The sequence below is a fragment of the Ambystoma mexicanum genome, chromosome 2q, assembly GCF_040938575.1.
Source record: "Ambystoma mexicanum isolate Mex_15411 chromosome 2q, UKY_AmexF1_1, whole genome shotgun sequence".
Taxonomy (NCBI): domain Eukaryota; kingdom Metazoa; phylum Chordata; class Amphibia; order Caudata; family Ambystomatidae; genus Ambystoma; species Ambystoma mexicanum.
The window spans coordinates 266,754,028-266,898,206 of NC_090924.1; positions in this window are offsets into that span (position 1 = coordinate 266,754,028).

Consider the following 144,179-nt stretch of genomic DNA (forward strand, 5'->3'; position numbering starts at 1 on the left):
CTACTCTCTCTACTGATCTGAACTTCGGTTCCCAAGGGCGTTCAACCTACCAGCGCCTTCAGACCATACCAATGGTATATAAGGCGCTATATAAGTGCAAAATAACATAACATAACATAATGAGAAACACCCGCTAAAACATCGAAAGTAGTAAATTATGTTGTTGAATGTGACACTTACAGACACACATGCACTATTACCTGTGTTGAGGGATTATAACATTGTGCATAATATCTTTTGTTTTTTATAGTTCTTCAGGCTGGATTTACCCAGCTTCTAAACACTGAAATACCCAGTTGTTATTTTTACGCACCTTAGTGGCTACAGGGGATCTTAATGTCAGCACTTCTTCATATCAGGGGTTGTTCCTCCTTGCTCTTTGTACACATTTGGAAAGGTTTTATTGCTGGAATGAAGGAAGTGCACCTGACACAGGAGCCCACTTCTGCAATATTGAAAGGTAACCCCCACAGGAGCATTCACATGCGTGCACCACACACAGAGCAAGACAGCACCACGGCATTAGATGGCCCTCATTATACACAGGGCGGCACATCACACTAATGGAATACTGGAATAGGACAGTGGCTTCAGCAATGGATGTAATGCATCTTGCGCAGGACAGGATACTACCATTGATATTCAGGGAGTAGATCCTTAAGCAGGGAAGAAACTTAAGAACAAAGTGAAGTGCACCTCACACTACTTGGGACGCCACCTCTGTAATGCCGAAATGTGAAACTCCTATCAGACCATGATAAGTACACCCCAAACAAAGACTTTGACAAGAGCACCACACAAAATACAGCAGTAAACCACCTCTTAAGTACTGAAAATCAGCCAGTGGAAATCATTATTAACCTGCCTCAACTAATCACAATGTTCAGCGTGCAGTCAATAACTACTGCTATGGACTGGATTTGGATCATTCTGTCTTCAAAAGTAAACAGGAAAAAAAAGTCCATTATCCAGACAAGACTTTTGTAGATAAGCAGACCTGTACGTCATTGATAGAACCCGCCCCCTCACATACTCCATGCTGGATTGGATGACAAGAAGATACTGAGCATGACACCAGGTATCATTACAATACCGCATCGGTCTATGAGAGACGACATGCACTCAGACAACCGTATTGAATTTACCCTCAAACTGAAGTGGTAGTTGGAGATTTGCAGACACCACTGAACATCAAAGAGCAGTAAAGGCAATCTGACAAGTGCAAAGTGATGTCATAAGGAGAAGACACAATACTATATACGAATACTTAAAGAATGAAGATGTAACTGAAGAAGGTAAAAATATATATGAGTGAGAAGAAACTGTATATACAAAGAAGATAAGTAACCAGATGAGTAGAACATGTATACAAGCATAAACACAAGGCAGATGAGCAACATAGACCCTTTCTTCAGTAGAAAATATACCATGGGTAAAGCAGCCATGTTGAAAAGATGGATGTTGGCTCTGAATAAAAGCAACAAGTTGGTGGTAGATCTTTTTCTTCAGCTGGTGCCTCCCTCTGGAACAGCCTCCCTGCCTGCCTTAAACTTGAGGAGAACCATCTCTGGTTCCGGAAGCACCTCAAAACCTGTCCTCTCCTCCTGGCTGTAACTGGAACTGCACTGGATTACATGGACACCCTCTGATCTCGGACCCAGGTTCCTCCCTCACCAGCATCACACACCTGCATAGTCCTCCTGGCAACCCCAGCACTTGGGGACTTTTTCTGTATCCCTACATTACCCCTACCAGCCCTTGACACCTGATGTCTGCACTTACCCATGTGCTTGCCACATGCTGGCCATTACTTTACTTATTGTTATTATCTATTCCCATGTACTGCACTGTCCCTGCCTGCTTCCCACACACTTGCACGATCTGAATGACACCTGGCTTAGTATGATCATTGTCTGTCCTCCCTTTGTTCCCCTCCCTTGGCGCGTCACGCCTTGAAACACTTATGTATAGGTGCGTTATAAATGCCATATCATATCAAATCATCATATATCATATCATATCAAAGTGGGATGCTTGAAGGAGAAAGACCAGGCTTGCAAAGTTGGGAGATAATGCCATCCAATCATGAGAGCCTATGCAATGGTGAACATACATTGTTGCAGGGTCCAATTTGCTGTTGTTATGCTGCTATAATCTGAATCTGTATTATACATATTTAGAGAGAGGTTCAAGATATGCCTGCCAGATGAAGGGCAGCCAATCATGTTACTAACACCTACACAAACTATAAGTAGATATGTTCCCCTAACCAATTCCTCCGCCATATAGGTTTTATTATTTGCCACGTAGGATGACGTCATAACTGATGCACATCGAGGTACAAAGCCATTGTGTAACCGACATGTAACTGAGAGTGTGTAGGCTATGATTTGTTGTTCGCCAGGACTCCCTACTTTATTGAGCTGATAATAATGTTGTGTTTTGCCATTTTCTTTGAGTCTGTCCATTTATTTTGGTCCTTGATCCTTTATTATCATAATCCCATTCTGTGCATAAGAATGCCCAAAGGTGCTATTGCACATTTTATTCAACAACACACTCCCCTCCTCTCAGGAGAATTCTTTTGCTGAAAGATCCAACTGAACACAACAAGAAGAAAGATAAAACATGGACAAATGCGTTCACTTCCGCACTTAAATCTTTTACTTGTACATGCCACCTAATGCATGCTCATGTGTAATCAATTCCAGTATAACCAATGATACAATTTAAATGTTTAACTTATGAAAACAACCTCTTGTAAATACAACAAAATAAAAACACTTTTAGGGCCTGATTCTTGGAATTTTTGTGCACTGAATAGTGGCTTTGCATGCCATTCAGCGTGCAAAACCCCCTTTGTTGATTCATAGTGAACTGGATGATCTCCAGCCAGCCCTCTGACTGGGGATCTCCAAACAGACCTTTAAGATGAGTAGCAGTACCCTCGAGATAGATGGGGATGCAGATTCATTCTCATGCATCAAATAACTATGACAACTCAATAGTTTGGCAAAGGGAGTCCGTTTAATGACAAGTACATAAAACGGGGAGTACAATGAAAATCAGCAACCGCTCGATCTTCTCTCTTGCTTCCCACCTCCACTTAATTTCAGAAAAAAACACAGTATTTATAGCAAAAGCACATCATCATTGAACGTGATTGGTTATAGGAAGGGAACTTTATCATAGGTAATATATCTGTATGTGGTAATGGGGAGAGGGGATTGGACAATCAATGTTAGGTGGGGCAACTAAGCCCTTCCTTCAAAATGGACACTATGAACGTCACTAAAAGTACAATGTCCCATTTCCTCTACTCTCTATAGGACCCTAGATTACACGGTCCACTATGATTGGGTTGGCATCAACCCCACTCATACTTTTCTACTTATGTATAGCAGCATGCAGAACAACCAGCCAGGTGCAGGGAGCTTGTCTGCACCCCAGGTTCCCTCCCATTATGTTAAATCAATCATCAACTCAGTGGTCATGTGTCAATTACTGCTTTGTAGTTTGGCCTCGAGTCTGCTTCTTGGTCTGAGAACTTTCAAGGAGTATGGGCATGGCAGAGATTCAATCGTAGGTGTGAAAGTCTCACTTTCCAGCCTGTCTTGTCACGTGACTAGGACAAAGTGAAATCGGCCTCTTCTTCTCGTATTCTTGTGTATTTGATTTCATTCTGCCAGTCTTCTATCATCTGTGGCTTATCTTGACTTTTCTGAACAGGATACTCCGTTCTTTTCTCCTTAATTGTATCCACTGTCTGCCTTTTCCAACCAGATACAACCTTGGCTTCTTGGTATGGTTACCTTCAGCTAAGTTTTGCTCCGTCTTAATTCTCGATTTGTTTGCTACAACACTCTCCTCTCGAGACCTTTAGTAACCTTTGTTTGATTCTGCTCATGTGTGTGTAGTGGAATTATACTCATCTATAAGGTGCTTTTCAGGTATATATATATATATATATATGTATATGTTGGCGCTTGCCACTATCTATTTACTATTAAGCATAAGCAAGCTTCACAATTTCCTTGCTTCTTGTGGTTTCTGGCATCTGTACACGTTTAAACTAACTGAATATCTTCATCGTGTATATGACATACGTCTCTTCATCTTGGGTTCAAGATGTCATTTGTCCATAGTATCTCTTTTTGACTTTGTTTTCCATCAGCATTCTCTAGTCTTATGTCATATATGTGTGCGTCCATTTGATGTCGTATGACGGCACCATTCGTCTTCCTTTATTATCTTCTTGGATTCTTTGGGTATTCCATTCTGACGACCGCCATTTTGTCTTGACTGTAGATATGGTTTTTTCAATGTGTACCTTACTATACAGGTTTTCTTAGGTGTCTGTACTTCAATGGTGCTGTTACTCTAATAGGCACTGGGCCGAGCCCAACCGCTGCTCTTTGCTAGTTTATTTGGTCTTCATACGCCACATACTTTGGCGTGAAAGTACCGGGTGCTACGAAGGGGGTGGCTGGAGTGTGGATGACACTTGCCACTTCCTCTTCAATTGAATCGACTTTGCAGACCTTTTTCGGGACACTGCAGGTACTTCATGCTGGTGCGGCATGTCTCTGCATGCAGCCGAGCGTGTTGCATGAGACTCCATGCAGAGTACGCATCCTGACTGTGCAGAGTTTTAAATAGGGGGTAGACCATGCATAGTACCCATTCTCCATGCAGAATGAAAACGAAGAAGGTATAATGTGGGCGTGTTGCGGGACAGCCTGCGCAAGGAAATTGCATGTCCAGCCCCATGTAAAACCAAGCATATTCATGGATCTGACAGTGCAACATCATGTTGGGGAAAATAGCACACAAACCTCAAGATCACACTGTCACGTGAAAGCAGGTACAAGGCCCCAATGAATAGGAATCACCATCCAAAGGTATGGTTCGATCATAATTGTAAGGGTGTGTTCACGCAGTTGGGTTGCTGATCGCAGTTAGGGGTTCGCATATGCAGAGTAGCATGATGCAGCCACGGTTTAGAAGGGTTTGCATGCATATTTATCAGGAACAGACTACAGTTATGTAAAATGATATGCATATAGACAGGGTGATATAGATAGTTATGGAGGACCCCACGCAGTATCACCGGAATGCTGCCTTAGTTGGGGGGTTTGCATACAGTTTTGCCAGGCTGCATTACTTCACGGACGAGGAGGGCACAAAGGTTGGTATGCTTGTCTGGAATTTCAATGTGTGGGGGCATGTCGTGGGCATTCTGGCCGCTACTTGCACATAGGGTTACTTTGCGGTCGAAATTCAATGGATAAGCGCATCATGCACAGAATCTTTTGCTCGCATGGAGGCAGAAAGTCCTTTTTGGCATGAGGGACTTTGCAGGATTTATGCACGTATTCTTTGAATCGAGCCCATAGTTTACTGTTTGTATGTTTACTTCACTTATTATTAAAGTAACATTTTAACTTCAACACAAAAACGCCAAAACATGGATTGTAGGCTTTCAGAGGGGTCATTATCGTTTGGGATAATAACTATTCTGTAACGTATGGCCCTCTGTTTCTCCTCAGGCAATAACTTTGTGGCAGGTTATTATCCTGCAATAATGACCCTTCTCACGCACTTTAAGGCTGTGGTAACATTCATTGTAGAACAAAGACAAATGTGCCTCATACAAGTCATGGCCATACCTCTTCACTATTTAATGGTGACCTATCCTGCATGCTTCAGGCAAGTGTGCTCTAACACAACAGTACACGTCTATTGCAGAAATGAATGAGCGTACCCCACTCATAACACAAACACCTAAATGCATACGGATGACCACTGCAGCCGTGCAAAACAATTGTCTCACATTGTGACATAGACATGGGGTTTCATAGCACGAATGATAACTGTTCATCTCACTCAGTTTAGAAAAACACCAATGTAATACTGAACGGCATCCCTCACTGTCAGACTTATACAAATGCATCTCACATAGGACTGGGCTACACAAGGTAGGATGACCTCCACTTCAGCCAGTACACATTGCGGCACTGCAATAATGAAAAGTGCCTTCACTTCGGGCAAGTATCTAGTCAACGTCAACACAGGGCAGGACTCAACAACCATAATACTTCCAGGGATCCATCACTGCATGCTTCATGTATGTGCACCGTACACAAACAAAAATGCCAACACTCTAAAACAGGTTTAAATGGGATACGATGAACTAAAAGCAATTGACATCACTAAGAGAATGAAGCCAACTGCTGCAATACTGAACGGTGACCCCCACTGCAAGGTTGAAACACATGGCACTCTCACATGCTGAGATATATGCACCGTGACACAGAAATATGAAGACCACTGAAGTACTAAATTAAGTGTGCCTCACAGAGCTCAAGGCACCACCACTGCACTATGGAAAGATGGCCCTTACTGCAGGACTGAAATAAAAGCACCACCAAAAGAGCATGACGCCACTAGTGCAATATCGGAATAACATAAAAGACATCATTCCTATCCCTTTCTATGAGGATATATCAACACCTGTCGAATTGAACTACCACAGCCTTGCATCATGTCCCAATTTGAAGAATGTATTTGCACTGAACACGTGTGTAATTAGTGTCGTTTAGTACAATTGCTTTCAAGCAAAGAAAACTTCATTGACAAAGACTCTGCTGCAACCCACGTGCTATTTTACAATATCGATTAATACAAACTTGTGAGAGTGTTTGAGCTTTCGCATGCTGCTTAAGGCAGGATTTTTGAAGTGCAACGTTTGCCATATGCACAACCTCTTAATACTTACAGTCAGGGGAAAGAACAGATGCATGTCTTCCAGTTGCAAGTGTCCTCCATGGACACACCTTCATCCACACACCATGATATGTGGCAGAAATGTATCTGCTGGTGTTGCGTTGCTCTGCTGTGCTAGTGCCCATTGGGGTGCTGGGTCATTTGACATACCCTAAAAAGAGTGGGTGTTTCTGAATGGATATCTTGAACGGGTGTGTTGGTTTCAAGGGTGGGAGAGAACGAAGGAAGCAAGTACGTTTGGCAGTTGTTATGGAGGTGGATGGTGATGTGGGTGGTGATGCATTTGTGGAGGGTGATGTGGAAGTTGATGCAGATGTCAGACTGTTTCAGATTTAGACATTGAAATATATTTTAAAGTAATGCAGTTGTGGATGGTAATGCAGATATACAACATTACGTAAATGTGAAGCGTGGTGCATCTTCGTAACATTGTGGGACTGTTGGCTGAGCAGCACTGCTAACCCCAACCACAGTGCCACGAGAGTAATGTTGTTCAGACATAAATGAGCATCGGGCAAACAACTGTGTAATCAGTGTTTTCAGCCGAGTAGATGGACGCATTCCGAAATGCATCAGCAACCTTTATTGATGGCACTGATTATTTGGGTACACTTTTTGCCTTCTAACAATTAAAGATTTTGGAGCAAAATATTAACTAAAGGAGCTTGTTGCTTTTATTTTGAATGAGACAAGTGATATGTGGAAGCTAATATTGGGAGAACCTATTGCAGCTCCAGAGGAGGACCCAACGTGAGCACACCTAGGATTAGATTAGTTTCTAGTTCTTTCTTCCTTCAGTTTTTTGTAACCTTGTGCCTAAATCTTTTCCAATCCCCTACAGCCAACGTAGTCTGAGCTGTGTGCTTTTCAAATGTGTATATCCACTTACCTGCCCCAGCTGTGAGGGACAGGATTGTTCTATGAGGACATTTTGTATTTATTTATGAATTTATTGTTTGCTTGTTAGGCGTGTATACAGTAAGCAAAGTCTGTTTCAAAGCGCCCACAGGACAAGAGGATGAGAAACATTAATACAAATAAAAACTAAAAATTTAAATACAGCAGTGGGCATAAAGACGAACCTACTATGCATTGTGAGAGTTCAGAATGTGCAAGTGCAGGAGGGCAGGGAAAAGAGGTAGGTGCTTGGATGGTCATGGCTGAACAACAGGTAAGGTGTAATGTCTGGTAAGTGCGAGCCTCCATGATGGAGGGTGTGCAGAGGAAAGCACAGAGGATAGACAAAAGCTGAGGGCAATTCAGGGGGGGGGGGGTCAGCACCCTGAGGATGCATAAGGACCCTGGACACCAATCAAGCAACTGTGAGATTAGTAGAGGAGAGAGGGGGGAGAGGTAAAGAGGAAAGTCTTGAGGAGCTTCCGGAATTTATGAAAGCCCTGCTCAAGGTGAAGAGGGAGGGGTGGCTGTTTCAAAGCAGGGAGCCAGCTGAGGAAAGTAATCAACCTCCTACCCACTGTTCAGCTAAACACTTTACGCACAATGAGTCGGTGCCAGAGAAGTGCAGAGGTCTAGAGGGGGAATATTGGGTAAAAGGGATTTGTAGATAGTGTGGTTCCTGGCTTCAGAAAGCCTTGCAGATGATGCAGAGGAATATTAATTTAATCTGTGAAGCAAACATGAGCCAGTGATGACTGTTTAGGGCAGGAGAGATGTGGGCCCTGGTCTTGAGGCCAAGAATAAATCTTGCTGCCCTATTCTGGATTAGCTGGAGGGGTTACAGAGTGGAAGAATGTACATTCAGGCGGAGACTATTGCAAAAGTCATGCCTGGAGAGAACCAGGGCTTAGGTAACATTGGGCTTGTGGGGGGAGGTGAGAAAAGGTAGAATTCCTTTGAGAAGGAAGAGCAGAAATTGGGACTTCTTGGCAATATCTTGGGTGTGAGGGAGGAAGGCGAGAGGGGAGTCAAAGAAGACTCCAAGGTTTCTGGCTTCAGAAGAAGGAGCAGGGGATGATTCCATGGAGGAAGGCTAGAGTGAAGGGACAAAGTCAGGAGCAAGGGTCCTAATGTGAAGGATCTCCATTTTGCTGGCATTGAGGCCGAGATCATTTGAAGTGCACCAGCCGGGATGGCAGCTAGGCAGTCAGGGTTGATGGAAGGCACAAAAGGGTCTGCAGGACGTTTGAAGAAGAGTTGTGTGACGTCTGCATAACACTGTAAGTTGGGGAGATAGAGAAGATGAGGAGTGCCAGCTGTTAAGGTAGATGTTAAAGAGCCAAGGCAAGAGGATAGAGCCCTGGGGGACACCACAGGTGGAGAAGCAGGTAGGAGATGAGAGGGTGCCCAGGATGACTTGGGAGGAGCGGTCAGTTAGGAAGGAGGTCATCCAGTCTAGTGCCCGCTCCGAGATTCCAAGGGTGTCGTGGAGCTTTTGTATGAGAATGGAATGGTTGACTGTGTCAAAAGCAGAGGAGAGATTGAGAAGGATAAGGACAGCTGGTGAGTTAGAATTCAGGGATGCAAGGAGTTCTTCAAGGGTATTCAGAAGAGCTGTGTCCGTGCCTCTGAATGCACAGAATCCAGATTGGTGGTCATGGAGACCACCAGGTTCAGTGTGATAGTTGAGGTGTGGCAGGGCCAACTTCTCCAGCTTTTTCCCCAGGAAGGGGGTGATGGAGATAGGGAGATAGTTGATTGGGCAGGTGGGGTCTGCTCAAGTTTTTGTAATGAGGGGTACACAAGGCAGTGCTTCAGTGAGGAGATGAAAGAACCAGTGGCAAAGGAGTGGTTGCATAGATCAGCGAGTGCACGGGCAAGAGAGCCGATGTTGGCCTTGATGGTTTTGGATGAGCAATGGGAAATCTGTTTGGAAGAGACCCTCATAGAGCGGACAACTCTGGTGACTTGTTGGAGTTTGACAAGAGTGAAGGAGTAGAAGGAGGGAGGAGGAGGGTGTGTAGCTAAGAGAGGAAAGGGGGTGAGGGATGATTTAGGAGGGTGAGTAACAAGGCTATTCAGGGTGTTCTGAGTTTCGGTGGTGAAGTGAGTTGCCAGGGCATTGTGGAGAGCCTGAGAAGGAATAGAGGAGGAGGATGCTGCAGATGGGTTGGCTAGTTCCCTGCAGATTTCGATCAGGTCAGCCGTGTTGTTGGATGCGCCAGATACCAGTGCCTGAAATGGAGGACTTTTCTTGGCACGGACAGAGAGTCTGTATTGCCTGTGTAGTAGTTGGCAGGCCAATTTGTCAGAGGGTGAGCCTGAAGATTGCCACTTCCGTTCCGCAGCTCTGTATTTTCATTTCAGGGCTGAAAGTTTAGAATCATACTCAGTGTTGCACTTAGATGTGGTTTTCAGGCGGCTTCTCATGACTGGGGCAATAATATCAAGGGGGTTGGTGATGGACAGGTGGAAATTGCTGAGAGCAGTGTCAGTGGTAGAGTCTGAGTTGGAGGGAAGCGGAGATAGAGGTGGAAGTGAATGCAGCATGCAGCAGCTGACACTCATTTCATGGGGCAGATGTTTGTGAACGAGGTTGGCAGAAATTTTGGAGGTGCAGTCATAAGGCCATATGGACCCAGGTGGCAGGAGAGAAGAGAGTGGTCAGACCAAGAAAGAGGGGTGACTAGAGGAGATAAGAGAGGGAGGTCTGAGTGGATGAGTGTGCCCAGCATAGTGGGTTGGACCAGAAGTGAGAATGGAGAGGGATAGAGAGGTGCAGAGGTCAACAAAAGGAGTGGCTGCTCTGCCAGGGGAGTCCAATTGGATGTTTAAAGTCACCCAGGAGGAGCAGGTTAGAAGAGGTTAAAGGTAAGGCGGAACAGAAATTGGCACATTCAGGGAGGAACAGGGAGGTAGTGCCTGGAGGCCGGTAAATGGTAGCAATGCTCAGGGTGGAGGAGGAAGAGATTACCACTTGCATACCAGGCTCTCAAAGGAAGAGTAGAGCAGAGTGAGTAAGGTGGAAGAAGGAACCCACTCAGGGAAGATTAAGGCAACACCACCGCCAGCACACTGAAGTTGTGGCATGGAAATTATCTTAAAGCCGTCAGGTAGGAGGGAATCAAAAGCAGTCACTGAGCTGGCATTTAACCATATCACAGTAAGAGCATGCATGTCAAGGTCATTGTCTTTAAGAAGGAGGCAAATGTCAGCAAAATGTTTGTTGGCTGAATGGCCAGGTGGAGTCGGTGTCTGCCTTTGAAGGTTTTCTGAGGTGGAGTACAGGGGTGTGGCACTCCAGTCGGGGGGGGGCAGAGTGAGTGGTAGGGGGTGAGGCAGGAGTAGGAAGAAAGTTAATGAGGGATGTGTTGGGTATTTTGTGGCTATTTGGGGCTTTGCGGTATTTTCTTACCGCCAAAATACCTTTAGCAATAATCACTCTCTGTATTCATATTGGGTCACACATAACAATAATACATTGCATTATTTCAGAATTCAGACCTATTTAGATAATGTGCGCGATAATTTGCGTGGTTGGTTGGTATAGTGGTTGGTTTATTTGTGGCCCCAATATCCAACATCCCTTGTTTTTTATCTAGATTGTTCTTGATCACTAGAGAGACCTCAGGCCTACATTTTAGGGATACCACATTTTCAGTGTTAGTGTTGTGTGCCACCATGGGCTATTGTGGTATTTTTGTGGTAATTTCCACTACCTTATATACGGTATGGAACTATGTCCAGAGAGTCTCTCTTCCCGTTGGCACATGTACCTCCAACAAGTTATGCTACAAACAGTCACTCACAACTGTCCATACTGAATATAATCATGCACACATCTGTTTTAAAATGACAATTGCACTGTTTAAAAATCTACCCAGTTTAAACCTTTTCCCATGCAAAATGAAAGAGAGAAATAATACACACTAGCTATCTGTTTTCAGATATTTTTGTATTATAGAAATTTCTTTTAAACACAGTTTAACTTTTTTTAACAGAAATAAATGAAATGGTACAACATTATTTGTGATAAAATGAACAGAGAGCTGCGAGAATATGTTCAATTGGTAACATTAAATATGCTGATAAGGGACTGGGACACCCTCGAATACACTGACTGAATAGTTTTGCACACTTTCGCACAGCTCCCACACGTTTCTGTAATTACCTTATCTGTTCAGCATGAGTTTTCTCCGGCTATTCTCTTTCTGAATTTGGCTCCCTTGAAGATTAACCCCAGTGAAAACAAGAGTCTGCCGTTCCCAAACTGGGGTTATTGCCTGGAATTCTCAGCTTTTGCAGCAGGAATGCTTCAGCCAGGAAACAGGTCCTTCTCCCAGCTCTGCAAGATCTCGATTGATCTCCCCCTCTCCTCAAGCTTCCCCAGCAAAACTCTAATCACAGCCTCTAGCATGATACTTGCTATGACGCTGCTCCAATCAGAATCAATCATGTCATCTCCTCCCTCACTACACAATGGCTCATTTCTACAGTAAAAATTGTAACAAACTGATGTCCTGTTCCTTCGAGCTCTTTGCTTCCTGTAGTTATGTGGACAGAGCAGCAGAGAAAAAAAATGAATGTGCGTTTAAAAGTTCACTTTCAGAGTAGGCCTAATTCTGCAGTGGAGACACATTTTTATTAGTGAGTTATGTTAAATGAAGTTTTATTAGTCAGGTTAGTTATTAATAAGGTTAGTTATTAATTTTCAAATGTGTCTCTTGCAACATAGGCATTTCAGGTGAAAAATAGTGTGCATTTTTGAATGTGCACATGTGTGCTTTTAACTGTAAAAATAGATTTGCATCTTATATGTAAAAATCGTTTTTGACTGACTAGCCTGTCTTTACTTATATGTCCATGTTACTCTGGCAACACATATAGCAATGCACCACACCCATGTGGTGGTGCTGCATCAAAAAAAAATGCTACCTGTGCAGTAGTGCTGTACTCTGTGCTGTAACACGGCAAATATCCTTACAGATGGCAGGATCTGGTCAAAGAGAAGGAGTTTGGCTTGAGGACCCTGAACAAGGATACTGCCAGTATGGTAGACATTATTGATGCAGCGTGATGAGAAGAAGCCTGCCAAGAGGACTTCCCACTTGGGGCCACCATTAATGGGAGAGGAAGTGAAAGGGGAGAGAATAGAGATGAGATGAATAGTCAATAGTTTGGGAGAGGGGACAGAGAAGAGGATATTGTTGAAGAATTCGCTGGAAGATGCACTGCCATAGGTGTCTGCAAAGGGATGTCCAGCATTTGCACCTGGTATGTCTTTTTTAGTTGTTTTTTATGTCCAGATTTTGTGAGAGAGGGAGGATAGGTGATAGTGTAGTAGTTATAGAAGATTGGAGAGATGGTGAGTGCCATCTCAGTGGCAGAGGATAGATGAGAGAATCAAAAGGAAAAGGGGGAGGGCTGCACTGCACAGTCCTGGCTCTTACTTCCAGGTGGCCTAGTAGTTAGGGAGGGCACGAATACAAATGCAGAGCAATAGGTGGGGTGGAGGATCCAATTTTAAAAAGGATCACAATGCACACAATGGACCTCATTACGAGGCTGGCGGAAGCCAAGCCTGTAATACAGGCACGGCTGAAGCCAGTATTTTTTTTCCGGAGCCCAGGAATGGGCAATTCCTGGGTCATTATGGCCTTGCCGGACCCGGTAATTGCCCATTCTTGGGTGCCAGAAAATATTCTTCCCCATTCCCATTGAGCCCAATAGCCCAATAGGGCTCAATGGGAATGGGGAAGCAGGATGCACCGGCACCATTATCAAAGGTGCCGGTGCATCCGACATGCTCTGCTTGCAATGGCCCCCACAAACAAAACCCATAGTTTTCCGGTCCGGCATGCTTACTGGTACCGTAGTTCCCAGACCGGGAAACTTATAATGAGGCCCAATGAATCCAAGAAGTAAAGCACAACACCTAGATTCGATTTTAAAAATGATTAGAATGCATTGAACACAGTGAATGCAAGATGTAAAGCACAAACACCTAGATTTGATTTTGAAAATGATTGCAATGCACACAATGAATGCAAGATGTAAATGAGAGGCACGGCATTAATGAGTTTAGCAATTGTATAACACAAAGTGCAGTGACAAAGACATGTGGCGAAGGGAGAAAGTCAGAAAAGCATTCGCACAGTTACGGTACAGAGAGAAAGCTCGAGGAGTCAATAGGACAGTTCAGCCATGACTCATGTTTGTTAGGGAAGGAGGGCCTGGGGTGCTCTGGGCCAAGTTCATGCAGGAGCAAGAAATGCACAGGAGGCTGCAGCATTGTTTGTGTTGGTGCACTAAGGTGGGTGCCCAGCTGGGCCCTACCAGGACCTGACAGGCATCCATGTGTGCCCACGGGATATACTGTGCTCTCTCTGGGCCCTTGTGTAACAGTAGTGCTGTACTCTGTGCTGTAACACGCCAAATATCCTTACATACCCTCCTTTTGTTTTTAGAACTTGGCTACGATCCAAGCCAATTCCTAAAAACAACTTGTTCTTTTTCTTCTTTTCACAATATAGCAATCCAACAAAATGAATATTCATGTGCATCAATGAAAAAGTTGCAATCAACACAGTATTCATCTGAGTTCATTAGTTTACAAAATGTTCTACATTTGCCTTCTCAGTGGAAGTGGCATTACTCTAAGTTTCGATTTTACAAGTCAATTAAAAACAATACAATAAAACAACTAACTAAAACAAATAATTAATATAACAAATTAAAATAAATAATTAAAATAATAAATACGTGGAACTCCATATGTCAGGACTCTTGTCCGCCTCTGATATGTCCCGGCCAGCTATGTCATTTGGTTCATTCGAGTACACTTTCATCTTGGCAATCTTGGATCCATAGGAGTCATCTTTTCTGGCATCCCGTGGCCTCTGATCCCGGAACCTCGACCAAATAATGTTAATTTTCTAAATCAAATAGAAAAGAAACAAATTAAGTACATAGCACAATACTAACTTCACCCTTTTGCCAAAAATAAAACATGCTTGGTAAAAACATTTCATTTTTTTTTTATTTTATTTAATTTTTTTCTGAAATTAAACACAAGTTAAAAAGAAAACAAGCATATATAAAACAGCATTCAATATTTAATACATTTTCTCTCTGCACACCAACCATGAGCTTCCATTATATATATATTTATTTATTTATTTATTTACTTATTTTATATTATATATTTTTACATATATTACAGTGTTTATGTGCCATTATAACAATCAACTTTTTAACTTCTCTGTCACTGCCTCCTGATTGTACCGATTTATTTTCTCTTTTTGTGTTCAAGGGAATTTATCTGTTTCTACATGCTCAAGCTGCCTGATCTCATGTCTGGGATGGCATGGTTTGATTTGATTTACATGGACGAACTGCTCTATTGCCGTTTCACCATCATTTTTCAAAATGTTATAAACTACAGGAGAGACCTTATCCGTAATTTGAAATGGCCCCTGCCAGGCTGCTAGAAATTTAGAATTTTTCTGTTTACTTTTTCCAAAATTAAACTTGTACACCTGATCCCCAATACTGTATTCTCTCACTGATGTTCTTTTATCATAGTATGTTTTAGCACTGTCAGCAGCCCTTTCCAGATTTCTCTGCACAAAAGCAAATGCATTTTGCAAATGCTTCCTCAGTTCATCAATGTACTCATGAACTGTGGATGCACTCACAAGTGTCTGCTCATGTGTTCTGTATAGTAGGTGTTGTGGTAACACCATTTTCCTACCTGTCAATACCTCATGGGGGCTAACACCTGTTGCTTTGGCAGGAGTTGATCTGATTGCCATCAAAACCAACGGTAAACGTAAATCCCAGCTGGAACCTGCTTCTGCCACAAATTTCTTTAAAATATCCACAACAGACCTATTGCTCCTTTCAACTGTGCCTGAAGACGCTGCCCGATATGCGATATGTAGTTTTCTTTTCACACCTAGTATTTGCCATACCTTACTCATTAGAGTACTTGTGAAATGACTTCCTCTGTCTGACTCAATTCTTTGTGGCAACCCAAACCTTGAGAACACATGGTTCACCAGCAATGTGGCTGCTGTTTGCGCACTACAATCTGGTGCAGGAATGCATTCAATCCACTTCGACATCAAACATACCACACTTAAAATATAACGGTTTCCCCTGCTCGACCTTTTTAAAGGACCTACATAGTCTATTTGCAAATCTGACTATGGGAGAGTTAGGCCTCTTTTCATCAATGGTGCTTTATGCATTGGTGAAGCAGGTTTAAATTGGGCGCATACTAGACATCCTCTAGTATATAATTCCACATCTTGGGACATATGTGGCCAGTAAGCATAATCTTTTAGTATTTCTAATGTTTTTTGTGAACCTCTATGGCCTGCAGTTATGGTATCATGTGCATGGTGTAGCATTCGCCCTCTGAATGAAAGGGGTACCACCCACTGTAGTTGTCCTGTTATGGACCCTCTAATCATGAGTCCATCCTGTAATCTAATTCGTGTTTTGTTCTTCAATAGCACCCTCAACTCTTCTTTTCCCATACAATCATTTTCTGTTAAAGGATTTTGTTCAGGATCTATCAAATGATTATAATAGATTCCCAAAATTCGATCATTCTTTTGTGCCTCAATCAAATCTTGATCTGGCGTGTCATGACTCCACTGTACCACTGGTTGATCTACCTCCTTTGGTGCTTTAGAACGTGTTACTGCATCAATTTGTATTTCACCCATTAAATAATCAATAGGTAGCAATTCTCCCATCACAGCCCCAATCTTAGCCAGGTGGTCTGCCTTATCATTTCCCTCCTTATCCTCTCCTGGTGTTTTTAAATGCCCACAAATTTTTCTCCAGTATGTTGTTAAATTATTCTCTGACACCAATTTGTCTATGGCTTGTATCATTTTTCCATGTTTAAGTGGCTTTTTGTTGTATGTAACCATGCCTCTTGCTTTCCAATCAGGCAAATACTCCACAAAGCTATTCCGTGCATAGTCAGAATCAGTCACCAGGACAATTTCACTGAACTTTTTATCAACTGCAGTAGCAATTGCTTTATAAATGGCTGCCAATTCCGCCACCTGACTGCTCCTAGCTCCAATCCTCATCCCTATACTGGGGACGCCTTCACATTTCAACCAGACATTTCCTATTCCTGCCACTAATGGTTTATTACTGTCATTTTCAATGTGAAAAGCACAACCATCCACATATACAGTTGGCAAATCCTTTCATGTTTTTTCATCAAAAGCTTTGTGTGGTGATTGTTCAAATTCCTGCAAACTAGTTTCCACTTCCATTTCATTTGGTATTTGTTCAGCTGCACAGTCATGTAAGTCAGCTAACCCTTGAGCAATTGGGTTCTTTTTATTTTGTCCATATCTCACTTCTACGGGAAAACCTTGTAATGCCAGCGTCCACGAAGTGATTCTGGACTGCGCTAGATTACCTGATCTAATTCTTTTACTCTCTAAAAATTGCAAAGGTTGATGATTTGTTTCAATAATCACCTTTTCTCCCTGAACAATGGGGCGGAAATGTTGTAGCGCCCACACAGTGGTTAATAGGGCCTTTTCACATTCATTAAATTTCATTTCAACTTGGGAAAATGCCTTACTTGCATAGGCAATGGTTTTGTGATTCAAATCGTGTTTTTGTGATAACACTGCTGACATACAATGTTCAGAAAAACCTATTTCTATAAAGAAATCCCTGTCCTTTATGGGGTATGCTAAACATGGTGCCTTTACAAGACATTCCTTTAATTTAGCCACTGCATCAGACTGCTCTTTTTCCCATTTCCAGGGAGTATTCAGTTTAAGCAGTTTAGTCAATGGTTGAGTGATTTCTGCATAATTTTCAATGAACTTTTTGTTATAGCCTGTCATCCCTAATAAACGTTTTACTCCTTTCACATTTTTAGGATCTTTTAATCTTTGTATGGCCTCCATTTTCTTCTTTTGTGGATTTAGCCCATGTTCAGTCACTTCATGCCCTAGAAAGTTCACTTTTTTCTTGCACCATTGTGCTTTTTGCAAAGATACTTTGGCGCCTGCTTTCTGCAATTGGCCAAGTACATGTCTTATTTCATCAAAATGGCTTTTCAGGCTTTCATTTTTTATCAGGACATCGTCCACGTAAACTATTGTTCCTCTTTCCGCTGCATCCGGCATGGCCTTTCTCAAAAATATGCCAAATTCACTCCCACTATTGATGTACCCGAACTGAGCTCTAAGCCAGGCGTATTGAGTCCTGTCAAATGTAAAGGAAAATAAATGTTGTATCTCCTCTGCCAATGGCACGCACCAATATCCAGAGGTGAGATCTAATGTGGTAAATACATTTGAACCATGTACCTGAGCTAGGCCCTGATCAATGAATGGCAGTGGCCATCTAGATACTGGTACTCTTTTATTTAACTCTCTCAAGTCTGCACATAGCCGCCATTGACCATTTGGCTTTAACACACCTAAAATAGGTGTATTGGATGTGCTATGAATGGGCCTGATGATTCCCCCCGATTCCAAATTTTTAATAATCTCTGCCAATGATTCTAAACATGCCAGCGGTAGTCTATACTGGCGTACAAACACTGGATTTCTGCTACACCCTTCTGGTAGAGTGGCCACATGTAAATCAGTTAAACCACAATCATAAGCATCTTTTGCAAATACATCCTTAAACTCCATAAATATCTCCCTCAGATTGTCCCTATCCTCATTGCTTTCACACGCATCCGCTAAGGAGATATGCTCTTCTACCATTTTGGAAAATTCTGGAAAATCTTCTGGTAAGGGAATCTCGGCGCTTTCCTCTAACTGTGTGGCTGTGTCTTTTTGTAACGCTGCCACTTTTAAATATTTTGGCATATCAGCTTCCACTTCAATGGGCTGATTTTCTGTTTCATTTTCATTTAAATTAAATATTATGCAATCCTCTTGATGGCAGCACACTGTCTCATTTGAATCATAAGGATACACAGAATGAATTTTAAATATTCCTTTGGGCTGAGAGTCCAGGTGTTCTGGCAACTCACCCTTGGCATCTACATACTTTTCAGGGATATTTCCAATCACCATGTTATTTAAATCTGCCGTATAATGTGATTTTTGTATGGCCATTCCTAATGGGGAGTTTTCCTCTAAATGAATATCCTGACAACCTTTATTATTTACCATAATTTTTACAGATCCTTCACCAATGTCTACCAATGGAATGTATTCATAATACAGGCCTTGCTGTTTTATGGATTCATTCAGGCATACAAATGCATCAGAGCCTTTCATCTGCTGTCCATTTTTGCATTTCAGTGTTATTGCAAACTGTTTTGTAAATGCAGGAATAATAGTATCTTTCCTCATTTGTAATTCGATTGCATAAGGAACCAGTTGTGCACAATGATAAGCCCTTCTTTTGTCTTCAAATTCAGATGCTGGACCACCTAGGCGTGACCATATTTTTTGATTAAGGAAATCTAACATCATACACATTCTGTGCATGATGCCATTGCCCATGTAAAATTCATTTTGTGCTCCACTCACTATCCATACATTATGGTAAATTGTTTTCTGCCCAATGCTAATTTTAAGCATGCATCTGCCTGCAATTCGGTTTTCAAAGTCTGGACTGTCCAACCCAGAAACATATTGGTTTTTAATCCTAAATTTCGGGATTTCTTCCCTCTCCATTATTTTTTGCAACAATTTCTCATTAATGAAACTCCTTTCATGTCCAAGCGCTAAAGTGGCTTTTATTGTTTTAAAATAGTCATTTATACCAACATGAACCCATGGTTGCTCATCTTCCATGTGTATTTCTGCCAGAGTGGTAATGTGTTTTTCTGAATCTGTTTTAGGAGCAATATTCTGTTTGCATGTTTTCTCTTTTAAATAAAAACGTAATGTGTGCTCATCTATGGCAGTCTGCCAATTTTTCCTTGGGTCCAAGTATATTTGTACAGGTAGTTTTTCATTGTCGCTCTGCATTTTGTCTTGACACATTAATATAACAGTGACACTAGGTATGCAGCTATTCTGGAGATATACCTCCACAGCATCATTTGTTTTGGCAACAGTGTGACATTCATTTATATTGCTGTTTTGTGATTTTAGTTTCTTAGGCCTCAATGGTTTTTTGGTTAAGGACCACAGCACTCCATTCACCCCATCTATGAGAGGAGACAATCTTTTCAGGCAATCTGTCCCCATCAGAAATGGAATTTCACAAATAGATGTGATCAATACCTCTTGTTTCATTCTGTGCTTTCCTATTTTTATGTCAACCTCAGTTACACCTATGATGGGCACCTCCTCCCCATTAAAGTTATGCACAGGACCTTGATTTTCCTTCACTGTGATCTGACTCTGTGGGGGTCTCCCTTCATTGATACTCTTTACCAGCTCCCTGGACATAATTGTGGCCTGTGCGCCACTGTCAATCATAGCAAAGGTGTGGCATTTTTCTTCTACAGTGATGGGTGCATAATATCTGTCCTCAACTTCCTCTAATACACATAAGAAGTGTGAGTTCTTACTGATTTCAGGGCTCACCTTTCTCAGGTCTTTTTCACTTTTGGCTAAGCACATTGGTAAATGGAAAGACATTTTTCCCTCCTTTTTACCCATTTCTGCGCGAGAGACTTTATTCATTTCTCCATGATCAGAGGTTTTTTGGAGTGTGGCCACTGTTCGCCCATCCATCTTGGTAACATCAGAGACCACATTACAACCTTCCAACTGAACATGTGTAACAACATCATTCAGCAATTTGTCATTGTTTAATTTTGTGCATTTGTGATCATTTAGTGTGATACCAGCCCTTTCAGCCTCTTCAAAAATATGTGGCTCAAAGAATTCTTCAGGTGATTGACTTGTACCCTCCTTTTGAGTATTTCCTTTTTCTGTCTGTGTTTGGTCATTGTTTTGCTTGCCCAGGGAAGGAGCTATAGCATCCCCACTTACTCCCTGTTCACTGGTATTCCCCATGCATGAGTCATTTTTCTTAAATCTGTCCCTTTGTTCTTTTGGAATTCCTAATGTTTCTTTTTCATTTGTGCAAATCTTTACTGTTTTATTTAGCTTTAGGTTAAACCATACCTCTTTTTTAGAAGTATTTGCACTTTCTGTCACAAGTTCATTTACCAGCACTTTCATTTTTAATCCATTAGGCATCTCAGAGTCGTTATGCAAAATTATATCAGAGCAATCTGTCGTTTTGGCACTGCAGTTATCATGAGTACTTAGTCACTTTCGGAAGCCCCCCGGTCATTGCTATGGCCATCAGCCCCCTCTTTGGAAGGTTGTTTTTGCGCTGTATAGAGCTTTCCTATTTGCTCAGCTAACATTTTCACTTGGGCCTCAAGGCACTGGAACCTTTCCATCTCTCTAGAATCCTCTTTCTGTGGCCTAGGTCGATATTGGTTGTTTTCCCCCTGATTGGATCTATTTTGATACCTCTCAGGTGATTGATGTCAGTTGGGATGGATTCTGAACTCTTGATTCATTTGTGGAGGGGAGCGGGTTGCACCCATCCTTTGATTATAGTCCCCTGGTGGGGAATCATTGTACTGACGTGGATTGTAGTTCACGTTTTGTCTCATGTCCTGTCTCTCAGATTGTGGGTACTGGCCCCTATGTTGATTTCCATTATCAGTAAATCGATCCACATATCGGGGTCTATCCTGATTACCCTATATCATGGTGTTGGGATCAAATCTGCTCTGTGTCCCCAATGACTGGTAGGGACCATCATTTCTTTGATCTTGATTTTGTCTCTGGTTATTGTTCATACCTGCCATATCAGGCCGATATCCTACCCGGGGTCTATCCCTTAAATACCTAGGGCTGATGTAGCTCTCTCTATTACTAGGATCATGTGATTGGAAAATTGGTACAGGAAATGGCAATCTTTGTTGATAACCCCTTTGTTCAGGTGTCACATTATTTTTACCTTGGCTTTGAGCAGACTCAAGGGACATTTTGGCTGACCTGATTTCCATAACTGTGGCTGAGGGTTCTTTAGATTTAGGTCTAGTATCTTTCATTTTATCACTTTCTCTACCCTGACAATAGAGTACCTCATATAGTTTTGTGCTTTGATGTACAATCCATTCAAGGGACTTGTCACGGTCAAATTCACGGACCAATTGGGATATGATGTCTTTCTGTAGCCCATAGAAGTATGCAGTTTTAAACTCATTGGAATTTGGGTCAAAAGATACATCAAAGCGAGAAAATGCTCTTTTTAAGTCTTGTAAAAATTGGCGAGGGGATGTATTAGGTCCAGCAGTAATTGTGTAAGCGACTTTCTTTGCCTCAACAATGACTGAAAGGGAGAAAAATGACGCCTAATTTCTTTTTCAAACTCCAACCAGGTCATATTCTGCTGTTCATTTAATCCCCTTATGATGCTGGCCGTCGGGGCATCTAAAGTTAAATGAAAATATTGTCTGTACTGTTCCTTAGGTATCTGGAGTGCTTTAAAAATGTCATGCACCGCTTCTAAGTGATCCTCAATGCAGCATTCACCTCCCTTTTTAAATGGTTTGATCAGAGCTTTAATGGATTTCATTATTTTTATGGGGCTACTTGTTGCAATGCATGGAATTGCACTATTTTGTGATTCAATCCTGTTTTCAGGTGTATGAGATTGGTGGCTGCCCCCAATGGGAGTATCAAATCCCCCAATGGCGCTGCAACCAAGTTCAGTCACCGGCCCAGTCACTGGAGCACTAGCTCTTTGGGCAGAGCTAGAATTCACCTCCACTCCATTGAATGTGGTACCCTGCCACCTCTCCTGGGACCTGGGAATGCACATTTGCTGTTCTAAGTCCTTACACTTTTTAAGGAGTCTGTTTGCTTCATTTTGCAAATAGTTGTTTTCATCACTCATCTTATTAATCACCTCCTGCATGTCGCACATTTGCATTTGGCATTCATTGAACTCTTTATTTCTCTTGTCTCTTTCTTGAATCATTTTAATCATTTCTTTTTCTGCACTCTGGAGATCACATTCTTTTTCACAATGTTCTTTTTGTAAAATCTGCATTTCTGAAACAACCTCATCTTTATCCTGTCTAATGTGGTCTACTAAGGCTTTTAAGTGTACCAATTCTTGCTCACTATCCTCAAATTGTTTCTTGCTTTTGGATAACTGAGCATCAAAGTCTCTGCATTTTAATTGCATGTCTTTTTGGCATACATTCAATTCTGCTCTTAACATTTCCTGATTTTTACTTGCCCCATCTAATTCAGTCTTTAACCTGTTAATTAGCTGGGTATCATTCTCCTGCATTCGCAGGGACTTATTCAAAATAAACCATATTTTGCCGCATAGCCGTATTAAACAGTCTTTCTCTGCACTTTTATCGGTTGCATTCAATAATCTTGTAAGGCAGACCTGAATTATGCTGCCTTCTGCGAAAATATTGTCTAGTTTTTCTTTCTGCACCTCACCCTGAATGCGGTCACGCCATTCTAAGGTGCTGTTCGACGACCACGTCCCATGTGCAAACAACTTTGCCTCTAAATATTGCACTAGGTCTGAAAATGTGGTTTCCCTTTGTGACATTCTGAAATTCGTTTTTAGTGGCACACTGCTATTATGAAATGGGTTCCCTTTAATGTGCAAATGGCAGTGTGAGACACGCTTGCCACGCCCAGTAGGTACTCTATGATCACTTTCCCGGCCTGCAACGCACCATAAATATGTTGGGTATTTTTGTGGATATTTGGGGCTTTGCAGTATTTTCTTACCGCCAAAATACCTTTAGCAATAATCACTCTCTGTATTCATATTGGGTCACACATAACAATAATACATTGCATTATTTCAGAATTCAGACCTATTTAGATAATGTGCGCGATAATTTGCGTGGTTGGTTGGTATAGTGGTTGGTTTATTTGTGGCCCCAATATCCAACATCCCTTGTTTTTTATCTAGATTGTTCTTGATCACTAGAGAGACTTCAGGCCTACATTTTAGGGATACCACATTTTCAGTGTTAGTGTTGTGTGCCACCATGGGCTATTGTGGTATTTTTGTGGTAATTTCCACTACCTTATATACGGTATGGAACTATGTCCAGAGAGTCTCTCTTCCCGTTGGCTCATGTACCTCCAACAAGCTATGCTACAAACAGTCACTCACAACTGTCCATACTGAATATAATCATGCACACATCTGTTTTAAAATGACAATTGCACTGTTTAAAAATCTACCCAGTTTAAACCTTTTCCCATGCAAAATGAAAGAGAGAAATAATACACACTAGCTATCTGTTTTCAGATATTTTTGTATTATAGAAATTTCTTTTAAACACAGTTTAACTTTTTTTAACAGAAATAAATGAAATGGTACAACATTATTTGTGATAAAATGAACAGAGAGCTGCGAGAATATGTTCAATTGGTAACATTAAATATGCTGATAAGGGACTGGGACTCCCTCGAATACACTGACTGAACAGTTTCGCACACTTTCGCACAGCTCCCACACGTTTCTGTAATTACCTTATCTGTTCAGCATGAGTTTTCTCCGGCTATTCTCTTTCTGAATTTGGCTCCCTTGAAGATTAACCCCAGTGAAAACAAGCGTCTGCCATTCTCAAACCGGCGTTATTGCCTGGAATTCTCAGCTTTTGCAGCAGGAATGCTTCAGCCAGGAAACAGGTCCTTCTCCCAGCTCTGCAAGATCTCGATTGATCTCCCTCTCTCCTCAAGCTTCCCCAGCAAAACTCTAATCACAGCCTCTAGCATGATACTTGCTATGACGCTGCTCCAATCAGAATCTATCATGTCATCTCCTCCCTCACTACACAATGACTCATTTCTACAGTAAAAATTGTAACACACTGATTTCCTGTTCCTTCAAGCTCTTTGCTTCCTGTAGTTATGTGGACAGAGCAGCACAGAAAAAAAATGACTGTGCGTTTAAAAGTTCACTTTCAGAGTAGGCCTAATTCTGCAGTGGAGACACATTTTTATTAGTGGGTTATGTTAAATGAAGTTTTATTAGTCAGATTAGTTATTAATAAGGTTAGTTATTAATTTTCAAATGTGTCTCTTGCAACATAGGCATTTCAGGTGAAAAATAGTGTGCATTTTTGAATGTGCACATGTGTGCTTTTAACTGTAAAAATAGATTTGCATCTTATATGTAAAAATCGTTTTTGACTGAATAGCCTGTCTTTACTTATATGTCCATGTTACTCTGGCAACACATATAGCAATGCACCACACCCGTGTGGTGGTGCTGCATCAAAAAATAAATGCTACCTGTGCAGTAGTGCTGTACTCTGTGCTGTAACACGGCAAATATCCTTACAGATTGCAGGATCTGGTCAAAGAGAAGGAGTTTGGCTTGAGGACCCTGAACAAGGATACTGCCAGTATGGTAGACATTATTGATGCAGCGTGATGAGAAGAAGCCTGCCAAGAGGACTTCCCACTTGGGGCCACCATTAATGGGAGAGGAAGTGAAAGGGGAGAGAATAGAGATGAGATGAATAGTCAATAGTTTGGGAGAGGGGACAGAGAAGAGGATATTGTTGAAGAATTCGCTGGAAGATGCACTGCCATAGGTGTCTGCAAAGGGATGTCCAGCATTTGCACCTGGTATGTCTTTTTTAGTGGTTTATTATGTCCAGATTTTGTGAGAGAGGGAGGATAGGTGATAGTGTAGTAGTTATAGAAGATTGGAGAGATGGTGAGTGCCATCTCAGTGGCAGAGGATAGATGAGAGAATCAAAAGGAAAAGGGGGAGGGCTGCACTGCACAGTCCTGGCTCTTACTTCCAGGTGGCCTAGTAGTTAGGGAGGGCACGAATACAAATGCAGAGCAATAGGTGGGGTGGAGGATCCAATTTTAAAAAGGATCACAATGCACACAATGGACCTCATTACGAGGCTGGCGGAAGCCAAGCCTGTAATACAGGCACGGCTGAAGCCAGTATTTTTTTTCCGGAGCCCAGGAATGGGCAATTCCTGGGTCATTATGGCCTTGCCGGACCCGGTAATTGCCCATTCTTGGGTGCCAGAAAATATTCTTCCCCATTCCCATTGAGCCCAATAGCCCAATAGGGCTCAATGGGAATGGGGAAGCAGGATGCACCGGCACCATTATCAAAGGTGCCGGTGCATCCGACATGCTCTGCTTGCAATGGCCCCCACAAACAAAACCCATAGTTTTCCGGTCCGGCATGCTTACTGGTACCGTAGTTCCCAGACCGGGAAACTTATAATGAGGCCCAATGAATCCAAGAAGTAAAGCACAACACCTAGATTCGATTTTAAAAATAATTAGAATGCATTGAACACAGTGAATGCAAGATGTAAAGCACAAACACCTAGATTTGATTTTGAAAATGATTGCAATGCACACAATGAATGCAAGATGTAAATGAGAGGCACGGCATTAATGAGTTTAGCAATTGTATAACACAAAGTGCAGTGACAAAGACATGTGGCGAAGGGAGAAAGTCAGAAAAGCATTCGCACAGTTACGGTACAGAGAGAAAGCTCGAGGAGTCAATAGGACAGTTCAGCCATGACTCATGTTTGTTAGGGAAGGAGGGCCTGGGGTGCTCTGGGCCAAGTTCATGCAGGAGCAAGAAATGCACAGGAGGCTGCAGCATTGTTTGTGTTGGTGCACTAAGGTGGGTGCCCAGCTGGGCCCTACCAGGACCTGACAGGCATCCATGTGTGCCCACGGGATATACTGTGCTCTCTCTGGGCCCTTGTGTAACAGTGGGAACTGGGCTCCTACCATATTCCCAACTTTCTTCTTCCCCACCACCAACCTCTTGGCCACTAGCATTCATCCAAACCTAGTACATAGTCAAGGTTCCTACAAAATGTCTACTCATGGGGATAATGCTGGAGGCTATTCATCTACCGAATCCCACTCTTCTTCTCCTTCATGTGTATAGTTGCATTCCTTCTGTAACCTGGCCGCTGCATAATCCACATGCCCCTCTCGCCTCCTCCTATCCTCATGTTCCGTCTCTATATGCACATCTTTAATAGCTGTACCAACTATCTGAAAGAAGATATCCCCATTCCTCCATTTGTCCACTCCTATGGGCGTCCAATGTCCATTCCATTGTTCTAATTTTAGAGGCGCCAACTCACCCTCCACCTTTCTTAATGCATTCACTAGCTCCTTTTGTGGTTGTGGGTCATCTTCTTCTCGCCCTTTATCCCTCCCAGCTACTCACGATTTGGGGATAGGAAGATTCTGATACTGTATCAATGTGAATGCTGGTGTTGCCACAGTGGGCAATGGGACATACATTGGATTTGTGTATCCTGCATGGTGTAACATCCTAATGGAGAACACCTGTCTTTTTTCCAGGGGGGCCACAGTGGCACTTGGGCAATAACCGCAGTGGTAATAGTACTGCACGGGGGAACACCTTGCATTCTGCCTTTAAGAATCAATGGAACTGTCCTCCAAAGCTTCAACCTTTCTGTTCTTTAGTTTCCTTCCCTAATAATTAGTTGTTAAATATGTATACATATGATTTAATATCTCTCTATTATTCGTGCCCTGGTCCGGCCATGGCTTAAACATCCCTCCATTTATTTCTGCACACCATTCCCTATGGTATTTAAGAATATTATCTTGATACAGTGGGAGGAGCCCTTCACATGTAATCCAATGGAGTTGTTGGCTCCATGACAGCGACCCTTTCCCATCAGTGTGTTTCCTGTCAGTGTGTTTATAATATTACCAACACCCTTATTCCAACCCAACAACCTGCATCCCTCCCTGTACCCTTTTCTTATACCTTAAACTTACCCCTCTTCGCCCACACACACGTCTCACACCCTTCCTACATCACTCATCAATCAATACTACATCACCCACTACTAACCACATCACAAAAAGCACAAACAATAAAATCACAATGAATTATACTTTTCGTTCCAACACCCCCACTATATTGGGTGAATAGATCACAGGCCACTAAAGGCCTCTACCAAAACTACTTTTTCATTCTCATGCCTCCACCCCTATATATCGGATGGAGAGATCCCAGCCTCTATCCATATCTGCTTTTCTTCCATTATACAGCGCTGTCTTCTTCCCTAATACCTAAGGAAAGGATCCTGTTACAACACAAACCATAATATAACACCTCAACAAAAATATATACAACTACACATAATCAACCCAAACTCTCCTCGTCACCCAAACTACACAACACTCATACACTCCCTTATATCTCCCTTATTGTTCTCCAAGAAGGGGGTGTACTTACATCTGTGTGTTCACGAGAAGTCCTCCGTCACAGGCCCCCATCAGCGACCTGCACAATCCGGGGTCAGCACCCTGCTCCAAAGAATAGACAGCAATTCTGATAACACAGCTCCTGTAAACCTATCAAAGGTTGTACACAAGGGCGACTGGTCACTGCAGGTGTGCTCGACCCCTCTGGGTGTGTGGCCAGGAATCCTCCATCTTTACAGGGGTCACTGGGATCATGGCAGGGGTGACCAAAAATGTAGGGCTACTCCCAGTGATCAGAACAAGAAAATACAACCCGCTAGGGAAAAAGGCTAGGTGCACCCTTTTTCAAGAAAGACAAGAGCTTTCATTTTGTATCCAAAAGGAAAAAGCAACAGGGTTTTACAAATTCACTGCCAAAGAGCTCTCTGACATCTTTTTGAAAAGATTCAGATTATAAACACACAAAACCTAATTTATGACACACTCTATATACATTGTTAATACCACACACTCATTGGCTGCCATCGATATGCATGCTAATGATTACATATAACCCATCCTCCAATTGGTTCTGCTGTCTTTTCACTCCTCTTCACCACATGTTGGTAGTGTCTACATTCATCAAGGAATGCTAAAAGCAATTGGTGGACATCAGCTAGCACCACCCTACCCTCGATCCGAGCCATGTGCAGTACACCTGGTTATCAATGTGAAGTCAGTGGGCAACTTTGAGGCCAGTTTGGTCCTTGTGAACAAAGCGGCCCTTTTCTGATCCAAGACATGCTGGTGACCCTGTCATATCTTCCCCACTGTATGGGCATCATTCCTATATCTCCTTGGCACGAAACATAGACCATGTTGTTTCCTGCTCCCCATTATCAGTTCTTCTCCCAAGAATGAGCCTAGTATCACACTAATCAATTCAGTTCATGAAGGATTTAGAGCCCATTTCCCTGCACATCTGGTAGTTCAAATAGAGAAACCATTATTCTGGCGTGGTTCATGTTTTGGCATCCTAGGAACTCTGCCTTTGCTCCCAGGAGTTTGACCTTGGTTCTAGGCTGCTGCCTTTCACTTCTCTGGCTGCACACATTTCTACCTAATTAGTTCAAAGAGCTAACTGATGTGGTGGCATATGCGTGTTCCTCTGCCGCGCCTGGGAATTGAGATGCAATGGTGAGGTGAGGGACAAGTCCTTTGTGTTCTGTGTTTCGGTAAAAACATAGCCTACGTGGATTCAGGCCTACTCATAAATGTGGTGTTAATTCATGTCATGACTGTCGAATATATATATATATATATTGTTAGCACATGGAGGATAGAAAAAACCTGCACTCCATGCATGAGGTCTTTAAATCCCAGAAAAATGAGAAAAACTCGAATCCAATTAGGAGGAAAAAACCGAGTTTAATAGGAGGTAAAAATTACAAGGCAAAAACACACAATAGGCAATACAGGACGCCTAGGCAGTATCCTTAGCGACGCGTTTCGCGCTTCCCTGAGCGCTTGATCACGTTAGGAGGATGTGTAAAAAATGAAGGTAGATATTGCAGATTAGTCCTTCTTCCATGTTGCCAACAAACCTAAGCTCACAGACTTGCATGATACCATGGCGGCCATTTTGGAATGTAGTCAAGGGCTGCATTAACCATAGAGAGTGCAAGTTTAGACACAACAGTAAAATGCAAAGCACGTTAAAAGCCCACGCAGAAAATGTGGAAATGTAAAGTAAATAAATGGAAGGAGCAGGCAATATAATGATTGTCAATAACACTTGCTATACAGAAATTAGTACAAATAGGCAAGAATTAAAATTCATATAAAAACCGCAGCTGTGACATAAAGTACAAGTATCTTCCTCTAGAAGCTTAGAGGCTAATAGTGCCAATAGCTAGCAAATATGAATACAAAAATATAGAAGTATGAAATGCAAGTGCATATCTTCGCTAACCATGGTAGTATATAATATATAGTACATGATAAGAACACAGCTCGGACAAACCTATATGCAACCTTCCAGATAAAAACATATAGCAAACTACAATATAAAGTGCAAGTGCATTAGGCCATGGGCATATCATTCTAACCAAGTAGCCTAGTCAACCAGGTTAACATAAGCATATCATTGAGGATTTAAAAAATAATCTATTGAATACAGTCTCAATAATAAAACATGTAGTAAAATGCAATATAAAGTGCAAGTGCAGTAGATGGTAAACCTGTCACTCTAGCAACATGGCCCAGTTGAAAAGGTGGAATAAACATAAAGTGCAAGGGCACTATTTATTGAAAGATTATGAAATGAGTGAATGCAACCTTTAAGATGAAAGCATGTAGCATACTGCTATATAAAGTGCAAAAGCATGAGGTAATAAACGTAGCTCTCTCGCAGCATAGCCTAGTTGAAGAAGGTTAGGTAATCATAAAGTGCAAGTGCATGGCATAATATTTGAGCTTATTATGAAAAAAGGTACAGGCAATTATATAGTAGAGGAGCAGTATCAACCACTAGAGTTTCAGGGTACAGATACAAACATGTACTCACAGAATTCAAACCCCCTAACCACAGAAGAGAAACTGGGGCAAGACAGCCAAAAATTTCACCAACTAAACAATGAAAAAAGTTGGATAATGTAAATGATAAAGATTAGAACATTTTTTTTTTTTAAAACAAACATTAAATAAATAGACAAGTCCAGGCCAGGTCAATAAACATTTTTGTAAATAAGTAAACACAGAAAAAAAAGAGAAGCAAAAAAGCAGTATACCTATGGCAGAAGGTCAAGATCAAATAACATAGGGCAGGAGAGAAGGAAAAGATGTGTGCAAGTGCAAAAAGGAACTAAATAATTAAAATGATTAAGTTCCCACAAAAGTATAAAACTCCTCGTCAACATTGTGCCCATTGGGATACTTAGAGTCAAAATCCAGAATAAACCTGGTTTCAAGCTGTCTCAGTTTTAAAGTGCGATCACCTCCCCTTGGGTCAATCGGTACATGAGCGACAGCGAAAAATGTAAGTAAACAGACATCACTGTCATGTTCCTGCCTAAAATGTTTGGCCATGGGATACGTGGGATCAAGGTTTTTGATGGCTCTAAGATGCTGTAAAATGCAGAGCTTAAGAACACAAGTCGTAGATCCCACATACCATTTACGGCAGGGGCAAGCTAGAACATAAACCACAAACGGGGTCTCACAATTAATAAAATGTTTCAGCTTAAATTCTTTGCCAGTGACAGGATGTGCAAAAGATTTACAGATGGTTGCATGAGGGCAGACTTTGCATTTTTGGCACTTAGTGAAACCCTTTGGTAAGGCAGGTAGCCAACTGGTCCTGATGGAATTAGTCTGGATAGGGGGCAAATAACTAGAAACCAGTCTGTCCTTTAATGAGGGTGCCTGCTTATAAGTTAATGTGGGGCATTTGGGAAGAAGTGGACCAAGGTCTTTATCCTGCCTGAGGATGTGCCAGTGTTTTACAATAATCTTACGAACATCATATGAGGCCTTATTAAATGTAATAATAAGGCGAGGTTCATCTTGAGAGTGACCGTGCTTTAAAAAAGGCCAACTCAATGATCTTTTTTTGGTAACCCTGATGTAAGAAGTCGGCTGCAGCCACCCTGAAACAGTGATCAAATTCCTTAATATCCGTGCAGTTACGCCGAAAGCGAATGAATTCTCCATAAGGGATACTGTTTTTACAGGAGAGCGGATGACAACTTGTTGCATGGAGTGGCAGGCCAGTATTGGTGGGTTTTTTGTGCAGGGAAGTATGGATGCCTGAATTGTCCAATCTTACATTCACATCCAAATATACAATATGGGTGAAGCTGTGGCATTCAGTGAATCTCAAATTCACGACATTGGTGTTAATGCTGTTCACAAAATGTGCCCACTCGTTCTCATTTCCCTTCCAAATGATAAAAATATCATCTATATACCGCCACCAACCAATAACTTGTGTAGAAAAACTAGCTAGAAGTAGCTCAGACAGGAAAATAGCCTCCCACCACCCCATGGTAAGATTAGCATACGATGGTGCAAAGGTACTGCCCATGGCAGTGCCCCTAACTTGATGGTAGAAAGAACCCTCAAAAAGAAATACATTGTTCGTTAAGCAAAACAAAAGCATATCCAAAATCATACCATTGTGCCCCAAATAATTCAAAGAACGAGTGTCCAAAAAATATTTGCAGGCTGCCAATCCAACCGTGTGATCTATAGATGTATAAAGGGAGACAACATCTAGGGTTGCCAACATTAAACCTTCCTCCCAAGGTATATCAGAGATATGACTCAAAAAGTCCTTTGTATCACGTAGATACGAAGGCAGGACTGACACCAACGGGAACAAAGTCTCATCGATAAATTGGGCCATATGTTCAAGGAGGGAACCACATAAGGTTACAATCGGCCTGCCTGGTGGATGGATCAAGGACTTATGAGTTTTAGGCAAAAAGTATATAGTAGGAATGGTATGACTCACAGGCACAAGAAACTTAGCAAGCTCATCTTCAATGAGGCCTTTCTCGGCCCATTTGGTACATAAGGTGGTGAGCCCCAACCGTATTTCAACAAAAGGATTCTTAGAAAGTCTGGAATAACAGCATTGATCTCGTAGCTGACGATTAGCCTCAGCCACATAACATTCCCTATCCTGAATAACTATATTGGAGCCCTTATCAGCAGGTTTTATCACAATATTAGACAGATTCTGCAATTCATTAAGGGCCGATCGTTGTGAGATAGTAAGATTCTGTTTGTTATTACAGGGTTTCTTACGAAGTTTACGAAAATCATTCACACACAAATCGTGGAATGCCTCAATACAACCACCTACTGAGAATTGTGGGTTAAACTTAGAAATGTTTTTCAATTTAGTACGTACATCCCAGTTGGGATCAATATCAAAGTCAACTGGATCAAAGGTGGACGGATCAAACAATTCATTTTGAAGACAGGCCAAGTCCGTCAAGTTGGAGATATCAGAGATAAGGAGGTCAGTGCGGCCAAGACGTGGCACGGATGGTTTGAATTGAGGAGGGTTGATGGAGAAGAATTTTTTTAGTCTGACTTTGCGTAAGAATTTGTCGAAATCTAAACGTGATTGAACATAGTCAAACTGGGTAGTAGGACAGAAATTTAAGCCCAAAGAAAGTAATGAAGCTTGTGCATCCTACATAAGAACATCTCCTTATGTAGTGTCACACTCACTCTGCCAATTATCCCCACCCCTGACACACACCCCTCCCCTACACTGTCCCATGCTCATTTCCATTATTTCAATATATGTTTCGCAATCTGAATCATCTAGGGGGTGCGGTGGTCTGAACATGCATCCCAGCAATTGGCATGACAAGCTTAATTACACCAACATTTCTAGTTACAAGATGCACATGTCAAGGTTTTGCCCTTTCCCCCTGTTGTTTATTTCATATATTAATGGACTTAATACACATATGGAAATGGCATTGCCAGATGTACCATTCGTGAAGGGATATCAGATGGCATTATTGCTAATTGCTGATGCCACATTTATTCTTGCCAAAATAAATAATGTGACTGGGACAAAGAAATAGCCCTACGTTGAAGCATATTATTCTTGGTATATGATATGATAGGTTATTTAAAATGCATTTAATACCCAGAAGTTTCTAAGCGCTGACCCGGGGATCAAACCGTTTTTGATCCGTGTCGTTTTGCTTCTAAGGTGAGCATGTTGCCCCTGAGCTATCCTCCAGAGACTTTGGAAATTGTTAACACATACGTTTATTTTGGGGGTCTAGTTTCCAAACAATTTCTCCTGGCGTATACGTGTAACCAGCACTGAATCAATGAGTTGTTCTTGTATCAGTTGTATTTCTTTTAAAATGGTGGGGAAAATGTATATTGCTAAAACTTTAATTCAAGTGCATTGTACCCTGCCCAGAGAAGAAAAGTGAATATTGAAAACAACGCCACTCTTAGAACTCCTAGAATCCAGTGGTCAGCAGCATTTGATATTGTTGACCACCCCATCCTGCTTGCTCGCCTTGCTGGGGTGGGGATATCCAGACAAGTACTTTCCTGGTTCTCTGCTTTCCTTACTGATCATACACAAACTCTTTCTCTCCCACCTTTTTGCTTGGTGTCTGTTCCTTTGATTTGTGGGGTCCCAAGGGCTCGGCATTATCCCCTATGTTATTCAATGTCTATATCCAGCAGTTAGTTAGGCTCATCCACTCCCACAGCATCCAGCATCCAGTGCTACTCCTATGCTGATGACACCCTGATTATTCTGTGGCTTGATCGTTCACATCCTGATCCGGCGTCTCAGCTACGGCGTTGCTTGGAGGACGTTGGGAGGTGGATGACCTGATATTGGCTTAACATTTATGGGGACAAGACTGAGATCCTGGTGGTGGGCCTCATGTCTACACCTTCTCTGTGGACTCCCACTCCGATTTCCGTGGTGATGGATCTGTGGGTGAAAATCTCTGCCTCGCTATCTTTGGAGGTCCAGGTGGCTGCTGTTTGAAAGTTGGGTCATTATAAGTTGAGAGTTCTGCGTAGGGTGTTGGGATTTCTCCCCTTACTTTTCCATGTGCCAGTGGTGGCTGCACTGGTGCTGAGTGTGTTGGAATGCTGCAACTGGTTCTATTTAGCTCAGCCTACATATCTGATCCACCACCTGCAAATATTGCAGAATGTGGCAGCCAGACTGGTGTTAGGTACTCCCTATTATATGCCCATCCCTCCATCTCTACGGCAGCTTCATTGGCTTCCCGCGGCTCAGAGAGTTCAATTCAAATCCACGTGCATTGTGCACCAAGCCTTTTATGAGCAAGGTGCAGATTATCTTCAGAGTAAGTTTCGCACTTACATACCCATCCGGCCGCTTCGTTCCCTCGAGTCCTACACCTTTTCTGTTCCACAAATATGTCTCTCTTGAATTGGGGGTGTGCATTTTCTGTCGCTGCAGCTAGATGTTCGAATTACCTTCCACTCTGCCTTTGGGCGACTGCAGATCACTTAGACTTCTGCCGATCTTTAAAGACGTTTTTGTTTGTCTAAGCCGGTAACAGAGGGTATGAACTGTTCAGAGGACTGTGCATAGAGCCAAGAAGCCTTTGGGTGGATGATCACAATAGCCAGGTGTACGGATTTCATAGAGATGGGAAGAATAATCCTGGTCCTAAAATTGATACCAAACAAAATACAAACACATTTAAAATGGGATATGTAGGCATGGGAAGGACATCCTTATCAGTTGAGGAAGTGTTCTTGTGTATTTGGGTGGTGGAGGATACACTCCACATTATTTTCTTTATTTCATGCTATGCTGCCATACGTGAAGGATGACATATTCCTATTTTATGAGATGGACATTATTTTAATACTAGATAAGTATTGCACTTTCTCTTTAACGTAGATAACCAATAACAGCTATATTGATTAGCAGTTTAATTGACAATGGCCTTTGCCTGCAGAAATAGGATGAGGAAAGTATTTGTGTGATTATATTTGGGCAGAGTTTTCTTTAACTTGTCAACAAACAATTATGTTTCATAGTGAGTTTTTCTTATAGAATTCTTTAATCCATTTCTATGTTTTGACATTTTTCTTGTAAGGTATGTTTTCTATGGAAGATTGATACTGAAATAGACATGAAATGTTGATAAAAAAGTGGGGAAGTGCGTATGATGGCTGATGTATTGCAAGAGGGGGCTTAAGGTTTTAAGGTGCAGATGCAGTACTAAGCAATGACTTAACTGTGAAGTTGGCTAGGGAACTGAGAAGGAAGAGGGTGCAGCAGAAGTGTTGGGCTACCTGTAGATTGACAATGAAAGGGTGTGGGGTGTGCTGCTGAAGGACATAGAATAACAACAGGCAGAGGAGACAGAGTTGGCACTTCAGCAGACATACCAGGAAGAGGAAAAGACTAAGGGGGTCTTTACAAGCTTGCCTGTCCGGATACAACGGTGCCGGTAAGCTTTCCGGTACCGTTGTATCCGGACCGGCAAACTCCGAGTTATGCTTGCAGGTGCCTTTCATTCCGTCAGGTCTGACCTGGCAGAATGAAAGGCAACCGCGAGCTCAGCTTGCCTGTAGCACCGGCACAGTATTGAACCATGCCAGTGCTACATGCATCCCTATTCCCATGAAGCCCTACGGAGCTCAAATGGGAATGGGGATCACCCGATTCTGGCACCCACGAAAGGGCAATTACCTAGTCTGGTGGGGCTGGAATACCCCAGTAATTGCCCATTCATGGGTGCCGGACTTTCTTGCAAGCTTGGAGGTAGCCTTGGCAGTTTTATCGGCAAGGTAACCTGTGACCTTGTAATAAGGCCCTAAGTCCTCTGCAACTGTGAGTATACTTTCATGGGGGCGGGGCAGGCATGGGTGTGCCTTGCCAAGTTCATCTGGGACATTCCAACCTCGACCCAAGGCCATAAAGCACCCACTTTGACATGGGTCTTGGACCACTCTAGCTTGCCAGGGAGGTAGACTGTGATGGGCAGAGTGTCACTTTGAAATGAAAAATATATAAGATGCTAGTGAAGCAAGTGTACCAAATAAGGGTGCTCCTTGGGAATCACAGTAATGCACAGACAGCTGAGATTATCTGAGTGTTTCCCACATGAGAAAAAACATGAGTATTGCCAGATCTGGACACACCAGGGTCAGGGACAGCGACATGCACAGGCCCCTCCACGGTGACCTGTGCTGCCTCCTGCCCCTGCCCCTGGAACGCACCACTTGCACCAGCAGGGATGCCCCCACCAGGCCCCATGTGCGCCTCAGTGGCGGCCTCCTCCTCCTCTGTGGAAAACACCAACCTGGATGGCTCCTCACCGTCTTCCGCCGTAGCAGGCCCCTGTGGGGGCTCACCCACCCCTTCCGCTGCAGCCGTGGGGGCATCCCCGCCGCCTTGCTCCACAGCGCCGTCTCTGCCCTCTTCTTCACTAGCCGCTGCGTAGAGGGAGGCATAGAACACAAGCATCAGGGTACTGTACAATGGTCCCCTAGACAGGAAGCAATAGCAGATGAGTGCCACTGTCAAAGGACACTTCCATCATGTCCCTCCACAACACATGTGTCAGTCCAGGCAAAACACACACAGTGACAGTCATGGTGCATGCCATGGACATTTCCATACATGTCCAATGGACTCTCGAAACATACAATGTAATGGAACTCACATGCATCATGGGTCATGCCTATCACATGCACACACTTCACCTCAGTCACATCCATCTGGCCCCGTACACCCCAAACACAGTGGATACAAGGATAACTAGGCTGCATCAGTGAATCTGTACATTATCACAGACATGTGTCATGCATCCATGACATTCACAAGTCACAGACACGCAGGTCAGGCACACAGACATGCATACCATATATGTACCTGGCATCAGCACCCATCCCTCACTCCCACCCATGTCCAGGAACAGAGACTGCCATGCTCTCATGTGTACAATCTGCATAGGGCTCCCCATGTCGCATTTAAACACATGCAACAACCGTGCGGTTCACACATTACTGGTCGCACATGCATTACCATGATGTCCCTGCACACATACATGCGTACATGGCCTATGTCACACATACAGGCAAGATTCAGACAACCAGCACACTGCAACATGCCCTGTCTCACACAGCAATGCTTGGCCACTTACCGCTCAACTCCAGACGGGTCTCCCTCTCAAGGACCTGGGCGTGGAGCCTGGGTGTACGCGTTCCAGGACCCTCATCTGGATGGAACTCGAGCGGCCCTGGCCCCCCTCCACGAGGCGCCGGGCCTTTGTGAGGGTCCTGGACCTCAAGTCCTCCCAGCGCTTCTTGACCTTCTGGATGGTGCGGGTTGCCACCCCCTCCGCGTTGATGGCAACCACACAGTCGGCCCAGATCCTCTCCCATCCTTCCTTGTTGGCGCGGGACGATCCGAAGAGGGCATCATACTGCCCTAGGACTTGCTCCACCAGGACACCAACTTCGGTGGCAGTGAAGCTGGTGCCCCTCTGCCCCTCTGGCCGGGGGTTGCCACTGGTGCCAGATGTTGATGTGCCCGACATGGCAACCCCAGGGGCAGGAGTGGGTGGGCAACTGGGTCCTGGGGCTGGGCTGTGGAGCGATGTTATCCAAGTCGGGAGTCTTCTGTTCCAGCAGGGGTGGACACAGCAACTGGACCCCTGCAGATGGCTGATGTGCAGGCACCAAATGGCAGGGCACGGTGGCAGCAGGCAGGCAGGCAGGCAGGCAGCAGCAGATGGCACGTGGGAGGCTGCTCGGGGCACTGGGGGGCAGTAGTTCAGCCTTCTGGGCAGGAGCGTGGTCTTCCGTGTGTTTTCGCCTGGCCAGCTTGATACGGAGTGATTTGGCACATGAAAATCCTGCACGTTAGCGTGATATTCGAGGAAAGGCCGCTTGCGCGTAAGCGCGTCAGCACGCGTACGCAATTTCATTGGACCAAAGGCCCTTACAGCGTAAGCGCGTCTGTGACGTTTCGCGCATGGGCGTTGCCCTGGCAGGGCTTGGAGATCCCGCGGGCCTTTGAACTGCTCTGTATGTGCTTTTTGTGCGGTGCGTGTGTTTTCCATCCGTTGGGGTTCACACGCTATTACTTCACAGCGGGTGTTGGCTACGCGTTCTTCTACACGCAAGGCAGACGGTGAGTGGTACCCCGCTCCCCCCCAGGCCCGATCGTGTGAAGTGAACCACTGAAATACACGTAGCCCGCTCCCCCAGGCCCGATCGCTTGAGAAACCTCACGCGAACCCCTGAAATACACGTAGCCCGCTCGCACAGGCCCAATTGCTGTATGTTGCCCCTTTTGTAATGCGCAGGGACGCTACCGCCTGCCTTCGTGTGGCGGACGTGTTTCGGCTTGTGCGTGTCTTTGGCTGTGCGTGGCTTTGCCCTATTCGATTCCATGAATACGTGTGGTTCGAGTGCATGTGGGAGTTGCGTCTGCTTCCCTGCAGTACATCCCCAGTTACGCCTTTATTTTCGCGCGTTGTTCCCCATCCCGCGCGTTACGCCCCGTGTCCCGCCCACTTTCTGGTGTATGCGCCGAGGTTGTGTGCTTTCACTGTGCGCGTCGCGCACGCCTTTCGGGATGTTGCAGTGACTTGTGCGCCATGCACGGGTTTGGCGCACATCCCGGGGTGTACACGCGCAGGGACTTCCATGAATCGCACGCGCATGTTTTTTTCCACTTGCGCCTGCTTGCGCCTGCTTGCGCGAAGATTTTCGGCGCACGTTTATTCCATGAATCGGCCCCTTAATCTCTACAAACAAGTATTTTGTCTCTCACAAAAATAGCACACACGATTAAAGTCACTGAATTCAGACTCCATCCCACAAAACATCTGAAACATTTTCACTGCATGAAGTGTTTTGTTTTCCAATGAAAGGATTACTCACTCGGTTACAGTTACTTTCTTGTCTCATGTAAACAATTCTGTGATGTTCTTCTCCTCACTGACAACCAATGTCACATACCTGCCAGATATTGTGTTCAATGCAATGTTCTCCTCCCTCAAACTATTTGCACTATATGATGTAACAATGTCACGAGTTTTGCACACTGATTCAGAGCCACAGAATGCAATCTCCTCCTTCCTCAAGATAATTAGAAGACATTTGCTACACAAACAGCAAGTATTGTATATCACATAACAATGGCACCTGATTTACAGACGGCTAATGTAATCTCTTCTACCCACAAAGAATTATAAGATAAAAAAATGACACACTCATTTACACACAATGAAAGCACTCTCTTGCCTAAAACGAATATTAGGATTTTGAATTGTGCGATATCACAAGCAACAATTATTTGGACAGGCCGCAAAAGATAGCACATTGAGTTACAGCCAATGAATATAATCTCCTCCACAGCCCCAAAAAATAATCAAATATTATTTTTCTGCTACTAGTATGTTGTCTCTTGAGAAAAAGATGGCTGTCACTGATTGTTCTTTCCTAACTTTAAAAATGTAAATAATTCCAAGAATGAGTCTATTTAAATAACAGGGTTTTTGTTCTCACAACAAAAGATGGCATGTTCAGTTACAGACACTAAATGTAATCTTCTGCTTCCCTCCAACTGTGTGATTTTTTCTTCTCTGCCTGATAAAAGTGACACATGCACTTCAATCAACAAAGGTGGACACGTGTATGGGTGTTCAGTAGGTAGGCAAATATGGCATATTCTACCTTTAAATCATATTAATGTTACACCACTCTCTGAACGAAAGCCTGCTCCTTTAACTTTTCTAGCAATCTCCCACCTCTGCCTTAAGAGTCAAGGCTGGTGCCAAATTTAAACGTGGACGCCCCATTTCAACCATTTCAACGTGCATTTCGGAAAACGTTTTATTGAAAAGAGTAGTAATGTTAGGAAAACCTTGATTTGACAAAATGTTCTAGTATTTGGATTTTTCAGATTATGGCCAAATATGTTCAAAGAAGCATATCTGCTGGAATTATGTTTTGTATCCTTACCTTTGAGACAACATTGGAAGTTACTGTATTGGGACTAAAGCACGGGTGCCTTCAATGTTTAAATCAAGTAATGAAAGGACCTTCTTTAAATGAATGTCTTTTTTAAAAAAAAAATGTAAGACAAGTTCTAAACATGTACGTTCGCTTCAGATTTGCACGTTAATATTATCATTTACGTTACGTTGGAGATCTGGATTGCATGGAATATACATGTTTGAAGAAAGCAAAGTGAGCACATGAGGCAGGCAGACGCTGTTATTTTTCATAGAGGTATGATGTTCGCTTTCTGTTTCTAGAATAGACACAGACAAAATGTGCTTTATTTTAGCGCGATTGCTCCCCATCACGCAAGATTTGAAACATGCATCACCAACTGCAGTCTCAGGAACTTGACTTCATTTGTTCAGAGTCTAGCCTCTCCATTCGGAGTCTGGTATGTCTGCCAGGTTCACGCCTCCACATTTCGAGTAAAACCCCTGATGGTTCCACTTGAGCAAATGTGTATTTTGCTGCATGCTGCACGTTCATTATCCTCTGCATGATAAAGTGCTTCCAGGTGTCTGTGCTGAATTTTTCCCCTTCAATTTAATTATCTCTCATCGTCATGGTATAATGTCTGCTACGCTGTTGCAAATTAACCCCATCATGTTGTGTGGAATATAGAGTTGCGACTTTGGAAAAATATGTGCTCTATACTGTACAGCAAGTAAATGATGCACTGGTGCTCTGACGTTATTCATAAGCCATCACTGTACTGTACATGTAAGACATCAAATACACCTTGCGAAATGAGCATGTTGGAGAAATGCCATGTGAATTGAATTTATGTTGGATTTTAGTACTTGTGAAAGGCTTTCTGCCTGAAATAATTGTATGTTTTTGTCTATGCATGTGAGTTCAAATAGAAAAATGGAATACCAATTTGCTTCAAATAAAGTGTTTCTAATATTATGAATGTGATCTTTCTTGTCCAATTATATTTTCGATTTCTGATTTGCATTTTTCAAAAAGGTGTGGGTGGGTGGCCAATCTGCTGTCACTCGAGTGTAATGGAAGACCTTTGAATGTCCAACATGGTGACAGAATTCAAAGGTGCACATCTTGTTGGTAAGTGACCCTCAATTGCTCTGTGGAGAAGACCTGGCCCTGAGGTTCCAGACTATGGAGGACAACTTGGGGCTGATTATGCGTTAGCCAGCGCAACTGGACCAGTTAATGCACAATTAAAGCACTGTTTTCACAAACAGACGTAACACTGGGAAAAACAAATTGTCCATATATCCGTAAACAGATAACCATATAAACCATAGGCTTGTGGACAATACCTGTGATTCATTTATTGACTGTTCAATGCCCATACTTGCCACTCACCTGCGGTATAATCCCATATCTGCATAGTTGTAGTCATTTATTCTTGCTTCCAGGTGTTTCCCTGGAATCTGAGACTTGTATATCACGTTTTATTGTAAACAGTTGACTGGGGGCATGGCCTGGGGGTAATTGAGACTGATTGACCTCTACCCTGCAGCAGTACAAGGATAAGTAGAGGCTAAAGCGACCACTGAACCCTCATATGTCTACGAGCCAAGAGAGATCCCCATCATAAATGTGAAACAGGCACAATTGAGAGATATACCTCCTTCACCTTCTGCAGTAACATGGGCTGAGAAAAGGCTATACTCTCAAGAGAGGTATGAATATGATTCAGTACCATCCCAAACAGCAAAACATAACAGTCCAACATATATCAATGTCTATTCAAGGTTTTACATAATAGATATACTTTAAAAACATGACATGTGAGAAAAACTAAATAAACAAATACTAACAAAAAAATCTACTCCTGATGAAAGAAAACAGAATAAGCAAAGATCACAAGATGCAACACTCTGGGTCATAATTCAGGGGTGAACGGCAAGTGTAAAACACAATGCTCCTAAATGATATGTTCTTGGTTGCAAAAGGGATCAAAGTGACCTAATGAGTCTATCGGGGCCAGAAATGTACTAAGGGGGCAGTTAGTAGGCAATAATACCTTGTTGCGGTTCTTGGTGATTCAACAGCATCGAACCTGGCAGTGACCAGTTGTGTGAGTGGTTTGAGCAATGTTCGGGTGCAGGCAAATTGTGTTGATGCAAGTGGCAAGCTGGCATTGAATCAGGTCGAATGCAGTGGCTCAGCGTGGTTCCAATGAAGCAGGTTGAAGCACTCACCAGGATCGCTTGTTTCTAAACCAGTTTGAGGCGTGAGGTAACTGCTGGGTAGGGTTGGTTAGTGATGCTCCTGTGTTTTGAGTCTAAAGTCAGTGGCGCTTCAAAATGGTGATGCTGATGCTCCACTGTGCAGTTAAACAAAGTGGATGTTCGAGGTTCAGCCGGGTCAAGTCATTGAGTAACTGCTGTTTCAAGTTGGTAAGTGATATTCCAGTGGTTCAAGTCAGGGTCCAGTGATGAGGGATTGATTTGAGTCGAGCAGGTGACAGGCTCTGCGAGGTGTGATGTGACATTGAGCTGGTTTGAGTACTCTGGTTGAAAGAGTTTGATTGAGTGGCAAAGGCAGCACCCGTCCTCTGGTTCCAAATGCATTGAATATGGTTGAAAAGCAGTTTGAATGGTTTGAGGCTATGAATACAAGATTCCTGGCTTTCTTGGCTCTCAGGATGCAGTGAATCCCAATCCAGGGAATCCACAGAGAAGATTAATCCCTGTATCAGGCTCCCAAACACATGGGAGGCTGGAATACAGCTGCACGGGTCCTTCAGCACAATGAGATCTTGGGTACCATTGCAGTCGGCAGAGTGCAGGCCTTGCAGCAGCAGCAGGTCACCCCCAATGGTCCATGGGGATGGTTAAGGGACAGATCCTGCCTCTGTCCTTTACACTTAGGAGGTTGGAGGTGCATTCAAAATCAGTAGGAATGCAGCAGTAATTCTATTATCACCAGATTCCAGATGCATTCCCCACACTGCCAAAACAACTGGCAGGGGGTCAGATTTGACTCCATCAAAAATATGGAGGTAGATCTAACCCCCCTACCACCAATTTCCAGCAGAATTGCCATGACAGAACAACAGCCAGTGGTAGTTCTGCCAAAAACCTGATGGGTTTCTATTGACTCCTAAAATGGATATATACGCCACAATGCCACCACTTGTAATCCCATGGTGAACCCACAGGGCCAAGCGGCAGTAATGGTAATGAATTCTGGCAGTAGTTAGGTGGGAATATCACCAATATGCTGCCAAACTCATAATGAGCGCAAATCTTCACCTCACTGGCAGAGGACTTTGGAAAGATCAACTCTCCCAACAGAGATCCACAGAGTTCTTCCTTGACTGTTTGTCCAAAGGTGAATCAAAGAAGGGTTGGACACTCTTTCTTTTAAAGATAAATGTCCACAGGTGATTTGACTAAAACAAGTTTCCTCTAGGGGTCCAATCCTTGTCTTCGGAATCAGTGGGCTTTGCTTTCTGACCAAAGTGGTGGGTGCCAGTAACGGTAATACAGTTTGGTGGTATCTGGGTGGATGCAAAACCTAGATACCACCAAACTCATAATGATGTCCATAGGTAACAGGAACGAAGAAAGGGATATTTGTAAAAAATGAAAGCAGATATGTCACACACAACTCCTGCCTGCTCGCAAGCTGCCAAATTGCCTTGTTTTTCCTGAACAGGAATAATTTCATGCATATGTATGCTTACCTTTGTAATAAATAACATTAGCAATCACACGCAACAATCTGGTTGTGATGAAAGGATGCTTGCAAATGCCAGGGCAGATCTAGGGACAAGGGCACTAGTTCAGGAACTGTGGAGGTGAACAAGGAGTGTGCCCTGTATACATTTAACACGCATATGCACTTCACTCAACGTGAAGGAACACCCACAAACATGGATTTGCTCAGGATCACACCATTTGTCAAAGTGATTTACCAGAACTTAAATTCAGTTCTGAATCCATACCTCAGCTGACAGTTTATCCAATAGACGGCAAGATTGTACTGCATTGTTAAGCGTTAGGTAATACTGAGCGTACACCTTCAAATTAAAATTTACAAAATGCATAGAATAAAATGCGAAAACTGTTGTCAGAGGCACCCAGGATTTGTGAAGTAATTATTTCCTTCCATAAGTCAAGGCATGCTGTGACAAAAACAAAACAATACAATTATCTTTTATTAGCATAGCTAACGCACTCAGTGTGTCGATTTCTGCAGTCATCAGTGAAAACAAATTATGGGTATCTGCCAGGCTGCATTTACATATCTCATGCCCAGCTATGGGTCAGATGCTCATTGTGTTAGGTACTCCCTGCTGAGATCTGTGTTCACACTGCATGTCACATGTCCAAGGCATCAGTCCAAATATATTTGTCACTTTTCGGTGATTCATAATTTGTGTTTTTCCAAATTGTTATTAATACGTAGCTATGCGCCATGCAACAATTTGTTAGACTTGATATAAAAAGTCCCATACACAATAACTTGTAGGCACGGCCAGTGGGTAGAAGTTATTCTCTGGAAGACCATTTGCCACAAGTCGAAAATATTGTTTGAAGCCAGATAACTTTGATATTTATTTCCGCATTTTTCTATAAAGTTTAAAATAAATATAAAAATGTATGCACGTGATGGTTGGATTACACCCACTTTTTACTCACTAGCAAAGTACAAAACTCCTTTTAACCGTTTTTTTTTTAAATTGCATTTACGCTCTAATTCTAAAAATAGAGAGTAACATACTCCCACCTCAAAATCGCATCTAGAACCTGCTCGCTAGCATCTTGAATAATGCTCTGAACAATAAAGAGACACTAACACATGTCTTCATGGGATAGTCTGGTAAATGCCGAATTAAAACAAATTAATTCATGTTTACAACTTCCTTTAGTTGTTCAACCAATTTTCAAGCAACATCTGAATAAATAAAACCGAGAGGAAACTAAAAGTATTCTATTATACTGTTCCCCTGCATTATACAGTGACTGGGGTATTATACAAACACAGCAATTTACCACGAGATGATTAACAGGGTAAGAGCCTGCAGAAAACAATCCAAATGTACCTCTGATCTGTCAGAGATTGCAAGATATACATTTTCATCCAGCTCACTTTATCCTAGAACAACTGAAGTTTGCTATTAAATTATAACTTGTATATAAGTCCAAATATGTATACGCCAGTTATGATGCCATACATTCCTATTGGAGTCCCAGCATGTGGAAGAGAAGAATAGGGAGCTCAATGTGATAGTGCTGGCCTGATGAGAAGAGAAATAGGGAGTACTCATTAAAGTAATAGGTTCAAAATGATGTACAATTATAAGAGAAGTAAGCAGATGTAATAATGGAATGCATTAGTAATAGCACAGCTTGGTGATAAAAGGGACAAGCTTATGTAGATACCTGATCATTCTTTTAATTAGTACAATCATCACCACAAGTTTACATAGGGTTTATGTAATGGATACGTATTATAAAGGAAGGTGGAAGAATTTGAGTAGCCTCGCTTTGTTTATAGCAAGTGGAGTTTGAGACGTGTTTTGTGAAGTACAGCTGAAGATATGACCAGGGGAGTATAATTCCAGTGGAGTGTAACCAGTAGGAAAAAAGAATGAAAGCAAGAGCCACTAGAAATAGTGGAAATGTTGACAAACTCAGGGTATCACCACCTACCGACCTTACCCTTTGATGGTCAGTGTGTTCTCTCTTCTATTTTGGAACAACCAAGCCCCACGCCAGCATTACTTGTGGCAAGAGAAGCCTGCAGCGAGAGATGTGATGAACATCATGTCGACGGAATGTTGCTCCCATTGAACCAGCAATCAGGATGTTAATCTGCCAAAAATGTCACACTCTGGAATTTACGTTCCCTATACCGGACCACCATTGTGAGATGATGGTACAGGTGTCCTGACCACGCAGCTCAACACCAGTGTGAAAGGTCGGACCTCTCCGGACCCCTCCTGTCCGAGGATTCAACATCTTCCCCACAAGTCCTGGGTTATGATACCATTTAGAAGTGCAATCTACTGAAGTGTACCACGTCTCTCTATATTTAAGTGTGGACCAGCAGGATTTGAAGAAAAGTTTGGCCATCACTGTCCCAAATTGAACATCTTAGAGCTGACATTTCCTCCTGTAAAAGGCAGCTTCAAAAATAGATATCCCCTACCTAATGAAGGGTGTCTTCGCCTGAAACGCGTTGTACTACACACAAGAAGACACAGGAGGAAACAACAACCTGTCTCACAGAAATACTCTTCTTGACAGTGATATCTGTCTCCACTAAGGAATCAACTTTGATTTTAATTGCTGTCTGACTATGATTTTGAACATTCAGCAGAAACACGTTTACCATTGAAATTACGATGTTCATTTTGGGCAGATTTGACAACAAACTTTTATGTTTATCATTTAATTGATGACTACACTATTGTTTTTGTGGAACTAATCCACTATTAAACATTGTATTTTGTTAAATACCTTTGCCTGTCACTGCAATTGAATTCAATTAGGCAATTTTTGCAAAAAGTGTGTTCAGGTCTTGTAAACTATACCTTTGCCCTTGTAGCCAAGGGCTGACCGGTAGCACCTAAATATTCCTGAATTGACATTTTACTAATCATTTCTTAAAAATATGAACCTTGTAGTAAAAGGTGTGCACCTCTACATCTTTGTTCTTTGTGTTGGAAAGTGGGGGGCAGAACTTTATGGCCGCTTTGTAGTTTCCCATCACTGTAACCCAGCTGCTCTGGGGGAGCAAGGAAAATACTGGCACACAGAACACACTGAGAAGGAGAAATAAGGGAAGGGTGAGGAGAAGGATGAAAAGGGATGGACAGAATGATTGAGTGTGGATTGTTTGGGTGTGATTAAAGGTGGAGAAGGCAGAACGAGAGAGCTGGCTTCGGAAGGATGTTAGAGCAGAGCATGGAAGAGAGTAACATATAGCGAGAGCAAGATGAGGTGACGGAAAGTGGTCACTGGGTGTAAGTGTGCATGTATGGTGTGTGAGGAGAATGGGTCAGATTCAATGGGAATGTAGGGGAGTAAGTAAGGCTGAGTGGATTAACTGATTGAGAGAGTTAAAGTGGGGTAACTTTAAGAGATGGAGGAGTGGATTGCAGTTTGGAGTGGATAGTATTGGGAGTGAAAAGTAATTGGATGCAAGAGCAGTCGGAGCAGAGAATAGAGGTGAGAAGGTTGATGGGGAGGGAGTGTTAGAGAATGGCGGGCGACTAGTAGTATTCATAAGGTTGAAATACATCAGAGAGCTGGGAGAGAAAATAGAAAGTTGGAAGAAGAGAATAGAGGAGAGAAGAAGAAAGGGAAATGTAGAACAGCACATTATGGCAAGGAGTAAAAGAGTGTGAGAGGGAGACGATATTGTATGTCCTAGTGGTTGGAAAGCGACAGTTTCTGTTAATATTCACTTTGTGGGAAAGCAGGTTATGCTACACCTACAAGACCCCACAGGGAATAAGACACATGAGATGGTTGCCTTTAGGCCCTCACCTATAGCCAGTGGGATCACAGACAGAAGAGAGGGACAATCTCTAATGACCATCTTCAGGATTAGTAATGTTAGGGTTAGGATGGACGCAGGACTTGGGTAGATGAGAGGGAGAGTGCCAACCATTGGAAGTATCCCCTTTAAATTCATAATGCAAATCCTTGAAGCATCTTTGGGAGATTGTGTGTTCCCAAGGCCATCAATCAAAATATATTGATGGAGAAATGTTGTGTAGCAGATGTTTAGAAAGAGACTGAAGTGGGATGTATTGAATGCAGTGGTTGATGACAAAAGCATGGATGGGCTATGAATGAATAACAGGAATGTATAAAGAACAATTTTGCATGAGGAGTTATTCAGCATGCTAACAGAAGGTAGAGATGCCATATCTGAGCAAAACAAAACGAGGGCAATATCACAAAAGTTGAAATCTTTCCTGAGGAGAGCAGAAGAGTAGGCATGTTGACCAAGAATTGTAATCCAGTAAAAAAGTAGAGAAAGCACAATGCACAAAGTACAAAGTACATATTCAGTATCATCAATATCATCACCCCCTCCATTCCACGGTTATTGGGGTATTGCACTGCCTTACTCATACAATAGGAAGAGGAAGATGTAAAAGGCAAGGGTATTATTATACATTCTTTTATCAATGTGAAACAAAAGTGATAAATTAGTAGTGGCCCATCAACAGGAAGAGCATGAAAACAGGAGTAAGTTAATCAATTGCTACTTAGATATTGGACATGCGAACAACACAATATTTGGTTAGTGTATTGATGGTATTGTAATAAAGATGAAAGTTCAATGCGGTATAAAGAAACACAGATATCAGCTGTGAAAGTAGCACTGTAAAAAGGATGGGGGCTCTTTTTGATATGTGTGAAATAAAATACTTAATAAAACTAATCCATAAATATAGGGGCACAGGTAAGTATAATCAAACTTAGTGGCAGAATGAAACCTGGTAAATAGGCATTAAAAGCTTTCTTTTGCAGAAAACGTGTATTTGCATTTTATGTACAGAAAAGGCCGCAGAGTGCAGAGCCTGCAATCCCAGGCCAGTGCGGAAAGAAGTATATAGTGATTGTTATTTTTTGAGATCACAGGTGAGAGCTCACAGGTTCCGCCAACGAATAATGAATACATGACTATTTTATAATTCAAAATCATTTATGAAAGAAGATTTTCTAATGGACCCAAAAAGATCCACAACGGTTTCAAATTGCCCCGTAGAACATTTTCCCTGGGAAAAGGGTTGCGTGTCCCTGATATGCAACATTTGTATAGCAGTACATCCATGGTTCAAGGCTCTGACTGTGACATGGTGGTAAACTGTTCTCAAGAGACTCAGGATGAGGTGACCAGGGCAGTTTATTAAAGTTCCGCTAGTCATCTCAAATGTTTCAATGACAAACAGACTAGCTTTCTTCCAATCACTGTACAAGAATTGTGGCTACATTTTTGTTGGAAGAATACAGATTCTTGAAATCCTATTGGCCATCAGTTGAATAATTGTTTTGACATGTATCCTTTTTTATTTTTATTTATTCGTATTTTTAAAGCGCATATCAGCCCCTAGGCATCGTGGCACTGTTACATATAAGCGTGTCTGGTTACAAAGAAATCGTAGAAGTCACATTGATATTTGCATTTTACGGTTCAGTTAGAGGTTACATAGTAAGAATGAAGATGCACAGTATAGAGCAATAGGATAAGAAGCAGTAGAGGTTTAACTTAAGTTTATAAAGTATACGTAAATAGCAAATATGTTGCAGGTGTGGAAGATGTTCAGTTGTGAGGGGCAGGTGAGATGGTGTACTGAAGGTTTATACAAATAGTGTAGTTTTGGGGGGTTTGCGGAATGCAAGTTCAGCTCTGAGAGGGCATTCCAGAGCTTGGGTGCTATGGAATCTTGTGAACTATTACCATGGTAACAATGGCAGAAGATGACCACAATAATTTCAGCAGTGACACAACAAACGATTGGTTAATTTGCACATGACCCATTCCCACAGAATTTGATACATACGAGAAATGATCACTGCAATACTTAATTACAAAACAACATGTTCAAACACATGCAATATTAACAGTTGGCCCTAAAGTAGGAAAAGCTAAGACATGTATGCTCTTCTAAGCCTCTGAAGATTTGTCTGCTTTGTACATTTTCCAGTTACTGTGGGAATTATATTGCATGCTTCCGTGATAACTTCCACAAATACTTGACATCCCATTGGCTACAGGTCAAGTTATGAACACTTGAAAAATTACCATTTGATCCTGTTAAACTGAAGCGAATGTAATAATACTGAAGTGAAGGACATGTCATGTTTTTGAAATCTCTGTACAATTTTCTGCATTATGCCTCTTCTCATTATTGTGGGAACGATTTTGCACGCATTGCCTGATAACTACTGGAAACACTCGACATTTGATTGGATACTGAAGTAGGAAACTGTGACAATACAAGGGAGGAACAGGTACAGGCTCAGGTCAATAGGCCCATGGCCGAACCAAAAACACAAAATGCTGGTGTGCACCAGTATTTTGGGTCAAAGTGGGAAACTTTTTTTTTTTACCAATATGTTCCAGTTTGATGAATTACTTCACAATTCGGCTAGTAGTTTTGACCAGTGTTGCTAAACAAATATTCTTTAAAATGCACAATTTGCATCACACTTTATCAAAAAAACTCCCCTTGGTTGCTATTTAAACCGTGTCACAAAAGGAAGGAATTGTCATTTGCAACTGTGGGCCACTTTTTCTTTCGTGCCCTGAACATGTGGGTTTTTTCATATAACGTCTTCCTCAGCCCACCGACATAGACGCTTCCTCCGACCCCTCCTTCACTCCATCTGAACTCCCCTCATTCCAATTCTAGAACTCCCTTCCAAACTCACACACATTCATCCCTGGCAACCAACACTGCCCACGAGCCCACTACAGACACATGTTATGTTCCTTGAACCCGTGGGATTTAGTGTACGTGAGAAATTCCTTCATCATTGCGTAATCACAAAAACAACATTTCTGAACACATGTAAAGTTACTATTTGCTCCTGGGGCACCTAAGATACATATAATCATACTAACATTAAAGACAAATCATATTGGATTGGGTTGGGCTTTCCCCATGAGAATGTCTTGAAATGATCGTGTGAGACACACATACCCTTTCGATTGATGAGAGTACAGAGCTTTTGGTGTTTTTCATCCTAGAGTCTTTCAAATAATCTGTCCTGTGCTTTTCTTCACTTTTAACGTGTGCATCTCATGTGGAAATTAGATTCATGGTGCCCTGCATACTCGCTCCTGGTTCCCCAGTGATAGCTCCTGCCTCCTTGGCGATGCCTGACACCCACAAACTGGTTTTAGCTCATGCTCAATAAATCTCGATTTCGAACCCTGTAATGCATCACAACACATTCTGCAAAAAGGACTACCTATATTTGAATTTAAGTGCAAAAAAGTCCCCTTTATGCAATTTTCATCATTTGAAGTGCAAATAAAGTCTGTATACTGCCAGCATAATCAAATCTACACTCCCCTTTTGCACTCCGCAATGCAAAACGTGAAAACACCACCTGACATCTACGCATAGCCAGACCATTTACAACGGGTTTCTATGGAATCCAAACACACTTTCAATGTATAAAAAGCAAGTAAATTCCATATAAAATAACGCCTTTACATCTGCATGAGAATATCATGTGGTGCGAATGGTGGGCTTTTTGTATGGCAGAGAGTTTTAAGGAGACAGCACCATAAATTACATTCCAGGCCCTGCTCTAAACCATACATATGCATTAAAATGAACAGTAACGTAAAATGCATACTTTTCCTGTTTTCCCATTCCCCGCCTTCTTTAATATACTTTCCTCAGTAATCAATCCCAATAATTTCCCACTGGAACATAGAATACTGTCTCTTGGCCTTTGGTTTCCATAGCATTGGTTCCAGCGGAAACTCTGCATTGTTTTCAGAACCTCACAGTAATGTGACAATGCTTGAAAATGTAAATGTTTTCCCATTCTCATTGGCACCTTGCAGCACTCCTCTTTTTTAAGCCCCATCATTCTTCAGTACTTCAGTTTACTGCACAAATCCCACACATCTTAAGAGGAGCAGATTTCCTACAAGGCAGTGTGGCTGAGACCTTAAATGTCTTTGGGTCCCTTAGAAAATAGCTAAGCAAGAGCATGGATTTCTTGCTGGCCTATTTTCCTCTAGCTCAACATAGTCACACAGGGGTTTTGATGCCTCTCAGAAAAAGAAAAGAAAAAACATTACAAAATGGTAACCTATGAAAAATCATCCACTTTCTTCATATGCCTGAGATGTGTTTTCTTAATTTCGTTTTTATTTTTTTTTGGGGGGGGGGGAAAGGATCATAACTAGGGAACTTGGACACAAAGCAAAACATTAAAGGGAATTACCATTTCTGACTCTGGTGGTTCTGCAATGCAGCAGCGTATTATGTATTGAAGTGAGCAATAGTGACATCACCTCTCTCCCTGACTGTAGCCCCAGACCACAGCTTTGCAAATGTTGCACACCTGTCTCCAAAATCCCATGAGAGCTGTTGATGAGTGTTACCTTCTGGGAGGTAGGCTTCTGTACTGGTTGCAACTTCCTTCAGGAAGTTGTAGGTGCAGCTGGATATCATGGATATCATACTTCTTATTGAGTCTTATTGAGGTTTCTCAGCATAGTCGATGATATCAACTGATGAGTCATCAGTATTGTACTATTGATAATAACTCTTTTGAGTTAGCTTAAGATTCTAGCCATATCTCAACCTATAGCAAAAACCTGCTTTATGTGTTTCAAGCCACTTCGAAACACTGTAAAGTGCTTAAAAACTCAACTCCAGCACCAACATCTAATAAATGTTTATTTTCTTTTATTTTGCTTTTTATTCATACGTTCAAAATGTACAGTTTCTCTCAAATATTACGAGTAGAAAAAATGCCAGTGAATGCGTGTCCATTCCAAGTTTTGACTTATTATTTTGTATTTATTTACGGTGCCTATACATTAAGAAATTGTGTATCAAAGAACACACAGGGCAAAAGGGGAGGGAACCTGGGAACAAAGGCAAATAAAACAAAATGATGAGTAGGAGAGGGGTGGTCCTACTAGGCCTTGTGAGCATTCAAAACATGCAAGAGCAAGGAGAGAGAGAGAGGAGAGGTCGAGAGGCAAGTGCTGGGAATTCCACATAGGGAAAGTGCTAAGGAGTCAGTTGTGTGCAACAGTAAGTGCCTGGCAGAGGTTGCTTGGTACAGAGTGATCACCTGCCAATAGTAAGTGCATGCCTGTGAGAACACAAGCCAGTGGGTGCCCAAAGGCAAGTGCTGGGATGGGGTGGAAAGCTGAAGGCGATTGGGCAGAATGCCTTCACAAAAACCAATCTCAGCGACTGTGGGGTAATTAGCACGGGAGTGAGAGAGGGAAGGAGGAGGCGAAGAGGAAAGTCTTGAGGATCCAGCTCAAGACAGAGAGGAAGACAGAGGTTGTTCCAGAGGAGAGAGCCAGCTGAGGAGAGCGATCTGCCACCAGCTTGCTGCTTAGAAAAGCACCTGACACACAGAGATTTGGAGCCGGCAGAGCCTAAAGGTCTGGAGAGAGAGTATTTGATGAGAGCAAGTTGAAGATAGATTGGTCCTCTGCCCCAGACAACATGTATGTCTGTCCTTTAGTACATCAAGTGCAAGTTGCAAAATGAAATCAAAACTCGTATCCCCCCGCCCCCCTTTCCAGTTCTTCATGCTTAGCACAAGGCATAGAAATGTCATGGCAATATTCCATGAGTTAATCAGTATAGCCCGCTGACTGGATGTTTATCGGCGCAAGCACCCTAAACTAACATCCAGGATTTATGGCCAATTTAGAAGGATAAAACAAACTCTCGGAGACCAGAGAGCCATGTTTGCCCTAAATCAAATACCAAATACACATGTCTGCCGTTTCTATGGCAACATTGAATGCAGGAATGGGAGCAGAGAGATGTAGGACAGGCAGGGGTGACACAGACAAACAGATACTTATTTTATTATCTGTTTTTACATTTTTCCAATGTGGTTGTATTAAGGTGAAGGCATTGGAGGGCGGTGGATGGGATGCATTTGGGCACAAAAATACAGACTTCTTTTTAAGACTGTCAGGTATTGCCTGCAAATGCAGCCTCCTGATTTGTTGAACACACCCAACCGGGTTCTGATATTGGTTACCAATGTGTACATATACACTTATCAATGTGTGTGTTCTTCATCCTAATATGAAGGGTAACGTGTACTCCCTTTCCCAAATCTTCATGTCAAAACTGACTTTGTGAGGGTGAACTTCCCTTCTCCCTAGCTGATAGATAGTCACTTTCCTGTGCGTTTTGGAAACATCTGACATTGCTCCCTTACTATTTCCCAGCAGAGAACTGTTGCCGGGTGGCAGGCAAAGGACATATTTGTTTTTTGATGCACCTTACCTACTTGCTGGGGAACTGAAGCTCAGCCTTGCCTGATGAGCTTAATCTCTAGTGCCACATCACGTTGAGTCTGGAGTCCCCTCATAGCCCCCCTCCCGCAGTGATCAGGGTTTGACTTCTGCATTTCAGCAAATGATCAATGTGGAATTTCTGTGTGCACAGCTGTGTGCGAAGGTAATTGTTGGTGGAAGGGGTGACTTTTGTCTTTGGCTTGAAAGGAGGGTGATTAGAAGGCAGAGAGTGTATGAACCTGCATGACGTGAGGGACTTTGAAAAACATAGTGGTCGTATAAGATCCATTTTCTTTCACTGTGGTGTTTCTTTCACTCTTTGTAGTAGAGTTGTAAAACACAGTGGTGGGGAGTGGAGTGAAGGAAATGCAGGACCTAAGTATGGGTTTCTATTGCCAACACTAACCATATCATTCTGGAGGCACAACTCCAGCCCTGGATTTCATTTTGCATTCGGGGACTTGTACTCCTGGGTTTCCACGTTTTTTATTTTTTTTATTTTTTATTGATTTAGCTGATGTTACTCAACTTTCCATTATGTACATTTACAGATATTATATATATATCACATGATTATTCAAACAAAAGGGTAAATCACCCTGCATTGATAATATAAAATCTTCATATGAAGGACACAACATTCCATATCAATTGGATTGTAAACATTAAAAAAAAAATGTCTACCTAAAACAATTATTAAAAGGAACTGTTAGGTGATGTCGGGAACAAAAAACACATGTATATCATCATTACCTCTGAAACAAATGCGGTGTTCTAACACACAACATATTATGATCCATTGTCGAATCTATTACAGGCAGTAGGATATCTCATTAAGTTGACTATTCACAATTTATGTATCTTCATTCGTATTTAGAGCATTAAGAAAATTAGCAGTTGCTATTCGAATACTCATGTTAGAAGATGATATTATCATAGGCCATCTATTAATTTGCAACATATTTCAACATTACAAAGGCAAGACTATACTTGGGCTACTGTCTCCCAAATTGAATCTATAATGTTGGCATGTATGATTTTGCGGGGGTGAGTAGCGTGAGTATGTGGTTGGTGGGGGGGCACGAGTGATGAGAGGGGTCAAGCTGGCAACATGTTTCCACTATTAGTACGCTTACAACTCTGCCCTAGCTATGGGCATGTATTCAGAGTAGCTGAACAAGTGGGCCAAGGGGGAAAAAAAGAAAGGTTCTAAGGTTAGTTACAAATATTCTAGCATTTTGTGTTCATTGCAGTTCAGGGTTGAGAAATACATTTGCTCTCTTGAGATCAGCACATTGTAACCTTTCTCCAAATAAATCACATTTCCCAGTTTATTTACATTTGTAATATGTCAACTTGCTCATCAGGGAGCATTTATACATGCAAATGCATCAAATACTTGGAGTACTCCTTTTCAATATACTTCACTCCAGTTAGTTCCGCGTGTACCCTAAATGGAATCGTTGGCCCATGTAGAATAAATATTGGCATGCCAACAGGGCCAGTGCAAACACTAGGTCATCTAGGCAGATGCCTAGGGTGCTGGTAAGCACGTGGCGCCAAAGAACAGGTTTTTTTCCCTCTACTTTCATGAATTATAAACAAGATGTAAGCCAATCTTAGTTCAAGTAGCTACATATTGTTTTCCTGAAATTAGGAGGCTGCCTACTGCAAATCACAGTGCTTACATTTGTAGGGGGTCTCTAACTTGGCAGTGGAAGCTGGGCTACTGCCTATTGACACATGTACTGAGCAGCACCGTACATGACCTGGCTCATATAAAAGCATGGAGGCCTAGCAGGGAAAAAAGTTGATATAATAGCATGTTCAGAACCCGGGCACTCACACCAGGTAAGTGGAGAGTCATGGTAGAACCCTCTAGGATATTACAGTGGCAGAGCATGGAGCAGGCAAAGCACACCTCATAAGTAGAAGCAGGCAGGCATGGTGTGGGGGGTGAGGCCTCATGGAAGCCCAGCAATATGGAGCTAAATGGCCTTATCCATATAATCTCAGAAGAGGTTAGAGTGTGCTGCAATTGTGGCACATTTACTCTGAATTTTCTTTATTCGCATGACCAACCTGACATCCCCAACTTTTAAACAATGCTGGAAGGGCTGACTCAGAATACTGACCCCACAATTGATATGTTGCAGCGTTTTCCCACATGCAGTAGTAATGTCTATTTATTCAGGCACATTTAAAACTACTTCAGGTATAATTAGACTTTATTTTGGGCACATACTTTTGAAAGGTTAAATGCTGTGTATCTGTTTGAATTCACAGGTATAAGCATTATCTAGCAGTTCTAGTTAACAAAGGAAAGATGCCCAATTCATTTGCAATGTCCTGTGCTAACTTTCAATGCAATAATGAAACACACTGGTCAAGCCTTGCTGTCTTTGCAAGTATATTTATATTCAGTGCTGTTAGGACAGTTGTTCTAAAGTCCAACTAAGGGCTTCATAAAACTACACAACTGAGGCAGTACATAAGCTGCACTCTTAGTATAAGGCTGTACCATGAGAGAATGAGGTAGCAGGGCAGAGCAGGCAGGCTTATTTTAGAAGGGAGGGAGGTCTTTAGCTTGGTACAAAGAAATTGTAACATACATATGGTCCAAAGAAACACTGAATCACTATGTATTGTAAAAATAAATGGTTTCTTTAAATAAAAGTAGGCCACAATGAATCTTGGGTAAATAAGTACTATCACGTTATATATATGCACAATTATAAAACACAACTGAATACTTAAGGGATACAACCCAAGGTATTACCTTATTAAGAATAGCAGTCAGCAGTTCAAGGTTAGGAAACCTAAAACACATTCAGAATGCAATCAGCTATTCTTTGGGAGTAAAACCAGGTTACATTTACTATTTGAATACAGACAGTAATTCAAGGGCAGTAGACCCTGTCAGTGATGCTGTGACATTCAGTTAAGAAATCACATAGTAAACCAACCCTCTTACCAGGATACCTTTCTGAATAGTACAACACAAATTCATGAAACAGTATGAACCTACAACTACACTTAGGATAACCTTCCGTTATGCCAGATGAGTAAGACCTATTGGTGTATTACATGATTACAGTTGCTTTTTAGATCAGTGTAACACAGATTAAGGTGAGCAATAGCTCTTTACACTATTGTAGGATTGCGCACAGCATACCAGGTTCAGTAAAACCGCCAGTACACTTATTCAGAATGGCGCACAGCTATTCAAGGTAGGTAAAATCTAATGCAGACTTATTCTAGTCAGGCTATATAGCAGGTCAGGGGAAGCAAAACCCAGTTGGTAAACGTATACACATATCTTCTGAAAGAATGAGTTAGGTGAAGCCAACAGCATTACTTATGGGAAGTGGGGGAACCAATTTGCAGGCAATTAAATTAGCCTATATACTTTTAGGAATGGCAGAACGCATTCTATGGTAATAACCTTTGTAACTGTTCATATTTCAGAGGGACAGTTACCAATACAACTCATACATCAGTAAAAGAGTTTCAACACATGATACAGTTCAAGGCAAAGTCCTTCCCTAATACTGAAGCATGTGTTTTCTCAGCAGCAGAAGAAGGACCCAAGTGGCCTAGAGGTTAGCTTTCGGCAGGATCAGTATAGGCACAGAATGCAGTGACCGCTCCTCAGGGAGGCTCTTCAAACAATGAAGTACTTTACTTCAGATTTGTAGAAAAGGTCCAGAGAAGACATCTTAGAGAAAATCTACTATTGAGCTGGGGGAACTGAATGAGGGAACACCCAATCATACAAATCACCTCCAAAGCTTCACAGGAATCACGCAAGGCTTAAGGAAAGTAATACACAAGCTAACACAGTACCTCAGTGGAGAAGAGTAGCTTGCAGATGGACACTTTCAGGATCTGCAGCTGAAACCCCAGTTGTGGAATTGCTTGCGGTGGTGACTGAAGAATGGACACTGGAAGGGAATTTGAAGCAGGCATCAATGGGGAAGGCTCCAGACAACAGTTTCTTTGAGGCTGGTTGTGGCTCTGTGGTTTTGGCACCCAGTTTCAGGAGCAAGGAAAAGACTGAATATAGCAGGTCGGATTCTCGTCACTTATTGCGTCCAGCACTCTGCTAAGAGGACTTCAATGATTCAAATAAAGTCTCCGGAGGTCCAGCAGGATGCCAACAAAGTCCCAGTAAGATTCAGAATTCACAAGACCGTGCACCACAGAATGACTTGAAATCCCCGAGTATAGGGGCATTGCAGTCCAGCAAGGTTGCAGCATGTTGTGGGATGGCTCAAAATGTGGGTCTTCTCGAGATTAGTGGGTAGGAGTCATCGCGTATGTGACCTTCAGGTTGTTGGGGAGGAAGTGTTACATCAGGCTCATGTTAGAATGCAGGCTTTCCGGTCTCTAGAAATGGTTAAAGCTGTTGTTTCTTCACCTTCCTCTTTGGTTTCAGCTCCAGTGGTCGACTTGTCACCAGCTACCAGGTTATTAATATTTACCAGGAACTACAGGACACAGGACAACTTCTGCATTCTCTCCATGCATTTCACAGCAAGGGGTGGTTTGGCTGTCCAATTAGGACAGCCAGCCCTCCACTGGAAGTTGGTCCCATTCTGGCAATGTTAAAGACAAAGGGCTGCAGATTTGTGGACTCCTCCCTCACTTCCTGCCTCCTCAGACACTCTGGATCCTGGACAGGGAATCCAGGATTACCGCCGAAGACAACATTTCCACTCAGGGTGTTCCCACCTAGAATGGGAGGGGAAAACCTCAGAAATAGCAGATACACAGGAAAGGATGAAAATAAGGAGCCCACCACTTTAGCAAAATGGTGACCCTTCTGTGGATTACCATGGCTGAATTAACAGCCTGCAAGTAATAAGACTAAAAAGTCACTAAGATGAAACCACTGCCACCAGCCATTCAAGTGAACTTGCAATTGTAACAAAAATATTACTAGTTAAGTATGAAAGGGGAAGGGGATGCATTGTATCCTCTAGCTCTCCACATAAGGTGGGGTGTGCTGGCTCACTTGTATAAAATGTAAAAGGGGATAAAAATCCTTCTTTACTACTTGGGAACTGTAGTTCACCCAAATACATTAAAGAGACACAAAGTGCACTGTCCCTAATGGAAACAGGCCACAGACAATATGCTCCCAGTAATCAATAAGAAACAGCACACATGAACACATACTTACCAGCAACACAAAACATCAGTAAGGGTGAAATAGTAGCAATATATGACAGTAATAAATTGAAGTAGTGCAAGTGTCACAACCTGACTAAGGCAGCGCATCAACCCCTTCCAACTGCAGAGTGTTGCTGTTAGGCAAATGTGTCAGTGTACTGCATACAACATGAACTGCATCTGCAAAGGAGATGGGCTTGTTAAGACCAGTGGTCGAAGTGAGCGGGAGCGGTTGGGAGTGGTGCTCCTATACTTTTTTTAATTACCTTGTACAGCTCCTATACTTTTATTTTAAAAAGAAACCATTCCGGAATGGTTTTGTTTTAAAATAAAAGTGTAGGAAGAAGTTGAAACCTTCACTTTCAGTGCACTGCACTGAACGTTCCATTAAACAGCAGGTGCAAGTGTTTGGGGGGGTGTATTGTGTGTGGGAGGGGTTGTGGCAATGGGGTTTGTGGGGACCAAGGGCAGGCCAGCAGGGAACATTGTTCCACTACTTCTTTTCGTACACTTCGACCACTGGTAGTTGTCCAACTACACCATTGCCTTTCAGTACACAAGCCTGCTGGCTGCAAGATAAGGTTGAAAGATATTGAATATGTAAATCAATGTCGGATAATGCAAGACCTTGCTGATGAGATGGGCCTCAGTAGAAGTTTGGTGGTAATTCAGCCAAAGTGCCTCATTATGACTCTGCCAGTCACAAATTTACATGTTGGTTATTCTGTTTACCAGCACGTTTCCTGGACCGGCAGAGTACAAGTTGCTGGTGGGAAGGCCGGATTTACCTCCAGCCAAGAGCTGTAGATAAATCAGTCACCACACCAGCAAAAAGCAGCCAGCATTACTGGCACCAGTATTTACGGTGCTGGTAATACCAGCTATCCACCCACTACAGACTCCATCGAATGGGGGTTTACCTACCGTTGCAGGTACCTGTAATGTGCAGGTAATTCTGCCATATCAGGCGCCAGTAATGTTAGGTCCTTTTGCTGGTGTCCCACCAGAATTACCCGTGGGATAGAGGCACACTTATAATGAGGCCCTTACCACCAAACTCAATTACTGTTACTACAAGTTGCGGTAATTCCCCAATTTTGGAATCCATAGGACTCCATGAGTAGTTTTGATGGATTTTTACTGTCAGTGGATTTACCGTAAAATAAATCTGCTGATTTTTGGAATTAGAGTGGCCAATTCACATATAGCTTGCGGCTGGAGGTAAATCCTCCACTTTAACTCTAAAGGTATTATTTGTCGGTGAAGGAAAACCGCTGAACGTGTTATGAGGCCCAGTCTCAAAATGAGATCTTTCCTTGTTTCGTGGTCATTGCAGAGCTAATGTTATATGGTTGTAACGTTTTTTGCAGAAACAACTCACCACCAGGATTGAGTACTTTTTGCATTTCAGTAGTGATTTTGTCGCAGCACAGGTGTATATTTGATTTCAATAATCCAGGCAATATAACCACTAAGAAGTCTATTGAAATATATGCAAATGAGCTAAAAGGCAAAGATCCCTTCTTAGAAGGTGGAGGTGGTGGCATATGCTTTTAAACAACAGACTTTATTTTCTGTGTGATTGCCAACTGAGATTCCATGGTTTCATTTTGGGCTTGGCTATCCAACATCTTTGCAAGAGGCGCCATGTGGACATTGACTAGAAGAACTGTGGATAGCTGAGTCTCATGGTATCTTCCAGTTGATGGAGGCCAATTGCATAATATGTGTCACAGATCTATGTGTTGTGTATGACTGTGGAGAGTAATGAAACAACATTTGCTCTGCAGGATTACAAGGGTGAGTAGTGGGTAAACCACCTTCTAAGCCACACATTTCTACAAACCAACAGTGATCCCAGTCATAAAGGTAAAACAGGCACAGCTAAGAGAAATACCTCCTTCACCTTTTTGTGGTAATGTGGGCCAAGAGAAGGCTGTACTCTCAGAAGGTGGGTGAAGGTAACCCTATAGCAACCCAAACAGCAATAGTACAACCATTCCAAAATAGGAGAATGTCGAGCCGAGGTTCTATCCAAATGTATAGTTTAATTACACCAATCCATTTTATACTTAACTATCAAAAACACCACAAAAACCAACCCCTTCAAAAGAAGAGAAATGTAAAATGAGATGATGCATGCATTCTGGATACTTAGTGGGGACAAAAGAATTGATATAGGTGCTAAAGGGTCTTAACTAGTCTTGAACCAGGCTTCTGACGGTGGTGCTTGTGGGGCAAACAAGTTTGAATGTTGGATTCTTGCAGGTGCTCCTCGTCATTCAAGGTGGTACTGATCGATTCAAGTTGAATGGATCACCAGGAGCAGTTTGAAACAATGAGTACCACTGGTTCGGGTCATCGTGTGAGGCAATGGTCTAGCAGTTTGAGTAGTGCTGCAATCCAAAGTCCTGGCAATTCAATGCTTGGCTGGATGCAGCAGTTGCAAGTCGTATGCACAGGGTGCTGGTGATCAAGCTAGACAGGTGACTAGACTCTGCTGGATTGATGCAGCTTCGAGCTGCTTTGCTGATGCAAGCATGGTGGTTTGAAAATCGAGTGAGTGCCAAAGGTAGCCACCAGCTGATCCTTCTGGTTCCAATGCCGTGAATATGCCTCGAAAGTCATTCAATCAGTTTGATGCTGTGTAATCAGGGATCCTGGCGAGTGTGGCTCTCAGGAGGCTGTGAGACCCACCACAGCAGGCTTTAGGACAAGGTGAGTTCTTCTAGGAAGGTTTAAGAAGAATGGAAGATCCTGGTCCTCAGAAAGAGTCTTTGCCAGTGGGCCCTTGGAGTAGGAAGGGAATAGGGTTTTCCTCTGCCCTGGAGGACTCCATCTCCACCACTATGGCTAAGGGCTTTGGCAAGATCAACTATCCCAAAGAGGTTCAAATGAATTCCTTTGAAAGTCCTGGATGGTCCAAAAGCGAGCCAAAGAAAGGGTGGGACACCCCCCCTTGGACAGAAAAAGCTTCAACTGTATTGGATGAAAGCAAGCCTGATTTGATGGTTCTAATCTATGTCCTTGTGACAAGTGGTGTTTGACTGTTTGTATCATACCAAACATCCTTTGTGCTAAAAGAAGTGAAGGAGGCATGAAGGAAAGAGAAGTATAAAGAAAAACAAGGTGGTGGTATCCTTTCCTAACTCTGCTCCCTCTTACTAAATGTACACTGTCCCCTTCTCTGACCCATAACATTAAAGGCCCGTTGATTTTCAACACCCTGATGTGAGGTTAGTCCTTTTATTTAGGATGTGGCCTTTGATTCTGGTTTCCCAGGACAGACAGGTCCCATTGTGGGGCTTATATTTCTGGAAAGAGGTAATACACAATCTCACAAAGGATAAAAAGAAGGCAGCTCCTGCTGCCCATTTTCCTGCTAGGCGCAGCAGAGACAGCAAGGCTAGGGAGAATACACACAGTCTGCTCCTTGCTCACCTGGGCTCGCAGAGTTGACATATGAATGATTCAGAGCAGACGTCACTTTTACAACTATGTTAATTACCAGACACCATTCCACAACACAGGTATGGCCTATTTCTAAATAATAAACTACCACCAGTATAATATTTCATCCTAATTATGTAGTTTTGCAACAGAGGTGCAGATTTAAATGCAGCCTCTATCCTGAAGTCATGTTGCTATCACCCCAGCTGCCAGACAGGGCATATGTGACCTCTGGGTATGCCACATGCCACAGGAGAGCCGGTGCTGTAGATCAGTGCACCAGTGTACAATATACTTTTTAGCATGGAGTTTGATGAAAAGGAGGTCTAGTTAGCACACAACCCGTTCTGAGAATGACCTGCATAATATTATTACTACTAAAAATCAACAAGCCAAAGCTTAAATGCCTTTGCCAAATGGCAATCCTTCACCTAGAGTAACTAAGACAAGGAAGGGAGGGTAGGTCAAGCACAACATGCTCACCTTGGGAAAAGAGGATGTCATGTGCCATGGGTTTGATGATCCATTCAACCTGATACAGCCTATCACCTACCCAGAAAAGTGAATTAATTAAGTACCATGAGTGAGTAAAATAGTAAAATAAATTGTAGTGCCTCAAGTCTGACATGAGGCACTGTAAGAATTATTACATTATTATATACTTCCATTCTTTGAAGTCAGAACTGATTGTCCCACAGATGTAATTGATGACAATGATTGTCATTTGCTATTTGGTTTTTGATATTACTAAGGTATGCATTCCAGATTTGTATTGCATGTCTTTAGAAATGAATAAATTATATGTTACAAAATACTTTCTTAAAGATCAATATGCCAATGTTAGACTTATGAGAAGGGTGTTGAAATCAACTCAAAAAAGGTAAGCCAATGCAATTCCCCAGTGAGAAAAGCGTGGATAAAAGGCAATAAGGTAAGCACCCCAAGCCTAAATAGTACCTCTGGTTAGAAGAACAGTGGTTCAGCTGAATTCTTCTTGCTTCAATGGAGACCTTGGTTAATGAGCCTCAGTCATGGGGACAAGAGGGAGGATGTCTGGAGGGCTCCTGCAGCAGTACTCGGGAAGGTTGTTGGCAGCTATGGGATTTAACGTTCAGTGGCACTTCGGACTTGCAGTGCTTAGTAAACAGCACTGATGCGGATCGTGGACACCGGCTGGACTTCCTTCACTCCCTCAGTCCTGCCTCTGGTGAGGGGACTATGAATCTGGAGATCCTGCTTCTAGAGGTTTCTTAGGAGGCTCTTGCGGCTTCTAGCCAGATTCGTTCTACAGCAGACATTACACTCGACTACGGACACTCAACCCCAGGAATTGTGCTCTTGCAGCAACTGAGAAGTACAGTAAATTGGGGATGATGGTCCAACCAATGGAGTTTGTCTCGGGGTTAGTTGGTCCCACTAACCCAAGGGGAGAAGTCATTTCCTCCAGAGCTTCTCTGTTGAGGTAAAAAAGGAGGTCAGCACAGCAGCAGGGCTTCACCAGGCAATTCAAAGGTCCAGGAGGTTGCAGTTTCATCATCGGGTGTTTCTCGCAGTGGTCGACTCTGGCTGTAGTCCCAAAACCGTCGCCTTTTAAGCAGGTATCTCCCATTTATGTACAGCCTAGACTGTCAATCACACAGCAGGGTGACAGCCACCCAACCAATCAGGACCAGTTGCATTCAGGCATTCCTGGAGACAAAGGACAGGGGAGTATTGGGACCCTCCCTCACATCCTGTCCTTCCAGACACACTGGAGCCAGGACAGGCTTCATGGCTGAAGACCACCAAGGCTAGACAAACAAAAGACAAAAACATGTCTCAACGCACAGAGCAAAACCCAAGAAAGACCTCACAAACTGAAAATGGCAAAAAAAGAAGACATGGTCCATTTTGACAAAATGGTCACCTATGGGTGCTGTACTTCCACCAGCAATTTAAAGCAGTGAGGGTAACATAAACATGTTACATGATAAAGTAGGATAAGGGGCTACCAAGTAACCCCCCAACTCCCTGCACTCCACATAAGGTGGTGTGTGCTGGACCTACAAAGAGAAAAGGTAAGTAAAGTCAACTCACTTTACTCTTCTTGGGAACTGTAGTTCACCCAAGAAAAGGTATTTAAATCTAAAGGATTTCTCAGTGACACTGCACTGAAGGTGCTGTGTTTCACCATACAAATAGCAGATGCCTATGGAGTTTGTCAGACTCCAAAAACAGTGAAAACAAAATCTAAATCAGGTAATAACACATGAGAGAGTGAGAAAAAGCTCTCACTGACTGCAGGGTTAAAAGTAAAATGTCCTAAGTCCAGCAAAAGTGCTGGGGTCTCTAAGGATGAAGGGAATTAGCACAGAAATTAAAATTTCCATAACAATAAACAGACAGCATCCTAACCAATAACCCATTCCATTCAAAGTAACGCTATCCTCCCTCCAGGGCTGTTCGCTTTAAAGGGCATCAACCCCATGGCTATAGAACTATTGAGGAGATTTAGACTAGGCTTTCAGATATGCTATTCCCGCCACCCACCTTAAACAAAGGGTGTATGCATTGAAATGTTAGTCCATCTTCTCTATCAATGTAAGAGAATGATGGATGACAATAGCACTTCCGTTTCACAATAGTTGTGTGGATGTACTTCCAGTGTCATCCCAACAGTTAAAGGGCATAGGGCTTCCAACTCAATGATGATATCCTGTATCTGTGAACAGCCTATTGTTCAATCCAGTCTGTGCTTGTGTTATCCACTGTGCGTAGTCCAAGGGAGAGTGAAAGGGTTCAAAGCCAGGCATGTTGGGGCACACGTGCCGCAGTCTAGTCCACATCAGACATTAATCTCCCACACCCCAGCCTAGGCAAGTGTGCTAAAGAGATGAAAAATAACAAAACACCAAGGACGGAGGTTCACAGATTGGTATCTTAGGGGGAAGAGAGCAGCACAATCCCTTGGAGAAGCATTCCTGCAAAGAAACCCCACCAAACCTTCATTTGGATTATGATCTATTTAATGTGGGGGGTGTATGTTGCCACACCTTCAAAACAAACCACCTCCACTAGTCAAATCATATTTTCACCTATTGACTACCATGGGCTACTCCCTTGGTCTTCAATCATGTAACTGGAATGATAATGTAGGTATCTGGTTTATCGTTTCCTAGCAGACAGACTCCTGGAATGGCATCTTTTAAAGTGATGTGGAGTTCAGAGGTTTTCCCTCTCCAACTGAACTCCACAATAGCCAGTGGGCATTGTGTGAGATTATTAAATCCCTTGACAAGTCTGGGAACACCAGAGATGATCTGGTCCTCTTGAACCCACTGTCGTCAGACCAAGTTGAGACTTGCAGCAGTAACACATAGTTCTGGGCTTTGCTCCTGTTAATGAATACATTGTCCAAACATATCTCTGTGTGAGCGGAAACCGAAACCTGAGTTGGAGACCCAGTACCTTTCCCTCTCACGGACACTAGGGTGAATTCGGACAATACCAGGCTGAGTCGGAATTCATTGTCTGAGTTGCCCACGTTAACTATCTCTTCCTCTTCTTCTTCCTCCATGAACGAAGCACTCACTATGCCGACTTGGATATACCCTTGCAGACGTGATCTCCCTTACTATGTTTCTTTTCTCTGCAGGTAAGAAGCCTTGAGTGGCTGTGAGTGCAGACAACCCAGTGCTAAGGGTGCTCTGACTTCTTCCCTTTCCTGGAGCCCATGATGTAGATTCTACCCTCAAGCTTTTGGGGACTTTTCTAGGCAAGAGAGTGCAAACCTTTGTCCTTGTCCTATTTCTGTGTAGGTTTATTGACCTCTTTGTCATCTGGATTGGGTACACTAACTTCAGCCTTTTTCTGAACGTCAGTAGCCGCAAACAGATCAGCAGCCAAGCAAGCTCTGGTGGGTGCGTGATTGCCTTGTCGACTAAATGCTGGTGTAAATCAATTTTGCATTGTTCATGCATACTCTGACATGCAATCAGATTGAACATGCCCATGAATGTGTCAACTTTGATACCTGTGACAAAACTACTCACATATTTTAGGGATTGATGCATAAACGCCTCAAAGGTTTGACTACCCTTGTTAATGATCTCCTAAAGCTCTTGAGGAACTGTTCTGGGGTCTTGCAGAACTTCAGGAGGACAGCGACCTACATCTTGGAACAGAGAGGGTCTCCTCCAGAGTCAACTGAATAATAACATCAGTGTCAACCATCGGTAGATGGCTCGTAAGGGCTGCACCCCAGAACTCTACCACCAGAAGCCAGTGTGCAGTCTTGAAATACACTGCTGCAAAAAAGAAAGGACCAAAAAACAAGACTTATCTGCCTATGCCCGAGGCTACGGAACCTCCTCCCCATCAGCACCAGACTAACCCCCACGCTCCTACAATTCAGAAAAGAACTCAGGACCCACCTCTTCAATGAGTCTCTCCTCCTCAACACCTAGGATACATGTTGCCCCTCGAGCCACCTGACTTACTAGACAATGGGCCTCATGACGACCCTGGCGGTCCGGAAATAACGGTGGCGGTAAACCCGCCGCCACCGTTGTTTCCGGACCGCCTGATCCCGACCCCTGCAGGCGGGAGGTGATGTTACCGCCAGGTCTGACCTGGCGGGTTTAACACCGCCCGCCTGCAGGCGGATGAGGAAACACCGGCAGCATTACAAGATGCTGCCGGTGTTTCCATGATCCCGATTCCCATTGAGTCCTATAGGACTCAATGGGAATGGGGATTTACACCATTCCGCCTCCGTGATTCCCGGAAAACCGGGGTTGTGATGCCCCGGTAATTCCGGGAATCACGGAGGCGGAATGGTAATACGAGTCCGGCCTTAACCAGGCGGTTTTACCGCCTCGGTTAACGCCGGACTCGTAATGAGGCCCATTGCCTGCCCCTCTACTGCCCACCACCCAGTACAACTGCACCCCTCCTCAGTGTCCCTTTATATACTACCCCGCGCTGTATATCTGTTCTGTTTTTACCTCTGAAAATCACTCTGTTATGCATCTGTATTGTTGTATACCTCTTTTAAGTACTCTGTTGCTTCTGGAAGCTAGGTATTCCCTCAATAAATACAATAATAATAATAATAATAATAATAATAATAATAATAATAATAATAATAATAATAATAATAATAATAATAATAATAATAACTCCTCTTCCACCTCCTTGAGGCAGAAATATAACTCCAGCTTTTCAAATCAGTTCAAAATATCCTTCCCCTCCTCATATGGCTGGACTAAGTCCTGGTTGGCGTCTAGGCTTTCCTTGGAAGCCATTGCTGGAGCCACTTCCTTTTCTGCTGGAAGATGTGGTAGCCTCTTTCTGCACCTCAAGCTCCATATTGCACAACATCACAAGGTCTCTTTGCTTCTTCTGGATCAGGACATCGCAGCCTACTGTTTCTGTTCCTCCAGGGCTATTCTCTTCCTGGAGGTATAGCCTGTTGGGGTCAACAAATTACATTCATTCAATGTTGCTTTGTATTTTGTGCATGCTCATTAGGCTGCTGAATTCAATTCATTCAATTACATTTGTATTCTCTTGAAATGCCTCAGTCACTTTGTAGATTGTATTAATTCAATGTTGCCATATTAGACTCATCAAATTGCATTCATTCAATGTTACTTTTTTTTGTGCCTGCTCATTAGGCTGCTGAATTCAATTAATTCAGTTAAGTTTATATTCTCTTGAAATGCCTCAATCAATTTGTTTGGTTCCTTATTTTTGTACAATGTTGATATGGCTATTGAATTGTATTCATTCAATAGTATACAGATTCCAGGTTTGTGTTAAATGTATCTTGCAGGTTACTGTTGAAGTCCCTCAACACGTGTTTCCCCGTCTTTGTATTTGACGGTTCTTCAGGAGGTGCTATGGTACACTTATTTGATGGATGTATTTCCTACGATAACAAACCAGACACCTCATGTTTAACCTTTTTAGTATGTTTTACAGAGATAGCCAGTTCAGCAAAACATATTGATTGAACCTGGTATCATACTTACTATTTTTGTCTAATTGTATTGATAGTTTGAAAGTGGCTCAGTTACTCATTTGTCCTTGATAGCCACTTAACATTGAATTTGAATTGTTTAATATTCCCAGTAAATAAAGAGTATACTGTTTTGAAACTAAAGTCCTTGGCATTTGAGTTGTGACAGCATCTTTATTTCAATACAACTACTTTCATGTTGTGAGATATATAATTTTTTACCTTTTTAGTTTTTGCGATTCAGTTTTTGTCTCCTTTGTATGCTTCTGTTATGTTTGCAATCATCAGCATGGCGTGCCTTTGTAAAAAAATGATTTCCCTCCTGCAGATATAAAAGTGATTTGGACACTTTGTTAGTCTATTAGAAGTATCTATCATTAAGCAGCAGCTTCCTTTTATAAGTACAATGCTATATTATATTAAAAAAGTAAGGAGAAAAGGGAACATCATTTACCTGTTGCGTTTGCAAGGACTCTGTTTGCCATTCCTCATGGTGTTGTTGCCGTCCATTTTGGTTGTGGCTTGTTCTATTTGTAAAAAGCTATGACGTATGGATGTGCATCAGCGTAATGCTGTTTTTTTGCATCAAATTGACGCTGGCATCATGATGTCATGCTTCTGTAGGACGCAGGTGCCATCTTGCTTCGGGAATGGCAAATAATTGCAAAATTAGCGTAATTTGGTTTGTTGAGAATTCTATTTTAGTTATTTAATTAGTTAAGTCTGGTTTGCTGGGCCCTTGATATTAGCTTCTGTTTAATGAATTTGTGTATGAGGCTAAATAGTTTACTCACTTATTTTACTATTGTTTCCTGAAATAAGAATGTTTAAAAAGTTGGCTTTGCAGTCTAGCATGAATAGAACCTTATTATGAGGCTGAATACCCTTCTTGGCCAGTCATGTATTGGGATGCTGCTGATGTGTGAAGTATACATGTAAAGTTTATATAATACATACATTCAACATTCAATGCATTATTCAAATAAAATTACAAAAATGATATTAATATACTGGTCTCTGATAGTGACATATTTTCAGTAAAAAAAAAAAGGGTAGTAATTACTGTAACATTTGATACATTTCCTGGTCTGTATTTAGACCAGTATGGCAGGTGTCCATGAAAGAAATCCCCAAAATGTTCTTTTCCTTAGAATTTTCTCAAGGTTGCCTCCTATAGGTGGTAGTTCAACTTTCTTTATGCCAAAACATGTGATGCAATGTAGCAGAGGTGATCTGGAATCTTGATTCAATATGGATCTGATGTGTTCCCCAATACGTGTTTTAGGTTTCTTATAGTGCTTCCAATGTAGCATTTGTTGCAAATGCATTGAATTGGATATGCAATGTTTGCTATTGCAATTTATCACACATGCATGGAGACATCCCTTCTTTACCACATATAATAATGTAGACTATTGGGGCAGGTACATTGACGATATCATTATGATCTGGAATGGAACTGAAGATCAACGCTAATTCATATAATTTGCAATTTACAATACAATATAGTAGAACCGCAATCAACTTTCTGGACCTTCATCTATATGTTCTGAATAATACAATCCACACCACACTTTTCATAAAACCAACAGCAGTCAACAGCATATTACATGCCTCTAGTAATCATCCCAAATATATTATACGCAATATACCATATGGCGAATTGCTCAGAATAAAACGGAATTGCACAACACAAGAAGAATTTGAAAAAAAAATCCTCCAAATCCATTCAAAAATTCAAGCACCAACACAAACATTTAAAGACAAGCTATCAGAAAACCAAACAAAGAACTAGAGCAGATCTTCTTTGGGATAAACCAAAACCATATAAATTGGCTCAATCAAAAAAGGTACGCTACATAATAACATACAGTAGCAACAGCCATGTCATCAAAAGAATCCTAAGGAAAAATTGGAATACACTTAAAACAGACAGGGACTTTGAACATCTTTTAGACCAACAACCAAGTATAACATTCCGAAACACCAAAAACCTTAAAGAAATACTAAGTCCATCACATTTTCACTGAAGACAAAAGAAACATATTGCCTCATCTACAATGTGGTTACAACATCCAACAGTAGGAAACTACAAATGTGGAATGTGCCATGTATGCAAATACTGAGACAATTCTAATAAAAAACTATAACATGCCCAATGGCACAAGTAAATAAATCAGAGATCTGATAAATTGCAATAGCAAACATTTTATATCCAATTCAATGCACTTGCAACAAATACTACATTGGAAGCACCATAAGAACCCTAAAACATGTATTGGAGAACACATCAGATCCATATTGAATCAAGACTGCAGATCACCTCTGGCAAACCACTTTCAGGAACACCTCCAAAAGGAACAACTACATTGCATCACATTTTTTGGCATAGAGAAAGTTAAACCGCCACCTAGAGGAGGCAACCTTGAGAAAATTCTAAGGAAAAGAGAAGCTTTTTGGATTTGTTTCATGTACACCTGCCATACTGTTCTAAATACAGGCCATGAAAAGTATCATTTTCTTTAAAAACCTTACAGTAATTACTACCTTTTATACCCTTTATTTACTGAAAATATGTCACTATCATATCATTTTCGTAATTTTATTTGAATAATCCATTGAATGTTGAATGTATGTATTATAAGTACTTTACATGTATACTTTACGCATCAGCAGCATCCTAATACATGACTGGCCAAGAAGAGTATTCAGCCTCATAATATGGTTCTATTCATGCTAGACCGCAAACCCCACTTTTTAAGCATTCTTATTTCAGGAAACAATAGTACACTAAGTGAGTTATCCATTTAGCTAAATCATCAAACAGTAGCTAATATCAAGGACCCAACAATCCAGACATAACTAATTAAATAACACAAATAGAATTCTCAACTAACCAAATTACACTAATTTTGCAATAATTTGCCTTTCCCGAAGCAAGATGGTGCCTGCGTCCTACAAACACATGACGTCATGACGCCAGCATCAATTTGACGCATAAAACATCATTACGCTGACGCATGTCATAGCGTTGTAGAATAAACAGCAACCAAAATGGACGGCAACAACACCACGAGGAACGGCAACCAGCGTCCTTGCAAACGCAACAGTTAAATGATGTTTCCTTTTCTCCTTACCTCTTTAATATAATATAGCATTGTAGGTATAAAAAAGAATCTGCTGCTTAATGGTAGATAAATCTAAGAGACTAACAAAGGGTACAAATCACTTTTTTATCTGCAGGAGGGAAATCATTTTTTTACAAAGGCACATCATGCTGATGGTTCCAAACATAACAGAAGCATACAAAGGAGATAAAAACTGAATCGCAAAAACTAAAAAGGTAAAAAATTATATATCTCAAAAACTGAATCCCAAAAACTAAAAAAGGTAAAAAATTATATATCTCACAAAGTGAAAGTAGTTCTATTGAAACGGAGATGCTGTCGAAACCCAAATGCCAAAGACTTTAGTTTCAAAACAGTTTACTCTTTGTTTACAGGGAATATTACACAATTCGAATTCAATGTTAAGTGGCTATCAAGGACAAATGAGTAACTGAGCCACTTTCAAACTATCAATACAACTAGACAAAAATAGTATGATACCAGGTTCTATCAATATGTTTTGCTGAACTGGTTCTCTCTGTAAAACATACTAAGAAGGTTAAATATGAGGTGCCTGGTTTGTTTTCGTAGGAAATACATCCATCAAATAAGTGTACCATATCACCTCCTGAAGAATCGTTAAATTCAAAGACGGGAAAACGCGTGTTGAGGGGCTTCATCAGTAACCTGCAAGATAACTAAAACACAAACCTGGAATCTTTATACTATTGAATGCATACAATTCAATAGCCATATCAACATTTTACAAAAATAAGGAACCAAACAAATTGATTGAGGCATTTCAAGAGCATATAAACTTCACTGAATGAATTTAATTCAGCAGCCTAATGAGCAGGCACAAAAACAAAAGTAACATCGAATGAGTGCAATTTGATGAGTCTAATACAGCAACATTGAATGAATACAATCTACAAAGTGATTGAGGCATTTCAAGAGAATACACATTTAATTGAATGAATTGAATTCAGCAGTCTAAAGAGCAGGCACAAAATCAAAAGCAACATTGAATGAATGTAATTAGATGAGAAACCTTGAATGAATGTAATTTGATGAGTCTAATACAACAATATTGTTTGGATAATTTGATTGAAACTTGATAATCAGAATTCTTCTAATACATATTGTTTAACAGAAAGATGCATTTTTTACGGATATCAGAATCTTTTCTTTTTCTCAATTCAAAGCCCTGGGCAGCCTCAGGACAAATTGATTCCGACACTGCAGCCAATCTGCTTCATATCGACTCCCAGTGTAAAAAACTTAAGCGAAGCGCCACAAGCCACAACAAGGCTGCACATTTTCCTTTTGTAACCTGTCGGGGTCAAGCACAGCAAGATGCTGGATAGGCCTGGCCATAGCGCTGGAACCTACGGATGAGGGCTTCTTTCAGGGAGGCTTGTGACCTGTGGGAGAGCACCTTGTGCCACGGCTACTGATGTCTCTGGAAATCCATGAATACCCATGCCGCGCAATCATTTCTCTGCGCCAGCTCCTTCTCGGTGCACGGCGCTTGCGCCTTTGCTGTGCCAGATTCTATGTATCGGGCCCTTAGTCTGTTCCAAGCACACAATGACAGCAGCCTTATTTTCTAGTTAAAAGAAAACCTAATCTGCTTCCTGTGTAAAAATAATTAAATATTCCTTTGAATTTGATTATCATTTTAAAAAAAAGGAAATTAGGAACTCCAAGCTGAAGTTTATGACACCCTTTATTCAAAGGCATGACTGTTCAACTAAGAGACATGTCATTGTGCTCCATGTGGTTAATATGACAACGGATCATGCTAATCACAGCTTGCTTAATTATTAGCAATTACAGGGCTAAAACATGCACAAATGAGCAAGGGCCTTATAACAGCTTCAGAGGTATTCCCTGCAGAGAATCAGCCAGAGAAACCTGGTACTGCACCCAGTGCTAATCTGAGTATTACATTGCTGTTACAGGGGCGGCGGCATTGGTTTCCTGGAATACCATTGGTGGCATTGCAGCAAGTAGACTTTTCTATGCTTCCCACACCCATTTCAAGGGTGGACATGGATAGCGTATATTAGTGATCCATACGACACTTTTTGAATGCACACAGGGTTAATGGGTGACCATTTCATGCATTACAAGGCGGGAGAGAGTGGGCATCGGAGATGATCATTGGTTCACTCTCTTCCAAAGTCGGCATTTAAACTGTGTTCTCTTCGCCTATATTGAAGGGATGTGACTGTGCTCCCTTTCAAATGGAAAACCACTTAAACAAAACAAACAAGTTACCTTTTTACACACAGCTGCCTCTTGTCTGGATGTAAAAAAAGTGGACAGATTCTCCTGATGACGTGTCACCTTGTAATACTGTGGTGTTTGTTTACAATTGGTTGTTCTCTCATTGAATACCACTGACGGCCAGTAACGCCACGCCTATAAAGATGGCTGTGCTAAAACAGACATTATTTTCCAAATACTGCCTGATTTACCTTTACCTCAAAGGCAGTCATAATTCCCTCGGTAAATGAATACATTGCACCACATACTAATGCATGCACCTGACTGTGTTTTCAGTCAACGTCTAATCATTATTTAAGAAGTGACAATAATGTTACTTTCAATCTAAGCTTTTAAGTGGCCTTATTACTATAGTTTTCCTAATTAAATTGACGGCAGCCTTTGAAAGGGATACCGATTCAAACGGATGACCAAGTGCCAGTTCTGCATAGTCGCTGAATATGGACGTGTAAAGAGTTGAGGCGACACCACTGCAATGCACGAGGATGGCCTTCTGGATGTGCACGGATTTCTGCCAATGAGAATCTTTCCCACCCTTTATTTTTCTGACCTTTTGCTCCTTTAATTTCTTCCACTTTGTGCGCGCAGTCCCTGCTGGTGTTTCTTGAATACGGCTCTCTCACAGTGATTTATTTTATAACTCGACTTTCTCACCTCTTCTGAAAGGCTGTCCTCTTTTTGAACCTGGCTGTTTTCTCAGCACAACACCTTTGTTGTTTCCTGAGCATCCATTTGCTCTCTTTTGTGTGTGACAATGCCTGGACCCCCTGGTGTGTTCTGCATTCACTTTCATGTCTTCTTCAGTTGGAAATCCCCACTCGGCCGAGAGCCCTTTGAATTTTTTAAGAAGTAATGGAATGGCCTACATCTTGTGTTTCACGTTCCGTTACCCTTAGTCTCTGCCAATGCATAATAATAATATTGTAAAGAAAATATGAAAAGAGTGAAAGGCACATATTAATTATGATCCTGGAACACACAATGAGCAACAATAATAGAGCTTCAAATTGAATAGTCTTTGTTGAAATGTGACCAATAAAATAAAACAGAGTATTCCCCCGGTGGTGAAGTATAGAAGATTGTTTGATTATCTGTGGTGATGGCTAAGGCTGGCTGAAATTCTACCAAAATGTGCTCTTTGTTTGAACCAAAAGCACACCTTGGTATTGGGTGTTACAGTGGGTGTTAGGGAGAATTCTCAACATTTGCCAATTTCCCCAACCTTTTGAGACCCCCAGCAACTTTGCTGGATTTCTAGGATTTGATTTTTTACCTGGGAAGAGTGTGAGCCTTTTTTTCTCACTCTTCCATGTATTTTGATGTGTGTTTTACTTTTGTGTTCTTTGGTTATGGGGTTTTTAAACAAACTCCTTAGGGAATCATCTTTTTTCCTATGTGTCACACAGCAACTTTAGTGCAGTGGCACAGGGGTGTCTTTTAAAAACCCCCAAGGTTTAAATACCTTCTCTGGGACTGACTGCCATCTCTCAGAGCCTGTAAAGTTAAAATGACTTTACTAGTCTTTTTAAATTTACAGACCCAGCACACCCAATCTTCCGATGGAGTGCTGGAGGGGTTGCCTAGAATGCTCTGAGCCTGAACACTCATGTAACAGTCAGATGTTACCCTTTCCTACTTGAAATGGCTGGTGGTAGTGGTTTTAAACAAACTACCATGATTTTTCCCGACCGTGAACACCAGTAGCTAAAAATTGGGCCAGCCAAGTTTTCCAATATGGTGGTCATCTTTTCTGCTGTTTCTTTTAGGAAAGTTCCTTCTAGTGTCCAACTCTGTGCACCAAACCAGGTTTGGTCCCTTTGTTTGTTGGCCTTTGGCAGGCTTCAGTGCTGAAACCCTCCTCTTGCGCCTGAGTGTCTGGGGTGGACAGGATTTGAGGAAGGTGCCCGAAACTCCCTGTCCTTAGTCTCCGAGGACACCAGAATGCACACTGGCGTAATTGGCCGGCTGGCTGTCCGGCTAGGACAGCCACACAGCTGTGTGAGTGACAGCCAGGCTGGAATCAATGGGGGGAAAACTGTTTAAAAGTAGGCTTCTGGGACTTGGAAAACAGAGTCGACCACTGGAACAAACAAAGAAACTGAAAACGAGCTGAAGGAAGACGACTGCTGCAACTCCTGGTCTACCGGTGAAGAGCTGCTGCAGGTCCGAATTGCCTGAATCTCCATCTACAGAGAATCCCTTCAAGGTTAACTTCTTCTCTTGAGTTTGGTGGGAACAACCAACTTGTAAGCCGCCTGGACACCGTCCCCATACTTGTGGAATTCTCTGCAGAGTGCTGTGGAAAACCGGATAGCCAGTGGGAAGGATACCAGTTTGTGGTCTTTAATGCACTCACACCTTAAACTGACGTTTTGCCAAGCTCGTGGCCTCTTCGCTGGGCGGAGCAGGAACCTCCCGGCGTCCTCCTTCTTGTCCCCACAACTGAAGCTCAGGAACAGCAAGATCTGCAGGAACTGCCAGGAACAGCTGCCTCAGCTATAGCTCTTATTCACTTTAAAGGTACTGTGCAAATGCCGTTTAGGAAATCTTTTCAGCCGCGGTGAAAGTTTGTGAAACTTTCCCTACTTTGAAGGCTTGTCCTTCCCTAAACCAATATCTAACTTTTCGTCTGACCAAATTCTTCTAAGATCTGTGGCAAAGACTTAACCGTTTACTACCAGAACTGTGCTATCCTATACAAGGCTCTGAACCATTGACTTTGACCAAGGCCTATTGAATTGAATTGTTGGTTGTATTGAACTGCAACCCTTTGCCCTGCCTATGAAAGTATTTGTGCCTTGATTTATTTTAACCTTCTCTTTTTACCCCTTTTAAAAGTAATTGAAGTGCCATTTTGCTCCCACTTCAGGGGAGCTGAACTTGCTCAGTAACCTATTGGTTGTGTATTTGTAGTATATTAGTATATGATATTGAGCTGCTCTTGCTAGTGTAATGTTTTCCAAACGACTGTGTAAATAAATGTATATTCTTTTACCAAGAAACCTTGAGTAAATAGTTATTTGAATCACTGTGATTGTTGGTCATTTGTGTACTGCTCACTTTACTCTTGAGATAAGTCTGGCTGCTCAGCCACTGCTACCACAATACTGTGTAGTACAGGCTTGTACCAAAGGTGAAATTGTACTGACACTTGTAGTCTTAATTGCATGCTTGCATCCAAAGGGTACGCCATGTGATTCTGCCTAACAGTGGGATCTGCCCACGGATGTCATTTCACCAAAATGCCAGAGGTAGCGGAAGTGACATCACCCGACCCTTGACCTGTGGTAACTTCACAGGAAGTTATGTCATTTGGCCCCACCCTGAAGTGATATTGCGGGAAGCAATGGGGCACGACCTTTCACCCCTTGACAAAACAGGAAGTGTCATCACATAGCATTGTTCCTAAATATACTATGAAAAAAAAGGTTACAATATCACTATAATGTGATGCACATTTCATACAAGAATGGATTGCCATATGTATTGTTAAGATCAGTGTGTATAGGCCCATATTACCAAATTACTGTGAATGCAACCAGACGTCCATGATCCAATGATAATGATGTGTTATTATATAGTACTTACGCTTAAGCGCTTTAAATAGAAACAATATACACTCAATAGTGCCCAACCTGTGGTGGTACTTAATTATTGACCACAGAAGGATGAAAGGCTGAGTTGAAGTGTTTACGAACAGACTAAATCAGTTAGTCAGCCCCTGAAGTTATTGTACAGAATTCCAGAAAGACACATTATTTGGTATTGTTATTCTTTCTTATTTAGGGTCAGTGCTAAAAGTGTTAGACTTGTGGCACCCTGTTCTTTTTTTTCTTTTTTTAAGAGGCCTGAACAAGAAAGCCAGCCACTCCAGAAGTAAAGAGCCACATGGTGCTGGCCACAGCCCAGGAGCTTGCATTACAAAAAAAATAAATAAGACACTTTTTTTTCTTTTTAGTGGTAGCAAGGGAGACCACAGGGGTAGCAAGCAAGACCTCAGAGGTCACAGATGCGACCTCTGGCGACCCCTAAATGACATCCCTGGATCTGCCAGGACTCAGCATCACCCAAAGCCTCTTAGGTTAAGCTACTCAGAGACACTGAACATCGTACTGGCATTCAATGTTCTGTAGGCGATTCGGAAGCCCTCTAAAAGGAGAAGGTCACTTTCACTTTCTCCTTGTGGGGTTTATTATGCTGGTGGGGCTGTGGTTTAATGGACAAGTCCACAACTGACCTAGGGTTTGCTGCTCGCAGACTTTGACGGTACTACCGTCTTCCCCATTTCCAGGCAGTCCTATGGGATTCAAATGGGATTGGAGAGTACCTTTTTCCAATGCCTGGCACCGGGGACCGCTGGGGCTGTAATGCCCGGTGATTCCCCATTGCCAGGCTCCGGACAAAATACACAACTCCGGCGGCAGCCTGCCATTTTTTACCTGCACAGCTACCGCCGGAGTTGTAATGAGGCCCATTGTATTTTCTTTCATGACAGAATACTGAATAGTGCAAGGGGCCCATTCATAGCTGACAGCGCTTTGAATACTGTGAAATAAAAGTGCAAATATGTACAGTTAGAACAAGTGGAAAATTATTAATGTAATGGCAGTGTCCAAGCAACTTCAGATTGCAACCAGGTGGTCAACATTTGGTCCATTAATTTTCTTCCAGTCTGGACTTGCTTGTTTAAGGACAATTGACTACTTAACTCCTTTCTATTTTTTTTTCACTTGCTTCCTCTTTGCAGAGAATGATGAAATTTTGCGACTTCTGCAACTCATTGTAACCCACTCACACACTTGGAGATTCAATCCTGTAATATTTGGAGACCATCCTTATGCCGCCATGGGAAGTCATTCCACCTCTCCTTTTCCTACTTTCTTTCCCTATTCTTAGTCAGTCACCATCAAGGGGGTAGCATGATTCCAGAACATGTGCCACTCCATGGCATTCAATACTACCTTGCAGTTTAGCTCACCCTGACTCTTGGCTGTCTGGCTATAAAAGTAGGGTGGGCCTGGATGTTGAATAGGTCGGACCCACTGTGCCTGCCAAAATAGCAACAGAACCATTGGGCTGCCAACAACAAGCTGGTGATACTGGTTCTGACAGTGATGGTGGTGAAAAGGTACCCCGTGGAGGATTGTGTCAGGAAGGTGGGAGAAGGAAGAGTGGAGAAACAAGGTGACATGAGAGGCAGAGAGGAGAGAGGAGAGAGGAGATGTGCAAGGTGAAGTGAAGTGGGGATATTGCATAAAGAAGAAAGGAGGAATGTAGAGGTGAATGGGAGGATTAGTAGAAATGTGAATAGGGGAATCGTACAGGAGGTGAATAAATGAGCACTGATGGGTAGAAGTGAAAGCAAGATTAAAAGAATGAAGAAGGGATTTAAAGGTGATTGGAGACAGGGAGAAGAGATTGATTGGAGCACAATAGGAAACAAGAGTGGAGGAAGGAAAAGAGGAACATTGCAGTGATAGTTGGAGTGGAGGTTAAAAAAAGAGCAGAGGCAAGTGGTAACTTTGATAGACAGAGGGTGTGAAAATAAGATTGGAAGATGGAAGGAGCGGATTCATTATGATAGGTGGAAGTTAGAGTGAAGGAGCAAAGGGGAGAAACACATATTGAGAGAAGAGTGGAGAGGAGTATTGTTGAAGAAAGGTGGGTTGGAGGCACAAAGCAGATGGTCGTGGGTTGAGGAGGCTATGCAGGAGAAGGTTGGAAGTCAGAGACCCAAGAGAGTGAAGAAAGCGGAACACAGTAAGAAATGAAGTACTGTGAAGGAGAAAGGAGGTACAAAGTGAGGAAGAAATGTCTCCAGCGCCTTGATCACACAAGATATCACCCAGTGGGCAAAGGAGCTTTGCTATCAGCTGAAATCCTGCAAGAAGACACCTAGCCAGCCCCAGCCCTGGTCAAGAGGGATAGAGAAATCATTTTCGGTTTCAACATTTGCTCAAGAGTCTGAAACTAATCTCTTGTCTAGAGGACCCGAGGCACTAGGAAGCGTGGTGCAAGAGTTAAGCACCAGTCGAGGAAAATTAAGTTAACATACTGAAAGAACCAACCAAGCAAATAAAAGACCCTGTAAAACTAACAAGAAAGGAGTGTGGTGGCACTTAAAAACCAGAGAGAGTGAATTACTGTTTGTTGCCAAGATGGAAGATGCATTGAACACGGTGAGAGAGAGAAAGAGCAAGGACCATGGCCCAAAACAACACGTTTTTTAACACCAGTTTAGTAAACACCCACCTAGTGACCGCAGTTAAATCTTAGCCCCTAATATATTCACTATTCTTAATCAACCCCTGGCACCCAATTTCTTGTGTTTTTGATATCGGTAGATCTTCATGCATAACAAGCACACTCATCATCTACTCTTCAAATCTATAGTGTGTTAAGGCATTGCCTAGGAATGAATTTTGTGGATCTGCAAACTCAGTGTCCCCTACTGCACCAAGTAATGTATTGCCTGCTTGTTCATACAAACCACAGCCAACCAATCTCAGATCAGGACTCCTTGCACCAGTCCTGCCTCCTCACTCTCCATCTATGATAGTCACACATATTGTGTTCCTGTAATCCCTGCCTCCTTCATTTCCCCCTCTGCCATCTCTTCCTGTGTGATTAGCAAACCGTCCAATGTTGTTAGAGCTGTTCCTTCCTGCTCCGTCTCCTCGACTGTGGCACTGGCCAACCCGCATTCAGCCCGCCTCTTCATCCTATGTCTCATACCCTGTGGCATTCAGTAACCTTCTGAAAGCCCTGGTTCCTCCTCCATTGCCTCTCCCTGTGGCTGTGGAAACCTCTCTTTTTGTCCAGCCTACCCCCACTTCTTGAACCACCCCCAATGATGTGCACACCTCAGACAGCACCTGCTCTGGCTGTGGTGATCTGGAAACTAACAGGTCCACAAGTACAAGAGGGACACAATTTTCCTCCAAGTGCTTCCCCTCATTATCAATATCCCTACCTTGAAGCACTTTGAAGCACTCCACCTGTGTAAAAGTGCTGTATAAATAAACATTTACATCTTTACAATTACATCTTTCAAGAAGTCAACAACTACCTACTCCTCCATATCCCTGCCCCACTATATCATTTTAATTCCCTTCTCCTTAGGAAGGACGAGCAGAAAAACAACAACAAGGGCAAGTGACTGACTATTGTAAACAAACGGATTCACACAGAGTACTCTGACACACAAAAGAAGGTGACTAAAACAAGAACGATTCTCTAGTTCACACACCAATGAGATATTTGAATTTGAGTTCTTTTAGGGGTGAAAGGCATGGTAAGGGGAATATATGGCACAAGTCAGACAAGTCCGTTTAGGGCAAGCAGACAGCTCAATGAAAGAGAGGGAGAGCATTCTACTTTTGGTTGCTTAGGACTTTAATGATCAAGATACTAATACACAATATGACAGTTTAACAAAGTACATAATTCATCACATGGAGCCCCGTCATTTAAATATCTATTGCACTCAAATTCATCTGCTAGCAAACTTACAGGATCTCTGTTTCCTTGTCCAATACATGAACTCAGAAGTCCATTTTGCGAAAGCCACATCAGAATCTCCTAATAGAAATTGAAGTACTGTATCCTCGTGGACAATGAGCCCTTCCTTCCTTCCTAGCTAGGGGAGTGATACAGCGTGAATAGAAAAGTTCATAGACTGAGCAGACGACGAGAACATGATACAAATGTTCCTCTTCCACCTCACACATTTTACTTTTGGGATTGGCTACAATAGTCCATCTTGTCCTATTGCTTTCCAATGGTAAATTGTCTGCTCTAGCAAGAGCAAACATGTGTCTTATTTGGGGACTCTAAGTATATATCGATAAGGATGATGACTGCCATAAAGTGCATAGATGCCCGTCCTTTCTGGGTGGTACAGGTGGACCAACTCCTCCTCATCTGTCAGTCTTTCTTTTCCACTGTGCTTACTTTTTAGCTCATGCAATAGTGGCCTAGAGGGGGCAAAAGCATACGTTGTGTGGAATCTAGTGCATGTTCTAGGCCTATAGATCTACGGTCTAGACACATCTGCCTCCTATAGCTGAAAATAAAGGACTAAGGAAAGTGTTTACACCTGGCCATATCCACCAGAGCTTGTGTCTGGGCTGATGCTCTTTACGAAGCATGTTGGGCTGGTAAATTCCTCACCCTTCGCTGTTGGTTTTGAAATCTCCCATCAGCACAGATGATGGCATTTGAAGAACCCTAGGGTAAGTACAGAAGATGTTTCCAGAATTCCCATCCGCATATACCTATTCTGTTCACATGTCTATCAATACTCCACATCTCTGCAGCATTAGAGACTGTCCCACCAAGTTTCCAATGAAAAACTGTTTCACTTTCAGCCCCAAGATGCCCATGTATTAACAAACAAGGTTAATAAGTGGCTTTCCTGCCACTGCTGCTTTCCTGGTTACAGTCTCTACTTGTGTTTCCAGGTGAAGTTTGAGAAGATGGCAATCCCGAGGTAGTTGGAGGAAGCTACAACCTCTGTTTGTTCATCCTCCATTCTGAAAAAGAGTTTTTGTTTCCATCCATGATTGGTATTAATAACCAGGGCATTTGATTTGCTTATATTCAGAGTTAAAGGAATGGTTCGGCCACCATTTTTTAATGTCCCTACGGGTCGGCCATGTGTTTTTAAGTCGCTCAGCATTTTTTAAAAAATTTCCTATGGACTTTACCCGAGTTTTCGTCCATTAAACACACGCGAATACAGGCACCAAGGAGCTGCCATTTTGTGATAATCCTATCACTTGCCCCATAGCCCTGGCTAATCTGCTTTTGGAGCACTAAATCATATCCCCCGCCGCTGAGCCTGACATTATCAAAACATTCATATACCCTGCCTCTCTCCGTGACATTACTGTGCTGCGTAGGCAAACTGGCCCAGTCGTCTTCTACGGACTTCACACAGAACCCGGAAACCAACACAGATCAACTCACAACACAGCACACCATAATTCGGAATATGAAACTGTACTTTAAAATCAAACAGCAATACGGTACATTTGGTAAAGTACATTTATTTGACATTAAATGTTTAGAGAATATTCAGCAATTGGCATATTAAATCGGAATGGAATTTTTTTTCTTTTCTCTCGATCCGCAAATCCTCTAAAGTTTATCGTGAGTCACGCGCTGTTCCTTTATGGTACACAGGGTGTTGGTTTCATTAAAAGAAGCACTTTGGACGCATGGTGAACCACAAGGCTGTTCCATCAACTAGGCACTAGGCCACCATAAAGGTTGATATGTTGCTTCTAGCCGCTAGTACTGCGTAAGGGCATATGGGCCCTTGGCGATCGGCCCATAAAATGGTCAACGTTGTGCAGTTGTTTACAAGAAGCTGCAGCTGGCGATTGAAAAATCCATCGGCCGGGGTCTGGAATAGGTGGCAGTAGCAGTATGGAAGGATGTACCTGTTTAGAAAACATAAAATTGAAATTAGTCTCACCAGCCGATCTTTATTACTATAATTCATTTTTATTTATTACGGCCGAGTTGAAACTATTTGCTTGCAAGGATAGTGCAATGTAGTATGTTCGGCTCTAAAAGCAATGCGAAAACTAATCAAATAAATCGAGGTAAACACACAATGTAATGATTTTTTAGCGTTCAACCACTGAGAAACGACTGTTTGTCTGCATGCGTGTCGAATGGACAAACGTTTTACTTGCTCTTCATTCATTCATTCATTCATTCATTCTTCATTCCGGTATAAAAGCGTCTAAAGAGTTACTTACATTATATTTACCATTTCCATTGTGTCTCTGCGTAATGCAGTCCATAAATCCCACTGAGTTTGTGCCAACAATTTTTCATATACTGAACTAACATGAAACTCGTTCTAGTTTCAGAATTTTCAGCCTTATCGTCTCTTACGTTATTGCACCCCTCCTTCAAATGAAGTCCTTTCGGCATGGTCCCTGTCTCTCAAGGTCAAAAAACAATAGAACCTTATACTGCCAGTGCGAGTCGTGGGCCTCTTCAGCCCGCAAGCAAAAAATCAAAGCCGCTGACCTTAAATTGGCATGAGCATGCATTCTTACTTTGCAACATCCCGTGTAAAGCCGTCTGTGAGAACTTGAATTTTCGACTACATCTATATACTAGGCCTCAGTGTGCAAATGCGAACTGGCTTCTCTCCCATCTGCAACGCCTCGCTTGGCGCGTTCTAAGGCCCCCAATTTTGTCCTCATTGTCCGTGAGCTTTGCAGCCCTAGAGAACCATAACTATGGAGACGTTGACTTTTTGGGGGAAGGTCAGAGAAAGAATAAAGTACCCGAGGAGTTGAGTTGAAAGTGAGATTTATTGTTTGTTTGTTTTATTATTTGCAATACACAAGCCTCCCCTCAGTTAACAGTGAGCCGCATTTACATGAGATTGAGAAACTTAGTTACAGCAACAAAAATATATACATACACATATTCACAAGGTCAGCGATATGAGGTGAATAGTGAGAGAAGTCAAAGATGACACCCATGTTGTTCGCCACCCAGGATGGTGAAGGCAGGGGTTAGGGTTAGCATACTTTGTATGCAACAATGTACAATAACATTATTTTCAAAAAGACAATCAGATTACAATCTTTTAAACCGGGATGTGTACTTCTCAACGAGCTCTGCTTTGGGTGGACATGGCACAGGTGCAATGTTTGGTGGCAATGCATCAGTGCTGTGCACAGAAACGCTCAAAATTCCATGTCTGTGCTTCTCTAGTACAGTAACAATAACGTCGAACTCTATTTCCTCATATACTGGTTTCACCACCCATTTCTTACTTCTTTTTGCAAAGGCCGTAGTGTAGCAAGGCATCCCTACATTTCCCGTAGTCCTAGATTGTTCAAAGCACACATTCTCGTCATGGGCCAAGACTGCTAGTAGAGTCCTATGTTTCATGCCCTGTATGCCGAAATGCAATCGCTTTGGCCTGTACTTTAGGCACATATTGTGGAACATCTCCAAACCTCCTGTGTGACAGAATTCTGTCAGTCCCCTCAAATCTCTTGACATAGTTTTATCGAAAACAATCTTCTCAATGGCTTTGTGTGTAGGTGACGAGTGAATCAACCACTTCTTCTTCTGTGCCTCCTCTTTGGACAAAGGGCCATGTTCATATTGGTGGAAACGTTTGTTTTCTTTCCAGCGGTGAACGTTGGTACAGTGGTGCATCAGTGACCGCCATTTTTCAAGTAGGATTTCCACTGACCCTTCACAAGTTTTGGAGCTCCACCAAAGATGGTTGTTGATAGACTGGGACCACTGTGAAATACTTGCCAAACCTTTTTTTTTCCCTGCAGCCGAGATTTTCTTATTGATTGATTTAGCAAGATGCCATACGTCAAATTGATGTTTAATATGTGGGAACTGCTCTCTCATTGTCTTGGCAATTGAAATGTGTCTGTCCGTGGCTATGAGGTTGATGTGCATTCAACCTCATAGCCACGTAGATATGTAGATATTACAATGATTTTATAAATCCTAGTTTCTCCATGGCCACTGAGGATTTACATTGGGACACCTGCACGACCACTGAACTCACAAGTTTCTTACTATCCATGTCCTGAAAGTGGTAGGTGCAGTACTTGGCAGAAAATCTAGGGCTGTCGCACTGTCCATCGCCGGCTAGCCTGAATTGTTTGCCTTTGAATGTACTTTCTAGAGACAATTGTTCAATTTTCAAGCAACACTAATGGCCGGAAATAGATAATCATGTTGAAATTTGTAGTAGTGCGTTTTAGAAATGAAATAGAGTCCCACAAACTGAAAGGAAGACTCTAACTTTCTAAAACTGGACCCACTAAAAGTGAGGCAGCTGCACACAGTAGATCGCCTGCTGGCAGTTTCTCCAGCATCGGTTGTGCAGACCATGAGAACGTATGATTTAATCTACAGGCGGCATGTATTTTGAAGTTACTGCCTTGTTTTTGACGAGTCACATGAATCAATGGCTTCCCACATACTTTCCCTCTAACTGAATGCCCACATTTCAGCATTCTTATAATAGCCATCAAACAACTGTGGAATACTATGTATTTGCCCTCTTTTATTAGACTGTCATCCGGCGTCAAAGTTGTTTCGGATCGTATCGTTGAGGACATATCACCACAATTGAAAGAAATATCGCTGATATCAAGTTCTGATGCGTCGGGGAATGTTGCTGCTGGTTCATTCTCTTCCATTTCAACATCTGTTACTTCAACATTGATGGGAGAACACAACAATGTCGATAGCTTTTTGGGTGGCATTTTTTGGGCGGGTGTAGATTGTGTGAATTGATCTGCGACTACTTCAGAGCTATCTTCAATACATTCAGTATCATCTTCTTGTGGCGGTGCGGTCGCACTGTAGCAATGGTCCAATAAAACTTTACTGGATTCTCCGGACACATTCAATTCATGTTCTGGCCATTGGACATAAGCATCTCGAGTCTCAACACGCCGCGTCTGAATTAATAGTTCCTCCATAGTGTAAATGGTCTGGCAAGCAACATCTTTAATTTGCTTCACTGTCTGTGTATGTATAGTTCGTACACCCACGGGTAACTAGAGGACAGATTGGAAAAGGGATGTTCAGTTTAAACACAAGATAAAGTATAGTACAATTGACAGGAAAAAAATTGACAGGAAAAAAACATAATATAGTCCCCAGCACAAAACAATTTCTAAAATGATGAACTGTTTGTAACTAACCTTATTTTTGTTTCTTTTCTTTGCAACTTTCTTGACTCGAACTTCAATATCTGCACGCTGTTGCTCCGATTCGTTTCCGCATGTCTTCACTTCCTCTTGCGCTGCAACGACTATATTTTCTGTATCCGCATAGACAGCACGGAAATACGCTCCATCGACTCCCTGAAACATAGTACTTTCATTACTATGTATCACAATATTGAAAACATAAAACACACTTGAGGACGAACACACAGGTACATCTCAATAGCTAAACACGAAATAAACATTGTGTGGAACAATCAAACAACAAGTATTTGAGCACTGATGATCTAGTTCGATGGAACTGTCAGTATCCATACCTCTGGCTCCGCATGGACTGCCATGAATGATTGTATTGGATAGGAGGCATCAGCAACTCCCTGAAACACAGTACTTGCATTAGTATGGTTTTCAATATTGTAAACATAACACACACTTGTGGTCAACGGCACAGGTACATATAAAGAGATAACCACAAATGATGCATTGTCTAAAAGAATCAATGGATATCTAAACATGAACCGATTTAATCAACTTATTTCTCCGATTTCTTTACGTCTGCATCACCAACAAGGGATGTTGTGATTGTAGAGGAAGCTCCGTCGTCTCCCTGAAACACAGTACTTGCGTTAGTATGGTTTTCAATATTGTAAACATAACACACACTTGGGGTCGACGGCACAGGTACATATAAGGAGATAACTACAAATGATGCATTGTCTAAAAGAATCAAGGAATATCTAAATATGATCAGATTTAATTGACTTATTTCTCTGATTTATTTAGATCTGCATCATCTAAATGGGATGTTGTGATTGTAGTGGAAGCTCTGTCGTCTCCCTGAAACACAGTACTTGCGTTAAATGGGAAGAAAGTATAGCAAATGGAATCACATTATATGATCACGCTTGATGGAGCTTTCAGTATCCATACCTTGTGCTACCGAAGAATATCTAGGGATGTTGTAAATGTAGTGCGCACTTCTGAAAGCTGTTGCGCCGATTCGTATACGCAATGTCCCGCTTCCACTTCCCCTGGAATTACTTGAATGTCAGACTCTGCATCAAGTGCAGGGGTTGACGCTCCATCAACTGCCTGAAACATAGTACTTGCATTAGTAGGGATTACAATATTGAAAACATAACACACACTTGGGGTCGACCGTACAGGTACATATCAATGGCTAACCACGAATGAAACATTGTGTGGAACAATCAAACGACAAGTATTCCGGCTCTGATGATCTAGTTCGATGGAGCTGTCAGTATCCATACCTTGTGCTGCTGAAGAACATCTAGGGATGTTGTCAATGTTGTGGACGCTTCTGCATCTCCCTGAAAGACAATACTTGCATTAGTATGGATTACACTAATTATAACTGAAAACAAACTCCAGGGGATGATAACTAAGGTGTATATCAATTGGAAAGCACTAACCAAACATTCGGTAAAATAATTACACGATACATAAAAACTATTACTTGACATGCATAAAACAAGTCTGTAGCGGAATAGCCAAGTACGATTACCTGATACGTGCTAGAAGTGGTTGATAACTGTGAGCACGTCACGGATGTAGAATGTTCTTGTTTCAGATTCAAGGGATAGTCAAGCAGTTGTAAAGGTAAATTATTGTTTGATAATGAAATGCCAATATTAAAAATTGCCATTATTCAAAAAACTATACACTCATATCAATGTCGAAAGTATTACAAGGGACACAACACCTAAAATATCAATTAATCCATTCAGCTACCTACACACTACCGCAAGGCCTAAAGCTAAAACTGGACACTTGACTCACAGTGGCAGAATGTGGACGAATAGAGTGGGAATAGCGTTTGTGAGCAATTTTCGTGTCGTTCGCCGTTTATTCTTCGTTGTTACCCAAGATGTGGCGTACATGTTCGAGGGAAAGTGCCGGCTGCAGATGCGGTATCGATCACCCCACTTGTCCTCTAAGACTTGTTGGACTCAACTTTCCAGCTCAACCAGTGGATATCCGCAATGTCTGACCCATTCTCTTATTCGATCAACAGTTTTTGGGAATACATGCATTGTAGTGCCTTCAGATTTAGCATGGGTCTTCGAAGGGCAACCGCTAATCGAACAGGCAGGCATGGTTGAAAATCCTGAAAAGTAAATATCGACGTTCGTTATTATACAATTTTGATGAATAAAAATGTGATACAAGCGTAAATGAACCATACCATGTTCAATGCAAGGTTTGTTTTGGTCGCCGGAACTATACCAGTTCATCATGTGCGGCTTAGTATTTGAATAAGTTGCAGAAATGTATAAATGATGTGACTAAACTCTGGACATGTGACTCGTCCCTTGGATGTTCTGACTTGCACGAGAAGGAAACATGCTTACATTATAGACTGGACCCCAAAGGATGCAATTCGATGACAATTGACACAGATGAAAATAAATAGATCTATTTATAGCATAACAATTGAAACTCAAGTCAATAGCAATGAGACCAATGAACATAGCACTATTGAGTACTCTACTCGCAAATAGATAGAAATTTAAAACTCAACGAAATATGACTAGGATACATGGCCTTACCTTGACCAACAAACAGTTGGATTCAGCAAGCAGAGCAGTATGTTTCAGGAGAACAGGTAGATGGCCACAGGTAGCACACTGACGAGTTTGCTCGAAAGCGGTCACAGAAGTTCACGGATAGCATGATGACGAGCAGATTAGCATAGATCTCAGTGGTTCTCAGGTAGCACGTTCAGGAGTTGACTTGAAAAGCAAAAAGATGTTCTCATGAGGCATATCAAGTGGTTTATAAAGTATTAGAAACAGGGGTGTGTTTCTGAATGAATGACGTGTGTATGTCATGGTATTATGTGGTTTGCCGGGGGCTGACCAGCGTGAGGGGGGGGTCCTGGAGACACGGGGTCTGAGGAGGCCATGTGAGCGATGGCCCCTAGGCGTGGGATCCCTTTTGAAGTGTACATGGTGTTTGGCACCTTGGCCGTTTGCGCCCCTGACAGCCCCCAATGGCAGCGCGCATCCACTGGCGCGAACCGCCTTTGATGGGGGGGGTGGATGGGCCGGTGGGCGTGCAGACAAGCAAGGCACAGGAATACTGCTGAATGGAGACACACTTATGTGGATTGCAGGGGGGCGGCCAGCGTCAGGGGAGGCCTTCCTGGAGACATGGGGTCTGAGGAGGCTATGTGAGCGATGGCCGGTGGGCGTGGGATACCTTTTGAAGTGTACATGGTGTATGCCACCTTGGCCGTTTGCGCCCCTGACAGCCCCCCATGGCAGCGCGCATCCACTGTTGCGAACCGCCTTTGATGGAGGGGGGTGGATGGGCCGGTGGGCGTGCAGACAAGCAAGGCACAGGAAGACTGCTGAATGGAGACATACGTGATTCATTTAAAAAATCAAAACAACCGTTGTTAAAATATATGTGGTGTTTTATTTTGTTTCTTATTTTGATGTCACAAAAATACAAAACTTTACACATTGTACAGGTCAGGTTGCAGCACAGCGAGGGAAAATCCCCTGTACTGACCGCTGTCACTGGGGAAAGTTTGTTTTATGGCACGAACGGCACAGGCGGGTATTACTCTACGAACGCGGTCTCCAAGCCTCCCGTGAAGCCACCATGTAAAGGAACGATAGGCCACCAGCCTGCACCACCTGTGAAAAAGAATGATACAAACTGTTTTTAAATGACCAAGATAAGTTTATTAAACGTTTGTTGTCAATGACAATTCTTGTAACTAATGGCATTCTGCTCGGACAAATGCTATCTAGACACTGCACACTATTGAACGACTTTCATGCATTACAATGATATGTAGATGTCATTTTGGATATAGGAGACAACCATGAAATAGTAGTGGCATCACAACCAGAGTATGCTTACTCGTTACTCGGATTATGAGGACGAACAGTTGTACGAAGTTCGTGCATAATCACCATCATTATCCTCAACATGGACCGTGTGAGGCAGGCTGCCCTGAAGTCTGGCAGCTCGGTGATGCTTTGCAGTCGTGGTTTGCCTTCCGAAATGTAGGCCACGCATCCCGAGTTTTCACAGCAGCAGCAGTTCTCCTCCTCGGTTGGCATTAGCTCGCACCGATTGCATGTACACCAGGTGGAAACACTGTCCATGCGACTAGGTCCAGTGTCTTCATTCATTGATTCTTCCTGCCAACTGCCGTCCAAAGCCCCATCGGTTTTGCATGTTTCCCTTTCCAGTAGTTCCTCCTCGGTATACTCGGGCTCGTACATGTAGGGCATTATTGTAGGGCATTATTGTAGCCATTGTGTGGTAAACAAACTAAAATAATTTATAGCGATGTACAGGTGTTCACAAGGGCTACTAGCGGCGAAGGTAGCTGACCAGAGCACAGAAACGAGTTACAAAATACTCAAAGTAACACAGAGAGAGGAATGGAATCGAAAATCTGCTGCTGTGTGTTGTGAAACTGTCTGTTTATACTTATTGAGGAAAGAGGCCGCCTGCCATTTCATTGGCAACACGTCATTAGCTCAAGCGCAGCGATTGTTGACACGAGACGTGCTTTTGCGTTGTAAAATGGGCGGTAAGTGTCTGCTGATGACAAGCTCAGAGGCGGGGGATATGATTTAGTGCCGCAAAAGCAGGTCAGCCAGGGCGATGGGCCAAGTGATAGGATTATCATAAAATGGCAGCTCCCTGATGCCTGTTTTCGTGTGTGTTTAATGGATGAAAACTCGGGTAAGGTCCATAGGAAATTTTTCTAAAATCGAGCGACTTGGGCTTAAAAACACATGGCCGACCCGTAGGGACAATAACATTTTTTGACCAAACCATTCCTTTTCCTCTGAGATGTTCGTGTCAATGAGCGATGCATATTGACCCATCCCTTGAGTGACAGCCTTCCAGAATGCTTTTTAGTCTTTCTCCCTTGCTGATTTTGCCATATGTTAACATCTGCAACTCCAAAGGTTGTTCTTCTTCTGCACCACAAGTAATTTACAATACTTTCTCAGTGCAAGGACCTGATTAACCCTCTCTCCTAGTCTAACTGTGTGTTGCAGGGCACTCTTTAACTCAGCACATTGTTTTCAAACTAGCCAAGTGTGTTTTGCTCAAATGAGGACTTAGTAGGATGATCCCTTCTCACTTTAGTATCAAGAGAGCTAAGGGAGGACATTATTTCCTCATACACACAACCAATACAGACACCATTCTCTTGACCCTTCTCACTACACTAGGTAACCCACATGCAATCAGGATTCCATCATGAATGCCATTTCATTGTGACTGTTCCAAACATAAATAGAAGCATTCCTCCAGTCATGGCCCCACCTAAATATCATGCTTTCTGATATCTCTAAGGGAAGCACTTCTTCTATTGGTCCTATCCTATCTCTGACCTAGTCTAGATATTTAAACAGATTGAATACATTGTGGTGAATTTTTACGCCAAGGACTATGGTAAAAGGTCCGTAGGATGACCATTTATCGTCGGGGGCCAACACATAATCAATCACTGAGGATGAACCTTTTGCTTCATAGATGGGTTGATCTGTTGAATCAGAAACTACATTGTGGTAGACTGATACCAAATCAAGATCAATGCAAAAATGCATTAGTCTCTGTCCTTTATTATCAGTCTTTGCCCAACTATGGCTTGGAGTAAGTAGACTATAAACAATAGGCTTATATTGATGTATCTCATTGATCCATCCCCGAGACCCATCGTGGCACGAACACCTAAACGAGATTGAGACACCAAAGGCTAAGGGGATTTTTGTATTTTTTAAATGTTTTTTGCTATTTTAGGTGAAACGGAGTAGAGGAAAGAATGATGGAAATGTTTTGTCGGGCGGAAATTACGGTAACTAGCACATGAAGATTGTTATTGTCCTCATCTCAGACAATGAGGATGTCTAGAGTGTACTCAATAACTACTGCATTCTGAACATTCTTTTTACAGAAACAGATAGGGAAACAGCAATGCATTTCCAGGCAAGTTGTTTTGTGTTTTTTTTTTTTTTCAACAAGGCACTTCCATTCTAGGAGGTCCTTCTTTTGCAATAAAATACATGCTATTTAACACATACAAGAGAAATCTAAAACATTACAAAATGCTTCCACTTTCTTACTTTTACATGACACCTAATGCATGATCATGTTAATCCTGTTCCTTTTCAATCTTACTTTTGCATGACACCTAATGCATGATCATGTTAATCCTGTTCCTTTTCAATCAATTTACAATTAAAATGCTTAACATATGAAAGCAACCATGTTATTACATTAATTGAAATAAAACCACATTAAATTTACTAATTCAGTTGCCTATTTACTTACCCACTCTTAAAGTAACCCGTTTTACTTCACAACCAAAACTCCAAAACATGTAATGCTACTACCATCATGTGCTGACAGCCTTATAGACCGCAGGAGGGGTCATTATCGCTTGGCATAATGACTCATTACCAGCGTATGGCCCTCTGCTTCGCTTCAGGCCATAACTTGATAGCGTGTCATTATCCTGTGTCAATAACCCCTCCCTCAGGACATAAGGCTATAATAGCAAAGATGGCAAAAGGGCCTAATATACAAAATGACACAAGGGCAAATGGAGACCAAAGAACTCCCATATATAATTATCTGCTAAACAAATGACCAACCTCCTCTAAAATCGTTTCAACCATCTCTAAATATCAAGACACGCTGTAAACACCTGCCCCTACAGTCTAACAAAACCCTATAAGAGACATTGAAAGTGGCGTGGTCTTAAATATGTTTCCCGAATCTCCTGGAGCACACCAAATCTGGCCAGATAATTCATTGACTCTGATTATCTTGCCAAATAGTCATACCCTTGTAAGCCTGAGCATGAAGTATGGTTTTAGGTAACAATTGTGTCTGCCAGCATGTTTTGTGTTATCTCAGACAATATGAAATATCCAGGTGCATATTCGATTAATGCTGTGAGAAAGGCTGGGCAGACGTCCACCCATTCTGAGCTGTGCATACTTTGCTGTATTAACAGCATTATTCTGAGTACTATATATATGAATTTATAATACACCCACCACAGACTGTGGATGGTCTAGGTCTTACCTCTGGCACCCCAATGTTCTCTATCTTTGCCATATCTAGGACAAACTGAGCCCTCTCCAGGGACAAATGACAAAAGATTGAGCAATGCACCCTATTGATCATGCATTTCCAAAAATGAGAGTATTGACATGCCGAATGAGGTTGTTACACTATGAGCCCGATCCATGCAAAAGTTCACAGAAATCCTACAATGACCGCGTGCCGAGAAACTCACTGCGCAAGCCTGCATGTAGAAGTTTTTCTGCATGCTCCATGTATTCATGGAATTGTTAGTGCAAATTAACCGTATATGCATGTCGCAGCCAGAACGGCCCAGGCACGCCCCCAAGCAAATCAAAAACAGCCAGAAAGATCCACCTTTGCGTGCTCCCGTGGCGCAAATACACGCACCCTCAAAACACTGTGTGGGGTCTTCCCACAAGCAGGCCTGCATCTTGGGGACCCTGCAGGGGGTCTCCTGTAACTTGTACCACCCCCCCGGCAACATGCGTGCAATTTATTGTGACTCGGCTAAAACTCTGAAAATCTGTGTGTGACCCCCCGCAAACCATTCCTACACCCAGCTACACTGCGTACGAGCACCACTAAGTAAGATCGGAACTCGCACCCCTAAATACGACACCCAATCTTTCCTCTGCACAGTGATTCCTATGCGGAAGTGTCTGTATGCCTGCCTTAAGGTGGTGGATAGTATGAGGGATTTGCATGGCCATTTCGAAGCCAGGAGGTTGTGCGGTTGGATGCCTGAATATGTAGTGTTCCGCGCAATAGTGGGCGTGCCATGGACTGCCTGCGGGCCGTCCCTCGCAACACCCATTTTTTCACAAGTTCTTCCCCATTTTCAGTGTACCGTCCCCTTCCCCAACCTCTAAGCAAGCCACTCCAACACTCTGTGTGGTGGCTTATGCAAGGCACTTGACAACTCTCGGGAGTGTAATCCATGCAAGTCCAAGGAAAATCCTGCACATTAGATTCCATGGATCAACAAATTGGATTACTCACTCCATTTGGCGTGCAAGTTCTCTATTTTGTGTGCAAATAATTCCATGAACCAGGACCTTTGTCTTCAACTCCTTGAAGGTATGGTGTGGCTGCCAATGTTTGGAACCTTGCCACAAATGACTTTCCAGTGCTGGCTGTACTTCTGGGCGGTTTGGAACAGGGGGTAGACAAACGGCTGGGCTGCCTATTTGACAAGCACTTCCAGGTCCAGCTCCTGTTCTGATAATGTTCATGTTTGCAGGCAGCCCTCACCACTAGTGCCTCACTCATTCTGGGTGATTTTGAATGGAGTGGAAAATGCAAAATGTCAGCTGCAATGCTTCCTGATTCACATACACATCAAAGGGGTAGTTCTGCATGAGGAGACAGTATTTTCCCTATTCCCACCTGATGCAGATTTTGCACATTTTTCACCTGCAGATTGTACTGTTACCTTGTGGCCATTGGTAAATCTTTGGTAAAAGGAATTACTGTACACATATATTTTCACTGAAATTATTCCATAATCACGTGCCTCGGAGTGGATTGTCAGTAAATGGGTGTGTTAACCGCTCTCCCACACATAGCGTAGGCATGTGTGCGATGTGTGAAAGGGTGAATAACAGCATCAGTCACTGACATAAATATGCATGAGTTGGTGACTCCAGCATATGTTTTTTCTCATTAGTTTAGAGTGTAGAAAGATGCGTGTCTTAAGCACGACAACATGTTCTATAATGATATTTTTGTCACCTGATAACATCAGCATTTATTCCCTGAGTCCTACTTTTCTGTGGGTGAACTATTTTTGGAAAAATAGCCCCTTAGGAGGACCTGATTCACAGAAGCGTTTTATAATGGAGAAATACCATGGGGAAACGCTCTGCGAATCAGCCCCTGATCTGGAATGGACAGTTTGTTTTTACATTTTGTTTAACCTGCAAACAAATCACTGCAATAAATCATTCTGAATAACCTCAAAGTGTGTATCAGTCTTGTATGGAGGAGAAACAGAGGTCAGATGAGTGTTATGTTATTAAAATGTATAAAGTGCACGTTCACCAGAAGGCATCATGGTGCTCACCTACCAGAAACAAAATCAGAAAAGCAAGATCAATAAAGAACTAAGGTTCTCATAGCCCGGCGGAAGAACAAATGGTTAGTAGTACCCTGCAAGTCATGGGGGAGAGAATCCCAATCCCTTGCGGCCGCCACAGAAAAGTCACCACGACCCATTCGGGAAAGTCTAACCCGAGGTATTTGAATCATCAAAGATGATTGGGAGCGAAGAGCTCTAGAAGATACATACAGGGGGAACCTGGCTTGAAAATAGTCAGCACCAAGTTTATAAAAGGCTCTGTGAATGATGCACAGCGACTTGAACAGCACTCGCATCTCAAGAGGGAGCCAGCGAAGCTGATGAAGAAGAGGTGACATATGGGCGTCGAAGGAAGGTCGAAGTACTGCTCGGGCCGCTATATTTTGCAGTAGCTGCAGGCAGTGCATAAGGTACGCTGGTTGAGCGAGAGAGAGTGTTGCAGTAATCAATACTGCTTAGAACAAGAGCAGCCACCACAGGAGCATGACATTTAAAGGGGATAAAGGGTAGGACTTTCGGAAGAATTCTGAGCTTAAAATGCCCAACGTGGCAGACTGAAGAGACCTGATCATGCATTGACAGGGAGGAAGATAGTTTGATCCCCAGGTCTCTAACAGAGACAATGGGAGAGGGAAAAGGGCCAGGAATGGAGGGCCAGAAGTAGGGCATCTAGAAAGACAGAGGACAGCAGGATTCAACCATCAACAACTCAGTCTTCTCACATTTGGCTTCAGCCAGTTCTCGGCCATCCACCCACCAACTTCCTCAAGGCACCCCTTAAGACATGCAGCAGTATCCAGTCTGGCAAGATCTAGAAGAAGAATAATCTGCGTATCGTCGGCATAGGAGTATCCCATGAAGTCATGGGAGTGGATAAGGCTGAGAAGTGGCCTGATATACATTTTGAACAGAGTGGAAGAAAGTGCAGAGCCTTGAGGGACTCCACAAGACAGGGGAACAGACTTCAAACAATAATGAAAAAGATAGACGGACTGAGAATGATCAGCCAAAAAGCAGTGGACCATGCAAGATCCTGGCCTGAAAGACCTGTAGAAGACAGCCAGGCAATCAGGGTGGGGTGGTCTACGGTGTCAAATGAGGGCTGACAAGTCTATTAGAATCAGCGCCCCCATCCCACCCTGATCTACCAGGCAAGTAAGGTCATCGACCACAGACACTAAGAGCAACTCAGTCCCCATTCCAGGCTGGAAACCCGACTGGAAGGGGTCAAAGAATTTGGATGATTCAAGAAAGGAACCAAGCAAGGGAGAAAACAAAGATTCAAGCAACTTCCTAAAGAATGGTAGAAGCAAGATGGGATGTTAATTAGATGAAGTAGAGTGGTGAAGAGAGGGTTTCTTAAGCAGGGGTATTACCAAGGCATTTTTCAGGGCACTAGGAATTTGGCTAGAGGAAATAGAATTATTAATTGCCACTGTAATGCATGGGGAACTCAAATAATATATTGGGGAATTCATTTTGGATATTACATCCTGTTGCCGTTGAAGGCGGTGTAAGAGATGTGTTGGTCATATTGTAGAATAGAATAGATAGGACGGGAACCCAGAACACGCTACTGAGTTGGGTAACAACAGACTGGCTGACACAGAAGCCTCCATGTTTGTTCATCGTAATAGCAAGTGAATGAGAGAAGAGCTGCAGAGACAGAGCTCTTTCACCAGTCCAATCTGTCACCAGCACAGCAGTTGCTTATCCCATGTGATTACAGATTGCATTTAGATAGGTACTTGTATTGTTCAGAGTTTAATATATTGACCTAATCCGGGGATGTTAAAGTGGTACATACAAGTGAGCCGTACATCAGTCTCTCCATCTCAGGCAGGTCAAACAGATCCTGGGATTGCCTTAAGGAAGGCGTACCCTTTTCTAAGTTGAAATGCTGTGTGTGGAAGGAGAGCCCTCTTGTTTACACCAGCGAAGATGAGTGCTTCGGGTCTGTTTCAAAAGTTGTCGAGAAGCAACAGCGAAAAAGAATTGGTATTGTCATAGGTGTTCATTTCTTTTAATGTCGTCTATGGGCCTCATTACACGTTGTGCGGTAAAAATCTCCAATTACTGGCATGGCGCTCTTAACGTGTCCGCCCTCGCAAGAGGGCGCTAATAGCGTACCATTACGAGTACGCGGACACGAGCATAGCGCCATGCCGGTAATGACCCTACCGCCATGCCCCTAAAGACCGCAAAAAGTCACTTACCGCCCTCGACGAAAGTGCAGATAGCACCTCCGCCCTCACGCTGCATGCAAATAGCGGTCACCGCAATTAGCGGTGACCGTTAAATTGCAGAACCGGAAAAAGCGTCGTCGCACAGGAACGGGAAAGAGCACAGCGGCCATCTTTAAAAACACAATCCATTGCCATCCTCTGCCCCCTGGACCTGTTTGGGGTAGGTTGCAGTTGCAAATCATCAGGGACACCCTCAACATGCCCAAGGCATTGAAAAAAAGCACCAACAGGCAGCGCAAAGACAAATTTACATCAGAGGAGCTGATCATGCTGACCCAGACCCTGGCTGACAATGCCGCCGTTGTCTTTGCCAACGACATGCAGCGGGACACACTTATAAAAAAAAAGGCCATCTGGGATAAAGTTGCGGTGAAAGTTAGTGCAGTGGGCACCACCACCAGCAATGTGCGTGAGTGCAGGAAAAGGTGGGACGAACTCAGACTGCGGGTGAGGAGCATCCTTGCCGAAAACCACAGAATAGCCACTGCAGGTGGATCCGGTTCACCCATCAAACTAATGGAATGGGAGGAGACCTGTGCGAACCTAATTGGAGTGGAATGCATTGAGGGAGTCGGCACTATGGAGCATGGCGTGGCAACCACTTCAGATGGAGGTGAGTGTACACATGACAGGATGCTATGTGAATGTTTTGATCCCCCCAAATGTGAGCCCAGAATCATCTCATGGATGGACAAACATCCACACATGCATCCATCCCTGCCCATGTCAGTGTCAGACCCAAACACACACACATGCACACATCACCAGAGACAAGTGCCAAACACAACCATGCATGAATGAGGCACTGAACTGACACATCACCTGCATCCCCAACAATGAAGTCCCAATGGCCACAACTGCATTATTGATGTATTCTGCATAAAGTACATAGAAACGTAACCAATGCCATCCCCCTTCTTGTCCCTGACAGGCTCACATACAGACGGTGAGGATGCCGGAAATGCATCCCAGGCACCCTCTGCAAGTAAGAGACCAAGGGCACAGGACTCTGAGGACACCCCCACGACATCAAGGGGCATGGGGGAAGGTTCCACATGATGAGTGTCAAGCATCGGAGGAGTGCCACTGCCAGGATAGAAGTAGCCACACCACTAATTACAGCCCTACCACCGGAGGTGGTCCCACAACCACCAATCGCAGCCACGGAGGGCCCACCATCAGCTGCACCAAGCTCCGCAGGAGAGGCAGCAGCCACTGCCCCACTATCTGATGTTGAGGACACAACAGATGTCACAATGGAGATGCACACCCCAACCCCCCCTGGAATCCCTGAGCCATCACCACTCCAGACACCTGGGTCTGATGCCACTGGCGAGGACAACATTCTAGGCTCAATGTCCCCCATGGTGGCTTCACCTGCTGACATGGATGCATCTGAGGGCACAGCAGCCACTCCACCAGCACCCAGCACTGCCCTCGACCTGGCCACCATCAGCCAGCGTCAACAAGAACTAACTGTGCTGGTTGGCCAGCATGTGGAGGAGCCTGCCCATCTCAGGGAGGAGATTGTGGAGACGGCAAGGCACTCCAGGGAGAGGATTGAGGCCTGTACAGACAGGCTGTGTGAGGAGATAGGCAGACTCAGGGAGGTCCTCACTCGAATAGCAGACACAATGGACCGCCACTTCACACCACCAGGACAGTCAGCCACGTCGTCATCCGCCGGTTCAACGCAGACAAGCCCCATCCGCCGCTCCACACGCACCACCAGGCGCATGTCTAGCCAGCCTCCAAATGCTGGCGCACACAATGGCCAATAGGGAGTTTATGGCAAAGCTTCTGCGTGCATGGCCCGACGCAAACATAGTGGCAGACACATGAGGAACTTTTGTGGGGGGTGGGGGAAAGGGTGTGATGTGTCTGTTGTGGGGGGTGGGTAGAAGGGTGTTATGGGTCTGTTGTGGGGGGTGCGTGGAAGGGTGTTATGGGTCTGTTGTGGGGGGTGGGTGAAAGGGTGCTATGGGTCTGTTGTGGGGAGTGGGTTGAAGGGTGGTGGGATGTTTGGGGACATGCACTTTTTCATCTTTCCGTTACTTAATACACTGGTGTCTGATCAAAACACATGCTTGGACATCTTCATTGTGTTTGTGTACTTTATTGGCGACAGGGTCCATTGCGTACTTCCAAACATACACCAGTGCATTCATACCCATATCCATGTGACAGTAAAAAACCACGTTACTCAGAATATTTGGTTGATCAGATGTTGTCTCACAGCACGTCCCTCTTGACCATCCCCTCTTGCATGTCCTGCATCCCCTTCACCTCCGCCCTCATCACCATCATCATCCTCATCAGGTGCGTCCATTTCAACCTCAGGGGGCAGTGGCACATTCCGTCTGATACACATATTCTGCAGCATGACACATGCCATGGTGATCTTGGCCACCTTCTCATGGCCATACAAGAGAGCGCCACCCGACCTGCTTATGCACCTAAACCGTGTCTTCAAAAGGCCAAATGTCTGCTCGATCACGATGCGGTACGGGTGTGTGCACGATTGTAGTCCTCTTCGTGCCTGTTCTGTGTGTTCCGTACAGGGGTAAGGAGCCACCTCTTCATGGGATAGCCAGCATCACCTGTATGGGGGGACAAATGGGGACCTGTTACTGTTCAGCACAAGTGCGGCCAGTTCATTTCAGTCTTTTTTAATTTGACTTGTGATTGAGGTGCACAATTAACAGCATACATGCAGACTGTCTGTGTGACTAGAATGTGCAAAGGTAAGGGCGACCCTGCATGTACACATGCCCCGTCAATGCCTACAACAGTAATGGATATGTCCTGGCTGAAGCCGTGTGTTAGGGCTTCCTTGGTCCTAAGCAGATTTGGTATCACACTGCTGGTGTACTGCCATTCCAACATTGATGTTGCCATGCTGAGAGGCATCACTTGAGTTGTGCTATAAGTGCATGGTGTAATGCTATGGCTAGGGGTGATCCCTTTGCATGCATTCAAGGCCACAATACATGATTGCTGTTGTGCTGCGCTCATTTTGTAGGACTATGTTGGTGGCATGTATGAGATTTGTGTATTTTGAGGTGTGGAATGTTGTGCAAAGACAACGGCGGCATTGTCAGCCAGGGTCTGGGTCAGCATGATCAGCTCCTCTGATGTAAATCTTTCTTTGCGCTGCCTGACAGTGCTTTTTTTCAATACCTTGGGCATGTTGAGGGTGTCCCTGATGATTTGCAACTGCAACCTACTCCAAACAGGTCCAGGGGGCAGAGGATGACAATGGATTGTGTTTTTAAAGATGGCCACCGTGCTCTTTCCCGTTCCTGTGCGATGACGCTTTTTCCGGTTCCGCAATTTAACGGTCACCACTAATAGCGGTGACCGCTATTTACATGCAGCGTGGGGGCGGAGGTGCTATCTGCACTTTCGTCGAGGGCGGTAAGTGACTTTTTGGGGTCTTTAGCGGCATGGCGGTAGGGTCATTACCAGCATGGCTCTATGCTCGTGTCCGCGTACTCGTAATGGTACGCTATTAGCGCCCTCTTGCGAGGGCGGACACGTTAAGAGCGCCATGCCGGTAATTGGAGATTTTTACCGCACAACGTGTAATGAGGCCGAGAGAAAAAAAAATGAACCTGCTAAAATTGCCGATTGTAGGGGATAAAACCCCTGCAGCCCCAATATTAAAACACATCTTACATGCACAGACACTCAGCATCCTGGGTAGGTAGTTGTACGTCAGATACATGTAACCCTTTGGATCAGGGGTATTGTTCTAACTTCAGCTCTCACCAACCATGCACGGTGGTCAAAGTGCAAGGTGGCTGTGTTTAAGCCCAATTTGAGCAATAGGGTGATTCTCCTGTGGGGACGTCATGACTTTGTAAAATATACCCCACTCCAGGCGACAATCAGTACTCCCCTGTAGATACCTCCGTCCTTTGGGTTCTTCTCCCACGTTTGATGTGGAGGATTCACAGCCACGTGGCCTCTTTTTAGGGGAACGTGCCTCTTTCAGCTGCAGCCTCATCATTTCTACTTGCTATCGGCACAGCACCCAACCTGGTGGTAAAATAGACACTTTATAAATACCTAGAATAAGAAGAATAAAACCTACTGGGTGCCGCACTTACACAGGAAGGATGTCTGTGCATGCCTCTAATATAAACAAATAAAGCCACGCTACGTAGGCGCCGAGCAGCGTTTCAACTCACGCCAAATTCTCTGGCACTAAGCATTAGTTCTGCCCGCAGTTCTCAAACAAGGAGGAGCGCAGGTGATGAAAGAAAAGACGGAATTCGAGAACCATCTCAAAGGGTAAGTACATATTGCTGGCAGTGATTCTTCCTTTGATTGTGAATGAGGTGGGGCGAGAGAGAGAGAGAGAGACAGAGGGAGAGAGGGGGCTGTGCATTGTTGCACGTAATGTGTTAAAGCTAATTATTCACTTTTTCACATGGCATTTTGACTATTCTCCTGTGCATTTAATGTGTCCTGCAAGGAGCTGGCAAGACCTAAGCAGACATGGCCACTGGATCCCTTCATCCATACCTCATTCCTTCTATTCCCCGAGGTCCAGCAGGATAGAGCATACAGAATAGCAAAGACACTTCCTAAAGTCACACTTACCCTGTTAGGGTTGTACATCATTCTGGAAGAGGTGTGCTTCTCCAATGGCAGAATCTGCAATGGTAATGTAAGGATTACCAGGAGAAACGTTGCTTAAGCTGCGGCAGCATCAGTCAAGTGTCACACAACGTGCATGTGCCTGTCCCTCTCCCACCCCTACCATCCTTTCCTTTCAGGTGCACCATACTGTCAGAAATCAAACGAACCATCTGCAGACCAGAAAACAGGCGTGTTCCATTCTTGCATCTAAAGGGTTAACAACCACAGTGTGAAATTCACACCATATGCAATGAATTGTACTGCTTTGTATTTCATGTATGGTATAGTTGGCAACATAGCTGATAAGGTTAATGTGCTTCTTGGAATAATCTGAATTAAGGGACACGTGCTCCCATTGGTTAAGACACAAACAAGGGAGTTGCCAATAATTCACTCTGATATAACCAAAGCTTTAAGATTCTCCGATGAATCGGAGACCCATGAATATTTGGCAAAGGGCTTACTCGCTAGTGCATTTAGATGTCTATCTACAACATGCAGGGTTTTCCATTGAATTATGACGATGTGCCCCATTCGCTCTTGCCAACCCCGGGTTCCTATTAGTGAGAGGCCATTTCCGTTAAAGCTGTCCCCTGCTCGGCAATCTTTTATGCATGCGCACTCTTATACACAGCACACCTCTGTGGCATATGATTTTAACTGATGTCGGATGCCGTAGACTGAGCATGCGCACAATCTGATAAATCCTGAGGATGTCAATGAACCTAAGGATAATCCAATATCCCCAATAACTGTTCAATTGCTGTCTTGAATGTTCAGGGGTTAAGCAATAAACTAGATGACCCTGAACGCCGAGAGTTCATTACAAATCATGGTCATGCGTTCCTTCAGAAAACACAGGCCAAGACTATTGATGACTGAGCCGGATTGTATTTATTATTCCTGCTCTGAAAGGGGTATGTCAAATTGGGCAAAAATAGATCTTTATGTAAAATGTACCCATGTTAATTTCGACTCCCCAGATGTACAAATATTAAGAATAACTCCCGTCCCCAATTGCAGCTATTGTATTGCTAACCCTTATCTCAAATCTGATACCCACTCTATTAAGAAACAAGAAAACACTTGAATAATGATGTCTGAGCAGAAACCTTCCTGGGACAGAAGGCTGATTGGTGATGACTTTAACATGCAATTGAAACCGCCCATTGCATTAGAGAACTAAATTACTGAGGTGGACTGAATTGGTGGGGCGGGGGAGGGGGGGCGCGGAACCGATTTCCTCAGCTAAACCCAGACTACCCTATTATCGGTATCCAGTTGCTTCAGCAGCGTTTACAATGGGACTAAGGGCTTGTAATGGAAGGTTTCCAGATGACACACCGGCCTCTGAGACCTATAGAATTAATTCCAAATCTTCACTGATCGATTATATATGTATTAATATGTCATTGGAATGAGGGAATGCGTTTTAAAGTGGTGCGTAGCAGTGAGAGTGACCAAGAGTATGGATGAACAAAATCTTGCACTGGAGACGGTAACAGTAACAAGGTGTTAATAAATGTAGACAATGAAATCCCAGCCTTTTATCATGCACTCTTACCTGTGTTTCAGGAATATTCTATATCCTCAGTTCCTACATATTCTAGAACATTCTATTATAGGTGGTGGACGCAATGAAACCTTTTGCCACATCTCCCATGATCCGGGGTGGACCGGCCTATAGGGATCTCTGCAGATTTCCCGGTAGGCCTCTGCAACCTGGGCCGCTTTTGTGTGGTATTTCAACATTTTCTCATAGGAAAAGCATAGGGCTTGCTGAAAATGTGTCATATGGGGCCACTTTGAACTTTATTTCCAGGGCAATTTTTAGTTCCCAGTCCATCCCTGCCCATGATAAATTCCTCCTGTAAGCGTCCCACAAACAACACATTGATTTGGTACAATGCTGAGTGCAGAGCAGCTAAAATGGCTCCTTTAAATGAATTCAAAAGAACGCCAGGGAAATATAGCGATGCTATAGTCAGGCTAAGGGCATTTTATAAAAAGCTGATACATTTGCACCAAAGCAGATTTGCCACAAAAGCCAACGGGCAGACCTTATTATAGTTGCCCAGAAAAATAATATGGGAAACTGGTTCATAATTCGTGTACTGATGATGTGAGTTTTCCAAATAATAACGCTTTAGTGCACTATATGAAACAGATAATGTTCAGAACGTCTATTTTTTATTACAACATGTCTGTTATTGGTAAACCTGCACCCCGGTTTTAGTAATTCCCCTTGTCGAGGTTGAGGCAGCCGTCCTAAACCAGAAATCTGGTGAGTCCCCAGGGCCTGATTTCTTTTACCTGTACGTATTTTTAAAAAAAGAAAAAAAATATTGGGACAGTTATTGATGAATCTTTTTAATGAGGTTTTAGAGAGTGGTGTGGTACCTCGCAGAGGCCAAAATGCCACCTTGGTCCCAATATATAAGAAAGGGGACCATAATTTGCTGCAAAACTATCACCCATTTCGTTGCAACAAGCACCCAACTTTATTCTTTTTACGTGTCAATTTTTAGAAAGGGAGTGCCAAAAACCAATCAGGCTTTTAGGATTTTATTGGTTTTGAATAAGTGTCACTTGGGAAGCAACTCATTTATTTAGCTTTTATGGACCTGGAGACAGCATTGGATCCGGTGACACACCCAGAATTATGGAGCACTATTGAACAACTGGCCCGACTACGCTCATAGCAGCTACTAGATCATTGTATTCCAACAATACTGCCCATGTGAGAGTGCTCCAGAATCCGGGTTTTAGCACCCGCTTCATTATTGAGAGCGAGGTGTGTCAGGGGTTCACTTTGGCACTTTGTATATTTTCTTTATATATAAATGAATAGAGAAAATAGCTGAACTAGAAGTGGATGCACTGTGTTGGGTGCATGTAAAGGCCCCAAACAGACGTCCCTTTCAGATGAATAGCAGGATTTTAAACACTGAAACAAAAACGACCATTTTAATCTTCAAAATAAGGAGGAATCAAAGATCCCTGCCACCTGGAAAACAGGATTTTTAGACATTGAAAACAAAAATGGCCTGCACATATGTGTGCAAATAAAAAGGTTTTTTGAAAAAGTAAAAGTGAAAAATAAATCACTGCTCTCAGAAAAATGTCAGGAAAACAAAACATGATGTGTGGGTTGACAAGGAACAATGTACATTATGTTTCACCCACAAAACTCCAGTGACATTTGAAGAGACACTTTGGGCCTGATTCATGGAAGTGCTTTATAATGGTGCAATCCTTGGTTGGAGCGCGACTAATATGTGTGAAAATGGGGGCACAAAAACAAAAGCCAGTTGTTGCCAAATGGTGGCCCTATAATGCACTCCTTGGAGGACAAATAGTCCCTGAAAATGTAGTGGTCTCAGTAATGGAGCACCCAAATCAGGTAATTCCAAGGTGGAGCAGTATGGTAAGTATGAGTTTATGATTCAATATGTCAAATTACAGACACATTTTTTAGAGATTGCATATCATTATGCACATTTCAACTTCAAGAGTAGAATTCAAGTAACAAAGTTCTTCAAAAGAAATGACATGTCCTCAATTCTGGTAAAACAAGAGTCTTTTTTATATAATCACGGAGAGAAAGTGATAATACATAACAAACACTTCTTCAAATCCCTTTGCAGTGTTCATTTCACCAATTATTTTTGAGAGCAATCAAATGTATGGTTCAAAAATCAATATTCACTGGCATTAAACAAATACATAAATAAAGGCTTGTGTTTCCAAAATTCACACAAGTTTGTGCAATGGCCAGAGGCTGCTGATTTCTAAAATATCCGAAGAGGCTCTTCTTAGAATGTGGGGTTGGCAACGTGTTTCGGAATCTAAAGATGCATCTTCAGGGCTGTGGAGCTATTTGTTCCTAAGTAGTGTCGTATACACTGCCTGTAGACACCTAGGGGGTTACAAGTAGAGTGATTCAGTGTAAGCTAATTATTTGAAAAGTAAATACACTTATACAAGTACTATATTAGGGTACTGACCTCCAAAGATTTCTACAGAGATTTAATTGATTTAGTGTGGCAGGATTCTACCTATGGAGAAGAAACATCCCTGAATAAAATCCAATATTCAAACACACTATGTGCTGTAAAGCTATTTAGGTATATTTGAAGTGGGGGGCACCCACTTCAAACAGCAAGCTTCCATCACAAAGGAGACTGATAAATGTACAGGCTGACACAGTAAAAACAAATGGCTGGAAGCAGGAGCAGGACCATTTGCCCCACATGAACATTCACAATTTATTTAAAAGGACTATTAGTACCCGACAAGAGACAATCAGATTGTTACTTGCAATTTGGTTGGCCCTCGCCGGGGCTTTACCCGAGCGGGAATCCCTCTCCCAGCGTTCTTTTCCTTTATCCCTGGCGGGGTGTGTGGCAGCCCCTGAGCCAATGAGGAGATTTGGAACGGGGTAATCCCCGCTCCGAGCCAACACATGGCTGGAGGCTGCCATCCTCCCCTGTTGTGATCCAGGTAAGTGTTTTCTCCAAACAATCCCCTTCCCACCCTCCCAACCCCACTCACTTTCTTTTTGGTACTTTTTCAGGAGTGAACACGCTGGGAACACTTCTGTCCTCAGCGTGTCTGCTCCCGAACCCTGACAGGCCGTCATGGAAAGGTCCCTTCTCGCCTTTCAATGGTGGCCATTTTTTAAATACATTTTTACCATTTTTTGAATGGCCACCATGGAAAGGGAGAAGGGACTACATGTAGTCCCTTCTCTCTTTCCATGGTCGCCATTTTCTTTGTTTACTTTTTTACATTGATTTTGAATGGCTGCCATGTAACTATGGGCCCCAGGGCTTTACCTGACTCTGTAATGCCCCTGCAGGGGGTTATTGCTTAATTATCATTTAGGCCTTTTTCTCAGCCATCATAAGGTGGATGAATTTCAGCTATGTACCATTTTTATGTAATATCCAGGTGATTTGGAGGTTATAAAATTCATCTTCATGTGACTCTGGGAACTGTAAGGACCAGTTAAACTAGGTTTTAGGCTGATCTGACCATGTTCCAAAGGTAAGAGTTGGTGAGCGGGTGCAAAATGAAATTGGGGATATGTTTAAGATCGTACATATTCATAACTGTTATGCTTTTTATGGAAATGGCAGAAAGGTGCCACATGGCCATGCTACATATTACAGACTTGTTGGCTGGCTTATCTAATTCCCTGTGATTAGCGGAAACAGAAAGTGTGTTTATTCTGGCAGTTGCTAGTAAAATATGAAGTTGTGATAATTAACTCGTTTTTTTGCCAAAAAGCTGAAAGGAGAACAAAGGATGATGACAAATGGGAATTGCCATATGTCGCTCCAAACCCCTAAACCAATACTGACTGTGAGGATCGGTTTGGGCGGAGAGAGAAAGGTAACTGTTCAATCCTAGTGGCAGGGATTATTGCAGGGTACTTCCCCAAAACTGTAACATTGGTGGTGTCATTGCTGCTATATAAGGGGGACTGCACTAGGAGAGGGAACACAGAAAAAGGAGAAAGACAGGAGGATAGAGAGAAGAGGCAGACCATCAGGAAGGCTGCTGAAACTTACCATATGACAGCTGTAAGGAGACACCAAAGGAGATTGCTGAGAGTGCATCTGGGCAAAGCTGTTTATCCCTAGGAATGCCTCAAAGCTGACTGGGTCCTATGATGGAGAGCTGGAGGCCATCTTTGAGAGTGGAGTGACCAGACCCCTGCCCTATCTTTCCAGAGTGTCCTGAGATGCAGCTGGCTTTCCTGAACCTTAAACAGAGGCTTGCTTTGTAAGTAGATCTGAGCCCTGGTATACCAAAAGGTGGGGGAGTCTGCTTGCCTTGAATACTTTCCTGTTATGGTGGGCGGGGTGGGGGTCAAAACTGTGTTGATCCTTAGCCTGACCAAAAATATTAATTTAATTAATTCCCCATTTGGCAGAACACTACAGGGTGAAGTTTGCTAAAATTCGAAATTAACGAAGCCTACTTCACACTGTGTGCGTAAAACTACAGCCTACATATTAATTGGGTAATGCTTGTTGTCCATCTGACCATGACTTCTAAAGGAAGAGGGTGTCTTTGTTCTTTAATCAACCTTTTTATCCAGCTTCCCTAACACAGACCTTTCAGTAAGGGGGGGTCTGAAATCCAAAATTCCCCAAAGCATTCACATTTTTCTGTCTGACTTCCCAACATAGACCAAAGCAAGGGGGGTTCTGAAAAACAAAGCAATACATCACCCTGTTTTTATTTTAAACCAAAAATGTGGGCAAAATTATAATTGCCATATGTATTTTTTACCAATCTTGAAATTCTACTGCTACCCTTTTAAGCCTGCTGGAAAATCAAAATCGCACATTACATAAGTGCTTTTGTTCTTGATCCGTGTAGTTATTTCATGAAGTGAAATTTGCAGAAAGTGAGAATTGTTTCTGTTCATTTTAACTCACTTTTTTGAATTATTTATGCTGTGAGAAGTTGATTGTGTTGTGCCATGGATAAAGTAGTTTTATAAATAATTTCGTTCTAATTTCTATTACTGTTAATTTAAATAAATCCCAATATATTTCCCGTACACCGGCCTGGATCTTGGCTCATTGTTAGCTCAGGGGAGAGGCATCCAAGGGGCATGATATGTGTCTGAGATAGGGCTAAAAAGAGAATCTTTTTAATAGTTTGTTGCATAACCACTTTATTGGGAAGGGAAGGAACTAGCAGTTTTGAAGGTGGATTCTCAATAAACCGTTACAACCAGGACTGGGAACCCAGAAAATAGCAATCTTGTTTTACTCAGATGAAGAAATTGACCTGTCAAAAACACCAATCGGGCTCCAATGTCAGTTTATCTGTTTGAACAATTTAGTGAAGAACAAAGGTCTTAAATTGAACATCCCTAAAACAAAAATAACGATCTGTCGCCCACATAGGTCTCAGAAACTCCCAAGGTTAACATTTGTAATAGAGAGTCTCAGTAGAAGATAAATATTTCCCACACATATGCCATAGCGATCAAGCATAACGAGGGAGCCCAAACCAATGAAGGGAAGTTCCAGAGGGTTCTCCCGCCCAATTTTTTAAAAAAAAGAATGGGTTAAAATTGTGCATTTTAAAGCACACTGTTTAACAAAATTGGGTAAAAAGCCAAACCGTTTGCAATTGGGTTTGTATGGTACCTTATGAAAAAAACAATAGATGAAAATCACCAACAGTGCACAGGAGCTCATGATGCCTTTATCCACAATATGTGCAAGTATAAAATATTTTCACACTGGCGTGCCCATACATTTCCATGCTGACTGCACCATCATACCATAGTATTCCCATATAAGAACATCCTCATGTTTGCTTTTCACCTAATGCCAGTAAGGATGCTATAAGAAAACATGCCCATTTTTTTCTGGCAATTTATGGTGATAGTTCCCACTCCAGTTGGCGTTACCATAAAAAAAGCATGTCACAGTATGAAAACTTGTCCAAACCGGCTGCAACTAAATGCAAGTCTAGCTACATAATAATAATTATCATGCTTGCTTTATCACAGATATCCAATACAAAATGACATGCCACAGTATGAAATAGCTAGACTGGTTGAAAAAAAAATGCCAGTCTTGCTTTAAAATAACACTTATTATGCTTACTTTACAAAAGATGCCAATACAAAGGTGCATGCCACAGTCAGGACAATCCCAATAATCATGCTCGCTCTATCAAATATGCCCAAAATAAAATGTCATACTACAGAATGAAAAAGCTAGCCTTGCTGCATTAAAATGCCAGTGTAGCTACAGAATAACACTTATCATGCTTATTTACTTTTATTTATGTATTTTGTCATTTGCAAAGCTCACCAAACACGAAGGCATCAAGGCACAGGTTACAGTAAGCACAGCTTTGTGAATCAGAAAAAAATAGTACATACATACAGTTCATGAGAAGAGCAGTTGCAAACCTAGGACACATAATAAATCACTGTGCTGTGACTGAGGCTAATATTGGGTTATACGTATTGTGAAAAGGGCCAAGTTTTGAGGTATTTGCAGAAGGTCCAAAATGACAGTTCTGATCTTAATGGTAGCGGTAGGACATTCCATTATTTTGTGGCCATGACCGGGAAACTAGAACCCCCTGCCTTTGCAGTTTGAATCGGGGGATTGTGCACTGGTGCAAGTGGGTGGCCCGGGTGGGTCTGATGGATTGAGATCTACTACATTTTCTTGACAAGTATCTAGGTGCTGTGTTTGAAATACATTTGTGTGTTAATGTGAGGGTTTTAAACTGAATGCACTCACAAATGGGCATCTAGTGAACATTTCCTCTTTCCAGTGATATGTGGTCTTTCTTAAGAATGTTCAAAGCTGCTCTTAGTGGCTTGTTGTGTATGATTTATAACTTTTTAATGTTACAGGTGGTAGATCCTGCAAACAGGGTGTTACAATAGTCTAATCTAGAGACAATGAGGGTTCTTGCAATTGTGACACTACTGTCAGTGGAAAGGAAGGATCTGTGTGCGTTGATGTGTTTAGTCTTGTAGCCTGCAAGGCAATTGCCTTTACATGTCTAGTTAATGATAGGGAGGTGTCCAGGTAAAACCCCAAAGGTTTTAACTGCTTTGGAGACTGGGATGGTGATCCTGTTGATGGTGAAAGACGTGTATGCTCTGTCAAGTTTGTTTAGGAGTGTTTGTAATCCAATTATGAGCAACTTGGTCTATTCGTCATCTAGACATAAATAATGTATGGCCATCAAGGCCTGAATGGTTTGATAGACTTTGCTCAGTGCGTTGGAGTCAGTGTCGTAGGTGCCTGGGATGGGTAGGATGGTTCAGGTATTGTCTGCATAGTTAGTGTAGGAGATACCCAAGGTGTCCAGGAGGTCGAAGAGAGTCTTTGTGAAGATAGTGTATAGTGTTGGAAAGACACAGGAAGCTTGGGGTCTCCACAGGTAACTGGAGATGGAGGGGCTGATGCAGAAGAGGAGAAGGCCCTCATTATTCTATTTGATAGAAAGGTTAAGATCCAAGCTGTTGCTTTAGTGGAGCAATGGCCTGCTGAGGAAAGATGTTGGCAGATCATTTTGTGATCCACCAAAACAAAGTCAGCTGATGGGTCTAGCAAGTAGAGGAGAGCAAGTTTGCTGTTGCCTTCAAACTCATTAATTTTTATTTTAAAATGTAGTAAAGCTGATTCAGTTATGTGACCGGGGCTGAACCCAGATTGGCGCAGCCCGAGAACGTTATTGGCTTCTAGATACCTTTGGATCTGTAAATAAGCTTCTATGTCCAGTATTTTAAGTAAGAATGGGACAGTCATATTTGGTAGGGATGCCTGGTTCTAAGGTAGGCTTCTTGAGGAGTGGAAGGTCCCAGGCATCTTTTAGGTTGGCTGGCACACTACCGGAAGAGAAGGAGTTGTTAATGAGCGATTAGATGAATGGGGCGAGCTCTGATGCACAGTCTTTGATGACAGAGCAGTGGTCCCCTTGACCACTGGAAGGATTCAGGTCTTTAACGATTTTAATTACTTTCAAGACAGAGACCTGGATGAACTTGAACAAGTGAGTGTAGTGGGTGTGGGATGATGGTTTTGGATCTGATAGTGCCTCAATGGACATTAGTTTGCTTTTCTCCACAAGGAATTGTACTAGTAGTGATGAGATTGTATCCAATTAAGCATTGTATATATTGGAGCAGCAAGTCAGGTCTTTGAGGCAGCTGGCTGGAGGGGGAACTGGTGATTAGCGCTCCAAGAGTATGGCAAAGAGCTTTTGAGTGCCTGAATTAGCTTTTGCAACTCTATTGTTGTACTTCGAGGTTTTGGCTTGGAGTATGGCCTGTTTATATGTTTTAGACATCGATATAAAGTGATCTTTATTGGAGACTGATGGATACTTTTTCCAACTAGTCTTGTCTGCTGGTGGAGGGAAGGGCTTTGAGGTTAAGGGTGAACCAGGTGTTAATGTGAGCATTTGCATTTGCTCACAGGTGCCACCTCCTCAATTGCAAGTAGAAGTGGTTGGTTGTAAAATGTCATCATTGTGGTGGGGTCATTAATTGTGGGTTTGTAGGCTGTCAGGGTCTTCAGCAGTGGAAACATGCTGGCTGGTGCGATGTTCTGGGTGTTTCTTGTGAAGGTAGCCAGTAACGGTTGTAACAAGGCAGGGGATTGATTGTTCATAGGAATGGTGAAGGATATAACATTGCGGTGTAACCAGGGGCAGGGCAAATAAGATATGATATTGATGTTGCAGTTGAGGTCAGCAACCAAATCTAGAGTGCAACCTCTGTGATGGGTAGGACATGTGATGCACTGAGTGAAGCCCAAGGATTCGTTAGCATTGTCTAGGGAAAGTACATTAGAGTCGTGTAGGGGAAATGGCCTCCAACTTTCAGCTGGGGCCAAATTTTAGCAAACTCAGACTCTGACAGCAAGCGGTGTGTGACTATGGTGAGAATTGGATGTGCACCACACCATGCTATAGCATGGACTCAGTTGCATTGAATCCTGAGATTCACAATTATTAACCCCTAAGCCCTAACCTACTAATATTTAATTCCATACTAATATTGAAGGAAGCTCAGTCCATAGCTCTTTTGTGCAAAATATTGGTGCAGATCGTTAGTAAAAATTGCCTGAAATTCGGAGCCCCATTTTCACTACAGTGTGTAGGGTCATTAAATAGTAGGTTTACATCACCCAAAAGGACTATTCTTGAGTAAGGCTTGTGAATATTTGGCCATGATAGCTACTTCCCCGGTCCCCCTTAGAATCCAATCTATCTTTCCTAAGGATAGTGTAACTATAAGAGATGGCAAGGCAGAGGGAAGGACCTGCTGCAGCATGCAACCACGTTTCTGTAATGGCTAGTAAGTGCAGGTTGTTGGAGGTGATTAGATCAGAGATCTCAATGGTATGGGCCATTACAAATCTGGTGTTGATTAAAGCTCCTTTGAGCGGTAGAGATACATCGAGGTTCGGAGTTGTCAGGTTGCAGTTTAGTGGAGTCGATGGAGAGTCTGTTCACACAAGGTGTGGGTGAGTTTTCCTAGTTGGCATGCAAGGTGTAGAATCAATGCCCATAATGGATGAAGTGCTGTTGATGGAAAGAGCAGGCACATTTCCCTGTAAAGGTGACTTAAGTAATGTGGGCATTTTAGGGTTTGGGGGTGGTGGGCCTATTTTGGGGCAGGTGAGTGATAAGGCGGGAAGTGTGAACTGCCAGGGACCTTGTATAGTTTTTGTGATCTTCACCCAAGGAGATGATGACACCATTCTGGCCCTAGCTGATAGAGTGGTCTCCACCCCGGTTCTAGACATTTCACCTGAAGAGATTGTCGACACGAATAATGCTGGTGATGCATTTGTTGAAGGGTTTTTGTCACAAATAGTTTACAATCGTCCCATGGAGGAGTGCATACGAGCTGCACACTATGCTGCCAATGTAGTTATTCACCCATTTGGGATGTACGCACCCACAGAAGCCGTAATTCAAAGGATATAAGGGACCCACTGAGTAGAAAAGCTCTCCCTTTTCCCCATCCTCTCTTAGCTGCATCAACACTTCTGTACTACTCCTGTCACCCGCACCACCTTGCTCATGCACCGGCTCTGAATTCTATGTGAACATCTTACTTGTGTCCATTTTAGAGCTGGCTGTCTCATGCAGCCTGGAATAAGCCCCAGTGCGTTCCCTTCCTGTCCTCCCCACACCCGGCACCATGCCCATCAGCCATATAGGCGGTATCTTTTGCCTGGTTATGTAGGAAAGTTTAATCGTTCAATGTTTGCTCCTGTATCTGCTCATAGTTAAACTGCTTTCCAGCACGAGTTTCTAGTGTGATTGTATGCATTGCCTTTATCTCCTCTCTGTGGATCTAAGCTAGATTTATATCAGTTTAGTTTATAGTTTACCTGTTCATGAGAATAGTTGTGTTGCATAAAACACTGAAAATGAGGTGCAGAAATATTTATACAGGATTTTTTTTTTGTTACCAGAACAAGGTGGGGATTGACATAGTGCCAGAGACCTCATATGCCTTTTATTTGTCAGGGCAACAGAAGAATTTTCATTAGCGGGTGCACCAAAAGCAGGTTCAATGGCAGTGCAAGCAGATACATTTTTGGTGATAGGGGCATTGAATATATTTTCAAAAATGGGGTAATCAGGTACATTTTCAAAAATGGGGGCATCAGAAGCATTATCATTAGCAGGGGAAGCATGTACATTTTCAGTAGCGGGGGCATCAAGTACGTTTTCACAAGCAGGGGCACCAGAAAAATGTTCATAGCAGTGTAAGCAGATACATTTTTAGTGATGGGATATCAAATATATTTTTAATAGCAGAGGAAACAGGTACATTTTCGGTAAAGGGGCATTCAGTATATGTTCCTTAGCAAGGGTGCCAGAAGTTTTATCATTAGCAAGGTGATAAAATACCTTTTCTTTTGTGGGGGCGCTAGACATATTCTCATTAGCAGGGAAGCCAAGTGCATATTCATTCACAGTGGCATCAAATAAGTTTTTCTTTGGCAGGAGCACCGGGTATATTTTTGTTATTGTGGAGGCCAAGTGCATTTTCCATAGAAGGGGCACCAAATGCATTTGCTTTGACCAAGTATGTTGCAGGCGCTACCTGGTGCTCAGAGTGTGCAGTTGCGGGAGGTGTGGCTGCGTGGCAAGCAGCGGCTAAGGTGTATACTTTGCTGTGTGCACTGTGAACGTGGAGGGACATGCAATGTACAGGGGATTGTGGCTTGTGAGCAGAGGCGCTTGTTCCATATATGAGCCTGTTAAGGTTTAACAGGGCGCCAGTTACAATGGACAGTGCATGTAGAGAGATGCTTGTTTCTTTTATGATCCATGCAGGGTATAGCAGCCTTTTAAACCGTAATCATATAGTGCCTCCTTATTTTGAATATTGGCCTAAGCCCATTTGCGTTACAAGGAGAACCACGTTGCAAAGCTCAGATTTTGGATTAACTTCGCCACCATTTTAAGACTCATCCACCATTTTGATTTCAACTCATGTTCCATCTTCTAAAATGGTGGACTGTGTTTTCGTCTTGCAGTCGAGCTGAACAAGCTTTGAGTTATGTTAATGTTTAGCCTGTCCGAGAGCCGACTGTTCATATGCGCTTCATATGAACTGTCATTCAAGTGTTGTCTGCGCTCACAAACCTCATCCTTGTATAAACATCGGAACAATGAAGAGTAAACGTCGATCATATGTCTTAGCTGAACTACATTATTGTGACTCTTGAAACAAGGCTTACTGCAAATCCGAGAAACTACAGCATCATTGTATTCTCATGGAAATGTAAACCTGTGTAATCCTGTGCAAAATATTGTAACATCTGTCATGTGCACTAGGCATGAACTCTAGCCCGTGAAACATTAACGTGAAGAGAGGCTGGACAATATTATAGAAATCATATAGATATGCTTGTGTTTAGATGTTCAGCTCTCTCTCTCTCCTCACTGTGTCGGCTGGTACACACTGCAAGGTGTTGGGAGCCAGATAGCTAACTGTTTGCTTTGTAAACTGTACAGTAATAAAAGATACTTGTATCTTTTCAGCCCGTGATTGGTGTATTTCTTTCGTGGTACTCAGCCTCGAGATTTCTTTGTTCTTTCAGATGGTGCCCTAATAGGGACCCTCAAGATTGATGCCACCTCGTTGAAGAGAAGACGCGGCTATCAGACCAGGATCGGATGGTGGGAAAAAGGGGGCCCCCTTTGTATTAGATGCGATACCTCGACAGTACTGCACAATCCGATCCTGGACTGTGAGCACGCGGTCCGAAACGGCATCTTGACGAGGGTCCACATATCAAGGCGGCCAGTTTTGCCAAAATCACCAACCACAAGGGTCCTTTGTAATCCAATCAGAACTCCTTAGTCCTTTGCAATCAGGTGAGTCATGCCCGGATTCCTAAGTATCCTGATATTTGGTTGCAGTTTTGTACTCGCGAGCACAAACGACGCCAGGTAACACCAGTAATCTGACATGCCTGGGAAATTGTCTGCCTGTTTCAGGGGATTATTCTTCAGAGACAGACGATCTTTGGAATTTGGCCAACCGGCACCACTGGATGGGTCGCCGGCATGTACTATGTACTGTAAGTACGACATTGGCAGTATAGTATTCAACGATATCTGGCACAGACAAACTAGACATGCTTCCGAATTTCAGTGGCCAGTCAATGACAGTTTTGAGATTGCCCAAATAGAGTATTTAGAGTCCGTATTGTTAAAGAAAAAAAGCTAGACCTACAGCATTTGATGTCATTCAGAATTGGAAAAAAGAAGCTATGTAGCAATTTAAGAATAAAGAGAAGCATGCACGTCCTCATATGTCAAATTCAGAAAAGGCATTATTGTACGATCAACAAAAACAGTCAGAGTCTGTTAGAAACATGGATAGGGCTTTCAATTTGGTGTACAGAAGATATATCCATTTTAAGATTTTCATGTCTCAGATTAACTAATTGATAAACTTTTAAATGAAGGTAGGCCTGGTGCCACTGCACCACCTCCTTATATACCTATTCCTGCTGTCTTTCCTCTTCCCACTGTTGCACCTCCTCCCGTAGCAATTCCTGTTCTTTCTGTTGCTCATCTTCCGCCAGCTGTTGCTCCTCTTCCTATTGTTGTTTCTCCTTCTGTATCTCCACCCTTACCGACTATTACTGTTCCAGTAATTCCGTCTTTGTTGCCAGCGGTAGTGCCTCCACTACCTGTTGTACAGGATTTGTCTAATCTCTCTTTCCCAAGTGGTTCTGCTCCGCTTGTAGCTGATGAAGGGGCAACTGCTGAATCAAAAGTAGTGACTCGTAGTACAGTTTCTAAAGATAAGAAGAGAGATTTGAATGCATGGGCTGAGCAATATATATAGAAAGGTGAAAAATCTGCTGTTTTAGCTACACTCCTTAATCTAGAAAGTATTCCCAAACAGAATGTCTTTATTGAGGGGATGGGAATACATTTGGCTGTAATGTGGAATAATTTGATGGACATAGATGTCCCGCAAGGTTTGAGGGATTTGAATGTTTTAGCCTATTCAAGGGATACTGCGGAGAAAGTACATGAATATGTTGAGAGGGTTTTTGAGTTAAGAAGGGAGTTAGAACGGTTACAGAATGATGAAGTAGATGGTGATAGATTGGACACTTTGTATGTTCAGAAACGGATCCTTCCTTCTTGTAAATCAACGAGTGAAGAGACGTGAATTTGCACCAGAGATGCGCTTAGAAGGATTTCAGATGTGTCGATATCTCCCATAGAAGTATATGATATGTTTAGTCAGTATACTCCAGAAATGCAGAAGAAAGTGTTACAGGTAATGGTAGAATACCTGCAGGATGAATGTATGATGAAAAAGATGTATTGTCCCGCAGAATTGATGATTATTTATAAGATAGCCTTTGCGCCCGATACTGTTTCCACTACTTTAGCGCTCAATCTGGCTTTATTGCTTAACAAAAGTTCGGAGTTGCCTACTTCTCAGTTGCCTATTATAGAGGTTCATCTGACATTTGTTCCTAAAGTTGAGATTCCAGCTAATGCCACAGCAGGTACAGCAGCCACTACTATTGAAGCTCATTATGTATCACAATTTGTTCATGTCCCGTTCCCCAGACAGGAAGTGAACACTATTAGACAGTCAATTCCAGACATTAGGAAAAATCCAGCAGGGTTTTAAAAGAAATAGAATCTGTCTTGCATTCGCCAGTTTTCACTCTGGGTAATATAGACGGTTACCAGACATTTGGTCGAAAAAAAATGGTCGCCACTTTTTTCCCTAAACTAAAACCTAAAAAAATATATATATAAATTAAAAAAAAATTCGACCATTTGGTTTTCGACCAAATTCCGTTGACCAAATGTCTTTCGACCAAATGTCTTTCGACGAAATGTCCGGACACCAATATAGACTGGTTGTTTCCTGTGATCCTACCTGGTGATTTATGGAATCAGATTAGGACTGTAGATGATCAAGCAGGGCTGGGTGACACATGGGTTAACTTGGCGAGGATAGACAGAGAAAGGAAAGCTGGTGAGAGACCACCACAAGTGATACTGACTTTGCCAGACAGAATAGTAGCAAAATTAAAAACTTTGGTTCCCTGGTTCCCGAGAAAAGGATTGTTTGGGACAAACTTACTGCTTGTACCCAAGGGAAATCTGAAGGTGCTACCGAATTCTTTAATCGGTTCGAACAAGTATTTTCAGATTTTAGTGGACAGGATTTGAGCACCAAGTCAGGGAAAAGATTGTTTGTGGATACATTTGTGCGTGGATTGTTGCCTGATATCCAGTCACAAATTATGACTTCTGAAAGTGCTTGGCAAGCTAAATCGCAGCCTGAAGTATTGCATATGGTTCAGTATTACGACAATAGAGTCAATAATGAAAAAGAGAGAATTGAAAAGAAAAAGGGAGACCTGAAAAACAAAGTATTATTGCAACAGATAGTTAGAGAACCAAGAGATGGGAGTACACAGTTTCGAGGTCAGTTTGTTCCACAAGGTAATGCGCAGTTGGGTCCTGTAAACATGAACCAATGTGCTTATTGCAGACAAGAGGGTCACTGGCGAGCACAATGCGTGATCCTTCAGCAGAGGTCGAATAACACATATGGTGTCATGGTTCGATGATACGGAGGCCGCCCTGGGGTAGGGGGTACTGGTAGAAGCCAGTTTGCTCAAAACCACAGTCATTCTCCCAAGATAATTAGCAACCTAGTATAGATAGCAGAAATATTTTTGATAATCCTTCAACTGTCTATCTTTCTGAAGATTTTGTCTTCAACGATATATTGTTTCATTAGGACAGCCCGAAGCAGGGTCTGGAACCAAAGCCTATTCCCGTTAATAAGAAAGGGCCCTACATTGAGATGATGGTGGGGAATAGGAAGCATCTATTTTTGATAGACTTAGGAGTGCAGAAATGTTCCATTGATCATTCACTGGTTCCAGACATCCCACTGTCAGGGCAGAATAACATTTCTGTTGGGTTTTCTGGCACGTCAGTGGTTAGTCCGGTTTCTCTGCCGGTACCAATTTCACTGGGTCCATTCACGGATCACTATCCATTTCTTCTAACTACAAATTGTGGAGAGAATTTGTTGGGGTTGAATCTGTTGAAGGAATTAAATTACCACTCTCTCACTGAAACATAAGTAAGTGGCCGGGACCAGCAAAGCTATCTTCAATAAAGATAAATCACGTGGTCAGGAGATCACCAACAAACAAACTTAAGGAGTCTGTTGCAGGAACTTTTCGGAATGAACCTGTCGCTAACTCTATTCGTACGAAGCAACCGATCGATCGTGTGGCTAACAAAGACATTGGACATAAAAATTCATGGTCCTTGGGGACTTACTGTTTTCTTGTAATAATGTTAACTGGTCTAACAGTTGTGATCGCTCTTGGGTTTTGGTATATTGAAGGGGTGCGTCCACCTGAAACTTTGATACACACTGAAAGTGTCCCGACTATGTCTTCTCCTTTCGTGCATCTGCACACTCTATGGCTGATTCATGGAATTATGTGCGCCAAAAAACGGGCTTTGTGCGCCATTCTGCCCGCAAATCCCTATTTCACAAATGGGGATTTGCAAGCAGAATGGCGCACAAAGCCCGTTTTTCGGCACACATAATTCCATGAATCAGCCCCTCTATCCCCTAGGGATTCCCAACACAGACAGAGTTACCACAATAATACACTTTTGTTAATCATGAATGTGACCCATGCGATTTTGAATAGAACTAATTGCTGGATATGTTTGCATTTGCCACAGCACAGGGAAAACGGTTTGGGCTGGTATATTCATCCTTTGCCTTTAACTACTGCATGCTATGCCTCTCAAAGGGCACTATTCTTTGGTTGTTGGAATGATAGCATCTCTGGGAACTTCGATGGGACTAATTTGAATGAGTTCGAAAGACGAGTCCTGACGCCTCTGGGATGTTCCCTTTTCGCAAATAGGAGCAAGCTCAATGTTGCTTCTATTAGGCCTTCCAATAGACTTTCTAGACCTTTCCACTCGTTAATCTCTTTCAAGATGGCTCCCATAGGCAATCGAGATGCCATGCCTCCTTCTTACACTGTCAATCATAGCCCCAACTCTGTTTCCTTCTGCATACAGAGGGATGGTCCTCAGCCAATGTGTACTTTTGAGGGTTGTACCAATATTGCAAATCTGACTTATGAGGACAGACCTTAGTATGTAGGTGATCCCGTGTATTTTGTCTGACCAAAAAAGGCTATTCCTTGGCTTCCTAGAGATTGGCAGGGTACTTGTTATTTGGGTATCTTGCTACCAGAGGTATTTGTAGCTAGAAACTCTGAGGTCTCTAGAGCTTGTGCAAGGCGGGACGAGAACGGTGATACTGCTTCGCAGGTCATGGGTGATGTAGCAAAATCCTTTGTACCATTTTGGGGATGGATCATGAATTCCAAGTATATTAGGAGACTGGCAAGAGTATTGGAGAAAACCATCAAGCGGACCACCGATATACTCTCCAATATGACGTTAGAACAAAAAGCTATTTGATTAGTGGCTCTACAGAACCGGATGGTGTTAGACATCATCCTGGCTGAGCGTGGTGGAGTATGTAAATTGGTGGGATCTGCTTGTTGTGTTTTCGCACCTGGCTCCTCCCCTACCATATTCAAGGCAATACAAAATCTGCACGTCCTAAGTACAGAAGTACATGTTCCCGAGGGAAATTGGGATCTTAGTGCTTGGTTTTGGGACTTTTTACAGTTGTGGGGATGGAAACTCTTTTCAGCCTTAGTGGTAATCTTTGGTATTCTATTGTTCTGTTGTTGTTGCATACAATGTCTTCCTGCCATATGTTCAATGTTAGGGGGATGTTGTGCGCAAACTGTAGGCACATTGGGACTAAAAGTACATGCACCTGAGAAAATGACTAAAGGTTTTGTGATGAAGGATATTACTGTCAAGCCAGGATGTACGGACATTGAAATGTGGGGTTTCGAGTAAAGTGAATGTTTTAGTAAAGCTCTTGGCTTCGGATAAAAGGAGGGTTTGTTAAATCGTAATCACATAGTGCCTCCTTATTATGCATATTGGCCCAAGCCCATTCGCGTTAAAGGGAGAACCGCATTGCAAAACTCTGATTTTGGGTGAACTTTGCTGCCATTTTAAGACTCATCCGCCATGTTCTAAAATGGTGGACTGTGTTTTCGTCTTGCAGTCGAACTGAACAAGCTTTGAGTTATGTTAATGTTTAGGCTGTCCGAGAGCTGACTGTTCAAAGGGACCTTGCGCTTCATATGAACTGTCATTCAAGTGTTGTCTGCACTCAAAAACCTGATCCTTGTGTAAACATCGGAACAATGAAGAGTAAACGTTGATCGTATGTCTTAGCTGAACTACATTGTAGTGACTCTTGAAACAAGGGTTACTGCAGATCCAAGAACCTACCGCACCTTGTATTCTCATGGAAATGTAAACCTGTGTAATCCTTTGCATAATATTGTAACAAATATCATGTGAACTAGGCACGAACTCTAGCCCGTGAAACATTAACGTGAAGAGAGGCTGAATGATATTATAGAAATTGTATAAATATGCTTGTGTTTAGATGTCCAGCTCACTCTCTGCACTGTGTCAGCTGGTACACACTGCAAGGTGTTGGGAGCCAGATAGCTATCTGTTTTGCTTTGTAAACTGTACAGTAGTAAAAGATACTTGTATCTTTTCAGCCCATGATTGGTGTATATCTTTCGTGGTACTCAGCCACGATATTTCTTTCAAGCCCGGTGTTTGCCATTGACCACTAAGGCTCAGTGAGGGTTAGTGTTAGGGTTCAGTGCAGAATCAGTCAGGATGAAGGAGGGTGGGATGGCAGAATGGTCGAGCAGTGCATGCGACATACACCATTTGACAATATAGTAGGGGCCAATAAATGTCACATACATGATGAGGATGCAGTGGGCGGGCAGCTTCTAAAGGCCTGACAGGGCAAGACAGGGATGTCCAATGGCCTTAAGTGTGGACCTTTAGTGGGGGGCCGGCGTTGCCTGTGGATAAAGAGGTTAATTCAGCCCATAGGATACCAGCAGAGGTGGACAAATGGATGGTCTCAGGGGTGAGATGGTGCACGATGCTGCAGCGGCAGCCATCTTAGAGTGCACATGCTTCTTCAGTGAATGAAGCCAAACAGGGCTTACCTGTTGCTCATCTGAGTCTTGGCTCAGTTTCATCTTGCCATGTACGAACTCCGGGGCCTTGCAGCATACACAGGGCCAGACAGGGATGTCCAAAGTCCAATTATTCTTGGTCCACTGTTGTCTCTCCAACAGTGCCCCGACCTGCTGTCACCTGTCACAATTCATAGAGCAATATCCCCTACCCTCCCACTGAGAACGTTCAACTCTCACCTCCTGAAGACCCTCAACTTCAATCGCCTCTCAATAGGGGGCAAGAGCTTCCCGGTCATTATAGCCAAACTTTGGAACAATCTGCCACTTGCTCTCAGAAAAGAACAGGCCTGCTGGACAGTCTGCAAAAACTTTAAGATGTGGCTTTTCAACTGACTGTACTCCTCGTAAGACTATTGCATCTCCCACTACTTTGCCCCACCCCACTTTTATTTTAACTCCCTTCTCTAATGAAAAATGTAACTATCCTTAAATTCTCTTCACATAATTCAACATGTAACCTTGCACCCTAATGTAACTAATATTCCTAACTAATGTACCCTAATGTAACTAGCGCGAAAATACTGAGGGTTTTGTGCGCTGTAATAAATGAATACATAAATAAATAAATACTAAAATAAATTAAGAGCAGGCTTTTAGTGGGGGCTGGCATCACGTGCCAGCTCAGAAGAAGATGTGGATAAAGACACTCAATAAACCTATAGGAGCCCAGCATAGGCGTGCAAAAGTATGGTCTCAGGGCTGAGATGTTGCACGAAGCCGCAGCGGCGGCCATGTTAGAGTGCACATGCTGCTTCAGTAAATGAAGCCCAACTGGGCTTACCTGTTGGTTGTGTGAGTACTGGCTCAGTTGGATCTGGGCATGTAGGCACTCTGGTGCCTTGCAGCATGCTTGCTTTATCAAAGACGCCCAATACAAAATGTCATTCCACAATCTGAAATGACTAGACTGGTTGCATACAAATGCCATTCTTGATTCATTATAACACTTAACATGCTTGTTTTATCAAAGATGGCCAATACCAAATGTCATGCCACAGTGAGAAATGGCTAGACTGATTGCATACAAATGCCAGTCTTGCTTCGTAATATCACTTATCATGCTTGCATTACCAAAGATGTCCAATATAACATGTCAGACCACAATAAGAAATAGCTAGAATGGATGCATTTAAACAATGCTAGTCTAGCTTCATAATAACACTTATTATCATGCTTGCTTTATCAAAGATTCACAATACAAAATGTTATGCAACAGAAAGAAATGGCTAGACCGGTTGCATATTCATGCCAGTCTAGCTTCATAAAAACACTTATCATGCTTGCTTTATCGTCCATGCCCAGTAAGAAATTCCATGCCTGCCCCTTGGCGTGACAGTGCCTCAGACTCAAACATAATCACATTGTGATTATGTCTGAGTGAGATGTGCTGGGAATTCAGGAGGAAGATGTGTGTGGTGCTGATCACTTCACAGGCACACACACTCAATTGTGTGCATGTGAGGTGCCGGGGGTCCAGGCATGGCATATTGTACTGGGCATCTATTATATATGCCAATTAATAATGGCATGACCTCCCCCTGGGCTCTCCAGCACCTCACATGCACAGATAATCAATTATGTTTGTATGTGTGGTGGTGGAGAGCTTAGGGGTCAGGCATGTGAGGCCCTAGGAATTCCAGCAGACTGTGATGAGATAATTTACCAGGCATACCCAGTAAAACATGTCATGTATGCCACTTGGAACTAGTGTCTCACACACACATGATGAATATGATTGTGTGTATGAGAGGCGCTGGCGGCACATGGGTCAGGCATGACATTATTTACTGGACATCTATCCCATTGTCCAGTCATCCACGGCCTCATCCCACCTAATTCTAACTGCCCCAGCTGTTGCAAACATCCCTGCTGTCACTCTGCATTTCATGTCTGTTCAGCATTGTCATTCTCTTTTGTTCAATCTTCTTTTACAAAAATGAATAATATGCCCCAGCCTATTTAGGAAACCTCTTTGTCAAAATATGATAACACATTGCTGTCAGCGTATCCCTTGCTCTCCACATTTCCTGAATTATATGAATATTTACAGTAGTATCACTTTCCAATTTCATGGCTTTAGCTCAATTTTTTATTAATGACTGGCATATTGGTTCACATTACCCATAGTGCCTTACACACATCTGCCCTACAAATATAAAAAGGTGATCCATCATATACATTCAATTCAAATCTAACTTGGGGGTACCCATCTTTCTGCCACAGGTCTTCTGATTGCTCCGCAATTAAAATAGAAAGTAAACTTTTCATGTCCCCAATAGATAACATGACCCCAGCAGTATATCTTTCTAAAGCCTAAATCCACTTTGCTGCTCCTTCATTGTGCAAAGGCAGTGCATTAATTACATTTTTCTGGTTTATGTGTGACCATTGAACATAATAAACCTTTCCTTGTCCTTTCTGAATCAATGGAAATTTAGTTGCTCTTATTTTTTCCTGCTCTTTCGCTTTTGCTTACTAATGCCATGCAGCAACCACAGCATGTCCTAACAACCCATGGTGTGGATGCTGTGACCACTGCTATGGGGAATGCCAGGGCTGCTGTGCCCTGAGCTCCCTCTCCAGTCACACCTTCCCAATCCTCTACTTCCTCCTCTATTGCTGCACCCATCATGCTCCCTTCTTGTTCACATCCCAGATCTAAACAGCACTATTCTCATTAAGGTTGACCTGAACATCATTGGTGGAAGATTTATCAAGTCTGAAGAGTAATTGTCCATACCTCCATTTCTCCAATCAAGCATCTCCTTTCTGTCTATTTCCTTATTCCCTGCCTTGTTGTTGTAGTCCCAGTACTTCCTCCTCTCTCTGTTTTCAAGTTCCCTTCTCAATCTTCTATTCTGGTTGTTGAAGGCCCTTTCAGTCCTCTTCCATTGATCCTTCATATTCAGAATATTCCTTCCTGTTGAGAAGGTTGACCTTCTCTCATCTTCCACTCTTAGTTTTTTGATTAACCTTTTGGTCAGCATCATATACCCTCAACATCTCTCCAATTAGATTTTTCCAGAAGCCTTACCTTTTGGGTATAACCCTCTCCTTTTCTTGTAGTTGTAACCTATCTGTCAACCGGGCTGAACAAGGCATAATTTCTCCTCTACTCCCCATTCTCAATGTTTAATAGCCCCACTCGAAAGGCACTGTTTCTTGCCCTTGTCTATCATCAACCACTGGAGAAGTCTTTGGGGGCCAAGAGAGCACACCTATAGTGGTGATGCAGAGGAACCCTCTGCGTCTACCATAATAGACCCCCTTTATATATATGTTCCATAACTCTAAAATATTACATCCCTTTTCTAATGTAAAACTATTACACTGTGTAACTAAAAAGGTATACATATTTTCGAACATCCTTTTATTGAATGGCCCTTCCAAAACTCAACAAGTGAATCTGCAGCACAAAAATCTAATCACAGTACAAGGCCAATTCTTTCCTCCCAATTTATTAAAATGTTTCCCCAATCATTCATACACATTTTATCCGCACCAAAATTGTCTCACTAACATTTTTCCTTATTTCTCGTCAAGACACCTATACACAAAAGACAGCATGTAATCACCCCACCACAGTCAAAACATCCTTTTATCTCTTCTTCTCTTTTACAGTGCTATTAACTACAACACTGTCTTTTTCTGACTGCAGAAAGACGCCCAAAACTACTTTAGACGAAATAAAATAATAAACGAAGTAAAAAATAGAAAAAATTGAAAAACGCACATTATATAGCAATTTATTCACTCCTGCCAAACACTGATCTCAGACAACCACCTTATCAGACTCCATACACACACATCCCAAATTATGTTTTCCCAAAAATATACAATACATATCCTTATCAAAAACCCCACTATGTTTCTTGCTAAATCACACTCACATAAAATAAACATATGCCTGAAACTATTCGAAGAGGTGATTCTCTGAATTGTCCAGCATAGCTGAGCCCTGGCACAGCATTAGAGAGCAGACAGGCCTTTAATCAATATGGTGCCCGAAAACAACTCCTCTTAATGTGCACAATAACTAGTCCCCTCAGAAAAATGCCACAGCTGATATGTTCAGAGAGGAATCTTTTTGGGTGGCTTGGGGATTACACTGAGTGGTCACCAAATGTCAGGGCTGACTTCAGATGTCTGTACTCTAAAATAGCCCATGTCTTAAGAAGTGAATGCACGTTGTCATTAAATCACGTTTCGTTCACAACTGCCATTGGGATATAGGCTAGACAAATACTTGGAGATTGAACTAACCAGAGCCTCTCTCTGAACCACATAACCGATACAGTATATATACATTTCCAGAACACTTAACACACTCCCACATTTCCCAATGTTCCCTTACAAGTAATGACCCAAAGTACAGATGGTTTGGGCCTATACAAGGAAATCAAATCTACACAATCCCATTGGCTGCCTTCCACTGTGGCACCATTCATTTGGACATACAATTTTAATGGCATTGCAAATACAAGCCCACCCCTCTTCTTTGGGTCCTTCCTGCAAGACACACAACCTTTAACATGGCATACAATGGGGGTCATTACGAGGTTGGAGGTAAGTAACAGTCCTTACCGGCATGGAGCAAATACCATGTCCGTGTAGTAAAGAGCCCGCCAATAGAGGGCTATTACGAGTTCGCGGACACAAGCGTTGCACCATGCCCATAACGACATTACTGTCATGCCATTAAAATCCAAAAAATGGACCTTAGCGGCATCATGGAAAGCGCAGACAGCACTACTGGCATCAATGGAAACGGCAATAGCAGTCACCGTAAATAAGCGGAACCGCAAGAAGCGTCATCGCACAGGAACGGGAAAGAGCACAGCTGCCATCTTGGAAAACACAATCCATTGCCATTCTCAGCACTCAGGACCTGCAGCATATTGCTGACCAAACATATCCACCTCCTACGAGACAAACATGCCCAAGGCAGTTAAAAAAGGCGCCTGTTTCTAGAGCAAAGAGCGCTTTAATGAAGACAAATTTACAGTGCTGGCTGAGACCCTGGCTGACAATGCCGAGGTTGTATTCACAACCAGCCTCAGGAGAGAGTAGTCACACTGCACGCAGGCCACAACAGAAATGCATGTAACATATCATATGGCCACCCCAAGATGAGTGACCCCGACGGATGCCATCATCATCAAAACTCCACTGCCTAATTCCCTCTGTAGAAGAGCAATGATACAAATGCATGCATGATGCTTGTCAAACCATCACTCATGCCGTCCCTCTCTTGGTCCCCCACAGGCTCAGATCCTGACAGTGAGGCCCAGCACTCACCCCCACAGGCGAATACACCCCGGAAGAGGGCCAGGGATGAAGGCAACAGGCCTTCCACTTCCAAAGTGCCAGACGATGCCACGACAGGCAATGAAGACCAATACTGCCCAGGATGCCACGGCAATGGTGCCGGTAGGCCCATCACCACAGTCCCCACAACACCTGTGACAGCTGCACAGGAGACAGTCGATGGGGCACAATCAGCAGAAAACAGCTCTGTTGGGGAGGCAGCAGCTATGGCACCCTGGCAGATGATGACGTGCAGGGCCAGGTGTGTGTGCCTGTCGAGGACGACTCCTCAGACCTACCTGCTACACCAAGTCCCGCCCCATCGCCCCAGTTCACACCTGTTGACTCCGACCACGACAGCACCCTGGAGCAGTCTGGGTGGGAGTCCGTACAAGGGAGCATGAGTCCCACAGAGGACCCATCTGGATTTGTCCATGTCACACATGCCCTCCACATCCACTGGTTTACAGGTGGGGCTGCAGCAGGCAGAACATGCAGCACAGCACCAGGAGGAACTCACTGCCCTAGGGAGACAGTTCGTGGAAGACAGTGCCCAAGCAAGGCAGGATGGACGCGAAAACACTGCATCCCTGAGGTAGGTCATTGTGGAAAGCACCAACACGTTATGCGAGCAGGTGTCTGCACTGAGGCAGGTGCTCACCCGCAAATTGATTTCTCGAGGCTGAGCGTCCAGCCCCCAGAATGGAACCAGCGGCCACCCCTTCTTCGTCAAGCTCCACCCAAACCAGCCCCCTACATCGGTCAGCGTGCACCCTGCACCGCTTGGACATGCCACCACCAAGTGGAAGGATGTAGACGGGGAAGCCTGATGAAAGCAACTGACACATGAAGAATTTGCTTGGACACCATGTGTGGGGAGTTGTGGGGGAGGCCTCTGCACCCATGTGTGTCAGAAATATTGTACAATCACTGACTGCCTCCTGTGCATCAGCACCGCAATGATGTGCACCCACATCTTCTTCATCCCCTTCATCATCACCAGGTGGTTGCAGTTCAATGTCATGGTGCAGGGGCACGTTCCGTCGGATACACATGTTGTGCAGCATGACACATGCCATGATGATCTTGGCCACCTTCTCATACCTGTAGTGGAGTGCCCCACCCGACCGGCTAAGGCAGCGAAACCGTGCCTTCAACAGGCCAAACGTCTGCTCGATGACCACACGGGTATGGGAATGATTGTAGTCCTCCTTGTGCCTGTTCTGTGGGTTTTGGACAGGGGTGAGGAGCCATGGCTTCAAGGGATAGCCACTATCACCTGCATAAGAGGCAATAAAAGGTATATGTCAGTCGAATCGTGATGGACAGTTGCACTAGTCAAACATGCCTGCAGATTATCGTTGGTCACATGCACATGTCCCTGGTGGTATGCGCACAATTTGAATGTCCTCAATGTGTTCTATGCCATGGACTCATGGTGTGGGTTGCATCTCCAAGATGAAACACAGTGTAGACTGCCTTGATGTTGCTCATACATTGTGGATGCATACCGCTGTGTTTGTGTGAAATTAGTGATGTGTTGTGTTCTGTATGATTTTCTAACTGGCAACGTTGGCAGTAGGCTCTGCAATATTAGGCATTCAGTGCAGATTATTATGATGGTGACATGCTGCACTTCTGTGGTGGTGGTGGCCCTGTGACAAGCTGTGGATTCCCCTGGTGATTTTATTTAGTGCACTCCCATGGATGCATGTCCTGTGTAGTGATTTGCTGAAGACATTACATAGTGATTATTCGCAGTATGTTGCTGGATTGTGTTACGGAGGGTGAGGTATGATGATGGGTGGTGAACGTGTTGTGGGATGTGGGGTGTTTTTAAGTTTGCCATGTTGTGATAGGTGTCCAGCTAACTTCATTGCTATTGGATTTGGTTGTCATGTTCAGTTAGGGATGCTTTGGGGCACAGTGTTTTGTGATGTGCACATCGCGCTGTCCCATCAACAATGACACCATGGTGGTGTGTGCATCTATCCCCCCATTTCACTGCCATGTGCCTGTCATGTAATTTACCAAGCAGCCAGGCACCTTCTCCTGCATGCTGCTCCATGTAGCGTGGTAGCGTGGAGTTCTGCAGGACCATTGAGTCAGGGCACCTATACAATTCGGCATGCCTGCCAGTGCATGGAAGCCAACTTTTGTATCAAAAATCTCCTGGGGAGTCTGTGGAAGGGATATGTAGTCCCTTGTGTGTTTCAGGAGGGCATCCAGTACTTGGTTCAGCATGCGAGAAAATAAGGGGTGTGATATGCCATGCATGTGCCCCACTGTGCGCTGGTAGGTGCCTGTGGCAAGGAAGTGGAGCACCGACACTACCTTGAGTAGAGGGGGGATGGTGGTGCGTATTTCGATGAGGCTGACAATGTCGTCATGTATCATGTCCACAATAGTGGTGATAGTGTCCCAGTCCAGACGGTACAGGATGTTGATCTGCTCAGGGGTTAGGTTGAATGGACTGGCTCTGTTGCCAGGGATTGGGGGGCTGCCTGCATGGTACCACTAGCTGCACTGCTGGGGCATGCTGGGCCTGTCTCACCATCCTTCACCTCCTGCGTCTTCTCTGTGGTGCCTGATGTTGTTGTTGTTGTTGTTGGTGCTGGTTTAGAATGCAAGCATGTCCTCCAGCCCCAGTATTGCTACTACTAGTGGAATAATTTTGGTGTGGGAAGGGGTGTGGTGTGTGGGTGTGCTGGCCCAGACTCCATTGCCTCCACCTGTGGCAGTTGGCAACACTGCACATAGCATATTATGGGTGGTTTGCGATGCCGGTATTGCCGGCATGCTGTTATCCCCTATCAGCGCCTTCATGATTCCGGTATTTGCATGTCCGCCTGACTTGTGATGTCCTCTCATTAGCGGCATCCGGTATTACCGGCCTGAAGGGCTGAGTGCCCGCGCCATTGCCGCTATTAGAGGCACCGTTATTAGTGGTGCCTCTAATACTGGGGTCTTAAGTCGGAATAGCCTGGAGCAGTATGCAATGCCGGTAATCCTTTAACGGCATTGTTTTTCCATTATCTCCAACCTCGTAATGACCCCCAATATGTTTTAGTAGAGCTTCCACTTTGTCACAGACCTGCCATACTAAATCTGACACGCATGGTTTATGCATGGATATTTTATGAGGCTATAGAGAGCTAACACAATACTTGTTTGATCGGGCACTAACTCGTTTCTCCAAGCAGTCCAATGCTGTGGATATTTATTCTTCAAGTCCTCTCATATTTTCATCATGCGCAACCACCAGTTCAATCCATTTAGCCTATGTTCCTATTATAATCTTTTCCCTGCTAATCTATTTAACCTTTTCATATGGCCACAGTCATGTCCGCTCCCAGTCACCCTATTACAGTTTTAGCCCCTAACCCAAGATTGGCATTGCCAGGTGTCATATGCTACTTCTGCCTATCGCTTAACAATTTCGAAGCTGAAAACCATGGGCCATTCTGTTTCAGCTCCAAATAGCCATTCCCATGTGGCTGCAGCTGTCACTCTGATACAATTGAAGAGTTAGCACACAATTTAACCCACCTCGAGGAGGACATTTCAAATATCAAAGGAAGCCTCAGTAAAACTCTGTCAAAAGAGGAAATAGATCAAACCCTTGAAGAAACCAACTTAGAATTAGCAAGGTATAAACAAAAACTTGAAGTAAAAAAAATCAGAAAAGTTCATAGAAATACACAGGACTATAAATTAGATGTTGTTTATACATGGCAGGATTATTACGGTCAAAACCCACCCAAGACTGTCTAACCCACAACGCCCTAAACTAGATGTTCCCAACCAGGAACCAGAGTCGTCTGACACATCAAGCACGGAACTTGAAGTAGTTCTAGAAGTAGCAAAAGCAATGGAAGAAGTAAATACAGTGGAAACAGGAACCAGACCTGTCCCTTTTTTAGAGTCAGACCAACTACGAGAGGAAAAAAGAAAGAAATCACAATGGAAGAAACCAAAAAGAGTTAGTGGTTAACATCTCTTCCTACCCCCTATCCAAAATTGAATTGAAAGTCCTGCGTAAATGTCTGTCATTTGTTCTGCAACATTCCAGCAATTTTTCTGAGAGAAAAGATACACTTGTTCAAACTAATGCGCAAACTAAAATTAAAGGTTTTCTTTGACGCTATAAAGGACACACAAGTATTTCTAGATGAGCACATTGGATCTCTAGAAATTACTCCTAAAAGTACTTTTACCCTCCTGTACAAAACCATGTGTTATCAGTGTTCGAAAAGAAAGTGTTGGATGATTTGAAGAACCTTAAATTTAAACAAAAAAACACTCTAACTTTTCCAAAATGGAACACTTGACACTAAAAGGGTTACTTGACAATCAAGACATTATCATCAAACTGGTACTAAACAAGGAAGACTACATAACAGAAGTTGAAAGGCAACTAGCCGACAAAGAGACTTACATTGAAATATCTTTTGATTCAACAGAGAAAGTGCAGGAACTGATCAACGAAGTGCTGGAGGAGGCAGAAAGTAACAACCATATAACGGAAAAGACTAGGAGATTTCTAGAGACATTACACCCAACCATGCCTGTACTGTACATTCTACCAAAGATACATAAAAGCCTTAAAAACCTACCTGGCAGCCCAATTATAGCAGCTATTGGGAGCGTCTTAGAGCCTATAGCCAAGCATCTTGACAAATTGATCCAACCACTGATCCAAAACATTCCTACCTATATCAAAGATACTAGTGATTTCCTCTCAAAGTTGGCAGGGACTAAATTTGAAGTAAGACATGACATCTAATTTACAATGGATGTCACGCTTCCTTATACAGACATTGCACATGAAGCTTGAATGGAGGCCATGGTGTGGCTCTTGTTAGAGACAGGACCATGTGGTAACAACAATGTTTTTGTATTGAAACTTCTCAAACTTATATTGTTGAACAACCTCTTTAAAAGTAGGCATAACTACGATCTACAAGTGTCTGGCACTAGCATGGGGGCACCTTTGGCTCCTTGTGTGCCAACACCGACATGCTGTTCTTAGAAACAGAACATGTGCTTAATTGTGAGAGATGGGTGAAATATCTAACTACGTAGGTAAGATACATAGATGACATCTTCGTAATTTGGAATGGACCCGAGAGTGAACTTAAGGGATTTTTCCAGATGATGAACTCTATGCATCCACAAATCAAACTCTCTTCTGAACACAGCACATCTATGATACACTTTCTGGATGTAGAAGTTTACTGTATGGAAACAGAGCTGCATACCCGTATTTTTACCAAACCAACGGACAGAAATAGTTTGTTAATAGTTTCCATCTGAGAGTGATGTTCGACAGTGTCCCTATTAGCCAATGTATGCGCTACAGAAGAAACATCTCAGTACAAGAAGAATATGGGAGACAAGCAGGAACATTGAAAAAGAAGTTTCAAGAAAGAGGATACAAGAAAGAACATATAGATCAAGTGGCAGAGAAAGTTTCTAAGATGCTGAGAGAGTCTTTACTCAAACCAAAAGAAAAGGAAGGTGAAAAAACAATGGTTTACATTACTACCCATTCCCTACAAAAGCAGACACATTAAGAAAATAATCAAGAAGAACTGGCCATTGTTGAAGATAGAGCCGGTGCTGGAGAGAGTATTACTTGAAATACAGACCTTTGCCTGCCGTAATAGTGAGGCACTTCGTAACACACTGATTATGGCCGAACTGATTGACAGCAAGAAAACGTTGGGACCCAAACATAAGGGCACGATACCCTGCCTGAACTTCCAGCACTGTGACAACATTATTAAGGGGAACAAAATCAGACACCCATACTCAGGAAACACAATTAAATTTAATAATTTTTGTACGTGTGACTCCAATAATGTTGTATATGCATTGAAATGTCTTGCGGGTTATTTTACATTGGGGTGACCGCACATAAAGCAAAAATACATTGAACTAAACACAAGTCCCATATAAGAACAAAAAATATGAAGTCACATGTCTCAACCCATTTCATGGAAGCAAGACATAACATTGCCCAACTGAGATGTCTAATCCTCAAACAAGTGAAAGTAGGGACCAGACGGGGGGACATTAACAAAAAACCTCTACAGAAAGAAATTCCCTGGATTGAGAGGTTAGACTCCTTCTCACTGAGAAGGGGATGAATTGTGAGTTTGATTTGATGGGTTTTCTGGAACTTAGCATGGCTCCCAATTTACTCCGACCAAGTTTGTTTGGGCTGTCGCACTAGAGTAGAATGAAGAGATTGTGAACCATCTTCATGGACAGATGGCATTTCTTACTTTATAACAGTGTAATAAACGGGCCCCTGAGGGACCCTCGGATGTGGAAACATAGCACAGTCACCACATATGAATAGATACGCCAGACACAAGGTTCTGTTCCCAAAATCTAGGGTTTATTGCAATACAAAATAGTCCCAGTTGGCCAAGTGGTCCCACGCCCCGCGACGTGTGTCTAACAGACCTCGGGGGATGCAAGAGAGAGTGAAACGTACATCAGTTACATATATACAAACGGAGCATTTTACAATCAGTAATGACACATGTTATGCCGCCCCCAATTCATTTCCCTTTGAATTAGAGGCGATGATTGACCATTGTGACAAATAAGACACCTTAGACCACCATATTTAGTAACAGTTTGCAATCTCCAATTTTAGAGACACCATTCTTTGTTTGCAAGAACACAGCATTTATGTTTTTCATGGGCAAGCTGCGCGTAGGAGACTGGCACATACCAGGCCTCACTATCTCTAAGTTTCGATTCTCGCTCTAGAAGTCAACCCGCTCTTCGGGGCCTCACTGGGCTCAGAAAGGGGGGCCGTAAAGAAGATCATAATTCAACTCTTTAAATGCTAGTTTCGTACATTACTATTCTTTCAGGAGACTCGCTGGCATTCGTATACTGATTAAATACCTTGCTCCCTGTCTTCAAGGATACGTGAGGGAGGGAATCGGGCATTCCTGTCTGGCTCTCCAGTGTAATGTTTCAACAAGTTTCTTAGCCTTGGACCATTGAAGCGAAATAATATCTACAGCAAAGCAGTTTTACATGAGGCAAAGTGGCAACGTTAGAGAGAGAGAAAACAAAATGGCGATTCTGGTCATCTTAAAATGGCTTCACTCTTTTTAAACTAATAGCTACGTAATAACTAATGACTAATGAATATATATTCTTACACTGTAAATGAGGTGGTTGGTCTTCGGCCAACCAATTATCATTCATTTCCGGACCCTCAAGGGGTGCTTAGTCTTTCTGGACTGAAAGTAGAAGGGAGGAATAACCTTTCTCCAGACATCTTGACTAGATCCTCAGAATGTGTTATACCCGATACAACCTATATGCTATTACCATGTATCAAACTTCCATGATTGTGAGATTGGGATTTGTAATGAGGGGACAGAACAGCAGGATACTTAGATAAAAGATCACAGATTTATAGGCTGTACGGGGTCTATAATCCATATGTCACTATCATGTATAAGACCTAAACGAATAGAACAGCATGGTACTCTGATAAAGATCACTGACCTTTAGGCTCTGCAAGGTCTATATTCCACAAGTCACTACCATATATAAGACCTACATAATTGTTAGAATGTGAGCCATTATGATGGGACAGAATACGATAACTCTCTGGCAATTCAAGATTGATGAGTCAGTACAGATTCAAAAGTTATTTATTACTTAGAAATATTCTTATGAGGGCTAAGGATGACAGACCTAGAGGTTTGTCTCAGTTTGTGAGCTATTTATTGTTTATTTTTTAGAGATAGCAAGCTGACGGGATAGGTCTATGTAAATTGCAGTGGTAGCCCAATAGAGACACCATTGTGTGCTTTTTACAAATATTTTTTTTTCTCCAAGCTCATTGGATCAGGTGATTGACCCTTACTGTGTCCGTACTATAGATGAATAGGATAGAGGAGATTAGAATAATGGCAGGTCCTTCACCTGTAACACTGCTGCAATGTAGTTAGATATGTGTCAGAACATTGTGGATATGTGCTGGTGACCACTTTTTTCCATTAATGTTTGCGAGATGTGAGGACGTAGCAGCAGTCGGACTGATTGTTCCTTTATTCCCCACCTCTCGCATTCTTTAATATATACACAGCCTGACAGGCTTGACATTAGCTGTAGAACAAATAGATAGGTATACCCAAGTAAGATGGCCGACTCACGATGACAGGGACACACATGCACATGCGCGCTGTGTCCATGACAACCGTTTATATATTTTCGTGCGCTGCAGGACGGGACGGTGTCTCCATTCCAGTCCTGCACGGCGAAGAGCCTCCAACCTACATTGACAGATGGTAAGCGAACATGATCGCTTTCAGTGCTCTGTTCGTCATCAGGTGGTCTAGCATGAAAGATTATTCTTTTTTTTAAAACACGCATATGCGTATGAACTCAACATTTTGACACAAATGTTACGTCCATGGTATCATGACCCGGAAATACAGGGCTACTTTAGTATACCTAATTTAGCATACACCCACAAGGGACGAGCTTACCACATGTATTAACAATGATTAACAATGTGAAAGTTGTCACAGATGTTTAAAGCATAATCATCTATACCATTTAGGCTGCTGCGGTATTTGGAGAGTTCACAACGCCTTCCACCTCTATTGTTGGTGGACTAAGATACGACCTGATTGGGCTTAATGACACGACAGGCAAGTCCAGGTACATATACTTTTAAACCCTTACTTAGAAGGAGACACCAAGTTTGTGGTTCAATTCTTGAGAGTGATGTTAATTAATGTTTCATGTAGGTTGTACCAGATATAAAAGTGAAGAATTTTGAATCTAAAATTGTCAGAAGCATTTATTCTTGTATATTGGAAGCAAGAAAGCTTTAAGTTTAGTGAATTAAGAATATTGTTTAAAGACACTTGAGTTTTGGGTAATATGATTATAATCTAAATAGTGATTACTGTATTCATTTTCAGAAGCACAGATGAAACTTGAAATTGTTACAATGATACATCAGAGTTGAACAGGCCTTGATGAAGGATATTTAATCCGAAACGCGTAGGCCACACATTGAATGTTGGGACTCTGACTAGAACCACTATTGGTTATATTGCTTATCTTTATACAAAAGGAATCTAGATGCTATGTAAGTTCAAAAAAAGATTTTGATAACAACGTTTTGAAATGAAGGTGTGAGCATATGTTGATTTTGGCAAAACAGTATTTTATGGTGAATCTGAACCATTACAATTGAAAGTGTTATGTTTTCATTACATTTTGAACTTGAGTAAAATCTCATCTTTATGCAAATTGTAGCAAGGCTGTACTAGGTTTGTAATATGTACAGCGGAGGGTATCTCCAGTTTTGAAAATTCAATTCTGAAATGTTTTCTTTGAATGTTTGCTTTTTTACTTACTATGGAAATTGGGAGGTTCTGTCAACCCCACAAGAGTGCATAGGGATTGTCTGTTGGAAAAAAAACAGGTTGTATGGGTATTTTGTTCTAAATAATCTCCAAAGGCCAGGAGATAATACCCCACTGCACCTGCAATAAGTGAATAATACAGTTTATATATACATGAACAAACCTTAACAGCTGATCTTCTCACCAGTTCGTTAAAGAACATGCATGCCCCTTAAACGTATTGTTATGTTATATTTACTGCAGCTATCACTCTGCCAACCTCTTCCTTGGCCAGCCAGTTTTCCCAAACAAGAATGTGTGCATGTTTATTTGTATGTACGTGTGTTCAAAACTACTGCCTCCCCTCATAATGGATTCTCCATCAAGAGCCTGTTTTAAAATCTCATTGTGCTAAGTTTCACAATTTGCTCCCCTATTATATCCACACAATGCATGTTGCTACATGTATGAAAATCTAAAGTGTATCACACTAGATAGAAAATAGCACTAGAAGTAACCTTTACCAAACCTCACTTAACTCTCCTAGATAAATGCAAAACTGCAACATTGGAAAAAATATCACATCCATTCTTAACATTAATATGGTGCGCACAATGTAAATATCTCTTTCTTATTGGGATAAAATCAGTCTACCCCAACAACACAATCACCTATGTGATAACCTAATACATCCATACTACCACTGTACTACTGTCATAATACTATACAATTAGAATAAGCCACTGAGTATCTAATTACATTGAACATAAACAAACACAAAACACACATGCCTTAATTGCATTACACTTAAAAACACACCATTGCCTATGTCATTCCTTAACACACCCATACTACCACTGTGCTACATTCTACGCCTCCAACATGGTCTCCCTTTCAGGAATGTAACAGTCTGCTGCATTTTGGCACACATTCAATCCAAAATAAACATATTGTTGTGGTCATGGCAAGTGGCCAGATTGTTCGGGGAATAGCCTTCAGCAGTATGTCACCTTGAAAAAAGCAAAGATTCATGCTGTACTATTTGATTTGGAAACTGCATTTGATGGGGTACCCCAATGCCTGTTATGGCAGGTCAATCAATAGAAAAAATCCAGGGTACTTCTTAGCATTAGTTTGTGTAGTATACAGTGGAAATCAAGCAGTAGTCCTCTGGGGATCAGCGGAGGAGGTAACCAACTCCTTTGATGTTGCCAAGGGAGTAAGGCGGGGTGTGTATTGGCCCCATTACTCTTTTGTGTTTATATTAATGAGGTTATTGAAGAACTAGTAGTGACCAGTTTTATTTTCCCAGGATTGGGTAATGATATGATCGTAGCTCTTTTATTCGCAAATTATGCTGTTTTCCTGGTGACTATTCAGCTGGGGATCAGGAAAACCCTGAATAGATTTAATGGAAAATGCAAACAATTGAGACTAGAGATCAATGTAAGCAAAAGCAATGGTATGACCTTTAGACCCAAATATACCAACACTTGTGCACTAAATGTAAGTGTGAATGGGCGAAGATTGGAACACGCATCATTATATGACTACTTAGTTATAAGGTTTGCTGAAGATTGTTCGTGGACAGCCTGCCTTGAAAAGGCAAATATTACCTTGGAAAAAAAACAGACGGTGGGGCTATAAGGGAATGTTTGCATAGTCATTGTAGTGGGGCTGTAACCCCAGCCACTGAGACATATACACTTCAGGTAACATTTTCTGCACTTTACAGGGCCAACATATGGGGATATGTTAATGTCGATAAGATAGCCACAGTGTAAAATACATTTTTTTTAAAGCGGTCTTCTGCTCCCTCTGAGCTCCCCTAATGTGTTAGTACACATGAAGACTTAAACATGAAGACTGATATCCAGGTGATTACGCATGATGCGGGTCTAAGGCCAGTGATGAACTGGGTCAGGCTTTGTGCCTTGCTAAACCTACTCAATTACAGGGAATCACTATTACCCGTTATGACCCTGGCAGGAAAATAATTGGGTAACTGTTTTGGGCCTTAGTAGCTATTGATCCAACCCATCATCTATTACGACTGATTTCAAATCTATAGTGAAACTTGCAGCAGTGTTCTTATCACACACAAGAATGGAGGATTCATGTTCTAGTTGGGGATCAGGACCTTCGTACCTTTCATGTAAGCAAGATTTTGGATACAAAGAGTATCAAGGCATTATCTTGCATCAGTACGCAGGCACACTTTATTAAATATTCAGAATGAATACATTTTGTGTGGCCAAACTTACATGTACATGGGGTGGTTGTAATAGCAGTATGTGTCCTATTTGTGGGAATGGTGAGAAGATGGTAACCCATTTTAAGTTTTTGTGTGAGTGTTTAAGAGATCTGAGGGTCAGATATCTATAGCCGCTCTTTAATACTTTTTACGTTCGCAGCCTTGATTGTGCCATGATTTTCTGTGAATCTTCTCAGAATCCTAATGTAGTCCACTGTGTGGTGAAATGCATTCACCAAGCTTTGAAAAGAAGAAGCTTAGTGACTAAGTTATCACAATAACCACTGACACAATTCTAATGCACTGAGATATTTGTATCTCAATTTGACCAAACATCATAAATTGACTTTTGGGCTCATTATGCGTATGGTCGTGCAGGAAAAAAAGTGGCAGTAACGGAATCACTGCCACTCTTCCTGCTCTGCCATACTATGACTGTGGCCCTGGAGTTGGGGATTTACCTCCAGCATCTTGCTGGAAGTAAATCCGCGGACTTTCAGCCAAACATCAGCAAAGTTACCTGGCCAAAATATCAATTAATGGGGGCTAACACCACCACCACTTGTAATCCAGCGAGAAATCTGCCAGACCAAGTGGCGGAAACAATAATTCTGTTGGGCAGTATCCTAGCAGATTTACTGCCAGAATACCACCCAACTCATAATGAGCCCCTTTGTGTCTTATGTGCTTTTCTCTTTTTATTTATAGTGTTTTTTTCAACTTAGGTTGTCTGAGGTGCTTAAACTTAATCGAGTTTTAATGAAGGTAAATTTAAAAATTTCATAGCTAATTTTGTTCCTTGAGGAAGTGATTATTATTTTGGGTTATGTTTCTCGTGTCATCTTAATTCGATCTACATGATGTTTTTTTCCCACGGTCATCTGCAATTGATGCAATCTTCGTATGGCTTTTTAATGCAAATTAAGCATTATTGTAGCATATAACATAACACTACTATTCTCAATGGCTGTCCGGAAACACATAGTGATGTTCATATTGGCCACGGACAGGACAAATGAATGCAAACTCCTACAACCATTTTCTCACACAATAATGGATACAATTTTCCTTCTCTTCTTTCCCCTCACTCTCCCACAAACTCTTTCATCCTCAAAACAACCAGAAACATATTTTCAGAGTTTTTTTTTAATCCATCATGGCGTCAATTTCATAACATTTGACACTCTTCACGTTTCTCAATTGACCAATCATAGACTGCGGACCATGTCTGCAAATGCTACACGGCTCTCTGATTGTCTCAGAGGCATCTGCGGACACTGAATCAGGAAGTGAGTCTGCAGACCGGGCAGAGATATCACTTTTTTTGCCTTACAATTTGAGCATTTTCTTTTACATCTACTGAATGGATTTACACCAAATTTACAACAGGATGTTTTCCAGGAGAGCCCGCTGCTCCTCGCACAAATTTGGTGAAATCAATCCACCTGTTTGTGCTGTATTGAATATATTTTATTTATATTGCACTCATACACAAGTGTTTCAGAGCACAACCAGGCAAAGGAGGGGAACAGAGGAGAAACAAAAACAACGATCTTACTAGGCCCAGTGGCATTGAGAACGCGCAAGTGCATGCGAAAGGGAAAAGAAGAAAAGTGCACGGAAGGGGGGAGAAGTGGAAAAGTGCAGAGCAGAGAAGAAACAGATCAATAAGAATAAATAAATAGATAAATAAATAAAATAAGGCAATAAGCAGTGCTGGTGCAGCCAGCAAACGGCAAGTGCTGAGTTTAGCCGACAGGGTATATCTAATAAGTTCAGAAGAAAAGAAACAGGCTGGGGACTGTATGGTTACAGATACAGACCTCAGTGCAAGGGGTGGCCCAGAGGCAGTGCAGGAGGGTACCTGGGACCAGAGGACAGAGGGTGGCCAGGTGCACAGTGCGGAGAGAGAAACAGATCAGAAGGGGAGAAAGGGAGCAAAGGCAGAAGCAAAGAGGAAAGTCTTCAGGTGCTTCCTGAACCAGAGATGGTTCTCCTCAAGTCAAGCCTATAGAAGCAAGCCAAATGTTTTTCCATTTATGTCTATCCGAAATTCAAATGTTTTGGGATCCCCCTTTAGCTTTGCCACCCCTTGACACAGCCACACTTAACTTTGGAAAATGATTGAGTTAGCTCTATGCTTCTTTTGCAAAGTTTCGTGAGGATTAGTTGAACAGCGCAACGTTATAATCCAGCCAAAAACTGTTCTTCCTATGGTAAGTGCAACTTAACAATAAGTAGAGGGTCGCTACCACAGACCCTGTTTATACATATAGGTCTGACTTTGATTGTTAGGGGCAGTGGGTTCCAGTGGAGTGCGGTAAGTAGGGAGAAAAAGCAAAAGCAAGAGGAGGCACAGGGAAGGTATGGGATGGGGAGTTAAGTTTGACTGCAGAGGTGAAAGCGATGGAACCAGATTGGGAGTATACAGAAATCTAATCAGACAGGGACTGAGGAGAAAGAACACTGATAGCTTTGTGGACTGGGAGAAGGAACTTGAAAAGAGTGCATGCGTGCATGGAGAGCCAACCAGCCTGTTGTCACTAGCTAGAAGTGTGGGATGATATGGGTAGTTTGTAGAGAATGCGGGTAGCAAAGTTGAGGAATTTTTCTAGATTGAGATAAACGTAGGTAGGAAGGCCAAGGAGTAGGCTTGAGCAGTAGTCAAGTTTGCTGAGTACAAGTGTATGATTAGAGTTCTTGTAGGGTGGTTAATAAGAAAAGAACACATTTTCCAAATGTTGATGAGGTTAATACATGGGTCACAGGCAGTGGTAGTCATGAATGTTTGCATATTTGGAGGAGGCAGGGAAGGGTCCAGCTGAGAGAGTCTCAGAGGTAAAGGAGCTCAGAGACAAAAGGGCAAGTGATTGAGACTAAGTTGTTGAGCATTTGGAAAATATAAGGGTCTTATGGAACACAAGATGGGTTACACTGAGAAGGATGGGTGCAAATTCAATAGGAGAGATAGAGGAGCAGTAGTCGAGAGTAGAAGAGATTTGAACACGATGGAAGTGTCAGTAGGAGAGGGCTCAATGGAGAGTTTAGATGAGGAATTGAAGACAAAGGCTAAGTCAAGAGAGTTCCCCCCGAGTGGGTAGGCTGATCGTCGAGTGATTAGAGGGAGTGGTCAGATAGAAGGGATTTTAGTTCCAGGCAGGTGATTGCAGAGGGCTTGGGGATCTTAAAGGCCATAAGCATGTTGGACGCAGTGACACTAGGTGAAGGATTAGATCAGGGAAGAGTGACCTGAGAGGGCAAGAGGATCGACAGAGAGCCAGCATTGTAAAAGGAGTAGATGGGTGACATATTTAAAAGAGGAATATTTGATGTCAGATGGGGTAGAGGGACAGTGTTGAGGGTCTTATTGATATGGAATCCTACACTGTTACCTTTACCAACAGGTTGGGGAGAGGGAGAGACAGTAGCACCTCAGTGTGGGAGATCCAGGGAGGGCACTAGCTGCTAGACATGATTTAAAAACTTCTATGCTCCACAAATAACTCTGCCGTTTTATGAAGGGCTTCTTTGTTTACACCTGTGCCTATGTGCCTAGTGTGATGAAATGATGTCAGCTATGCAGACATGTAGGGGCAAGTAGTGATAAAACCAGCTACTCAGACCACAAACACCCACAGTGAGCCCAATCATAAAGGTAAAACCAACACAGTTAAAAGATAGACCTCATTCACTTTTTGCAGTAACATGGGCCGAGGTAAGAC